This window comes from Saccopteryx bilineata, chromosome 4 (genome assembly GCF_036850765.1).
Source record: "Saccopteryx bilineata isolate mSacBil1 chromosome 4, mSacBil1_pri_phased_curated, whole genome shotgun sequence".
Classification (NCBI taxonomy): domain Eukaryota; kingdom Metazoa; phylum Chordata; class Mammalia; order Chiroptera; family Emballonuridae; genus Saccopteryx; species Saccopteryx bilineata.
The window spans coordinates 227101314-227245492 of record NC_089493.1 but is presented as its reverse complement, the minus strand read 5'-3'; the positions used below and the strand labels follow the sequence as shown (position 1 = coordinate 227245492).

The window sequence follows — 144179 nt, the reverse complement described above, 5'->3', positions numbered from 1 at the left end:
TAGGGAGAAAGAGACAGAGAAACTAGAACATCGAGCTACGCCGCTGCACGTGCCCTGACCTGGGAATCAAACCAGCAACCTCTGTGCTTCAGGATGACACTCCAACCAAGCTATCTGGTCTGGGCTTCCTTATTTTTTTTTTTCTTAAAAGAAAAAAAGGTATCTTGGGATTCCATTGCTCAGGCCATCAGGAGTGGAGCCTCCACAGTGTTTCATCAGTTAAAGCCTGTCCTTTTGGTTAGACTCCAATTGTGGTTTTAGCTCATCCTACACTTATCGTCAGAAGAATGTAAACATTCTCCACTAGCCTTATTCTTATCTATTTTTCATAGTGTCTTGGTGACCTGAATTCAGTGACTTGATACAGTCTGCTTTTTGTAACCTATATTAATACAACTTCACTTATCCAAAAAAAGTTATTTTCTCCCTGATCAGTTCTACTCAACACCAAGAATTTCAATACTCAGATCCCTCAGATTCTCTCCCCAAGCACTGCCCTCAACCCCTGCCCCTCCCCCTCCAGAAGCCCACTTAAACTCTCTTCTTTTTTCTGTTCCATTGAATTCTCTTTTTTTAAAAAACCTAAGCTAGTTTTTCTTAACTTTGATTGCAGTTCAGTGTTGTAAACAGTGTACTAAAAGTAAATAAATTTGTAGCGGATACAGTATATCACAATTCATTGCAAGTACTAAGAGTAAGCTTTTTTATATGAAACTTTTGTTTCAGCTATAACATATATATTGAATATTATATACACATCTAGGTCATAACACAATATTTCCTATTGTGGTTACTAGTACTTTGAAAGCCTAGCTTTCTGGCTTAGCTTTTGATATGTTAAATGCAAGTAAAAAGAGTTTGAGAAAACCTTTTCACTCTCTAGGTTTTGCAAGACAATTATCTTCTTAGAGAGGTCAGGAAAGTCAGCTTTTGAGTCTAAAGCTTATCAATGTTTTTTTCTAGGATGGCTTCTTTTGTGTAATAGCCTCTGGGCTCCTTTTGTATAATAAGCCTCAAACCCAGGGGAAAGAAGACTGCAAAGAAGCACTAAGTTGTCACAGTATAATTTTATAAAATATCACCCTATTAAACATGCCAGCTATGAGTATTGGTGTTGGGCAGATAAGTTTGTAAACTGCAATTTTTATGTTCACTTTCTTAAAGATGGTGCTGCCCACGTAAATGGCCATTGTCTAGGTGATAATATTAATTACCTTCATGCTTGGGAAGGGGCTCGGTTATGCTAATGTGTGCTGGAAGAGGAATTGTCTGTGGAAAGGTTTTAATAGGAGGAGCTAGGAGGCCATTTTGGAGAGAGGAGGAAACCAGTGGTTCCAGGGGAGAGAGGCCATGTGGTTGGAGGAGAGGAGGCAGCCAAAATGGAAGCATGCAGAGGGGACTGAGTGAGGCTTGGATACTAGGAAAAAAACAAAGAAAGTCAGTGGTTTTGGGAGCCCTGAATGGAAAAGAAAGTGTTTTCCTACTGTGTGTATTTTCTCACCTGCCGGTTGTGAGCAGGAATAAAGGATGGGCTACCAGTTCTTGGCTCTGTTGTTTCATTACCATTTGCCCGAATCAAATAGAAACTTGCAAGAGCCAGGCGGCTGTGATGGTGGCCGTGGCTACTGGCCCTACACTTGGGCTTCCATATGGATAAGCAGTTGTTTAAGTAAGAAAGGCAGTTTTCTTATGACCCAGGACGTGTTTGAGGAGATGATGCAGTGATGGTTTGTTGATCCTTTGGACAGCTCTGAAAATAAATGCTGGCACTTGCAGGACAAGCAATTTCATTTCAACAAACTAATTCAGCCAGGTGTTTATAAGTATTGTGATCAGCATTCCCCTCCCTCATCTCTGGATTCAACAGATGCATTTATCCCACTAGAGTATAAGAATTTTTGTTGACTGCTAAATCATTTGTAGCCAGAACAGCATCTAACATATCATGTGCACTCCAAAAACATTTGTTGAAAAATTGCTGATTTAAAGTGTATTTTTTGCATGTATCTTTAAGAAAAGTATGTTCTTAGAATCAACAATTAGCAGCAAAATGTCCATTATCCCCACATAGTGATTGGATGTTAAGTTGCCTAAGCTGTAGACTTTTGAGCATGAGAAAGATGATGGTAAAGACATTATCTACAGAGGTCTAGGATAGAGAGAGCTAAGTCAGAATCCCAAGATTTAAGGTTCAAGAGGTAGAAGTTACACATAATGCTAAGTTTAGGAAGTATATGAAATAAAATGAGGACTCAGTATATGTATAATGGGCTCAGAACTGTTTCTGCAAATACTATTGGGTTGTTTCTTTTATAGGCTTACAGGTAAGTGGCACATGGTGAGTTAGATGGATTAAACGGTGTAAGGTTAAAAGAGAAAATGGGAGGATGATTAAATAAATAAAATTAGATAGATATGTAGGTTTGGGGACAAAGACAGAAAGAGAGAGAGAAGTGTGAGCACTTGAATAAAGCAGAGGAAAAAATAGATTTTAGACATATTTCTGGTAAGAATTTTCAAGATTTGATGACTAATTGTTAGTATGGTATGGAAGAAGATGAACAATCATCAAGGTAGTTTACTTTGGAGAACTGGGAAGATAGTGATTGTATTAAAAAAAGATGGAAACTCGATAGGGGAATAGCTTTGTTATCTCATATACTCATTACCTTTATGAGTCAGTTTGAACACATGCATTTGAAGAGTTTGTAGAAAACTCAAGTTAAAAGGCCTTTGGAAATAGTTATCTAGATCTCAGATAGGAGGTTAAAGATTTAGGGGTCCAGCCCTGGCCAGTCAGGTAGCTCAGTTGGTTAGAGAGGCATACCGATACACCAAGGTTGTGGGTTTGATCCTTGCTCAGGGCACATATAAGAATCAACTAATGAATGCTTAAACAAGTAGATAACAACAAATCAAAGTTTTTCTCTAAAATCAACTTAAATTTTTTTTTAATTTATGATTTTATTTGCGTGTAAGTGCTAATTTCAAAGGAAATCATACAGAGCAAAGAGAGTAAAGGAAGAAAAGATGAGGTAATTTAAAGTTTAGGGGTAAATGGAAGATAATCCAGTAAAAGAAATACAGGTAAAATAGGGCCAGTGGCATTTAAGAAAATGAATTTGATATCTAGGACTCATTTTCTTGTCCTATCCCCCACCATTATGCCACATGTGAGAGTCAAAATTAATCAGCTCATTCAAATTTCCTTCTTTCTCTTCCCTATATTCACATACACATGTATGTTTACTGTCCCAGGTTGGGATCCTAGAAATAGACTCTGAGATTCTGAGATCTACATATAGGAGGCACACTGGGGTGGTGGTGACTCTTGGGAACAAGACCTGTGAAGAGGTAAGAAAAGCAGGATTGACAGAGGGAGATGAAGTTGTAACAGAGGCCTCCACTGACCTCCTGGAGCTCTGAAGCTTTTTGGAGAAGTTCTGAATTACAACAAGGGACCAAGTCTTTGTATCCCCATATTGACAGAGGAAGTGTGAATTTAATGCAATAACTTCTTTAGATCAAAATCAATTTTAAAAAAAGAATGTAGCTATGTGCAGTCAGCAGCCAGCACAGTAGGGAGACATAGCATGAGTATCTCAGTCCTAAAGGGATGGAATCTAGGTGTCCCAGCACAGCACCGGGACAGATTGCCATTTATATTTTACAGCAGTGTGCGCATGTGGTGTGTTTAGGGATTCTCTGATTGTAAGTGTATTATAAAAAATGATTAAAGGCCCTGGCCGGTTGGCTCAGTGGTAGAGTGTCGGCCTGGCGTGCAGGAGTCCTGGGTTCAATTCCCGGCCAGGGCACACAGGAGAAGCTCCCATCTGCTTCTCCACCCCTCCCCCTCTCCTTCCTCTCTGTCTCTCTCTTCTCCTCCTGCAGCCAAGGCTCCATTGGAACAAAGTTAGCCCGGGCGCTGAGGATGGCTCCATGGCCTCTGCCTCAGGCGCTAGAATGGCTCTGGTCGCAACAGAGTGACACCCCAAGTGAGCAGAGTGTCGCCCCCTGGTGGGCATGCCGGGTGGATCCCGGTCTGGCGCATGCGGGAGTCTATCTGACTGCCTCCCCATTTCCAACTTCAGAAAAATACAAAAAAAAAAAAATGATTAGCGATGAGAGTACTATTCTGGTGATATAACAAATATGTTGGTAAATGGACTGACTGTACCTACTGCCATTGTTGAATCTATGAGTAAGAACAATTTTCCTACTCATATCTCAGAGGCAGAGCAGCCTAGGCCTGAATGAGAAAACCATGGTTGAGGGAGCTCATCTCTTCCTCAAGAGAAGCAGTCAATAAAAATGTCTCTCCTATGCTTTTTTAAAATTTACTTATTTTATTTATCTTATTTTAGAGAGAAGGAAGGGAGAGAAACAGAAACATTGATCTGTTTCTGTATGTGCCCTGACCAGGGATCAAACTGTCAATCTCTGCATATCAGGATGATGCTCTAATCAACCAAGCTACCAGGCCCAGGCTTCTCCTATGCTTTTGATCTTTACAGTTTCCTCATATTGCAGTGTTATCATGGCTACTATGTTATGTTATTTAGAACTATTCAAATAATAACAAATATACTTTTTGCCAGAATTTTCCAAAGCCTATCAAAGTCTTGCTAAGGATAATTTTGATAGACATAGATGTCATGATAATATACTATAAGTAATATGCTATAAGTAAAGATCATCCAAACAATTCTAGATAGTATAAAACAAATCTAAAAATTTTATATTTTAAAAAAATATGTTTCTCAGCCTGACCGGTGGTGACACAGTGGATAGAACACTGACCTGGGACACTGAGGACCTAGGTTCAAAACTATAAGGTCACCAGCTTGAGCATGGCTCATCCAGCTTGAGCACAGGGTTGCCTGCTTGAGCATGGGATCATCGATATGACCCATGGTCTCTGGTTTGAGCCCAAAGGTTGCTGACTTGAGTAAGGGACCTCTGGCATGGCTGGAGCCCCCCAGTCAAGGCACATATGAGAAAGCAATCAATGAGCAACTAAGGCAATGTAACTGCGAGATGATGCTTCTCATCTTCTCTCTCCCTTCCTGTCTGTCTCTCTCAAAAAAAAAAAAAAGAAGGAAAGAAAGAAAAAAGTTCCTAGGTCATTCTGTTTGTAAAGAATTCATATAATACAAATTAATGATTTTTATAATAAGTAATTATTATTACATAATTCTGAGGGGGTAAGCCTGACCTTATTCAAGTCTAAATTTCTTCAGATCTCTTCTGGATCCAGTACAAAGTTCATAACTACTTTCCATTTTATAGACACATATTAAAGAAATTGGTCCTGGCTGGTTGGCTCAGTGGATAGAGCATCTGCCTGGCATATGGACATCCCAGGTTTGATTCCCAGTCAGGGCACACAGGAGAAGCAACAACCTCCCTCTCCCCTTTTTCTCTCTCTTCCCCTCCCACAGCCAGTGGCTGAATTAGTTTGAGTGTCAGCCCTAGGTGCTGAGGATAGCTTGGTTGATTCAAGTATTAATCCCAGACAGCGGTTGCTGGATGGAGCTGGTTGTGGTGCATGTGGGACTCTGTCTCACTATCTCCCCTCCTCTCACTGAAAGAAGGAAAGAAAAGGGAAAGAAAGAAGAAAGAAAGAAAGAAAGAAAGAAAGAAAGAAAGAAAGAAAGAAAGAGAGAAAGAAAGAAAGAGAGAAGAGAGAAAGAGGAAGGAAGGAAGGAAGGAAGGAAGGAAGGAAGGAAGGAAGGAAGGAAGGAAGGAAGGAAAGGAGGGAAGGAGGGAGGGAGGGAGGAAATGGTTAAATGGAGGTGGGCATAGTAAGGACAAAATTAAACATACTCTGCTCTCAGGTAGCTAGGTAGAATTGGATACATCACATAAGTGCTTTAGGCTTTTCTTGCCTATGAAATGAGGGTGTTAGATTAGACAATTACTAAGTACCCTTCATGTTTTAATGCAGTGGTCCCCAACCTTTTTTGGGCCACGGACCGGTTTAATGTCAAAAAATATTTTCACGAACCGCCCTTTAGGGTGGGACGGATAAATGTATCACGTGACCGAGACAAGTGTCAAGAGTGAGTCTTAGATGGATGTAACAGAGGGAATCTGGTCATTTTTTAAAAATAAAACATCATTCAGACTTAAATATAAATAAAATGGAAATAATGCAAGTTATTTATTCTTTCTCTGCAGACCGGTATCAAATGGCCCACGGACCGATACCAGTCCGCAGCCTGGGGGTTGGGGACCACTGTTCTAATGGATATATCAGAAGTGGATTCATCAGAGATGATTTTAAGTAGTATATAACAAGTTACTGAAAAAGAGCCTTTAAAGCAGAATTTTAAGATTTTGTCTCTGAAATATATGTAGACTATAGAATTTTTGGAAGTAGTCTATGACTATCTTCTCCTATTAATTACATGATGAAGATAAGAAATAAACCCAATACAATGCAGGGGTTTGTTTTGTTTTGTTTTGCTTTTTTGAGAGAGAGGAAGAAAGGGAGAGAAAGGGGAAGGGAGAGAAAGAGAGAGAGAAACATCAATTCATTGTTCCACTTAGTTGTGCCATTGATTTCTTCTCACATGCGCCCTGACTGGGGTCAAACCTGCATCCTCGGGTTTGAGCTGGCATCCTCGGGACCCAGCCAGAGACCCCGAGCTGGAGTCTGTGACCCTAGGATCAAACCAGCTGCCTTGGAGCTCCAGGACTACATTCTATCCATTGTGCAAATGGCCGGGGCCAAACTGGTTTTGTTTAAAACTAACAGAAAATTCCTACCACTTCTCCCAACAAATATCATTTACTCAGAAAGGAGGATATATATTAAAATACTATATTCATGTGAGTTTGATCAAACATTATAAATTTTACAATTAATGAGAAAGCCCATGGCTGTCATTGCATTAAGAAATCTACTCAAGGAAATAATATGCAACGTATTAGACATCACGAATTTAAATAATTACATGTAATACTGATAAAACATAAAAACATTTTTAAATGCCATAAAGGAGAGGTATCTAGTCACTATTTTGCCTCTGAAAAGCAGCAAGGAAATTTCTGTTACATAAATGTTTGCCAAAATCTCAAAGTTCCAGGATATATCCCAAATATCTTTGTCTCTGTACAACTACTAATGTTATTAGGTATTTGATTTAAACTTTCATTGTTTATATCATTTTTATTGTTTTATCTCTTTTACTGTTTAATGCTGAGTACCATAAATCAGCATTTAAAAGTTGCAACATGAATTCCCTTACTTCTGTATTCAAAATATAAGTATTTAATTTATTCAACTTCTTTTAAAATTAAGGTATAATTCACATACCATAAAATTCACCCTTTAAAAGTGTACAGTTCACTGGTTTTTAGCAAAGTCACAAGGGATGACTATTTATTAAATGCCTACTATGTGCAAGGTTTCTGTTCCATTTGATGTTCATATGACAGAAGTTAGAGTATTCAAATTACAACATGACATTCCTTATCTGTGCCATATAAACCAGGCAATGTTGAAATAATACTTGACCAGAGGTGAATTTAGCCAATGAGGAAAATGCATATGCTTCCAGAGTTAAAGACAGTGCAGAGTACAGAGTCAAGAATAGTTTCCCCTTTGGCATAACTTGGGGCTTGCTCGTGAACTTAGATTAAACCTCTGATATCTGTTATACAAATGTGGAATGGTTTGTCACCAGGTAGAACTGGATCACAGAATTTTAGAGATGGGAGGTGCCTTGGGGGGGCAATACACACACACACACACACACACACACACACACATATATATATATATACACACACACACATATATACTATTTTTTTAGAGAGAGATCCTCTATGTCTTTTATCTCCACTGTACAAATCAAGAAACCTAAGACCAGAGAATTAATAACTAACTCAAAGTCACAAACTTGGAGCAAAGTTTTCAGATTCTCACTAGCGCTTGTTCCTCTGTAACCGTTTCCCAGCTATATTTCTTAGGGACCGAGGATTCTTGGAGGAGCCTACAGAAGTATGGGATGATGGAAGGGTGGTTTAGTGGAAGACCCTCTGCCTCCCTCCCTAACTTCAACTCTACCATCTTTACTTTTACTTCTTTCACTTCATAAGATTCAAACAAGCTTTTGTTTTGTTTAAAGATAGCTTCAATGCTAAAAAATAAATACACTAAAAAAATTTGGAAATTTCTACTAAACTACTTCATATTATCTAGAGGAGGTATGTGCCTATTGCTTCACACACCGTTTATTTATTTATTGAATTTATTGGGATGAAGCTGATTAATAAAACTATATAGGTTTCAGGTGTACAATTCTGTAATACATAGTCTTTATATTATATTGTGTAATTTCTCTCCAAGTTAAGTCTCCTTCTATCACCATTTATCGCCCCTTAACCCTCTTCTACCTCACCCGCTCTCTGTCCCCCTTCCCCTCTGGTAATCACGATACTATTGTCTGAGTTTTTTTCTTTGCTTAATCCCTTCACCTTTTCCACCCAGCCTCCCAACTCTATCCTCTGTGACAGCTGTCAGTCACTACATACATAGTTTAAATATTCTGTCTAGAAAACTGTTTAACACCAGCTACACACTTAACAGGTTTCTTAGTAAAAGGTACAGGTTTTAGGAACTACCCTTTTTCATGTTAGTATATTTTTTTAAAAAAATATTATGTATATTTAAAGACCAAAAAAGAAAGCATTTATGTGCTGACCTCAAATTCAGGCACCAAAATTACAGAAAAAAAACAACTTATACATGAGTAGATGATTGTAATTATTAACTGAATGCAAGTCTATCTACAACTGAAAAACATATTTCTCACCATAGTTTCTATAATATTAATATAAATTGAAAAAAGAGTAGCATCTTCCCTAAAATACTTCCATTTTAAAAATAGAATACTTATAAAGGGTTTAAAGTCAAATTATGCCTAAGGAATAATAAAGATGTTTTGCTGATAGTCTACTCAAATACATCTTCTGAGATCAGACGAGATCGGGCGCGTTCAGGGTGGTATGGCCGTAGACTCAAATACATCTTCTAGTACTAGTATATTACCACTAGTAGTATAGTATTTGTTTCATTGGGGGACAGGCCTTTGAGGAATACTCAGCATCTTGAGGGCCCAATAGGTTTATTAAGTGTCACCAAAATGCATTTGAGTAAAAAGAGTGAGGTGCAGAATTACTAGATCCAAGCTCTTTGAAAGTCTTTTTAATAAATTCACTTCTGTAGAACTTTGATACTTTCTTGGGTCAACTATTACATTAGTTTTCTAGGGCTGCCATAAAACGTACCACAGACTGGGTGGCTCAAACAGCAAGACATTTATTTCCTCAGAGTTCTGTGATGCTAGCTGCCGGGGATCAAGGTCTCAGCAGGGTTTTCTTCTGAAACTTCTCACCTTTCTTGGCTTATCAGTGGCTGTCTTCTCTCTGAGTCTTCACCTGGTCTTCCCTCTGTACCTGTTTTCAAATTTCTTCTTATAAAGGTGCCAGTCATATTCCATTAGAACCTACCCTAATGACCTCATTTTCATCTCTTTAAAGACCCGGTCTCCAAATACAGTCATGTTCTGAAGTGTTGCAGGTCAGGACTTCAACGTGGGAATTTTGGGTGGACTCAATTCAGATCACAACACTTACCATGCAGCAATTAATGCTGCTGGTAAATGTTCTACAAGCAGCAGCTCTTAAAAATAAAAAAACACCCAAATTCTAGCAGTTGCTTATTTTTGTGGTAAAAATTCTTCCATCACAGCTCACTTCGAGTTACCAATGTGATTCCTCTGAATGCAGAGTTGGGAAGAGATATGCAACAGAACACCATTTTATAGTAGTTATAGCATAGAAATACACAAAGATGTAAAGAACCTCAGGAGCGCAGATCAGGAGTCAGCAAACTTTGTTGTATAGGACCTGGTAATAAATACTGTTTGCTCAACTCTGTGTTAGCAAGAAAGTGACCATAGATATATATATATGTATATATGTATACATACATATATACATATATATATATACACACACACACACAGATGAGTATGCTTATGTTCCAATAAAACTCCAGTTTGCAGTTGGCCTCTGCCTATTGATAAGGAACCGAGGAGATCTAGTGTTTTAGTTGCTTCTTCAGCAGGTTTCAAGCAGCCCTCCATGTTTCAGCCTTCCTCCCCATTCCCCGAACAAGTTCTTCCGTTACTAGATGCTGGGCACCCTTGGATCTTCTCAGGCTAGATCACTAGACAAGTGTACTACTTAGATGTCCCTTTAGGATAGAACTTGCCCATTTGGCTGCAATGAGTGATATTAAGCTAAATGCCTCCATCTGTAGCATTTTCAAGATCTGCTATAGCTAGTGGTGGGATTCAGCCAGTTTGCACTGGTTCAGCAGGACCAATACCTATCGGTAAACTGGTTGTTAAAATGGCACTTGTAATCAGGGTTCTAAGGTGGATGCCTGGGCTACTGCCCAATGTGGTAATCAGAAATTTACATTCCTTACTCTTTTTTAACGTTCATCTGTACAACAGCGTATTCTAAGCACCCTTAGTGATGTTCATTCTGTCCATAGGTGAAGAGAATTGCAAGTGAGGATGCCAATCAAGAAGCAATACAGAAATATCTTAAATAACAGTTTTATTGTTTTTGTCATTAATATTTTTGCATTAATATTTTAAAACTTTTTCTTACAATATGTAGTTTTGTGTATTTCTTTTATTATACTTATTGAAGTATTAAATGCAAAAAATAATAAACGACCTTTTGGTATATCCTTTTTTTATACTTAAAACGGTCATTAGGGCAGAGAAGCAGTTGTGAAATTACTAGAATCCCACCGCTGGCTATAGCATTCCAGCTGAGGCAGCCTCTTCACTAGCAGCTGTCTACCAATGACTGAGCATGGAGATGGCACTAGGGCTGAGCCATTTCTGCTTAATGTAGGATTTCCCCAAGGGCAATATTTGCTCCAGAGCTCTACACTGTGTGGCTAAGCTATTATTATCAGATCTATGCCACATCTGAAGCTTTCCCTTCCCAATCTTGCTTTCTCCTTTTATCTTTTTTCCGGAAGACTTCTTGTACTCCTAATTTCATGTCATCGTCTGTTTCTTGGAACAGAGACAGAGTCAGTAAAAGGAGTAGTCTGAGAAAGCAGGTGGTAAAATGTGGTTTGGGGAACTAGATCAATTCTGTCCCACTTCATCTAAACTGTTAATGAACTTCTCACCACATGGTGTTTGGCGCATGGATAATCCTTGATAGAATGAGGTGACCTGGTTACTAAAACTTTCACCATTTGTGACATGGGAGAGTATTCTGATGCAGAGGGACGTCCGGCTGAGGCAAAAACGCAGACGATTCAAAAGTGTGTCTAGCCTGACCTGTGGTGGCGCAGTGGATAAAGCATCGACCTGGATGAAATGTTAAGGTCACTGATTCAAAACCCTGGGCTTGCCTGGTCAAAGGACATATGGGAGTTGATGCTTCCTGCTCCTTCCCCTCTTCTCTTTCTCTCTCTCCCCCCTCTCTAAAGTGAATAGATAAATAAATCCAAAAAGAAAAAAATAAGAAAGAAAGTGTGTCTATGTGGACACACAATGGATACAAACTATTATAAAGTTGCATTGCAAGACACATGCAGCCCCATGTTCATTGCAGCATTGTTCACAGTGGCCAGGACATGGAAACAACCAAAAAGCCCGTCAATAGATGACTGGATAAAGAAAATGTGGCACATATACACTATGGAATACTACTCAGCCATAAGAAATTATGACATCAGAACATTTACAGCAAAATGGTGGGAGCTTGATAACATTATATTATACGAAGTGAAATAAGTAAATCAGAAAAAACCAGGAACTGCATTATTCCATACGTAGGTGGGACATAAAAGTGAGACTAAGAGACATTGATAAGAGTGTGGTGGTTACGGGGGGAGGGGGGAGAGGGAAAGGGAAAAGAGGAGGGGGAGGGGCACAAAGAAAACTAGATAGAAGGTGACAGAGGACAATCTGACTTTGGGTGATGGGTATGCAACATAATTGAACAACAAGATAACCTGGACATGTTATCTTTGAATATATGTATCCTGATTTTTTGATGTCGTCACCCCATTAAAAAAATAAAATTATAATAAAAAAAAATAAAATAAAAAAATAAAGTTGCATTGCGGCCTATATAGAAGATTATTGAAAACCTATAAGCAGTTAACAAGTGAAAACTCACTGTGTAAGCCAGATGGCTTCTTTAGGAGCTTTCAAAGACTAACTCCTGTCCTGGGGGAGAAAAAAATGTTTGAACACCAAACTCAGAACTTAATCATCAAGAAGCTTAAGGAGCATTTGAGATAATGTCATCAGTTTGGCTCAAATAAACTCTTATAAAAAATTTTAAAAAAGATAGCTTAGAAACTTCAAAGTTGGAAAACTTGGGATCCTGACACAAGGGATGGGGACTGCTGTGTGCATGCCCCTTTATATTTTGACTTCCAAGATTCCTCTGAACACTCAGAGCCTGCAGAGGTAGCTCAGCTGGTTAGAGCATCATCCCAATATGCCAAGGTTGTGGGTTCTATCTCCAGTCAGGGCACATATAAGAAACAACCAATGAATGTATAAATAAGTGGAACAATAAATCAATGTTTTTTTTTCTCTCTCTCTCCTCTCTCTAAAAACAAATAAATATAATAAGAACAAATATAAAACAGTAAATAAAAATGAAAAATAAAAATAAAAGCTAGTACAGCAGAAAGCCACTGCTCTTAATAAGGCAACAGAGCACTTTTTCAGAAACTTACCACACCTCCAGTTAATCACAGCATAATCCACATGGGGATGTCCCAGGCCTAATCTGTAGCCCAGTGAAGCTCCAAGAATTAGTCAGCATATACTGTCAGGAAATAAGGGAGTATTTGGGACTAGATTTTGAGGGTGCTTGTTTGATACAGTTAGACTTGGATAAGGGTGAACTTACTGATTCGGACGCATTCTTAGGATATGAGATTGAACACCCTATCCTGGCACACTGCCTTAGGATGGTACAAACTTCCAGTTAGAATGGTTCCTAGAGAAAGTAATGGCCTATGCTGAGATGTTGAAATGCCTGAACTGCCATGGCATATAGTGAGGATGGGGTTAAAAATCTCAGGGAAGTACATGGGCTAGAGTAGGTATATTATGTAATTCCAGAGCCCACAGGGAGGATTATATTTCATGAGAGGAGCCAGAGTATACACTAGGCACCAGGACCATCAGGAGTGCCCTGGTGAGTGAGACATCAGCCTATGAAGTAAAGTAACAACTCACCTCTGAAGGCTGAAGCTCATTGTAGGAGAAGCTGTTATAGAGCTTAGTTTATTGATGGCAACGGGAATGATGGGGCCCAGAAGAACATGAGATCCAGGAGGCAGAACTTAATGACAGAATTTAGGGGGAGAATTTGTCATAACTGGCAAATCAGAGTGACAGCTAAGGGAGATCAACCTCCAAAGAGCTGTGGAGATATTTATGGGATCCATTGTCCTTGGTGGAAAAATACATAGACAGGCAACGGTAATGAATACATATGTAATCAAAGAAGGCAAGAGTAGATGAGACTGAGGGAAGTTACGACAATAAAAAAGTGTCATGATCCCTTGCCCCAGTGCCCAGATCTGAGCCAGTTTCAGACCCAAAACCTGTTGACTAGGGATAGTCAGGTTTTGTAGGAAAGGACCCCCAACATTATGATAAGTGTACATTATAATAATTCTTCTAGTCCTTCCCCAAAAGGATGTACACTGAATTCTGAGTTAATTATACTAAGAAAAGGAGAATATCCAGACATTTTAGGAAAAATTGGGCACAGGGTCTGAGTTTACATTGAAACATTGAGTGTCATCTTGGCCTCCCCAGTTAAGCGTAGAATACATAGTCCTGGCCAAATCCTGGTTCACAGCAACTATACTGGGTTCATGGAAACAGCTAATAGTCATTTCCTCAGTCTCTGAAGGTTACAATTGAGATTGACATACTTTGCAGTTGGAGTAATCTTCACACTGGACGTTAGCCCATGAAGTAAGAGCTGTTATACTGGGAAAGTTGAAATAAAAGTCTTAGAAACTGATACCCAGCCTACTTCAGACAAAATAAACCAAAAGCAATATATCATATTTTTGGGTGGGAATGGAGATTATTGTCACTCTTATGAATCACAAGGATGGCTGGGTGGTGATCTGTCATGGTTAGTTTTGTGTCAACTCAACCAATTAACCCGGTACCCAGATATTTGGTTAAACATTCTGGGTGTGTCAGTGAAGGTGTTTCTGTATGAGATTAACATTTGAATGGTAGACTGAGCAGCTATCCTCTCCAAAGTGGGTGGGCTTCATCCAATCTGTTGAAGGCTTGAACAGAACAAAAAGGCTGAGTAAGGAAGAATTTGCCCTCTCTTCCTGACTTTCTTTGAGGTGGGACATCAGTTTTCTCTTGCCTTCAGACTCAGACTTGACTGAGACTTAAGCCATCAGCTCTTCTTGTTCTCGGGTCTTTGGACTAGGGTGAAACATACCATTGTTTCTCCTGGTTCTTTAGCTTGCCAACTACAGGTCTTGGGACTTCTCAGTCTCCATAATTGCATGAGCCAATTCCTTAAAATAAATTTCTCTTTATATATCCTATTGGTTTGATCTCTGGAGAATCCAGCTAATACAAGGTTCCTATCATATCACATTTTAATTTACCTTTCTGCTTCATGCAAAAAAAAAAAACACGTGGACAAATCCTGGAGAATAAGCATAAACTTCTGCAAGCTTAACTAAATAAGAGTCCTGACTGCACATGCCAGACTTGACCTGTCTCTTTTCTAAAGAATATTAATATGGTTCAGTTACACAGGAAACTGAATACAGAACTTTCTGGATGTTTATGCTATTTTTCTTTTTTCTCTCTTTTTATAGTTGTCTCAACATACCTTATTATCTGAATATTTTTAGCCAGTCTTTCAGTTTCTCAAAAGCATTTCACAACATTTTCATAGAAACAACTGTTTACTTTCTTAGTTCATCAGTTCACATATTTTTTTAATTACATAATTGTAATAACAAATACAACTAGCATTAACAGATTTAAGAATGCATAATTATTGCAAATGTACACTTCAACTTATAGGAGCAGAAATGTAGGTTGTACTAGAGTAGCTTACCCCCTGTAAGCATTTAGAGATTCAACACGCCAATGACCACAATGTGTTTTACATATGGAATGGAGAGTTGGTTATTCATTCTGATGAGTTATTGTGAACTTAACATGAAGTAGAGCTCAGTTATGAGTGTGTTTATGCTCACAAAGGACACGATACTCTTCTCCTTCTCCCTGGCCCCAAATGTGTGTACTGGAGGGTAAAGAGGGTTGGGTATTTTATTTCTACTCTTTTCAACATTTTACAGATCTGATTGTACCATTTGCCTGGCAGCAAACCACCATCAGTTCCCAATACCTTAATTTCAAATAAAACCTCCTTAAGTGATGTGTAAGACCTTTCACCAGCTCAGACACCTTATCATACCAGTACAGTTCCATTTCGTGCCATTTCCCCCAACTAGACCTCCTGTCAGGCCAAACCAGAAAAGATGGCTCATTTTCACTTACCCGTAACTTCGCCACTCAGTATAGAATGAATTTTCCCTTCTTTGTAGGATGACAACATAATTTATTGACCAAACTGATACACATCTGAGTGTGAAAGGGGATACTGACCAGATGGGACAATGGGAAAACAGATGCAAACTGGGGTAGTGCTATGCAAACAGGCCCATGATCACCCTCCTCATTACAGGCTTACTGGTTTCCTCATTTCTGTGATCTCACTGCTAACACTCAGTGGACACTCCTAAAATCTTAGTTGAAATAGATTATGTATTCTATGACCTTTTCCTCTAGCTATTTTTATTTCCTTCTCCAATCTTATTCACCACTAATACACACTAATACAAATAGAAACTTTGTGTGAATTACAAAGTTTGCCCATTCTTCTCAGCAGCAAATTCCAGACTACCCAGTGAGTAGACACAGGCTGGATGTCAGCTACCACTTTCCCATTTACCTGAACATTTTCGTGTAATGAAAAAATTACTGAATGTGTCTCCAATTATTTATAATGTATAAAAATTAAGTGGTTGTGGAAGATACTGAAACACTAAAATATTTATATATATGAGATGACATTTGAAACCTGGATGAGAAAAACTGCAAAGTGAATTCGTAATAAGAGGGGATTATCAAACATTTATCTGGAATTTTATGCGGAGTGAACATGAGAATACTGTGAAAGTCTATTCGGGAGTAATAAATTCACTTCACATTGAAATAGGGAAATATTTTACAAGTGGAACATAGGGCTATAATATCACTAGGCACAGCATACTATCAATATCAATCAAGAGAAAGAAAAACTGATATTCTTACCACTCAAAAACATACTATGAAAGTCATATGTATAAAATGTTCATTTCAAGAAACAAGTATTTACAAACGAGCATTCAGTACCTTTTTGGTCATTCATTACCTTTGTAGCATACAATATACATTTAAAGATATTAACCATTAGGTACTGAAAAAACTTCAAACTTCTTATCCTTTAAGACCCTGCCTTTCCTTCTCTAGAACACCAAATGTTTTCATTTTCATTTTAATTTTTTTAAGTGAGAGGAGGGGAAATAGTGAGACAGACTCCCACATGAACCCCAACTAGGACACACCTGGCAACCCCCATCTGGGACTGATGCTGGAATCAACAAGCTATCCTCTGAGCCTGAGGCCAACGCTTGGACCAAACAAGCCACTGGCTACTGGAGGGGAAGAGGGAGAGAAGGGGAAGAGGGAGGGGAATAGAAGCAGATAGTCACTTTGCATATGTGCCCTGACCAGGGATCGAACCCGGAATCAAACCTGGGATGTCTGCACTCAGGACTGATGCTTTATCCACTGAGCCAACCTGCCAGGGCCAAATGTTTTCATTTTTAAGTTTCTTGTATTAAAATAGTAATTCAAGAAATATTTAAAAAATTGACTCAACTTTAAATTCTAAAGTTCATTAGGTTCTTTTGAAAAAGTCTAAATAATTCAAGTGCATGGTTAAGAAAATCAAGTAGCTTTAAAACGCTGACAATAAAGAACAATAGGCTGGGCCCCCTCTCCCTTCTCTCCATCTCTTGTCCTTGTTTCCCAGGAGCAAACACATTTCAGCTACTTAAAGCCATTTGTTCTGCAAGCAAGCTTCATTTTTCTAAAAAGCATGTATTAATAGTTCAGAGAATATTTGATTTTTGTTAAAAGTAGGATTTGTCCGTTAGTATGCCTCAACTTCTAGTAATCCCAATCTCAGCTGGTATAAGAAATATGAAATTTCTTGATTTCCACAGCAGGAAAGCCAGAGTTTATGATGAACCTGAGTCAGCTTCATTCAGTGACCCTAGACCTATTTCACTTTAGTTCTTTCCGTTCTTTTCTCCCTTATGCAATGGCCCCAACCTTACCCCGCTCTCCTGTGGGGGTAAACAGGCTGTAACAGTTCCTGGTTCCACACACACACCCAACATCCAGAGGAAGAAATAGGCTTGTTCTCTGATCTTTCACATTAAAATAAGAAAAACTTTCTGAATTGCTTGGCAAACCTTTTAGATCTCTTTACTATAACCTGGGGAATATGCTCATTCCTGAACCATCCCCTATAGGGAATACCAAAAATTTGGCTTTGACTTGCCCAACCATAAATTTTTTAGAGTGGCAAAAGGACTGAATTACACTAATCATTTGTGGTTACTCAGGCTGACCTCTAAAGCTGGACTGCCCGGCCACCATGCCATGGGGGAAGATGGAATGGATGTTGGCCACTATGGGCACTTGGCACTTACACAGCACTGTCATCTGGACTTCTCCATAGAATTACATCATCATATTTATTTAAATCAGTTAACGCTTAACTTCATGATGACCATGGAAAAGATGACAATGGGATACTATGATTTCATTCCCCTTCTGTAGAACTTTTAGGCTTTACTTGTAATTTTTAATTGTGTTTTAAAATCTTCTACAAAATTTATTTTTAACATTATCTTAAATTTTCCACTTCTTTTATTATATTGGTTTATGAGGGAGTTTATTTTCTAGCAGGGTAAAAGACAATGGACAAGTGCCATACATGAAATGAGGTAACTGTAAGTCATGATCATTTCTGTGAAGAAAATGAACAAGGTAACTAGAAAAAGTACTAACTGAGGAAGGCCTCTTTAGAACACATTGCTTAGAAGGCTCCTCTGAGGAAGTGACCTCTGGTCTGAGACCCGAAGGATGACGAACAGGCTGTGTGAGAAGTACTGAGAGAAGCAGTCCAAGCCTAGAGACCACGAGAGCAAAAGCCTGCGAGTGGAAAAGAATTTGTTCAGCTTAAGGACAGAAAAGAGGCTGTAAGGCCAGTGGCTACCACCATTGTGGCCATGCAGGTTCTCATTGAATTCAGTAGATGGTAAGGGAACTGTGGAGCTAGAAAATGATGGGCCATTCCATTTATTAAAGTCTCATAATGGCGAACGAGCAACAGGCAGGGAAGACCACTTCCCTTTCTCCCAGGCCTCCCAAGCCCCTCAGCACTCCAGACTCACCAGATTCACTCTCCAGATTCATCGGACTCACAGACCCCCAACAGCCTCAGCACTCCCCAGCAAAAACAGGCCTGGAGGAAATACCCCTTCTCTGGCAAACAATCACCCCTCCCCACGGAGGCAGGCCATCTGCAATTTGCAATCTGCCGCCCTGAGGGCTAGCACCGGCAGCCTTTTACAAACCACAGGGTGCTGCCCACGCCAATGCAAAATACAAGCAAGCAAACCTAAACACACTTGACAAACTTGGTTGCCCAACAGAGGCCACTGTGTCTGAAACACAGTAAGGAGGGGGAGAATGATGAGGGTGAGATTTTGGAAAGCTAGACTGAAGTGGGATCATGCAGGCTCTTGGAAGACCATGGAAAGGAGGTTTGATTTTCCACGAAAGGGTGTTAAACAATGGAGCAAAATAACTTGCTTTATGTTTTTAGATTTCTTTTTTATTTTCTTTTTTTTTAATTTTTTATTTATTCATTTTAGAGGGTGAGGGAGAGACAGAGAGAGAAAGAGAGGAGGGAGAGAGAGAGAAGAAGGGGAGGAGCTGGAAGCATCAACTCCCATATGTGCCTTGACCAGGCAAGCCCAGGGTTTCGAACCAGCGACCTCAGCATTTCCAGGTCGACGCTTTATCTACTGCTCCACCACAGGTCAGGCCTAGATTTTATTTATTGATGTGAGAGAGAGAGAGAGAGAGAGAGAGAGAGAGAGAGAGAGAAAGAGAGAGAAGCGGGAGGAGTGGGAAGCATCCACTCATAGTTGCTTCCCACATGCACCTTGACAGGGCAAGTTTTGAACTGGTGACCTTAACATTCCAGATTGATGCTTTATTCACTGCACCACCACAAATCAGGCTATTTTATGGTTTTAAAGACCCATCTGTTTGTTGTTGTTGTTGTTGAGAGTGGATTCTGGGTTGGGAGAAATACGACAGGAATGAAAATATAAACACCAGGCAGGATACTATTGCCACTCTTTTCTTTGTAGTTATTCTCCTAGACTATACTTTGGCTTATAAAGATGTTTTTAAAAAAATGAGTTTGTGAATACTTTTGAAAATGCATCATCAGCTTTATTTTTTAAGGTATCATTTAAAATTAGATGTTAATTAAATGATGAAGACCCACAGGACATATCAAACTTAGAAAAGTACTTTCACTTATTTCCCTTTCTCTTCAAGTATGTCTTTTTGTCTTGGCTAATTATTTTAGATGAATCATATAGGCTCACCTACCATCTCCTCTGTAAATTTTATTAGTGACATAAATGGACAGTTTCATATAACTTTTACTTATATTTCTCTAATTAAAGTTATATTAAGTAGCCAGAGGGGGGGGGAAATAGGTGATCTACAATAACAAGTCATATTAGTAATTCATAAAATCATACTGAGGTAAAAATTTTCAAAAATAAAGCATTTGTGCCTTATTATAAATCTCCAAATAACTTCAAATCTCAGGTTAAAAATTAAAATCTATGGAGAATTTAAAATATGAAACGAGACAGAGAAGCTTCTAAGTAAGTGGCCATTCTTACTTCAATACAAACGTTGGCATAAATAAATTAATTAATAAATAATTAACGAGTTCTCATTCTACTGAAGTCCCCTTAGATTTCTCACAGAAACAATATAAGCATACTTTGTCCTTAAGGCATTTGTTCTTGCTCTTCCTCCTACACAAACGCCCTTGCCATATATTTACAAGTCTCTCTTCTTCACTTTATTCAGTTGTAGGCTCATGTGTCCATTACCTTATCTGAGAAGTTATCTGTGACCCTGTTTAAAATACCATCCCCATCACACTCCAATACCACTCAGTATGTATATCAGTATATATATTTTTTCTTCATTGCACTTACCACTTTCATATATAACACATTTATTTTCTGGCTTCCCTCACAGGAATATACAGCTAGTGATTGACTTACGACCACGATTGGTTCCGACAGACCAGTGGTAACATGGTTTAGTCATAAGTTGAGTAGTCTATATGTACAGTACTGTGAAATGGTGTTATAAAAATATTTATGTCATATTTTATCATAATTTTCTTTCATTATTGTTATATATCATAATTTTCTTTGTTCATTTTATGCCATTTGTATCATCTCTACACCATTTTGTTTCTTATTTTTACATTCGTCAGGTTTAAGTAAAACACTGCATTACCAGTACAACTGGCTTAATATTTGCAAAGACAATTTCCTCTTGGTAGACATCTTGGGAGGGGTTTGATGAAAAATATCCAAGACACAAAACACAAATTGCTGTACTGAGTCTGAGATAACAGTTGAAATGACGCACGTGGAGATGGTAGTGCTGCCGGAAGCTGGTCTGCACTGTCCTACACCCAGCTGGGCAATGCTTGCGCTGCCAGACGCCCAGACGTGGAGCAGTCGTGGCTAGCGATTGTGGTCGTAAAGTCGAATGGTCATAAGTTGTATAGGTCGTAAGTTGATCAATATTTGTACTAGTATTCATTTTCCACACAGCAGCTGGAACAATCTTGTAGAAAGTAAATCAAATTATGCTACTCATTGGTATATAAACCTTCAAAGGCATCCTTGTGTGTTTGGAGTTAAATCCCACCCAAATGCTTCCCATACCACACAGGGCTCTGGGTCAAAGGAGATTTCTTAACTGTCTCTTCAGTCTAACATCAACTCAACCTCTCACTATCCTTGAGCTGCACTTGCCTATAGTTCATCACAGGTAACAAACCTTTCTTACCTTAGGGGTCTCCGCTCTAGTTTCCTTTCTGTTCTCCCCATTATTTTTCCTACAGCAGGCTCTACCTCACTTCTCCAGTTACAGACCAAAGCTTTCTCTGACCATCCTACTGCTCTTTCCATTTAATGCTTTTTCTTTACACTCTCTGATATTACCCTATCTTTTCTTTCCAGAACCCCTCCCAATTTGTTTTTTTTTTTAATTTCTATTTATTCATTTTAGAGAGGAGAGGAAGATACAGAGAGGAGAGGAGAGACAGAAGGGGTGGAGGAGCTGGGAGCTTCAACTCCCATATGTGCCTTGACTAGGCAAGCCCAGGGTTTCGAACCGGCGACCTCAGCATTTCCAGGTCGACGCTTTATCCACTGCACCACCACAGGTCACCCCTCCCAATTTGTAACCTTACTTCCTTATTCAGCTTTCTTTTCCTCCTCCCTCAAACTAGAATGTCGACTCCAAGTGAGAAAAATCCTTGTCCATCTTAACACTATTTTTCATGTACCGACCTAGCCTGGTAGGCATATAGAGTATCTAAAAAATGCTTGAACCAATTCTTCAATAGACTAAATATAAATTTAACTAGCTCAACTAAAGCACATATTGTACCCAGCAGGAGTGGGATAGTAGATAACAAGCCCCAGAAACTATATAAGGCATGAGTTAACTAGTTGCCCTCTTCCTAGACAGTTATTAGAAAATCTGGTTGCACCCAATTTATATTCTCTTTTACAGAGTCCTCCAGAGCCACTCCTGACAAGGGACATTAAGGTTCTTCACTTGGGGCAAGGGTACCCTCTTCTGGCTAGTGCAGATTCTTTCGAACTCAAGAATGGGAAGTCACTGATTCAAAAAAAGAAATGCACCCTGGCCGGTTGGCTCAGTGGTAGAGCGTCGGCCTGGCGTGCAAGGGGTCCCGGGTTCGATTCCCGGCCAGGGCACACAGGAGAAGCACCTGCTTCTCCACCCCTCCCCCTCTCCTTCCTCTCTGTCTCTCTCTTCCCCTCCCGCAGCGAGGCTCCATTGGAGCAAAGATGGCCCGGGCGCTGGGGATGGCTCCTTGGCCTCTGCCCCAGGCGCTAGAGTGGCTCTGGTCGCTTGCGGCAGAGCGATGCCCCGGAGGGGCAGATCATCGCCCCCTGGTGGGCAGAGCCTCGCCCCCTGGTGGGCATGCCGGGTGGATCCCGGTCGGGCGCATGCGGGAGTCTGTCTGACTGTCTCTTCCCATTTCCAGCTTCGGAAAAATACAAAAAAAAAAAAAAGAAAGAAAGAAAGAAAGAAATGCACCCCCATGTTTACAGCAGCATTGTTCACAATAGCCAAGATCTGGAAACGGCCCAAGTGTCCATCAGTGGATGAGTAGATTAAAAAGCTGTGGTACATATATACTATGTAATACTATGGGGCCATAGTATTTGCAACAACCTGGATGGACCTGGAAACTATTATGTTAAGTGAAATAAGCCAGGCAGAGAAAAAAAATACCATATGACCTCACTCATTTGAGGAACCCAAGGAACAATGTGAACTGAGGCACAGAATTAAACCTGAAGGGAAGGGGGGAGGGAGCTGATGGAAGAGGGGCAAGGGAGAAGTTGAAGGGAATAAGGGGGAGAGGGGATGCATTTGGGGAGACACTATAATCTATGTAAACACAAAAAGAAAGAAAGAGTGGGAAGTGCTTGAGGGGATGAGATAGTTTGTGGTCTGGGTCTACTTTGGGGTTTTATAGCATGCAACTGCTCTACATGGAGGATTGTCTGCCAATTTATTTTTAGGGAGATATCTTTTGTATATAGCTAATGCTAAAGACCTTTGTGGGTCGAGCTTTTCCTTAAGTCCTCAATTCTTCTGGACTTTGGTTTCTTAGCAACAGCTGGGACTCAACCTATCATTGTTCTCTCTGCTTTAGCCTCAAAGCAAACGAGAAAAAGTAGGCACAGCAGCTTGCAGTTTGCCCTTTAGTAATACTCCCAGGCACATAGTGCATTCCAATCCTTATAGCTATTGATACACAATGTGACGGATCATCACAATTTTATGAGGCATAGAATGGGATGGGAAATAGAAAATGTTTGCAAGGTTACTGATGAATTGGAGTTCCTTTATATCATTTACTCCTCCTTGAGAGTCCTATTCCTAAAATTTCACTTTCTGGTATTGAATATAAAAAGTCATTAGAAACAAGATGGCAAAAATAATTTTTTTTTCCCCAGAAAACAGTTGTTGCAGTTCAACAAGTCTCTTGAGTAATTTCTTGATCTGGTTATCTATTCTTAGACCAAAAGCAAATTGTCTTCCAAAAATGTTAAATTTGCTAAATTTGGTAAAAACTGACAAATTTGTTCCAATCTACTTTCATCCAGGAACCTTCATCTGCCTCTCTTTTCTAGTGTACTTTTCAAAACTCCACATAGAGTAAACCCATGCACTTGACATTTTTATATTTAGCTAACAAGTTCTCTAATGCCCTACCTCAGTGATTATATAACGTTGAGTTCTAAGACGTTACCGGAGAAAGCCTGAATTAAAATATTCACTATTGTGTAGTGCTAATTCACATAGTAGGGTAGTTATTCTGGATTACCTGCCAAGCCACCCTGACTCAGCCAGTTTGTTACTTGCAACCCCATTCATAGTTAAACTGAAACAAACGGGTTTCCAAAGTTACAATTGGCTGAAATCCACTTAAGTCTGCTTAAGCAGAGATATGGGATTTTTTTAATAAGAATAAAGTATGATAATTATGTGACTAAAAAATAGGGAGCAGACTCAACCACCTTAAGAGCCTAGATCAGGAACTGGAAAACTTTTAGGAACCAAGGCAGCTATTGTATCTGTTTGATGTGTCAACACTGCTTCAGAAAAGCAGACTCTGTAGTGACACTGCCTGGGTTTTTTTGTTTGTTTGTTTTTTAACTTCTTAAGACTTTATTCATTTTAGAGAGAAAGAGAGGGAGGGAGAGAGAAAGGGAGGGAGGAGCAGGAAGCATCAGTTCCCACAAGTGCCCTTACCCGGCAAGGGGACCTCAGTGTCCCCGATTGATGCTTTATCCACTGTGCCACCACAGGTCAGGCTGCCTGGGTTTCATTTTAGCTTCAGTACTTATTTATTTTAGTCGAGTTTCTCAAGTTTCCTTACCTGTAAATTAGGGATAACAGTACCAACTTCAGAGAGTTATAAAACTTAGAACCTTGAGTGATATAGTAATACGAGATTATTCTTGTCAGGCCACATAATTCCGCTTCTCCATATGCTGTTCCTAAACAAGGTAGCCCTGGCTTAATGTGTTTCCCAGAACAGATCAGCTATCTGATCAACTTGCTCAATCCCAATTTTAAATTCTCAGAACAACCTGATTGGTCCAGATAGGGCCCAGTTGTTCATCCCAGCTAAAGCCAGAAGCATTAAGTCAGCTAATACAAAAATAGCTGCTGTGACCCACACTTTAAAATCTGTAAATATTTCTCAGTGGTGGGAGATCATGGGTCAGGTTAAATTTTTTTTAAGTAGATTTTTTTTCTATACTTCTCTCAACTCACTGATCCTCCTGTTCTTCTATAGTCCCAATATAAGTGACTTGCCCAGTGTCATATGGCTAATAATGGATAAAGCTGTGGTTTAAAACTAAGTCTGACTCCAAATCCAAAATTTTTCACTGAACAATGCATTAGAATTTATATTTATTGAGAACATATTGAGTAGCACTTGAGATATGACTCCAATTAGTTCAAAATTAGGTTTCCTGTTTTACCCCAATTTTTAATTTAAAAAAGGGGGTATAGTATGTATAGTGTTCACAAAATTTAAATGTTCAGTTCGATGAAGTTTTTCATCTGTATACACCAATATAACAGCCACTCAGATCAAGATATAGAATATTCGAACATTTTCATAGGCTCCTTACACCCCTTCTAAGTCAATACCTGTGCCCAGAAAGGTAACTACTACCCTGACTTCTATCATCATGAATTAGTTTTGTTTGTTCTTGAATTTCATATAAATGAAATTATACAATATGAATTCTTTTGTGTCTATTTCACTCAACACAATGCCTATGAGAGTCACCCATGTCATTGTGTGTGGCAGTTTATTCCTTTTCAGTGTTAATATTCCATCGAATTAAAAAAAAATGTCACTTTGTTCTAGTTTGAAGCCATAATGAATCAAACTGCTATGAACATTCATATACAAGACTTAGACATTTGCATTAATTTCTCTTAGATATATATTCAGGAAAGAAACTGCTGAATTATTGAGTAGGCTTAAATTCAGGTATAATGAATACTGCCTTACAATTTTCCAAAGTTGCTATAACCAATTTAGACCCCTGCTAGCAATAAGAGTTTCAGCTGCTCTATAATTTCTTCTAAAACAAGAAAAATAACAATCTATTGTGACAGTCATATTTCTTATTTCTTCAAAAGTATTGGCTCTTTTGTTCCTGGTTTTAAGCAAGGTTGATTTTTGGCAAAGTAATTAGGTTGAGTTAATCCTCATTAGCACCCTTACCAAATCACAACCCCCACCCATTAAGATTTCACTAAAATACTACCTAGCTTGACATCCTTGATAGCAGGATTTCTCAACAATGGCACTATTGTCATTTTGGGTCAGGTAACCCTCTGTTGTGGGAGACTGTCCAGTACATCGGAGGCCGGTTAGTAGTGTTCCTGGCCTCTGCCCACTCACTGCCTGTCAGCAGCACCCACCCCCTCTTCATAGTGACATCCAAAATTGATCCCGATTTCGGCAAGTGTTCCCAGTGGGGCAAAATCTCCCCTGTACCCACTAATAGCCACTATTTTCCAAATAAGTGTCCTTACCTCTCCATACTTCATCTAAACTAAATTCTATGAGTTAATGCAGTGTTATCATGATTTTTATAGTTTTTCAATACTAACGGTATAGTACAATCATCTTTTAAAAGGAAAAATTAAAAATATATATTTTGATTGATTTTAGAAATAGAGGAGGGAAGGAGGGAGGAAGGGAGAAAGGGAGGGAGGGAGAGAGAGAAAAAAAAAAGGGTGAGGGGAGGAGTGGGAAGCATCCACTTGGGAGTAGTTGTTTCTTGTATGTGCAATGACTGAGCAAGCCCAAGATTTTGAACTGGCGACCTCAATATTCCAGGTTGACACTTGATCCACTGTGCCATTGTTGTATCAGAACAGTGAGAAATGAACATCTTGCCACACACACAATCAATTAGCCAAATTAAGAAATTAAGAAGTCTTTAATTAACCGACTGTGCGGACAGCATGGAGACCTAAGTCATTCAAATTAATGTGGCTGGGAACACAGTTTGTGGCCAGCTTTTAAAGGGGAAATTACAAACTGACTGAGGAATGGGGAGGAGAGGAAACATAGCAGTAAACCAAAGCAGTGAAACAAACTTTCTTACAATGTTTATCTATAGGGTTAATTCAGGGAGAAACATCCTGAGAACATCTCAACTTTGCAAAGCTAGCCCAAGGCCACAGTCTGGGAAACCAGCCTCAAGGCCAGGAATAGGGAGTCTTTTCAGAAAGAGTAAGTTCTGCTAAAAGTCTCTTTGTTTTAGAGAAAGTAAGTTTTGCCAAAAATTATTCATGTGAATAGCCTTTCTTTTCCACACTTCACCATCACAGGTCAGGCTAAAAGGGGAAAGTTTTAAAGAATGCATATGCCAAGGCCCACCTCAGAACAATGTAATGGAATCTCTTGAGGTAGGGCTTGAATGTTTTTATTGTAAAGCTCCTCAGGTAATTCTGAATTTTGGCACATTTGAGAAATACCTTAATATATTATTCTTCCTAGGAATATATGCTTTATAATAGAGTTCCATTAATGACTTTTCAAACATTAGCAGAACATGAGGTATATATTTGGGGAGAAGAAGGCTCAAAGATATGCTAAATCACACCAATTAACTGACTAACTATAGCTCGTAACTATAAACAGTGATATTTCCTGTTCAGTTTCTGATTGAGAAAAAGATTATATATTTTTCCAAATCAGACTTTTAAAGTATTCATGTACTTCATTTTTTAGATGATTAATGTGTTAATCTTTTCAGCTAATTCTTATAACTAACTCTTCTTTAACATATTCAACCTCTCTCAAAAGGGCATTTCCCATTTTTTGAAATGCCTTAAATCTTTCACCTAAACAAATAAAAATCACTTCCCCCCACTCAAAATAAAAACCAAATTCATGTTCCTGATTATCACACTCCATTCTAATCTGGCTTCTGGACCTATTATTTCAACAAAATAATTTTTGCTAAGGTAACTGATGACCATGTTACTAAATCTAGTGGATATTATTCAGGCCTTATTTCATGTGACTTCTCAACTACTCACTACTTACCCCTCTTTCCTTAAAGCACTTATGCCTTTGTCCTCTACTGCACAACACCCTTCTGACATCCCAACTCCTTATCCAGCTCATCTTCCCCCACCTAGCCAAAGACTAATCGAAAGTTTGTTACTGCACACTCCTAGGTTGTCTTCCAAGTCTACTTCATGTATGTATACTCAAGACTTTGTAATTTCTCCCTACACACTTAATGGCTTTTGATTTCAATCTAGATCTCTCTTCTCAGCTCCAAACTTTGATCCAAAAGCCTCTTGAATGACTCAAAGGCATAAAAAACTTAGGAAGTCCTACAATAAGTGTCTCCACACTTACCCATTCCAAACTTACTACCATTTAAGTGAGTATCATCAAGTTACATTTCAGTCCATTATACATACAGCTTCCCTCCTCTTCCTAACCCTGAATCTACTGCATCAACAAGTTCTGTGAATTATTTCTTTTCTTATCTAATCTACTCTCTCCACTTCCATAACACTATTCTGGTCCATCAAATTTTTTTTTTCTTTTTTGTGAGATAGAGACAGATTGACAGGGACAGATAGACAGGAAGGGAGAGATGAGAAGCATCAACTTGTTGTGGCACTTTAGTTGCTCATTGATTGCTTTCTCATGTGCCTTGATTGGGGGGGGGGGGCTTCAGCTGATCCTGTGACACCCCCACCCCCACCCAGACCAGCAAACCTGGATTCAAGTCAGCAACCTTGGGCTTCAAGCCAGAAACCGTTGAGCTCAAGCCAGCGACCATGGGGTCACATCTATAATCCCACGCTCAAGCCAGTAACCTCCACTCAAGCTGGTGAGCCCACACTCAAGCCAGCAACCTCGGGGCATCCAACCTGGGGCCTCAGCAGCCCGGGCCAACACTTTACCCACTGCCTGATCAGGCCATAAAGTTATTTCTAATCTTTTAGCCTCCTAATTCATTTAAGACTATTTAATCTACTTGGATCTGCCTTTAATCTATTTTTTTCTTGGAATTTACAGTTAGAGTAAAAATCTCCATTTGCAAATTCCTTTTACCATCCAGTTTAAAATCATTCAAAGGTTTCCCCTTCTTCCAAGAACCTACTTCTTTCCCTGGCCTTACGACCCTGAATGGCCTGGGGCCTGCCAGTGGTCGGCAAACTCATTATCAACAGTACAACGATTGAAATTTCTTTTGAGAGCCAAATTTTTTAAACTTAAACTATATAGGTAGGTACATTCCTTATCGAGGAAGGGCCCGCACATGGTATTTTGTGGAAGAGCCACACTCAAGGGCCAAAGAGCCACAGTTTGCTGACCACTGGCTCTGCAGCTTCATCTTCCTCAGTTCTGTTCTAGTATCACCATGCTACTTGGAGTCTCTTATAGATATAGTGACAAAGTAATATAACATCCAAACCAGGACACTTCTCAAAGTAAAAAGGTCTACCCTTGGCAAAGAGGATGTAAGCTGACATCATTTCTCTGGCCCCAGAATGTTTTCCAAAGCTCTTCACTTCCCTTTCACCTAATTCATACTGGTTCTTCAGTTCTCAAATCACATCACTTCTGCCCTGGTCAGATAGATAGCTAGGTTAGTTAAAGCATTATCTGAAGCACAGAAGTCGCCAGTTTGATCCCCGTTAAGTGTACATACAGGAAATCATGTCACTTACTTCGGGAAGACTTTTTATTTCAAAATTTTCCAATAATTTGAGAGAAAGGAGGAAGGAGAGGGAGAGAGAAGCATCATCTCGTTTCACTTAGTTGTTCTATTTAGCTGTCTAGTCATTGATTACATATCATAGGTGCCAGAAGTCACACCCATCACCTCTGGCATTCAGGGCGTGCTTTATCCACTGAGCAATCTGGTCAGGGCCTGGGGAGACTTTTCTAAGGTTCACCATTACAAATTCTCACAGCACTACATGCTTCTTTATATCTTAGTTATAATTTTGCAGTGTGATTGTTTCCTGCACTAGACTTTAGCTATTGAAAGTGCTTGTCTTTGCCCCATTATAATACCCTCCGCCCTACCCCAGTGGAATGTCTGGTATACATTTTTTTTTTCTTTAGCAAGAGAAGGGGAAGGAGGGAGACAGGAAGAAAGATCAAAAGCATCAACTCATAGTTGTGGCACTTTAGTTGTTCGTTGATTGCTTTCTCATATATGCCTTGACCAGGGGACTCCAGCTGAGCCAGTGACCCTTTGCTCAAGCCAGCAAGCTTGAGCTTCAAGTCAGCAACCATGGGGTCATGTCCATGATCTCACGCATAAACCAGTGACCCTGTGCTCAAGTGGTAAGCCCACACTCAAGCCAGTGACCTCAGGGTTCTGAACCTGGGTCCTCAGCATCCCAGGCCAACACTCTATCCCCCGCGGCATTGCCTGATCAGGCTCTGGTATACAATTATTTGAACAAATGTCAATATAATGCATTCGGGACAGTCTGTAGTCAAGGAGCTCACAAAGTATAAAAACAAATACTTTAGTACAATACAATGACATGCTGCACTTACAGAATACACAACTTGATGTGCTAAAAGGGAGGTGAAAAAGCTACCTGACATGTCTCGTAGGGTGTCAGTACAATTGTTTCAGGGCACTCAAGAGTTCTTGATGATTTAAACCAGTGGTTCTCAAACTCTTTGAAGTCAGGACACATTTAAAATCCTACAAATAGGCCCTGGCTGGTTGGCTCAGCAGTAGAGCGTCAGCCTGGCGTGCGGGGGACCCGGGTTCGATTCCCGGCCAGGGCACATAGGAGAAGCGTCCATTTGCTTCTCTACCCCACCCCCTCCTTCCTCTCTGTCTCTCTCTTCCCCTCCCGCAGCCAAGGCTCCATTGGAGCAAAGATGGCCCGGGCGCTGGGGATGGCTCCTTGGCCTCTGCCCCAGGTGCTAGAGTGGCTCTGGTCGCGGCAGAGCGACTCTCCGGAGGGGCAGATCATCGCCCCCTGGTGGGCAGAGCATCGCCCCTGGTGGGCGTGCCGGGTGGATCCTGGTCGGGCGCATGCAGGAGTCTGTCTGACTGTCTCTCCCCGTTTCCAGCTTCAGAAAAAAATAAGTAAATAAATAAATAAAATAAAATCCTACAAATAATTGTAGGCACAATATACAAATTTCTGAGAAATGTTATAATAAATAAGTAAAATATTAAAGAAAAAATATAAAGTCCAAGCATGCTTTTATGGTAATTAAACAAAATAAATACAAAATTAAATTTATTTGGACATTAAAAAAACTTTACATTACACTTTTTGAGTTATGCTTTTTAGAATTTGTAAAAAAGGGGTTAAAAAATAAAAAAAATGACAAAAAGTTATCTTTTTATATATATAGATACATTCTTAGTAAGATTTAGTAAATTCGGCAAGTCCCGGCACGAACGTGTTTTTTCATTCTTGTGTTTATGAGAAACATGAGCCTGATGTGTCCTAGTGATTTCTTCAATGTTTGGGCATATATTTGAAAGGCACTCTCATTTTCTCATCAATACATTGAAGAATTCCTTTTTACTACTGTGTTGAGGGTAGAAAATCCTAATTCACATAAATAGGATGTTGAATTATATACAATGGTCAAAGCTTTTTTAGATATTACCACATATTCTTCTTTTATAGAAATCCAAAAGGCTTCGAGAGACAATTCCTTATGTTTAATCATCAATCCACAATCAGTGGATATAGCTGCCAGTTCTTCTTCTGTTAATGTTAAACCAAAATCACTTGAAGCTTCCATAAATGGGTTTCTAATTCAATCGTATTGTTCAGTGTTAAGTGATGGAAAATGCTATAAATTAAATTCTGCCCGTCAGCCTTCAAGTCCTGTTTTATTTACAATTTTTTGCTCACTTCCAGAATCGAATTCTTCAATATCATGCTTCTTTTTGAGAAATTAATCCATTTTATTTGGGAATATTTATCTAAAGATAATATAATGATATGTTAATGATGAATATAATAATGATGTGTTAACAAAAAGAGCAGTATTTCCGTAATGAAATGGTATAATACAGTAACTATATTTATTTTTATATCTAGGCACATGCTGCAAACCAGCACAGGTCCCGAGTGGGAATGGTGCGGAATTAAGAAAATACATGGCATTATAAAAATACGGGGGTCGAGATGGCCCTGTAATTGCTGCTGGCAAAAACAAAGCGTGCCCCAAAACCACATCTTGCTTTATTTATAGGGCAAAGTGAGGCTATTAGCAAATCAACATAGTATCTTAACTTTACATCAAACAAAGAAGAAACTTGCCTCCAGTCTTTCCAGGGAACATGGAGAGTAGTGTAAACAATCCAGCACCATAGCTTAACAGCCTTTTGCAACATAATCAGGCAAGTGAGGTGGGAGGTTGGGCAGACTGTCAGCTTACAGCCAATTCCCCACACTTCTGTCCCTCAAAAATCTAAACTCCAAAAACCCTGTTGGTTTGTTGGTCCCCAACAGGCACATATTTTTCTGGAATACATACGGCACACCCTTTGAGAACCACTGATTTAAACAAACCTATAAGAGACTGATTCATATGCTAGATGGACTGTATCCATTTACAATGAAGAGATACCTTTTTAATCACCTAAGAAATGTGTGGCTACATGTGTCCGTCTGTGAAGGAGTGGATTAAAAAGCAGTGGTACATATACACAATGGAATACTATGGGGCCATGAAAAAGGAAATATTACCTTTTGCGACAACACAGATGAACCTGGCAACTATTATGTTAAGTGAAATAAGCCAGGCAGAGAAAGAAAAATATCATATGACCTCACTCATTTGAGGAATCCAATGAACAAATGGAACTGAGAAATGGAATTGAGACAGAGGAGAGATCAAAGGGACCAGAGGAAAAGAGGACAGAGGCAACGGGGATGATAGGATGGGATAAACCTGAAGGGAATGGGGGAGGGCGCTATGGGGAGGGGTGGAAGGAGATGTTGAGGGGAATATGGGGGAGGGGGGATGCATTCGGGGCAAAACTAGAATCTATGTAAATACAATAAATTAAAATCCATAAAAAAATACAAAAAACACACGAAATGTGTGGATAGAGTCAGTGTCTGCTGAGAATGATGGGAGGAGATGCTGAGGTCAAATTGTGAAAAAACAAAACAATTAAAATATTATGTATGCAAATATATGTGCTATATTTAAAGACATGTATTTCAAGCAGGGGACTTTAGAAGATTTCAAATCTGAAAGCCTAGAGTGATTTGGAGGGAAAGATTTAGACAAAATAAGGTCTAAATATACAAAGTAGAGGGGATTAAGAACAAAAGCTGAAGACAATATAGATGAGGTAAAATAGAGAGTAATTTGAAGAAGGAATAATACAGTATTGATATAGTAATTTGATATTTAGAGGTCAGCTACATAACATTTATGTTTGTGCACACTTAAAGTAGAATCTTTGTATCCACTTAAATGTCTATTAGAGTTTATATATACATAGAGTTTATATATACATAGTATATATACATGCCTCAGTATCATCTGTAATAACTTTCCATTTGACATTTAACTTAAGGTAATTCACACTATTAGTAAAAATTTATTACATTACAGTAGCCATAAACAAGGTAGATGAGCTCTTGGTGGCACCATCTACTATAGAAAAATTTTCCAAACACTAATTAAACCTAGAAATATTGCATATCGGGAGAGGAATAGGAGTGTCAGGCATGTGTAGTTAGGAGAAAATTTCCTAGATGACTGACTCCTACCCCCTGCCCTACACGAAAACTGTTTCTCCCAGAAATGTTAAGAAAATAGAAAATGCCATTGTCACCTTGGTAAATTCAATACATTTTCACTACAAGGTGACTTGGAATTTTATAGGTTATATTTGTAGAGAACTTTGCAAATTCAAGTATCATACTTGGGAAGTTCTTCCTGTTTGGCAAGGACCTGGAGGATGATGTTATAGATTGATATTCTTGGGTACTTCAATACTAATTGTTTTAGCAGTTTCTTGTATGCAAAATCCTTTAGGCCACAAGAACATAATTATGGTATTACAATCCTTTCTAGGCAGCCAAACATTAACAGAAAAGCAGTTGTTTTTCTGTTACAAATCTCACAATTTTGGGTAAGGGGTTCTCAATCTATCTCTACCTAAGGGCACTTACCCATTCATAACTAGTCCTAGTAGAGCATATCAGAATTAAAGACCCACAAAATACTGTCCTAGATTCGTAAAAGTAATATTCTTTCCAAAGAATATAAAAATTCTCAAAGGGGAAATCAGACAAAGATTTCCTGATTGATGTTCATTTTCATTGATTTTTTTACAAGTCATGTGTTGAAATTATCAACAATTTTTCTATTGTTTTTAGTACTAATAGGTTGAGATAAGTTTATTCAATCAAAGTAAAATGGAGAATTTAACTGCAGGTAATAAATGGTAAAAAAAAAAAGTTCTAATTTTTCACTTACCTTATATTTCTCTACATCCTACCAGATATATAAATCTCCAAGCATAGCACATCCAAAAGGCAAGTCATTTAAAAAGGTATGACACGTGCTTTCAAAAAACATATAGATTATGTTCATATAATGATAAAAATGTAGTTGTATCCGAATACTTTATCTAATTAATATTTCTGATTATGAAATTCTTTACCTGTCATTGTTACTGCTTTTCTGGGGTTCTTATTTTTTACTTACCACCCTAGTAGTCCAAGAAAGAAATCATTAGGTGGTACAGGAAGTTCCTGTCATTAAAGCACCTGATCAGATTTTCAAAACATATTAAAAATAACCATTACTCAGTTCCTAGTTTTAGGTACTTCAGAGATAAAGTTATTTCACAAAACCCAGCCTTACAGCTATTTGATAACTGGGGGAAAAGGGAAGAAAAAAGAGGCTGAGCACAGATCCTTTTGCAAAGTCTGTGTTTCATTTTGTCACTATTTATTGATCACAGAAATACACTTTTTTGAGTTAGCCTTACTCTAGCCCCAAGGGCTTAAAAATACCCTTCCATACAATGAACAGATATTTGGAATAACCTTTGACATCCTTTTGAAGGCTTGGAACCAAACTGTTTAGAAAACCTGACTATTTCCCACATGTTAAAAGAATTATGTTGGGAATGCATTCAAATTAATCTGACTTGGAAGGTGGGCTTTTACATCAAATCAAATAACTGAAGAATGGGGTTAGAAAGTTTCAAAAGTTATTATCTTCAAGTGATTCTAGATTGATGTAGACTAGAACAATAATAATGTAAACGATTTATTAAAAAAAAAAAGAGTGCTCTCAAAGAAAGTGGGACACCACCATGCTTGAAAAAATGTTTCCTTTGACACATCTAAAGGATTCCATCTGAGGCCCGGAGTGACAGTTATGAAAGAAACCGTCAACTAAATGGCAGCACTTTAAACTGAGCCAGTTACTAACGTCCTTCGAAATGCTTCTGATATTGCGATTCTGCACCGCACCCTCCACCCGGCCCTCCAGGGAAGGCACCTCGAAAGGTTGTAAAAGTTTTCGGGTTCCTTTCCCCCCCCCCCCCCCCCGAACCAACTTCGGCTCCCCACAAATGAATCACAAAGCAGCACAGGATGTCACCAACTCGGTCTCTATCTTCTTCTTGTCTTCCCAGGTGCTGCCCCGCCCACACAAAGCATTAGGCCCCCGAGGGAGCCTCTATTGCAGGTCGTCTGGAGGCGGCCAGAGGTGACCAGTTGCCCAACAGTTGGGTTCCAAGGCTGCCTGGTGTGACGCAGCAGCCCCTGCTCACCCCTCCTGACAGGCACTCAGACCCAGCCCAGGCTTGGGCGACCGGTTCCGAAGCACCACGCGGCCCCTCGACTTATCCAGGGTGAGCCTAATAGGGGCACCCGAACTCCACCATAGTCTTCAGAATTTCCCCACCCCGTTTCCCCGTTTCTTCTGTTTGTCAGCCTCGACATCCTTGCGCAACAGTCCCGAACAGCGTCCATACCCGCACGGAGCGAGCCTGCTGCTCCCACTTCCCGGAACTCAACTCAGTGCCGCTAAGGGCGGGTGCCCAAGCAAGGATCAGCGGCCCACGGTCGCGGTCAGAGTCCGGCGGCCTCCGCGCAGTTGGCGTGCGCGCTCCCATCAGTGCACGTGCGCGCCCACGCACGCCGCCGGACTCAGGGCTAATCGTTTTCTTCGTACGCCGTACGACACCACAACATAGCCACGCCCACTGCCCGCGCGCCAGTCGTAGGGGTTCGGCGTGCTCGCGCCCGTTCGCCCGCCAGCCTGCCTCACGCCGAGTGGGGAAGGGGAGTGAGCCGAGGAGCTTACGTCGTGCGGGAGGAGGAGGCGACGGCGACCTCGGTGGCGGTAGCGCGGCGGCGGCTACGATCGAGACGATTGCGCTCGCTCTCTCGGCGTCATGGCGGCTCCTGGGAGCCGATAAGCGGCGGGAGCGCGCGCGTGGTCGTGGCGGCGGCGACGACGACGACGACGGCCGACTACTTCTCGCTTTTGCTGCCCTCGCCGTTGGTGCTTCAATAATGAATTGATTGTTGGATCCTCTCCGTAGGGCATCGCGCATTGGTGCCGCGGGCCCGGGCTTCCCCTTCCCGTCCGCGTCCTTCCCCTTCCTCCTCCCCTTCACCGGATTCCTGCTTACCCCGAGACGCCCGGAGCCAGAGGACTCACTCGGCTGTAGAGACCGCGGGCCCGGGCGCGGGGGAGGCCGCCGCTCCGTCTCGGCTTCCTCGGCCCCGCGAATCCTGCACGCCAGCAGGTAAGAAAGGGGCTAGCGGGTAGGTCATGATGTCGCGGGGCAGACGGGAACCGGCCGGGCGGAGGGCGGAGGCGGCGCGGTCTCCGGGCGGCGGCTCAGCGGCCGGGCGAAGGCCGGGGCGGCTCTGCGAGGGCCGGCGGCGGCCGGGCTCGGCGCGCAGGGGGCGTGTGAGTGGCGAGCGCAGGCCGGCGTCGCGGAGCGCATCCTTGCGCCGGACAGTCAGGCAACTGGGCGGTCGGTCACGGGCCTCCACGGCTCGGGCTTGGTGGGGCCGCGCTGGGAGAGTTGCGAGGCTCAAGCAGCGGGCATTTGGCTGGTGCGTGGGTCCCATCGCGACCCGGGCTCCCTGCACGTGGGGAGCGGTGGGGAGGGGGAGGGGGCGGCGGCCCGGCGAGCCTGGGAGGGCACGGGGCGGGTCTGCGGGAAGTTTGAGGCGGGAAGAGAGATTCCGGGACTGCGATGGAGGCCTGGGGCGGGGGTGGGGGGTGCTTTCGGGTGGGAGGCTGATAGCGGAGCTGCGATGGAGAGATGAGGGAGGAGGAGGCTTTCCAGTCTTCTGTCGAGTACTGCTTCGAAAACTTAGCAGAAGCAAAGCAACTGTTACAAGACGGGACACACGAGAGGAGCATTGAAGAGGGTTATCGACTTAGAGAAGAGTCATTGTTAAGGCTCTTGAAAGGCTGGAGAGAGCTACGTGCGCTTGGAGCTTCGGAATTTAGGATTGCAAGAAGGGTCTCAGAAAGAGGACTTACTCGGAGAAGGAAGATGGGGGGAGGAAGTAACTGTACAGAGAAAGCCATTTTGAGGGGCGAAAGGAAGGTGAAAAGGAAAGAACGAAAGGAGTGAACTTTCTCTAAGAAAGACGTCTCGGGAAAGAGGCCGTTTGTGTGTACCCAGCTTTTTAAAGAGTACTTCAGTAGCAGAGTTTTTTGACTGGCCGGGATGAATATCATCAGGAATAAATGTTGCGGGGAATAATTACTTTCTGGATAACCAGTTCTTGGACAGTCTACTCTGGACTGTAGTCTCTGGAGAATTAAAATCCTGATCTAGATGCAGAGTTTGCTATGATCGAGTTGGCATCGGCCAATTTCCCACCCACCCCCCCTTTTTTTTATGGAGTGGAAATAATCGTAGGAGTGAATTCTCTTTGCTGAGGTCGAAGGACAGCTCTGCTCTCAGTAGGCTGTCTCGGTACTTTCTGGCTGGGGAAGGATCTGACGTCTTCCCCCGCTTCTTCCTCTCCCTCCCCTGCCAGAGATCTCCTTTGTTTATTCGTGGATGGCTTGTAGGTGACTCCAGTGTTGCGCTGAAATCTTGAAAGGTGGAAATGCTGTGTCTTGATCTTTGGGTTTTTGCCCCAAACCCCTTCCTTAAAAAATTCATAGTATATATTTTATTACTTTTTTTTAATAAATGAAATTTCTGCAAGTCCTAACCGGATAATTACTGTTTAATTCTTTTCAGTCTTCTATCGGTTTACTTGTGAAAGAATGTATTTTGACCTGTACATTTTTGTTAAGATTATATGCTACCCTTTTATTCTGCTTTCATGTGAGCATTTTCAAAACTTTTACTTCACTATAGTAGGTGAAGTTCTTGGTGAAAGGTATTAGTGCTAGATTAAAGGTAATCTTTTCCCCCTTACTTAATTTGTTTGACTAAGTAGCTCTATTACATATATATGCGCCACTCAGTAGCAATTAGTCTAAAAGTTTTATCATTTCACAAATATTTTAATTTCTTCTGCAGAAAATAAGAAATGGTGTGCAAAATTAGAGTAAGTAGTTAGAAATAGAAGTCGAGGTATTTGTGAATAAAAGACATCTACCCTTTTTTTACTCCCTTTAAGTAGTTTAGATTTCTGTAGATTCTAAATAGACTTTTCAATTTTTTTCTCCTTGAAAAATTTCCTTAATTTCTTAATATATTTTTTCAGGTGAATCAAAAAGGGTCCCAGGAAACCTGTGAATGTTGAAGAAAATTCAACTGAATTTTTGAAATTCAAAGAAGAGTCAGTATTTATATACATCTTTTAAACTGAGAAGATTTATATTTCATTTTAAAACTTGTTGATATTTACAATGAATGGACATAGTGATGAAGAAAGTGTTAGAAACAGTAGTGGAGAATCAAGGTAAGTGCTTATTAAGTATTTATGGAGGGAGTTGAAAACTTTTGTGGTTCTTTTTAGTTTTTCTAATAGGCGGCAGAGTTTTCAGATTCAGATTCTTCCTCTTAGCTATCCAGATAGTGAAGTTTCTAATATGTGAAGCTTTGTTGGTAGTATAGATTTTAATTATTCTTTTTACATTGATTTACACAATTTACAGAAAGTTTGTCTTATTTAAATCTCTTTGAAGGCTTACATAGTTTGAATTAATAATTAAAGTTAGAGCAAGTGAAAGAGACATTTAAAACCCAGGCCAGAGGCACAGTGGATAGCACATTGGCCCAGGACTCGCGTGTGGACATCCTGGGTTCGATTCCCGGTCAGGGCACACAGGAGAAGCGACTATCTGCTTTCCCCTTTCTTCCTCCCCCTTCTCTCTCTTTTCTCCTCCCACAAGCAGTGGCCCAGTTGGTTCAAGCATTGGCTTGGTCACTGAGGATAGCTTGGCTGGTCCCAACATCAGCCTCAGGTGCTAAAAATAACTTGGTTGAGTAGAGCACCGGCCCCAGACGGGTTGCTAGGTGGATCCCAGTGAATTCGGGTTGAGGCTCATGTGGGAGTCTGTCTCACTGTCTCCCCCTCCTCTCACTTAAAAAAAAAAAAGACATTTAAATCGGTTTGACTATTAATGTACTCTCCAAATAAAATCAGTAAGACTGTACCCATTTTTTGGCATTTTTGTCTTCTCTACCTGTACTGTTCAATATATGATAGCTGTGGCTATTTAAATTAATTAAAGTTACAGAATATTCAAAATTTAGTTACTTGGTCACACTAGACTGACACATCTCCAGTGCTAGTCGCTTGTGGCTAGTGGCTGCCATGATGGACAGTGCAGTACAGACAGAAGAAAGTTCTTTTTGCAGTGACAGAAAGACATTGGAAATTGCTGATCTGAACATTTGCTAAAGGCTGCAGTACTCCCCTCCCCCATTTATTTTAACCCTTGATATTTTAATTATATATGAATAAGTTAAAGGTTTTCACTTGGCTGTGTCTTTGCAAAGAAGATATAACTTATGGGAATAAGCCATATTAAGCAACTGTATTTTAATGTGTAAGAATTTTTTTCAAATACTTAGTGTCTTGAAATTCTTCTGTAGAGCTTAAAGTTTGAGTTATCTGCATGTTAATAATATAATTCGTGTAGTAATTATACACTCTTATAGGTGGAGATTGGGAATATGGACACTGGAGTCAGGCCTCTGATTCCTTATTTCAGTTCTATTTATTAGCTGTATGAATTAGGACATATAATTTAACTTCTGAGGCTTTCATTTTTTCACTTGTTAAATGAGGATTTTAAAGTTATTTAGATTATTTAAAGTTTGAGGATTGAGATGCTACATTTAAAGGGTTTAAAATATGTAGTTCCTGATACAATGTATGCTCAATATTTGCTTATAATTAGCATCCAGTTTTTTGGAATATATAGATAACTATATAACTGAAACATTAATTGCAGTGATGGATAAGAAACCAGGAAGTTTGGGCAGTGACGAATTTCAGGAAAAAAAATGTTGGATAGACAATGAAGTAGTGGTTTATGCATTATGGGATTTTTTTTTGGTCATGCTGGTTATTTTGTCAGCCTTCACAGGTGACTGGATAACAAGAACATCATAGTGAAAAAGGAGCAGTTATGGAAAGCGGCATGGTTTAGTTGAACAAGTAGTGCTGTAGGAGTTACAAAACCTGAGTTTATATCATCTTTGTAATAGTTCTCTGAATGATTTTGAACTATAAAACAAGAAGAGTGGAAGTAAATGATTTTGAAGTTTTATCATTAATTTACAAAGTATGGTAGCATTTTAGACAGAATTTGACTGGAATCATCAGGGTTGAGAGATGTTACAAGACTTGAATCTCAGCTTTGATTTCGTTTGTACGGGTATATTGACTGTAGTAAGTGAATAGGAGAATCACATTATCCACATTCTCATTCATTTGTGAGCAATAAGGTGATTAATAGATAAGAAATATTTTGAGGATACATAGAAACCAAACTACCTACAAAATAGAAAATAAGATTTTTCAGAGCGAATCCACTAGTTGAGTAAGCAAAGAGATCATGTTCTGTTAAATTCTGACCTGTTCTAATAATCTTCTATATATTTTGCTGCCATACTAAAGCAGAGGACAGTAGTAAGTGAAATTTGATAGTATAGGTGAAAAAAATTAAACCCTGAGAAATCAATTTAAGTAATCTTTTATAATTTATAATTGTTTTAAATGATTGCAAAGCATATTCTTTAATTATCCTGAGTATTATTTTACCCATACAGGTTTTATGTCCTGAGAAATGTTACGTTTCTTACAACTGCCTTGGTGTTTATCAGAAGGGGGACTTGCTTCTATTTTACTTTCATTTTCTTCCTTACTGCTGTTATGCTATCCTTTTCCTTTGCTCTACAGTCATTTTTACTAACCCTCAGGTTCTTCACGTCCCCAAACCCCCATGCTTTCATAACAAGGCTGTATAGAGAAGGGAGATTAGTGTCTAGTTAAAAGAGTGAGGAGGTGAACTTACACAGTTTTTTTGGGGAAAAAAGAGAAGTTACCCTAATTATGAATATTAATATAGAATAATGAGAGAACTATATCCTGTTTGAAAAATTTATATACATTGTAAATTTGCTTTTTATTGGCTAGAATTTTTAAATGTATTTTTGCTTCAGATTCTCTTTCTTTATGAAGTGAAAAAGAATTAAGAAAAGTCATTTGGCATTTTGGGTTGATATACAGTTAATTAGCTTTCTACTAAAAAGTGTTCTTTTGATACTTTTTCATGTAGAAAGCTCTCTATAACCTTTGACTGAAAGGAAGAATAGTCTTCCTTTCTCTTTGGCTATGCTATAACTGTCAATTTTGAAATTTACATACCAAGAAATGTGGGTCAGGATGCACCTGTACATGGGTTTAGCTCAGCATAAAGTTCATTGTATCATTGAAGTTAAGCTTTCTAACGATACTATTAGTTTTCAGAGCATCAGTTTCCAGCTGTGTCAATTTATGATATTGTCAACTAAGTTTTTCTAATCTTAGGTATATTTTTTGTTATCTTGAATAATTTATTTCAGAAATTTATGAATAAAGACCAGAAATATATAGTCACATTTGGTAATTTTTGAATGATTGATATGCATTCTTGATACTCAGAAGAAACTCTGCTTGCCTGTAGATTTAAGTTTGTTCATGTAAATTTGAGAATTTATTTGCATCACTATAATTACTCTCTCTGTATTATGCTCTTGAAAGTTCTTAGAGAGTGAGAGAACTTGTTGATGTGTGATAATGTTCTTAATCATTGAGAATTAATCTATAGCTGGCAGTTGGGCTTTGTTACCTGATTCTTAGAATTCTTCTATTTAATTACAACTTACAGGACTAACAATGCTTGTTTTAATATATTTATATGTGTCTTAATTATGTATATGTATAAATTTTATATTTACTTAGAGGAACTTTATGTTGCACTTACGTATCCTTGGCTTATAGAAACGATTTTTTTTTTTTTTTTTTTTTTTTTTTTTTACAGAGATGGAGAGAGAGTCAGAGAGAGGGATAGATAGGGACAGACAGACAGGAACAGAGATGAGAAGCATCAGTCATTAGTTTTTCGTTGCAACACCTTAGTTGTTCATTGATTGCTTTCTCATATGTGCCATGACTGTGGGGCTACAGCAGACCGAGTAACCCCTTGCTCGAGCCAGTGACCTTGAGTTCAAGCTGGTGCGCTTTGCTCAAACCAGATGAGCCTGTGCTCAAGCTGGCAACCTCGGGGTCTCTAGCCTGGGTTCTCCGCATCCCAGTCTGATGCTCTATCCACTGCGCCACCGCCTGGTCAGGCAGAAACTATTTTAATTATCGTTTTATCTTTTAAGAATCGTTAGATCTCAACTTGTCAAGTGTTCTTCTAGGTAGGCAGTGAGTAGTAGGAAATAAGATCAGTGGAAATGTTCTAAATGAAAATTTTCTTTTTAGAAATTTAGTCTTTAAAAGGCTTTTTAATGGCTTTGAAGAAATTTAAGAACACCAAGTCAAAGTTAAATTGAACACAGGCCACATTTTTCGCCATCTGACTGTTTCAAACTTGTATATGTTCCATTTACTCTGTGATACACAGTATTATGTTGAATACTACTGTGGAATACCATTTTTAGAAACATTGCACTTAGGTATACACATACTAGAAAGATTTCTTGCCATCAGAATCAGTTTCTTTCACTAAATTTGAACAATTTTTAAAGGGAATAACAATTAAAATGGTGTTTCCTGATCTTACTTTAGTTACCTCAGAGCTTTTTTGTTTGTTTTTAAGGTGTATTTATTTATTTATTTATTTATTTTTGCATTTTTCTGAAGCTGGAAACAGGGACAGACAGTCAGACAGACTCCCGCATGCGCCCGACCGGGATCCACCCGGCACGCCCACCAGGGGCGATGCTCTGCCCACCAGGGGGCGATGCTCTGCCCATCCTGGGCGTCGCCATGCTGCGACCAGAGCCACTCTAGCGCCTGAGGCAGAGGCCACAGAGCCATCCCCAGCGCCCAGGCCATCTTTGCTCCAATGGAGCCTTGGCTGTGGGAGGGGAAGAGAGAGACAGAGAGGAAAGCACGGCGGAGGGGTGGAGAAGCAAATGGGCGCTTCTCCTATGTGCCCTGGCCGGGAATCGAACCCGGGTCCTCCGCACGCAAGGTTTATTTTTAAATTTCAAAAATTTGTGTTAAGCATTTAAGGAAGGTAGGAAAATGTGCTTCTAAAGCTTAGAATGGCTAGAAATCATTGAGTTAAAGAAAGTGGTTTTTAAGATTTCCTGTGTGAATTATAGGAAAATATGATTCTTTTTCATCTCATATTTTGTTAATTCCTACTTGTTAAGTATGTGCTTTCTGCATCTTTTCCTATTAGTATTTTTTTTCCTCAAATATCCTTACATGCTACTAAATCTAAGATTATCTAAGATCATTTTATAGGTTTTAAAAACTCAAACTGTTAAGAAGGAGCTTAAGTAATAGGTTACTCCCTTTCTAAATACAATTTACTAAATTAAGAGTTTCACAGAATTTCTTAGGATTGTGGTTAGTCTTCCCTGGTCAGCAAACTGCAGCTGGCAAGCCACATGTGGCTCTTTGGCCCCTTGAGTGTGGCTCTTCCACAAAATACCATGTGCAGGCGCTACCTCGATAAGGAATGTACCTACCTATAGAGTTTAAGTTAAAAAAATTTGGCTCTCAAAAGAAATTTCAGTGGTTGTACTGTTGATATTTGGCTCAGTTGACTGATGAGTTTGCCGACCACTGGTCTAGGTTACTGAAAGGATTCAGTCTTAACTAACTGGTAAGGATAAGAGAATTATATATGATTTGACTCACAAAGACATTACTTTTATCTACGTAGGCATGAGATGATGTAGGGCAAACATTAATGTGTAGTTGCCTCTTTTTAATATCGCCTAAGTAGTTTTGGATGTTGGTGATGACTGTAGGTTACATTTGGTATAGTTCTGTTTTAAAAGTAAGAGTACTTCCAGGTAGCTCAGTTGGTTAGAGCAGTGGTCCCCAACCTTTTTTGGGCCACGGACCAGTTTAATGTCAGAAAATATTTTCACTGACCAGCCTTTAAGGTGGGACAGATAAATGTGTCACGTGACCAAGACAAGCGTCAAGAGTGAGTCTTAGATGGATGTAACAGAGGGAATCTGGTCATTTTTTAAAAATAAAACATCATTCAGACTTAAATATAAATAAAACGGAAATAATGTAAGTTATTCTTTCTCTGCGGGCCAGTACCAAATGGCCCACGGACTGGTACCGGTTTGCGGCCTGGGAGTTGAGGACCACTGGGTTAGAGCATCATGACAGTACATCCAAGGTGCGGTTTGATATACGGTTAGGGCACATACAAGAATCAACCAGTGAATACGTAAATAAGTAGGACAACAAATCAATGCTTTATTTCTTTCTCTGCTTTCTACTCTCTCTAAAATCAATAAATAAAAGTAATAAGGGGACTTCTTTGTGGTGAAGAGATAAGGAATAGATGGAGAGAACTTTTCGTTTTACATTTTTTTATGGAAAATTTAAAAACATTCAGAAATAGAAAAGTTGTAGCTCCAGTTATGGTCCTTGGACTAGCAGCACTGGCATTACCTAGGAGCTTCTTTGAAATATACAGCCGTGGGGTTCAACTCAGACTTCATTTTAAATAGCTTTCCAAGTGATTTGTTTCAACATTACATTTATATGCATATATATAAAGCTGTTTGCCTGGAGTCATTAAGTACCTTGCTACTTTTTTATTATCAATGCTGTTATTATTATACGTGCTTCTTATTTCTTGGGAATTCCACAGAAATGGTGTCATAGGCCATGCCAGCAAGAAGCTGGGTACATTTCATTTCTCAAGAAACAGTAATAATGGCAACTGGTAATTACTGAGCTCTTACACTGACTGAGCCAGGCATAATACACACAATACATGGTGCATTATGTGAATTTATCATAGTTCATCTTCACAAAACTCCTGTGATGTATGCAGTATCGATGATCCTACTTGCTAGAAGGGAAACCCAATTTACAGCCATATTTAGAAATCCTTTTGAAAAAAAAAACTATTAACTGAATTTCAGAATTTACTTGGATTTCATTGGTTTTTCTGTCAATGTGCTGTCCCTGTTCCAGGATGCAATCCAGGGTACCATATTGTATTTAGTTTTCAACTCTCCCCAGTGTCCTCTAGCCTGTGAGAGTTTCTAAATCTTTGAGTTTCTTAACAGACTGCTGAAGTACTGGCCAGGTATCCTATAGTATGTCCCCTAATTTGGATATTTCTCTTACATTTTTATTAGGATAAGTAGGGTTATTAGTTCTTAGAAAGAATATTGCAGAGAAAAAGTGCTCAGTGCTCTTCTAGTCACATAATATGGGGAGCATAATATACACATGGCATCACTGATGATGTTAACTTCATCACTTGGCCAAGGCTAAGGTAGTATTTCCAGAATTTTTTTTTTTTTTAATGAGGAGTGGAGGTAGAGAGACAGACCCAGCAACCCCTGTCTGGGGCCAATACTCAAATCTACTGAGCTATCCTCAGCGCTTGAGGCAAACATTTGAACCATTCAAGCCCTTGGCTGTGAGAGGGGAAGAACGAAAAGGGAGAAAAGGAGGGAAAGAGAAGCAGGTAGATAGTCAGTTCTCATATGTGCCCTGATCAGGGATGGAACCCAGGATGTATGTCTGTACGCTGGGCTGATACTGTCCACTGGACCAACCAGCCAGGGCCCAGCTTTTTTCCAGTGTAATGTTAACTTTCCCTTTTCATGCTGTATTCTTTTGAAGCATGTTGCTATGTAGGGATGGGAATGAAGTTATATCATCTGTTGGGAAGTTATGAACTTTGTTAAGTGGAATCCTCTGTAAAGAAGTAATTTCTCCCCCATTTAATTATTCATTTATATAAGCAGAGGCATATTTATATGTATTTTATACTTTGGGTTGTAATCCAATAGAGTATTTGTTTTGTTGCTCACATTGTTTTAGTCTTGCCCATTGGGACCTCTCTTTTAAGTTAGCTTCTGTGTCTTTATTTTTTAAGACTTTATTCAATTTACAGAGAAGAGAGAGAGAAAAGAGAGAGGGAGAGAAAGAGAGAGGGGGAAGAGCAGGAAGCATCAACTCCCATATTTGCCTTGACCAAGCAAGGCCAGGGTTTTGAACCGGCGACCTCAGTATTCCAGGTCAACGCTTTATCCATTGCGCCACCACAGGCCAGATGCTTCTGTGTCTTTTTACTACTACCATCCTTTTGCCTTAGAATCAGCCATTTCTCTAAAGAATGCTGATTCCTTTTTTTGTAGAAAAGGGTATTAGAAACCAAGATTTGGGTGCTAGGTTTTGTTGCTATTGAAGTGTCACTGCTTCTGGGACCTCTCAGCAGACAAAGCAGACAGCAAGGTAATACAGGTATATATACTAGTTGTTTCTGTATCTGTCTATCAGTATAAGATAAACATGAGTTTGTACTGATATCTCCAACTCTAATTCTGTTCTACAGGATTCATGCTAACTTTCCTTTCTTACTCCTTTATAACTTCCTTCTCCAACAGAATGAAACCTTGCTCCCACCATCCACCATCTATGCACTTCAACCTCAGTGTATAAAGAAAGCAGTTTCAGAATTTTTAGGCAATACTCCCAGAAGAAACAAATTTACCAACTCTAATACAATGTTTATGTACGTGTACAGTTGCTATTATACTTAACCTTTAGTTTCTAGTAAAAAACAACTTTTCTCAAGTTACTCAAGTTAGCCCCCCCCCCCATTGTGGTTATATCATAAATTTGTAGTGAAATTTGATTCGTTTGTTACCGTTTGCATTCTTCCATTCCGGGATCTGCAATCACATGGATTTTTTTAAACTTGCATATATTCCATTTACTCTATGAAATACAGTTTTAGAGGTTTTGACAAATTCATAGAGGCATTTATCCTCACCCCAGTATTGTGTAGAAAGATTCCTTCGCCCTAAAAGTCCCCCTGTGTGTTCCAGATCTGCTGAATCAGAATTTCATTTAACAAGACTTCTAGGAAACTTGTATACATATTAAATTCATAGGCATGTATATGAAGCTATTTACCTAGAGTCATTCAGTATCTTGCCTTGTTTTTAAATTATAAATTAACTTGAATAAAGATTGTTATCTAGAGGTGATAATGGAATAGCCAATTTAAATACACAATCAAAAAAAGTATACTCATTTATGGGGCCATATGAGTATGCAAGTGAGGAGAAAGAAAATGAAATTGGGCTCATTCCTGGAGCTATATGGGAAGTGTTTATGGTGCTCTAACTTTTGTAATCTTAATGATGAGAAATGATATATTTTGTAAAGAAAGAAAAAAATGGTATGTATTAAAAAGCTTGTTGAAGAGGAAAGTTTCTATAGAGGTCATAGTCTCCCAATAAAAAAATCCAAGGTCTCTACTAATAGAGAATGTGTTAGACACCCTAGCTTTGCAGTTCTTTACCCTGAGGTTTATTCAGTGTTACGTTGAAGTTTGTGTATGGTTTAGTCACAGGTGAAGAAAGAAGAAAAGAGGAAGCATAGCTGAATAAATGCTGCTTGTATTGAGAGATACCCATGGGAGTGTATTACACGTTTGAATGGACTGGTCAAAACCACTCCTGTGAGGAAGAGACTTTGGAGTGTATTACCCATATGAATGGACTGGTCAGAACCACTGCTTTGAGGGAGAGACTTTAGGAATCTATTGTTACAGAATCAAGTTCATCATATAAATGACTAAGAACATTACTGTTTATATTTAAGAGTGTAGTAAGTGTCACTGATACAAGATGACTGCTTAGTTCAAAAGTCAACTTTAAGTAAATATTAAACTGCATTTGGTGGACAGATTAAGTGAGATCTATTTTTCACTGAGATTAAAGTAAAGAAGACACTTAAAAGTTCTGACTAACCATTACTGGCTTCTAGGATCCAACATCTGTAGCATCTCTCTTAGAGTTGAGGCATTAGGCACAAAAGTAGTGGGGAGCTCTTTTCTTAATGAAGTCCACTCCCGTTAGCTATTTTACATCTCTCCTGTCACTGCTTTCATAAACACAGTTCTGTGTCCTCAGATAATTATTTAATTTAGAACAGAGATTTTTAACCTTTTTTATCTCATGGCACACATCAACAAGTAACTAAAATTCTGCAGCACACCAAAAAATACATATTTTGCCAACCTGACAAAAGTGGTTTGTGTAATTTTGATTCATTCACACGGGGTGGCTATTGTGTTGGCTGTTGTCATTTTTTATTTTTTATTTATTTATTTATTTTGTATTTTTCCGAAGCCAGAAACAGGGAGGCAGTCAGACAGACTCCCGCATGCGCCCGACCGGGATCCACCCGGCATGCCCACCAGGGGCCACTCTAGTGCCTGAGGCAGAGGCCACAGAGCCATCCTCAGCGCCCGGGCAAACTTTGCTCCATTGGAGCCTTGTCTGTGGGAGGGGAGAGAGAGACAGAGAGGAAGGAGAGGGGGAGGCGTGGAGAAGCAGATGGGCGCTTCTGTGTGCCCTGGCCGGGAATTGAACCTGGGACTCCTGCACGCCAGGCCGACGCTCTACCACTGAGCCAACCGGCCAGGGCTGTTGTCATTTTTTAATATAACAATCTAAGGGACAAGAGGTCAATCTTCTGACTAAATAGTTAGGTATCTCATGTTTTAAAAATTCTTGGAGCACACATTGAAAATCACTGAGTTAGATTAGATGATTGAGCAATTACTATGTCATAGATATACTGAAATGCAAAAATTTGAGATTCTTTCTAAAATTTTAATAAAAAAAGAGACATAACCCTTAAATCAGCAGTTCTCAACCTGTGGGTCGCCTAGGTTACCCCTGTGTTTTGGTCGTTCGACCCCCACCGGGGTCGTGACCCACAGGTTGAGAACCGCTGCCTTAAATATTTGTAGTTTCAGGTGGGTATGGTAAATACCAAGATACAGTTTGCAGCAGTTCAAGTTTAGGAGACAGAGAAGTTTGATCATATGGCAAGTTGTTAATTTCTGCATCAAGCCCAATATCAGAATGAAGTTTTTTTTTTAAATTTTTATTAATTTTAATGGGATGACATCAATAAATTGGGGTGCATATATTCAAAGAAAACATGTCCAGGTTATCTTGTCATTCAATTATGTTGCATACCCATCACCCAAAGTCAGATTGTCCTCCATCACCTTCTATCTAGTTTTCTTTGTGCCCCTCCCCCTCCCCAGAATCAGAATGAAGTTTTTAAAATTTTTTTGAGAGATTATTTAAAACTCTGGTGATTTTAAATTAAAAGTCCTGGCATTGTGGCATTTATAAGATGAGGTATTTTAACTGGCTTAGGTAAAAAGTTATTTTTACACCCAGCAAAAATGATGCTAGAAGGCAATAAATACTATGCTGAAGAGTTTTTACGTAAAGGAATGGGACCATTGTAGAAGAGTGGATTTACACTCTGAATTCCCTCAAGGGAGACTATTCTTGGATTTTCTGTTTGAGGTAGATTATAGTGATTATTGCTGTTTGATGCAACTATTACATGTTCATGGTTCTGTGACTAAATTCTCAATTACATTAATAAAAGGAAGTTTGATCTGAAGGGAAATTTTATAAGAGGAATTACAACTAGCTGTACCTGAGTACTGAAAATATAATCTTTTTATTGTATACCAAGGCCTGGCCTAGTGTGGAGTAGCTTATCCCAGTCATACTGTGCTATATTAATGAACGTTTTTTGCTAAACGGCTCCCAGTGGATGCAGGTTGTTCATACGTGCAGCGCACTTCCATGGATATGTGTAGGCCGTGATGAAATACCAAATTACAAATAATTTTTGTTAAAAATTAAAGCATATGGTGCTGGGAATTATGTATGTGTGTTTTGTAACAATATTCATTGAAATAATTTAAAAGAATATAAATACTTTTAAAATCTTTTTTAAAAAAGCAAATTAACCAAATAGACAATCTCTTTACAATTTAACTGTGGAATGTAGACATTATTTTATTTGTGCTTGCTTGGAAATTGTTGCTAATTTTAAGCATATGCAAAAGTAGTGATGACAGTCAAATGAACCCTCATGTAAGTATTATCTAACTTCAACATATTTCATCTCATGGCTAATCTAGTTTAAGTTCTAAATTCTACTGCTAACCCTTTCCATTCAATTACTTTAAAGATCATTTTGAAACATATAATTTCTACATGAATTAGACTTCCATATGTAGGTAATACCAGTGAGGGAAAAAAATAAACGTAATTAAGCTTTACCTCCCTATTGTAATTATAAATTATATATGTAATGGGAGATTTATCATGTCTAGTATAACACATTTAATGTATTTTATGGAACTATTATTTAGTGACTCCCATGTATATATACACACATAGTTCTTATTTCTCATCTGATTCCTGAATGCTTGCTACAGAAACTTTTGAATTTAAATGTCTTTAACTCAGATTCAAAATGACTAAACCCAGTGATGCTAAATGTTACCTTTCCTAGCATCTATTTCTGGCAGTTCCATTCTCATTTATTCAGTTAGAGACTTTAAGGTGATAGAATTGTACTATATTTTAAGAAAGTTTACTTTATAATAGGATTTCGTTTTGGATTGGTAATTAGAATGCTAAAAGGAACTATTCTGGATTATTCTCAATTTTATCTTTTACTACAAACCATAAAGTTTGTAGTAAAAGATAAAATAGACAACATCTTAATAAAATATAATGTTATAGAATTTAAAGATGGTCTGATCTTAGTCATCATCTAATTAGCTGAACCCTTCTCATTTTTAAATAACTTGTTCTAGGCTAATAAATTTTAAACAGTGAGTTGCAACACATTAGAGAATCATGCTCAGATATTTTTTAATTTAATTTTTACTCAATGTTTACTTCCATATTGTTTTTCTAGTTCTGTTAAAGCAGATAATGGTCTATAACAGTAGTAGTCAACCTGGTCCCTACTGCCCACTAGTGGGCATTCTTGCTTTCATGGTGGGTGGTAGCGGAGCAACCAAAGTATAAATAAAAAGATAGATTTAACTATAGTAAGTGGTTTTATAAAGATTTATTCTGCCAAACTTAGCGAAAATCCAACATAAAGTACTTGGTAAGTAATTATTAGTATATGCTTTAACTTGCAGTAACTCTGCTTTATAAATTTTATAAAGTAAAGTTACTTCCTATTTTGTAAATCACCATTACTGTGGAACTGGTGGGCGGTTAGAAAATTGTACTACTAACAGAGATACAAAAGTGGACGGTAGGTATAAAAAGGTTGACTACCCCTGGTCTATAAGAATAATTAAAATAAAGGCCCTGACTTAATGAATTTCAGGATGTATACTTAGACAAGAGATACAGTATAAAAGTAATTATAATATTGTGAGGGAATTATTAATAGCACAAACAAAATATTGTGAACACATAGGATGGAACAGTGTGATCTGTGCCTGAAGAAATTGGAGAAGGTTACATAAAGGGTATATTTTTTAGTAATCTCTAAGAGTAGGAAGTTGAATCAGTTGCTTCTGAGACGAAATGTTCTCCACAGGGAAAAGTATGGGATATACTGAGCTCTAAAATCACCCTCTCCATAAAAAGCCTAGATCCTGATTCATTTGCCTCAGCTCCAGTTCCTCAGTCAGGAATCGATCCATCTTTATATCATTGGTTCTCATAAGTTTTACTTTCTTCCATGGTGTTTTTTTTCCTACTAGAAACTCTTGCACAATTACTTATATAGTTGAGGAGAAGAACAAATGAATTCAAATGATATATTTCAAGTTTTAGAATAAAACTTATTCTTTCAAAATGTTTATTAAGTAGATTATTATATTAGAGAATCAATTAAGGTGCTATATACAGGGAAGGGCAAAAATGGGTGTATAGCTGTGATTTCACGAGTTTAAGTTTATTCTTGTATTGTTATTAATTAGTGTATTATTTTTCATACAAACAGTTGTAAACCTACTTTTGCCTGGCCATGTATACCATACCTTAATTGATTTTCTAATACACTGTAATAATATCTATGTAATACACATTTTTGAGACCTCAAAATGATCTCAAATACAGTTAATTTTCACTTTCTGGGAAGTGAGCCCTAACCCTTGACTTTGCATAATGGGACAGCTTTGTTATCTTGAACATATGGCTTCTGTTGCTCCAGTGGTTGCATTTTCAGCCAGCAGGAGGAAGAGGGGAATGTGGAGGATTTAAGGCAAGCCACTTTAGTTTTAAGGCTATGACATTGAAATCCCACATCACTTCTAGTCATTTCCCATTAGCTGGTTCCTGTTCACGTGGTCATACTTAGCTAAGAGAGATTGTAAGAAATGTAACCTAGAGCTAGATGGGCATGTGCCACTGAAAACCAAAGGGACTGTTATTTAATACTGAAAAGCAAACAAAATGGATAGTGGGTGAGTAGGGAGGGCCACGTAAATAATATATCTATGGCACAAATATAAAGTAATGTTATTCCAAAGTAAATTAGTCCTGTCCTAAAAATTAGGGGCTTTCATTTTTCTGAGTTTTCTTTCATATTTATATCTTCAGATCTGCTCATAATTTGTAGACTTACAGTATAGATATTTTGTTTTTCTTCCCTTAGTCTTCTCTGAGCCTCAGTTTGTGAATTTGTTGTATGAAAATGAAATGCCTGACCAGACAGTGGTGCAGTGGATAGAGCATTGGCCTGAGGCATTGAGAAGCCAGGTTTGAAGTCCCAAGGTCACTGGCTTGAGCACGAGCTCACCAGCTTGAGCATGGGATCATAGACATGACCTCATGGTCCCTGGCTTAGCCCAAGGTCACTGGCTTGAGCAAGGGGTCACACGTTCAGCTGGAGTCTCCCTCCACCCCCAGTCAAGGCACATATGAGAAAGAAATCAATGAACAACTAAAGTGCCACAATTACAAGTTGATGCTTCTAATCCCTCTCTCTTTGTCCCTTTCTCTCTCTCTCTTTTTCACTTAAAAACAAAAGAAAATGAAAGAATTAAAGAGAACCCAATGTCTGGTACATACATAGCACCAGTTGGTAAAATTATCATGTCTATTTTTATTAAAAATTTTAATTTGAAATTTTAATGTATCTATAGGTTTTGTCTATCTTTATATATTATATATTATTTATATATACACACACACGCACACATGTACACATATACCTAAACCACATTTTGATAAAATGATTCTGACTTTAAAGTTAGGAAAAAGTTGTTTTTTTATTCCTAATAGCTATCAGTATTGAGCTCTTATCTCAGACAGTATGCTTTACATGTTTCATTCTTGACAGTAATCCTTAAGTATGTTCATTATTTCCATGTGGCAGAAACCTGAGATTCATTGGGTGTACAGATATAAATACAATTACAATGAGAAGAAAGACCTAGAAAGCTAGGAGGAAACAGAAACAGGTCAGGGTTAAACTTCAGAACACCATCGAGTTAGCCGTGAATTTTTTCCCTAACATGTTAGAAATTCTTTCAAAAACTACTCCAAGTAGTCCTGAATGGCACTGACACTTAAGTAGTTAAAGGATAAGGGAGCAAAGCATAAAGTGAGAATGATTGTTCTTTAGAATAGTAAATATAATTCTTTGTATGTATTAGTGTATTTGTCAGGCACATAGTCCTAGTCCTCTATTATAATATTTCTGTGGAAAATCAGTTTACCTTCTGTTAATGTATGCTATAGCATTCCTGCCCCTCCTTCCCAGAGTCTTAATCCATCTACCTGTTAAGAAAGTATTCACGAAATAGCATAAACTAGAAAGCAAATCTTTATGTACTAGGTACAAAAGAAGTGAATAAATGTTATATTAATTAAAAGAATTAAAGCAGGTAATCACTGATCTAAGCCTTTGATACAGGTAGTCTGATTTACCTGTGTTTAAATGTGCAGTCTTTTTTTTCTCCCTTTAGTGCTCCTGTTTTGAGATCTTTTCATTCCTCCTGAGCACTTTTGCAAACCACTCTAATATCACTCTCTTGACTCTTTAAAGTCTGTTCCAAGATTTATCAGGGCCACTTTTTTCTGTTTGTGACCTGGTGGTAGGGAAAGCAGATGCCCATTGCTCCCATTTTCTTAGAAGGTCATTATTTTATTCATTCTTCCTTTATGTTCCATTGCAGACTAGTTTCCAATTCCTGTGATAAAAAAGCCAAGGATATTTGTAACATAGAAGAATCTTTGTTTATTAACTTGAGAATACATTGTTCTCTTGTATCCAATACAGGTCTTAGCGTTTTCCTTAGTTCAGAGAACTGATTTGAGTGAAGGATTGGGTATGGAAAAGGGAGATTGCTATTCTGCTATATTCTGGATTTACTCCCACCTGCAAACACATGAAAATGCTACAAAAAATGGAGCAATGCAAGGGGAAAAGGAGGTTCATGGCTTAACTTTAGAGAAAACTTGCACCAGCCTGGAGCAAAAGGGAACTCGAGCAGTAAGGAGCAGTAAGCACTGAGCAAACATGATAATAGCACAGGGACTCTTTGGAGGGATATAGGCCCTCAGGACAGGAGGTTGGGGTTGGGACTGGAATTAAGTATTTAACTGTGGAATTAAGTCTCCTTAAAGCTGGAACCCTGGAACGGTTGCCAGCTTTGCAAAGGGTCTAGAAAAACTCCCTGTGTAATGTGTACAGAAACCTTTTCTTGTGGTTGTGGTTGTTGTAAGATAATATGGACCACAGTATGAAACTATTTTGGAGGCTGTGAAGAGCTATTTAAAATTTTGTTTTAATTGGTATATAAATAAGAGAAAGGGCCATAAGGGCCAAGTAGATAACAAATGATTGAAGCTGTCTAGGTATAAGGTAATGGGGATAGGGGGAGTGGGGGACGACAGGAGAATTGGAGGTTATATACATCATTGAAAGGAACCAGTGCAGATAATATGTGGGAAGTGGACCAGTGTTTCCAGATTTGTGATTCATTAAAAGAAGCTTGGGCCCTGGCCAGGTAACTCAGTTGGTTAGAGGGTCATCTCAGCATGCCAAGGTTGCAGGTTTGATCCCTGGTCAAGGCACATAAGTAGCAACCAATAAATGCATAAATAAATGGCACAACAAATCAATGTGTTTCTCTCTCTCGCTCTTTCATATCAATAAATAAAATTTAAAAGAAGCTTCTTGAAATTATTTTCTCCCATACGATTTAAAATGACATAGATGACTTGGAGGAATTAAAAATACAAAAGAAGAAAAAGACAGGCAGAGAAACCAGGAGGAAAAAAACACAAAACTTGTTATGAAAGACTTAGGCTTATGGTTTTTTTTGTATAAAAAGCAAAGAAGAGGTAGTATTAACCATTTATTAATTCACAAATATGTATATTTTCAGTCTGTTTGGTGAAGTGCTAGAAGTAGGAATACAGTTAAATAAAACCACCCCTACAAGTAAAACCAACCCTGTGTTCATACTAGCTTATGTTAAGTGCATACTACTGATAAGTGCCAGACATCCTGTTAGGTGTCTTATATAGTCTGGGGCAGAGGTCTAGGAAAAGCTCAATTTGAGAAGTGATGGATGAGTAGAGTTGGAATACTACGGAAGGAGGTGGGGTGGTGATTAACAAGCTTTCTAGGTGTGAAGAATTGTTTTATACCAAGGTTACGAGGTGAGAAAGCATGGCAAATTCAAGAGCTAAAGGAGTGCAGTGAGGCCTGGTTGCAGAATAGAGGTAGGGGAGTGGTTTTACGATGAAATTGGAGAGGTAGGCTGATGTCAGATTTTAGTTATTTTATCCTAAGAACAAAGGTAAGCCATTAAAACCCTCAAGATCAGCCTTAGGGCTGCTGGCTTCATTCACCACAGGATATATTGTAGATGGGGCCCAGACATATACAGTTTAAAAATTGGTGAGGGATGGTGATTTTGGTGTTTGAGTTTGAGAAGCATGTGTAATTCACAGATACAGAATTGTGACATTTTAGTTATATGGAACTTGAGAAAGTAGACAATTGACGATAGTTACACTATAAAACATAAAAATTTAACTTGAAAAAAAAATTAAAACTAGATTATATGAATTATGAACAGAATATTTTCTCATCACTCAAGTTATTAAGTTATAACCTTGGGAATATTGGGAAAAAATATTGGCCTCTTTTCTGTAAGAACCTGTGTAGACATAAACTTTGAGTACTTTTCTCACCTTTTTCTTTTGTCAACTGCAAACTTGGAAGGCATATCAGAAGGGTGGAAAAAGGGAGTGCCTCCTAGCTTAGCCCCATTGGACAGTCTTCTGGGAAGTACAACTCAACCTTATACTTTATTTGTCAGAACTTAAGCTAATAGCCACACTTAGTTGCAGGATGTTTGTGCTATACATTTTACACTATATACTGTTTTTGTACTGGGTGACCATAACGTTGAAATTTTTATTAAGGAAAAGAAGATGACATGCTGAGTTAGACAATTAGCAGTTTCTAAGGCAGCTATTATATACAATTAATTTTACTTTCTTTAATTTTACTTTCTTAATATTTTTACCTTTCTGGTTGCTTAAGGAAAAGCTTTCTGTGTTTTTTAATACTTTGTACCTTACCATTTTGGCCATTTTATTGACCAATTGTATAGTAAGTATATACTTATATGTTTCATGCCACTGAATGCTTACTTTCCTGTTTCATACTCATTTGACTTTTGTGGCTTTTTACATTTTCTCATCTTTGTACCTTTTATTATCTGCAAATGAGATTTCATAATATTGAATATTAATGACAAAAACTTACAATATTGGAAACATTTTTTGTCTTTTTTTCTTTTTTGGGAGGGGCTCGTCGGGATTTTTGTCTATTTTTTATTTTGAATTAATTTTTACTTGCAGAAAAGTTATAATAATACTATCAAGAATTTCTTTATATACCTTTTGCCCAAGTTCACTAGCTTTTAAATTTTTGCCACAGTTCTGTTATTTTCTCTGTATATATCTAGTATACCCATTATATATGTAATACATGTTTTTCCTGAATTATTTGAGAGTAGGTGTCTAAATCATGCCTCTCTATATACTTTAGTATATATAAGGTCTACCGGAAAGTTCTGTCCATTTCCATCACAAGTTTCAACACTTATGATGTGTGCCTCTCTATTTTTATCACTTAATGTATACATACTGATGTAGCAAATTAACTAAAACAAAGTTGATTCACGTTAGTCTTATGTGTGAAGCGATAGTGTACCCATGGCTACTGATAAAGTTCGCTACTAATTTTTACGAATTTCAGCAAGGAAGAAATGCTACAGAAGCATGTCTGTCGCATCCACCATATTCCCCGGACTTAGTACCCTCCGACTATCACTTGTTTTTGTCCTTACAAAATTTTTTGAAGGGCAAAAAATTAAAAAATGAAGAAGATATCAAACAAGCACTGGTTCAATTTTTCGCATCAAAAGATAAAACATTTTTCAAAAATGGGATATACAAATTGCCCTCACGTTGGCAAGAAATAATTAATAATAATGGCAATTATATTATTTAATAAAGTTTATTGACAGCAAGAAAAATTTATATTGTTTTATTCCAAAAACGGACAGAACTTTCCGGTAGACCTTATATTTTCTAAGAACAGAGGCATTCTCTTGCATAAGCCGTATATAGCTATGAAATTCAAGAAAATTTACATTGATACAGAACGTGAACCTTCAGTCTGTGTTCCAGTTTGGTCAGTCATCTTTTAGTACAGGGTCCAGTCTAGGATTACATATTGCATTTGCCTCTTATGTTTTTTAATCTTTAATTAAAAATGTCTTTAATCTGGAACAGTTTCTTTTTCTTTGTCTTTCATGCCATTGGCATTTTAAAGGCCATGGGCTAGTCATTTTATAGACTGTATTTCTCAGTTTGGGTTTGTGTTATGTTCATTTATGATTAGATGCAAGTTATACATCCTGCTACTCTATATATCCTGCTGGAATGCTGTGTAAGTGGTGATACATCTTTCTTAAAGGTATATCTGAAGGCTATTGTTGTCTGTCCCTATTGGTGATACTAGTTTTGATCACCAGGTCAATGTGGTGTCTCTTTTTTCCACTGTTGTTTCTAATATACCCATTACAGCTAATAAGCAACTTCTGAGAAGATACTTTGACCTATGCAAATATCTTACTCATGAAACTCTCCTAAATTTAGCATTTCTTTATAATTCTTGCCTGAACGAGTATTTTCTATTACGATAACTGCAAAATAGTAATTTTCTAACATGACCAACCTTGTTCACATCTATCAATTGGCATTCAGAGTTCTGTAAGAGTCCTCATTTGTCTGTCTGTCTCCTTACCTACCTATCCAGCTGCCTATTATTAGCATGGGTTTGAGAATCCTGTTTTATTTATCAGGTAGTATTCCTTTACTGTCTGTTTCGATACTCAAATCAGATTTGGTCGTTGGAATCCCCTTCAAGTTCGCTCATATAACCTGTTTTTTGTCCTTTTGACCTGCCCCCATCTTTTTAAAATTTTTAAATTATTTTGTTTTTTGGTACAGCAAGATTATTTAGGTTACCTTGCACCTTTCCTGTCCCAGCTTGAGAATCTGCCATTTCTCAAAGGACTTTCAGTTTACTTAAATGTGGAATATTAAAAAAAAAAAAAAAAAAATCTGAGTGCCAAAGTGATTATAAATTTAAAAGTTCAAAGGGGATATGTTTACATATTTTATAAATAGCAAATCAAGAGATATATTACCATAAATATAAATAAATATATGCAAAGGACCTTTTTATTTTTTTTTCTTGGTATTACTGTTTGTAATACCAAAGGATTGGAAGCAAAACATGTTAATCTTTGAGGGACAAGTTGAAATAATGCTGTATTTACAAAATGGAGTATATGTAGTTGCATAAAGGAATGGGGAATACATCTGTGACTGAAATGGTGTCCAGGAAACAATGTGTACATACAGATGTCCTTCAACTTTTGATAGGATTTCATCCCAGTAAACCCATTGTTAAGTTGAAATGTGTTTAATACACCTAACGTACCGAAAATCGTAGCGTAAGCCTAGCCTACCTTAAACATGCTCAGGACACTTACATTGGCCTAAAGTTGGGCAATATCATCTCACTGCCACTGCTCAGCATCACAGGCAAGTATTGTACCACATAATGCTAGGCTGGGAAAAAATCAGAATCTGAAGTACAGTTTCTTCTTGGATGCTTTATTCACTTTTGCACTATATGTAAAGTCGATACATTGTAGGTTGAACCATTGGAAGTGTGTGGGACAGTCTGTCACATTTATATGAGTGTAAATATGATTATGAAAGGGATATAAACATTTTTATACATACTTGCTTATATTGAAAAGGGAAGTGAAAAGTTTTAAAAGTAATTACTGGCCCTGGCTGGTTAGATCAGTCGTTTAGAGTGTCATCCGAGACAGCACAGTTGCTTGTGGTTTGGTCAGGATTCTCTCTCCCTTCCTCTCTGTCTCTCTGAAAAAAAAGAAAAGAAAGAGAAAGATATTAACCCTTAGCTGGACAGCTTGTTGTCCTAGAGTTCGGAGGTTGCCAGTTCTACTCCCAAGTCAGGGCACATACAGGAGCAACTTGATGTTTCTCTCTCTCTCTCTCTCTCTCTCTCAAAAAAAAAGAATTACTAATGGGGAGAGAGGGCATGACATAGGGACACAAGGATGGAAGCTAGACTCTGACTAGAAGTATTGCAGTTCTCAGGTTGAATCCAAATAAATAATAAAGCAACATTAAATCAAAATGAATAAAAAGTAGTTCCTAAAGATGGAAAAAAGTGAAAATGACCCTAATTAAACCAAATTTGTTGTGGCCATTCCCAACAGACAAAAAGAATTATGAAGAAATCTTAACATTTAGTTGTCACATTATTAGTAATAATGGTATTGTTATTTTGAAACTATTACACACATTCTAAGATAAACCAAATAAGTAATTTTATTAATGTTCTTTGGAAACAAGAAGGTCAACCCAAAGTGATGGCTGTAATAAATATGATATCAAAGAAGTAGAAAAAAAAACAACTGAATTTGAATCGGAAATACTAGTATAATTTCTTAATGCACTGGCTCTAAAAATACACATATCCTAGCTCATTCCATTCAAAAAGTCTTAAAAACAATGACCAATCTAGTAGTAATAGGCTCACCTAGTACTCAGATTACAATTTAATTTCCAATTTAAATAGAAAGTAGGCTTTTTAATGAAATGGCTGGGTTATTGTTTGAGGAAAGAAATATGCAAAATGAGTATAGTTTGTTCATCTTGTCAGACTAGAAAATGAGGATACTGTCAAAGACTACTTGGGGTGTTGTCAGAAGGATTCTGAAATTATGGGTTTCCTGTTGACTAAAAATGGGTCATTTTGGATATCAGCAGTGATACTGACAGTGTATTATAACTCATCAAGTAATTTCAGATCCGAGAGTTTATGAGACTTGACAGCAAATAATATAATTTTATTAAAGTACTCCAATGTGGTGTTTGTTTTTTGTTTGTTTTTGATATGTTGAGAATGGTGAGAGAAAGAAGTCTGTTTTTCATAATCTACCATCTCATTACTATTGTGCTACTGAGATTTAATATAATTAATATGGGTAACTCTTAAATGATATACAGATACTTATGTTATATAAAATGTCAGTGGTATTGGTTATTACCAAAATAAAATGTTAGTGGGAGTTCAGAAATATTTCTTAAGAGCCAGATTGTATTTGTGAGTTTTATTCAAGAATTTGTATCTATATACATCTTTGATTTATTTGTTTATATTTACATCCATCAACATATCAAACATACTGAGCTCTGTTTTTACTGCTCAGCATACAAAGGGCAACAAGTAAAAATTCCAGCACTCTAGAAACAGTAGAATATCAAAGGTGTAGGATATGAAAAACCAAAATAAAACAAAATGATAGTGATTACTACCTGATGTTCTCACCATGTAGTATATAGAGCTAGTAGTATGGTTAGAATGTTTTGGGAGTGCTGAAAAAGGATACCTTTTAATGTTGGGTTGAGAATGGAGTCAGGAGGTAATTCATTGGAGAAGTACTTATGAGGTGAGTGAGATTCAACTATGGAGATACACAGTGGGCAGAGGGAGCGGGGAGAATAATTGTGCAGAAGCAGAAGTGGAAAGAGAAACTGGCTGTCAGAGAACTACACTTATTTTGCCACTGCTAGAACTAAGGGTTTAAGTGGGAAGCTGGCAGAGACAAATTCCTGAAAGGCCTCATAGGTCTTTGAACTTTGTTATAGAAACACTAGAGGTTTATAGCAGAAAGTTACACCATAATCGACTTTTATTCTAGAAAGAACATTTGCAGCATAGACTGAAACAATTACTTTATTAGAAAGAAGCTTTTCACTTATTTTAGTTCAAAATTTTGTTTGAACATAGATCACTCTCCCCACCCCCACCTATTTTTATATTTCCCTTTTAGTTTTAGGACTTAAAAAAAAAAAATTATAGGCCCTGGCCAGTTGGCTCAGTGGTAGAGCGTCAGCCTGGCGTGTGGAGGTCCTGGGTTCGATTCCCGGCCAGGGCACACAGGAGAAGCGCCCATCTGCTCCATCCCTCCCCCTCTCCTTCCTCTCTGTCTCTCTCTTCCCCTCCCGCAGCCGAGGCTCCACTGGAGCAAAGATGGCCCAGGTGCTGGGGATGGCTCCTTGGCCTCTGCCCCAGGCGCTGGAGTGGCTCTGGTCGCAACAGAGTGATGCCCCGGAGGGGCAGAGCATCGCCCCCTGGTGGGCAGAGCGTTGCCCCTGGTGGTCATGCCGGGTGGATCCCTGTCAGTTGCATGCGAGAGTCTGTCTGACTGTCTCTCCCCGTTTCCAGCTTCAGAAAAATACAAATAAATAAATAAATAATATAAAACACTGACATAGTTCACAAACTGATGACTGATTTCAAGCCATGTCCCCTCTTATTTTCTCCTTTCCTCTGTAAATAGCCTTTTTTTCCCCCAAAATCCAGAAAATTTTTTTTTAATAATTTTATTTTTTTAATGGGGCGACGTCAATAAATCAGGATACATATATTCAAAGATAACATGTCCAGGTTATCTTGTTGTTCAATTATGTTGCATACCCATCACCCAAAGTCAGATTGTCCTCTGTCACCTCCTATCTAGTTTTCTTTGTGCTCCTCCCCCTTTCCCTCTCCCTCTCCCCCTCCCCCCATAATCACCACACTCTTATCAATCTCTCTTAGTCTCACTTTTATGTCCCACGTACATATGCAGTTCTTGTTTTTTTCTGATTTACTTATTTCACTTCGTATAATGTTATCAAGATCTCACCATTTTGCTGTAAATGATCCGATGTCATCATTTCTTATGGCTGAGTACTATTCCATAGTGTATATGTGCCACATCTTCTTTATCCAGTCATCTATTGATGGGCTTTTTGGTTGTTTCCATGTCCTGGCCACTGTGAACAATGCTGCAATAAACATGGGGCTGCATGTGTCTTGACGTATCAATGTTTCTGAGTTTTGGGGGTATATACCCAGTTGAGGGATTTCTGGGTCATAAGGTAGTTCTATTTTCAGTTTTTTGAGGAACCACCATACTTTCTTCCATAATGGTTGTACTACTTTACATTCCCACCAACAGTGTATGAGGGTTCCTTTTTCTCCACAACCTCTCCAACATTTGCTATTACCTGTCTTGTTGATAATAGCTAATCGAACAGGTGTGAGGTGGTATCTCATTGCAGTTTTGATTTGCATTTCTCTAATAACTAGAGAAGATGAGCATCTTTTCATATATCTGTTGGCCTAAATAGCCATTTTTAACTTAATTGTCGGTATATGCTACCATTCTTGCTTTTTTAAAAGTGTAAGCAAATCTGTATAAATGTTTTCTCCTACTTACACACAGGAAGCAAATTATAACCATTGTTTTATATCTTTTTTTTTCTTAACTATATCCTGGAGATCATTCTATGGCTATATATAAGATACTCTTTACTTGTTCTTAATCCTAAGTAAATGTTTTATACTTCTAATATCTAAGGTAAAGACGTTCTAATAATAAACCTATGCCATTAAAGTAACCTAGATTCAAGCTGTTTGCTTTTTTTTTTTTAATATTTTTTCAAATACACCTTGTTTTAAAATTTTTTTTAATTCATTTTAGAGGGGGCTGGGAGCAGGAAGCATCAACTCCCATATGTGCCTTGACCAGACAAGTGCAGGGTTTTGAACTAGCGACCTCAGCATGCCAGGTCAAGGCTTTATCCACTGCGCCACCACAGGTCAGGCAGGCTGTTTGCTTTTATCTCCAACCAGAATTATGTTTAGCTACTAAAAGGAATTTTGACTAGCTGTTCATCTTGCATGGGTAATCAAAATATAATTAAGAATATAGGTATACAGTTATACCCAAAATCAATCATTTATTCATCTACTTTTTGAGCATTTATTAAGTCACCTGTAAAAGGTACCATGGTAGCTACTCTGGAAAAATAGTACCCTCAAGAGCTTATAAGCAATTAAAGTGATAACTCCTTTAGCCTAGTTATTCTTTCCTAAAGAATTAGTTCAGCTATGCTTTCTTTTAAATGTTTCACTATTACTACCAAACCTGGTTGTATCTTCAGTGCGCCCCAGTGGTGCAGTGGATTGAGCATCAGCCTAGATGCTGAGAGGGCCTCTGGGGACCCCAGCTTGAAACCCCAAGGTCACTGGCTTGAGGTCTCCAGCTTGAGCATGGGACCATTGACATGATCCCAAGCTCACTTGCTTGAATAAGGGGTCACTGGTGTGGCTTAAGGACCTCACCCTTCACAAGGCACCAATGAGAAGCAATCAATAAACAACTAAAGTGAAGCAGTTATGAATTGATGCTTCTTATCTCTCTCCAACCCCTTTCTGTGTCTGTCTGTCTCTCTCTCCCGGATATAGAAATATATTTATGACACAGATGGTATTTATTTGTTGACATGACCATCTCTCCATACCCTAGAAGTTCTTTTAATGGTAAAGGCTGTCGCATCTTATTCTTCTCAGTGCCTAACATGGTAGTTCTTAGTTAAGTTTATTAAATAAGTAGATGCCTCTTACCTAGCAGATTAAAGGAGAAATGAAATTATATGTAAGGAAAAAATACTATCTTCTCTAGCATTCTTGCTGAAATATATGTCAAGGAACCCAAGTAAAATACAGAGTTTTTTTTATTTATTAATTAAAAGGCACGATACTGTTTTTGGATCTCAGAACCATGTCACCAGAGGGTAGATACTGTGGCAAAATGATTTTTATATCATAACCCTTCGGAATCAGAGTTTTTTATTAATTTTATAGAAAGAGGAAGAGAGACAGGGAGACAGAAACATTGATCTCTTCCTGTATATGCTCTGACCAGGGATAAAACCCACAACCTCTGTGTATGGGGACAACGCTCTAACCAACCAAGCCATCTGGCCAGGGCAGGAAGCAAATTTCTGTTATCTGTTTCTATACAGGAAAATATTTATTCCAGTAGATGTCTGTTTTTAAAATATGTATATAATTGAATTTTAAACATTTTCATTTATATCTCGCTTTTAGAATCAAAATTCTTGCAAATTTTTATGTATATGTTTTCATGTAGAAATCATTAACTTCTTGCTCTTCTTGAAAAGGAGAAATTACTTTTAGTAAGGATTACTTTTTAAAGATTTTATTCATTTTAGAGAAAGGAGAGGAGGTGGTGGGGGAAGAGCAGGAAGCATCAACTTGTAGTTGCTTTCTGTATGTGCCTTGACAGGGCAAGCCCAGGGTTTTGAACTGGCAACCCCAGTGTGTCAGGTTGACTGCACCACTACAGGTCAGGCAACTTTTATTATTGAAGTCTATTTTCATGGAGTAATACCTCCATCTGGTGGTGTTTTTTAAAATTACAGCAGAAAATATGAAGCATACATTTTTCTTTTTCTTTCCTTCCTTCTTTCCTTCAAGGAGAGGAGGCAGAGACACAGACTCCTGCATCGGGATCTGGGATCCACCTGGCAAGCCCACTAGAGGAAGATGCTCTGCCCCTCTGGTTCATTGCTCAGCAACCAAACCATCTTTTTTTGGCGGGGGGGGGGGGGTATTTATTCGTATTTTTCTGAAGTGAGAAGCAGAGAGGCAGAGACAGACTCCCACATGCCTGAGACTAGGACCCACCCAGCATGCCCACTAGGGGGCGATACTCTGTCTGGGGCGTTGGTCCATTGCAATTGGGGCCATTCTTGCGCCTGAGGCGGAAGCTATGGAGCCATCCTTAGCACCCAGGCCAACTTGCTCCAATGGAGCCTTGGCTGCAGAAGGGGAAGAGGGGGAGAGGGAAGGGTGGAGAAGCAGAAGCAGATGGTTGCTTCTCCTGTGTGCCCTGACCGGAAATCGAACCCAGGACATCCACATGCCAACTGGCCAGGACCATGTTTTTTATATGTAGATAAATTATGTTACCTGTTGTTTCTCATAAAACCAGATGAAATAACACCAAAAACCATCTACCATGGGTATCAACAATTTTAGTCCCTCGTTTTCAACAATTCAAGTTTGAATACCATGTGAACAAATGGTCATGGGATAATAATTATACCATTCACTGTTTAGTATAGACAGTGTGTGGGCTTCCCTGGACTGAAAGTTATGAAGAAAATGATAGTTTCTCAATGAACTGTTAATTGCTTTCACATATGTATCTATAGAGAGTGGGAAAGATTGTTAGAATTTGCTATTATTTCAGATTTATTGCTGTGGAACCATGACAGAATCAATTACTTTCTCAGAGAAGTAATTACTGATTTTACTTTTTAGTACATTCTATTTTATTGTAGCCTAATTATAATGTCACATTCCCCTGAAATGATAAAACAGATATAAACTTGAAGACAAATAGAAACTACAAATAAATTTATTGTACCTGTTATTGTAAGAATATTCAACATATTTTAAACCTTTTCTTTTTTTAAATAATTTTATTTTTTTAATGGGGTGACATCAATAAATCGGGATACATATATTCAAAGATAACAAGACCAGGGTATCTTGTCGTTCAATTATGATGCATACCCGTCACCCAAAGTCAGATTGTCCTCTGTCACCTTCTATCTTGTTTTCTTTGTGCCCCTCCCCCTTTCCCTCTCCCATTCCCCCCTCCCCCCCCATAACCACCACACTCTTATCAATGTCTCTTAGTTTCACTTTTATGTCCCACCTACGTATGGAATAATGCAGTTCCTGGTTTTTTCTGATTTACTTATTTCGCTTCGTATCATGTTATCTAGATCCCACCATTTTGCTGTAAATGTTCCGATGTCATCATTTCTTATGGCTGAGTAGTATTCCATAGTGTATATGTGCCACATCTTCTTTATCCAGTCATCTATTGATGGGCTTTTTGGTTGTTTCCATGTCCTGGCCACTGTGAACAATGCTGCAATAAACATGGGGCTGCATGTGTCTTGACGTATCAATGTTTCTGAGTTTTGGGGGTATATACCCAGTAGAGGGATTGCTGGGTCATAAGGTAGTTCTATTTTCAGTTTTTTGAGGAACCACCATACTTTCTTCCATAATGGTTGTACTACTTTACATTCCCACCAACAGTGTATGAGGGTTCCTTTTTCTCCACAGCCTCTCCAACATTTGCTATTACCTGTCTTGCTAATAATAGCTAATCGAACAGGTGTGAGGTGGTATCTCATTGCTGTTTTGATTTGCATTTCTCTAATAGCTAAAGAAGATGAGCATCTTTTCATATATCTGTTGGCCATTTGTATTTCTTCCTGGGAGAAGTGTCTGTTCATATCCTCTTCCCATTTTTTTATGGGATTGTTTGTTTGTTTGTTGTTGAGTTTTATGAGTTCTTTGTATATTTTGGATATTAGGCCCTTATCTGAGCTGTTGTTTGAAAATATCATTTCCCATTTAGTTGGCTTTCTGTTTATTTTGTTATCAGTTTCTCTTGCTGAGCAAAAACTTCTTAGTCTGATGTAGTCCCATTCATTAATTTTTGCCTTCACTTCTCTTGCCTGTGGAGTCAAATTCATAAAATGCTCTTTAAAACCCAGGTCCATGAGTTGAGTACCTATGTCTTCTTCTATGTACTTAATTGTTTCAGGTCTTATGTTTAGATCTTTGATCCATTTTGAGTTAATTTTAGTACAGGGGGACAAACTGTAGTCCAGTTTCATTCTTTTGCATGTGGCTTTCCAGTTTTCCCAGCACCATTTATTGAAGAGGCTTTCTTTTCTCCATTGTGTGTTGTTGGCCCCTTTATCAAAAATTATTTGACTATATATATGTGGTTTTATTTCTGGACTTTCTATTCTGTTCCATTGGTCTGAGTGTCTATTTTTCTGCCAATACCATGCTGTTTTGATTGTCGTGGCCCTATAATAGAGTTTGAAGTCAGGTATTGTAATGCCCCCAGCTTCATTCTTTTTCTTTAGGATTGCTTTGGCTGTTCGGGGTTTTTTATAGTTCCATATAAATCTGATGATTTTTTGCTCTATTTCTTTAAAAAATGTCATTGGAAGTTTGATGAGAATTGCATTGAATTTGTATATTGCTTTGGGTAATATAGCCATCTTGATTATATTTATTCTTCCTAGCCAAGAACAAGGTATATTCTTCCATCTCATTATATCTTTTTCAATTTCCCTTAACAATGGTTTATAGTTTTCATTATATAAGTCCTTTACATTCTTTGTTATGTTTATTCCTAAGTATTTTATTTTTTTTGTTGCAATCGTGAAGGGGATTATTCTTTTGAGTTCCTTCTCAGTTGTTTCATTGTTGGCATATAGAAAGGCTATTGACTTCTGAATGTTAATTTTGTATCCTGCGACCTTACTGTATTGGCTTATTGTTTCTAGTAGTCTTTTTGTGGATTCTTTGGGGTTTTCGATGTATAGGATCATATCATCTGCAAAAAGTGATACCTTTACTTCTTCTTTTCCGATATGGATGCCTTTTATTTCTTTGTCTTGTCTGATTGCTGTGGTGAGAACCTCTAGTACCACATTAAATAAGAGTGGAGAGAGTGGACAACCCTGTCTTGTTCCTGATTTAAAGGGGAAAGCCTTCAGTTTAGTGCCATTTAATATGATGTTAGCTGATGGTTTATCATATATGGCCTTTATCATGTTGAGATATTTTCCTTCTATACCCATTTTGTTGAGACTCTTAAACATAAAATTGTGTTGTATTTTATCGAAAGCCTTTTCTGCATCTATTGATAAGATCATGTGGTTTTTGTTCTTTGTTTTGTTGATATGGTGTATTACGTTAACCGTTTTACGTATGTTGAACCATCCTTGAGATTCTGGGATGAATCCCACTTGATCATGATGTATTATTTTTTTAATATGTTGTTGTATTCGATTTGCTAGTATTTTGTTTAGTATTTTAGCATCTGTATTCATTAGAGATATTGGTCTGTAGTTTTCTTTTTTTGTGCCATCCTTGCCAGGTTTTGGTATGAGGGTTATGTTGGCCTCATAAAATGTGTTTGGAAGTATTGCTTCTTCTTCAATTTTTTGGAAGACTTTGAGTAGAATAGGAACCAAGTCTTCTTTGAATGTTTGATAAAATTCGCTGGTATAGCCGTCAGGGCCTGGACTTTTATTTTTGGGGAGGTTTTTAATGGGTTTTTCTATTTCTTTACTGATAGGTCTGTTTAGGCTTTCTGCTTCTTCTTGACTCAGTCTAGGAAGGTTGTATTGTTCTAGGAATTTATCCATTTCTTCTAGGTTGTTGGATTTAGTGGCATAAAGTTTTTCATAGTATTCTACAATAATTCTTTGTATATCTACGGTGTCCGTGGTGATTTCTCCTCTTTCATTTTGGATTTTGTTTATATGAGTTCTTTCTCTTTTTTCCTTGGTAAGTCTTGCCAAGGGTTTGTCAATTTTATTGATCTTTTCAAAGAACCAGCTCCTTGTTCTATTAATTTTTTCTATAGTTTTTCTGTTCTCTAATTCATTTATTTCTGCTCTGATTTTTATTATCTCCTTTCTTCGGCTGGTTTTGGGTTGTCTTTGTTCTTCTTTTTCTAGTTCCTTAAGGTGTGAAGTTAAGTGGTTCACTTGGGCTCTCTCTTGTTTGTTCATATATGCCTGAAGTGATATGAACTTCCCTCTTATCACTGCTTTTGCTGCATCCCATAGATTCTGATATGTCGTATTGTCATTTTCATTAGTCTGTATAAATCTTTTGATCTCTGCACTTATTTCTTCTTTGACCCATTCATTTTTTAAAAGTATGTTGTTTAGTTTCCACATTTTTGTGGGATTTTTTTCCTCTTTTTTGCAGTTGAATTCTAGTTTCAAGGCTTTATGATCAGAAAATATGCTTGGTACAACTTCAATTTTTCTGAATTTGCTGATGTTGTTTTTGTGGCCCAACATATGGTCAATTCTTGAGAATGATCCATGTACACTGGAGAAAAATGTATACTCAGTCACTTTGGGATGAAATGTCCTGTAGATGTCTATCATATCCAGGTGCTCTAGTGTTTAAGGCCACTATGTCTTTGTTGATTCTCTGTTTGGATGACCGATCTAGAGCCGTCAGTGGTGTATTGAGGTCTCCAAGTATGATTGTATTTTTGTCAGTTTTTGTTTTAAGGTCAATAAGTAGCTGTCTTATATATTTTGGTGCTCCTTGGTTTGGTGCATATATATTAAGAATTGTTATGTCTTCTGGATTCAGTGTCCCCTTAGCCATTATGAAATGGCCATTTTTATCTCTGAGTACTTTTCCTGTCTTGTAGTCAGCATTATCCGATATGAGTATTGCTACACCTGCTTTTTTTTGGATGTTATTTGCTTGGAGTATTGTTTTCCAGCCTTTCACTTTGAATTTGTTTTTATCCTTGTTACTTAGATGAGTTTCCTGTAGGCAGCATATAGTTGGATTTTCTTTTTTAATCCATTCTGCTACTCTGTGCCTTTTTATTGGTGAGTTTAATCCGTTTACATTTAGTGTAATTATTGATACTTGTGAGTTCCCTATTGCCATTTTATATCTTGCTTTCTTTTAGTTGTGTCTTGTTTGATCCTTCTCTTTCGTTTTTCTATCTTTTGTTTTTATTTGGTTGTATTCCATACATCTTTCCTCTGTTGCTATCTTTTTTATCTCATGTGCTTCTGTGGTGGTTTTTTCAATGGTGGTTACCTTTGAGTAATGAAAAGGGTCCCTACCCTGTTCATTGTAGCAAACTATTTTGTGAGTACTTTTGCACTCCATCGTCCTTTGCTACTGTTAATCTCCATCTTCTCCCCCTCTTTCTTTTTGTTGTTGTCACAGTTTAAATTTGGTTTTATTGTGTTCTTCTTGGAGCTTTTACTTGTGGCTCTGTTTTTTTTTTTGTTCTTTGTATCTGATTGGAGAACCCCCTTTAGTAATTCCTGGAGTGGGGGTTTTCTGATGATAAATTCCCTCATCTTTTCTGTATCTGTGAATGTTTTTATTTCTCCTTCATATTTGAAGGATAGCTTTGATGGGTATAGTATTCGTGGCTGAAAGTTTCTCTCTTTCAGGACTTTAAATATTGGGGTCCACTCTCTTCTAGCTTGTAGAGTTTCTGCTGAGAAATCTGATGATAATCTAATGGGCCTTCCTTTATATGTTGTATTCTTCTTTTCCCTGGCTGCCTTGAGAATTTTTTCTTTGCTGTTGGTTTGTGTCAATTTCATTATGATATGCCTTGGAGTAGGTTTGTTGGGGTTAAGAAAACTCGGTGTTCTGTTTGCTTCCTTAATTTGAGGCTTTAGTTCTTTCCACAGGCTTGGGAAGTTCTCATCTATTATTTTAAACCTTTTCTTCACAGAACTTCTACTCTATATCTACTATAACTAAACAGCCTTTTAAGGATATCCCTGTGGCTTAAACTTCCCAAATATTTAGCCCAGGACTCTGTACTTGGTAGAATATGCTCATTATCTTGGAGGAAGATTGTTGTCTGCTGGCTTATGGTTTGGTCAAAATTGTACAAAATCTATTAACTATATCAGTTATTACTCTAGATTAATATTAATTCCTATTTCTATTTTGTTCTAGAAAGCTGGAATATGAAATAAACAAGGTTTAATGATTTGGGGCTTTCTGCTGATTTTTAAAGAAAGATTAAATTTCTAGTGAATTTTGTCTGAAATCTGTTTGTTTATTTTTATGTTTATTTTTAAATTGCAGCCAGTCAGATGACGATTCTGGGTCAGCTTCAGGCTCTGGGTCTGGTTCGAGTTCTGGAAGCAGTAGCGATGGAAGCAGTAGCCAGTCAGGTAGCAGTGACTCGGACTCCGGGTCGGAATTGGGCAGTCAGTCAGAGTCGGAGTCGGACACTTCCCAAGAGAACAAAGTTCAAGCGAAACCACCGAAAGTTGATGGAGCTGAGGTAATAAATAAAGTATCCAATGAAAGGTAGATTTATAACATTGATTTATAGCATTCTTAATCTACTTTTTAGAAAACATTAATTTTAAACGTCAGAATTACTTTCAGTGATCCTCAATTAGGTTAAATATCTATAAATAATTTATTTAGAAGAGCATTTGTAACTATAAAATAACAAATACAAAATAAACACCCAAAGCCTTTTCTTCTGCTTTTTGAGGCAGAAATTGAGTTTCATAAATATGCAGTGTCTGATGAAAATTAAAACTTTTGTGAAGTCTTTTTGTTAACCCTATAGTGTCTGATCTCTACTTTCCAAGATTTTCAAGGAGATTCTCTATTGTTGGTAGCAGAACTCTGCTTCCTTAAAGATGCTGGTAGAACAGCTTAGGGACTCTCTGTTTAAAAAAGCAACTACAACATTTAATAAACTTTGTCTACACCTCATAATAGTATATAGTAATGTCACTTAGAATACCAGTCATAAGATGCTTGAACCAATGTATAAATCAATACATAGCTATCTGCATTGAGAAAATATTGCTACCAAAAATAAAGTGCTTAGTAGTGCAGTTGATTTGCATTCCGACGTAAGATCTTCATGTTCACCTCACACCAATTTTAAAAAAAGGCAACCACACTTTGGGTAACAGGGTATCTGTTATCACTTTGAAAGTTATACTTGTAATACCAGAGAATATGTTGTTTAATACTATCTATCTCTAAAGCTTGCATAAACTTTTCATATGTAACTAAAGCATTTGTTTTATTATATTGCATATAATAGGAGTAAGGAAGATAGTCTTAACATTATTTGGAGGCAATGAAACTGCTTTTTGATAAGGTAACTTCTTTTCAGGTTTTTCAAAACTTGATCCTTTACTAGTCCATATTTCTATTATAGTTCTGGAAATCTAGCCCTAGTATCCTGGCTGTACAGAGATCTGCAATGCTCAAGAAGCAGCAGCAGCAGCAGCAACATCAAGCTTCATCTAATAGTGGATCAGAAGAGGTGAGTTTTCATTATGAAAGCTATTATTTTAAAAGTAGGCCTGATGCCCAGTTACGAAATTATTAGAAACAATACATGTTTTTATTACTATTACTTTTTTTTAATAGAGAGGAAGGGAAAGAGAGAGGGGAAGAGAATCATCAACTTGTAGTTTGCTTTACTTTAGTTGTTCTTCATTGATTGCTTCTCATCTGTGCCTTGACCGCAGGGCTCAAGCTGAGAGAGTGACCCCTTGCTCAAGCCAGCAGCCTCGGAATCATGTCAGTGATCCCACACTCAAGCCGGCGACCTTGGGGTTTCTAACCAGGGACCCCACGTTGACATTCTATCCACTGTGCCATGACCAGTCAGCCATAGAAACAATACATGTTTTTAAAGAATATATTAGGAGGGAATTGCATTTAAATATGTGTATCAGAAGTCTTAAAACACAAATATTTTATCTAATAATTACTTTTAGGGATTAATCTCACACAGACTGAATGTACAGAGTTAGAAAAAGCTATCTCATGCAAATAGAAATGAAAGAAAAGGAAAAGCTAGGCAGCAGCACTTATATCAGTACATTTACTCATCAAGGCAAAGCTAGAAATAAACTAAATGTGAATAGTAGGAAACTACACACACACAGACAGGTATGCATGTACACATATGTGAACAAAGAAGTAGTATGTGTGCTATTTAAGTCATATTTGTATAGAATATTAATAGAATTCTCAACATTTTTAAAAAGATAGGCTGCAGCTCTAAACAGTGTAGATCCTGTGTGCATGTGAGTACATATGCATAGGATCACATAGTCATATGTCTTTCAAGAACTGTGTCAAAGCCTGCCTCATGGGAAAGAAAATATTAAAACTTGATGGACCAGCAATTAGGATTCACTTTTGAGGCCATACTAGGCAATAATAATGGTCTCTATAGTTGATCTATTTTGTAAGTACAATTGACATACAGTGTCAAGTATACAGCATTGTGGTTAGACATTTATGTAACTTACAAAGTGATCACCCCTCCCATAAGTCTAGTACCTGCCTGGCACCATGCATAGTTATTATTGACTCTATTCCTTGTACTGTACTTTACATCTCTATGTCTATTTTGTATTGCCAATTTGTACTTCTTAATCCCTTCATCTTTTTCTCCCAGCCTTCTAACCTTACTCATATTTTGCAACCACCAGTTTGTTCTCTGTATCTGTGTTTGTTTCTGTTTTTATTGTTCATTTATTTTGTTTTGGATTCCACATGTAAGTGGAATTCTATGGTATTTGTCTTTCTCTCTCTGACTTAATTTCATTTAGCATAATATCCTCTGGTTCCATTCATGTTGCAAATGGTAAGATTATTCTTTTTTATAAGTGAGTAGTATTTCATTTTATGTATGTACCATATCTTGATCCAGTTTTCTAACAATAGATGCGTAGGTGGTTTCCATATCTTAGCTATTGTGTATGAAATGTTCCTTTTTTTTTTCTTGTTAAGCTTTTATTTTAAAGTTACTTTTGTCTGATACAGTACTGCTGCCTAGCTTTTCTTTCATTTCTATTTGCATGAGATAGCTTTTTCTATTTCTGTACATTAAGTCTGTGTGTGTCTTGATCTGAAGTGGGTCTCTTGTAGGCCATATATGTAAGGGTGTTGTTTTATTCTTCATTCAGCCACCCTCAGACTTTTTATTGGAGCATATAATCCACTTCCATTTAAAGTAATTATTGATAGCTATGTAGTGATTGCCATTTTATCTATCTATCTATCTATCTATCTATCTATCTATCTATCTATCTATCTATCTATCATCTATCTATCTATCTTCTTAAAGAAGTCCCTTTAACATTTTTTGAAATACTGGTTTGATGGTGATGAACTTCTTCAGCTTTCTTGCTCCTTTGTTTTTAAATGATCGCCTTGCCGGGTAAAATAATCTTGGTTGTAGGTCCTTGCTTTTCATTATTTTGAATATTTTATGCATGTAAAGTTTCTGTTGAGAAACCAGCTGACATTCTTATGGGAGCTCCCTTGTAACAAAGATGATAGATTAATTAAAGTTTTGTACAAAATGCTGACATTGTGATTTTACCTAGTATCATTGGTTGTGTTATAAATTTGAATAGAAATGTTATTAATCATTTTATGTGCTAATAGTATAAATAAAACACGAACATGGGGAAAAAGGTTTTACAGTTACTGTTATTAGCAAAGTGAACCTTAAATAGTATGACAGGCAAAAATTTGTTATGGTAAAATTGTTTTTGTTTTTATTTTAATTTTTGTATTTTTCTGAAGTTGGAAACAGGTAGGCAGTCAGACAGACTCCCGCATGCGCCCGACCGGGATCCACCCGGCACGCCCACCATGAGCGACGCTCTGCCCATCCTGGGTGTCGCCATGTTGCGACCAGAGCCACTCTAGCGCCTGAGGCAGAGGCCATAGAGCCATCCTCAGCGCCCGGACCATCTTTGCTCCAATGGAGCCTTGGCTGCGGGAGGGGAAGAGAGAGACAGAGAGGAAGGAGAGGGGGAGGCGTGGAGAAGCAGATGGGCGCTTCTCCTGTGTGTCCTGGCCGGGAATCGAACCCGGGACCCCCCGCATGCCAGGCCGACGCTCTACCACTGAGCCAACCGGCCAGGGCTATCATGGTAAAATTGTAATCACTAATAACTAATTTCATTTTTTCCCCATAGGATTCCTCTAGCAGTGAAGATTCTGATGACACATCAAGTGAGGTCAAAAGGAAAAAGCATAAAGAGTATGTCGTTTTGCTCAACTGAATACTTACTCTCATATCAGGAAAATCCTAATGATTTGGTGTTTCTTCCTTTAATTGGAAATTGTTGCTCAAAGTGGGCTTTTGTAAATTCTTGGTTCATGACATTTTATTAGGTTAATTTAAACCATTAATTCTTGAAATTTATCTTTCTGTGATGACTTGAGGTTTTTGTGCCACTTATTTATCACCTATAAATCTTTTCCCTGTATATTTTAAACTTCAGAGATCTGCTTATTTATGTGAGAAAATCTTAAATTGTGTATAAATTTTATCAGCTGATGATAGATTTTGATTGATTCTGTTGATTTATGTTAATATTCTTACTATTCATCTGCACATGAAATTTACTTCCTCTATAGAACTCATTTAAAAACTCAGTATAATTTCCTAAAGAACTTGACCCAAAAAAGTGTTAAAGAATACTAAGATTCTCAATTCAGATACATAGGTGGTCAGAGTATTTATCTTTCTTGTTTTTTCAAAAAACATTTTCTATTGTCTCTTATTTTTAAATTTTCTTTGAGGTTTTACATTTTCACTTAGGTGTGTCTGGTGTTGATTTTGTTACTTATTCCAGTTTATGGACTTAATCTTATACATTTTAAATGTAGAGATGTGTATCTTCTGAAAATTCAGTCATGATATCTCTGGACTTTTTCTGTAAATCTGGTACTACTACATAGATGTAAATACTGCATTTGTCTTGGATTATATCTGTTGTAGATACCTATTGGATCATCCGTCCTATCTTACATAAATTTTACTGTATTATGTTTTTATCTCTTTATTGCTATGCTATACATTCTGGCTATTTTTTTTTTTTTAGGTCTGTCTTCTAGTTTACTAAGTGCATTTACAACTATTGTGTCTCATCAGATACATAACTGTTCACCTGAGTTAGTAATTTCTAAATTCAACATTGGTGCAAGCAAAGAATATTTTTTTAAAACAAGCATAATATGGGATGATAGACCTCCTTGATATAAACTAATAATTCATACTATAAAAATTAAAAGACTTTTTCATGTATTCTGCCTCTTGTTACTGCTTCTGTAAAAACAAAAGATTTTAAGATAAAATTATTTTTAATACTAACTAGACTGCAATTTTAAATTTTATTTTGTATTTATCAGAGATAAAATAAAATTGGCTATATGGTATAAGTATAACTAAGTATATTTTATGTATTTTATGTACAGTGAAGATTGGCAAATGTCTGGGTCAGGATCTCCATCTCAGTCTGGTTCAGATTCAGAATCTGATGAAGAGAGAGATAAAAGCAGTTGTGATGAAACAGAATCTGATTATGAGCCAAAAAACAAAGTTAAAAGCAGAAAACCTCAAAATAGGTAAGTGTAGTATGGTCTCTGTTGGATGCTGAAAATTATTGGTTTTAGAAGGTATTCTTTTTATAAATAGTTTCTCACTTCTGGTTTTATGCCAGTGTTTCTGTAAAACACCTCTTTCCCCTTGGTCTTTTCTAGATCTAAGTCAAAAAACGGGAAGAAGATTCTTGGACAAAAAAAGAGACAGATTGATTCATCTGAGGAAGAAGAGGATGAAGATTATGATAATGATAAAAGAAGTTCTCGCCGCCAAGCAACTGTCAATGTGAGCTATAAGGAAGATGAAGAAATGAAAACAGATTCTGATGACCTACTTGAAGTCTGTGGAGAAGATGTTCCTCAACCCGAGGAAGAGGAATTTGAAACAATAGAACGGTTTATGGATTGTCGGATTGGGAGAAAAGGAGGTATGAAAAAAAACATTTAAAGTACTTCTTGAAGATTTCTCGAGAGGATAGATTTTCTTCTATTTTACTTATTTGCTATAAAATATACTTTGCTTCACTTGAATGTTTTCTTCCCAACAAATTCCATTTAACCTCAGTTCATATATTGCAAATAATTAGGTACTTTCAATTTCACATATGGTTTCGTTTTTTGAAATGTATTTTTTGTTTTATCTCAGAAATGTTTATTTTTATCTTGACATGCATTTTCTCCCTTTTTGTATTATTGAGATATATATAATTGACATACAGCATTGTTACAAGTTTAAGGTGGATGGCACAGTAACTTACATGTATTGCAAAATGATTACCACAATAAATTTGGGTAATATTATCTCATATATACAGTAAAAAAAATTGTTTCTCATCATAAGAACTTTAAAATCTACTGTTAGTAACTTTTAGATACGCCATATAGCAATGTTTAGTCGTCATGTACATTGCATCCCTTGCTCTTATTTATCTTATAAGTGGAATTTTGAACCTTTGACCACTTTCATCATATTTCTCCCACCTCCGGTAACTACAAATCTAATCTCTATTCCTACCTGTTTTTTTAAGATTTCATGTATGAGATCATACAATATTGGTGTTTCTCTGTCTGACCTGTTTCACTCAGCATAACACCCTCAAAGTTCATACTGTCACAATGGTGAGGTTTCCTTCCTTCTTTAGGGCTGAATAATATTCATATATATTAAACTTCTTTATCCATCCGTTTTGGACACTTAGGTTGTTTCTGAGGTGTTATGAACAATACACTACAGTGAGTGAATATTGGGTGCAGATATTTCTTTGACCGTGATTTTAGACATGTAGTTTTAAAAAATGATTTGAAATTATTTTAATTTCTAATCATCAGCCTCCCAAGCAACAGTTACTGTAAATTGCTGTTGCTCTAAGGCATGTCATAGTCTTTTGACCTTGTTTTTTTAATTTTAAAACTGAGTGATTGAATTAGATAATTCTTCTGTTTTAAAATTTTGAATTTTTATTATATATGTGTAATGTCACGTCACATAAATTCCTGTGTCCTGATACTTTACTTATTTAAGAGAGCATATATTTTTCTGTTTATATTAATCAATTTTTGAGTTGCATGGAAGTATTCCTGTAACAGATTAACAGGGAATGTATCCCCCCCTTTTTTTCCAGCTACTGGTGCTACTACAACCATCTATGCAGTTGAAGCAGATGGTGACCCAAATGTAGGATATGACAAAAACAAGGAATCAGGAGAAATCCAGTATTTAATTAAATGGAAGGGATGGTCCCATATTCATAATACTTGGGAAACAGAAGAAACCCTTAAGCAGCAGAATGTTAGAGGAATGAAAAAATTGGATAATTATAAAAAAAAAGATCAGGAAACAAAAAGATGGTAAATATGTTTTATATTGTAGTTAATATTTTTATAGATCAAAGATGATTACTAAGGTTTTTATTAATTAGGAGTACATTCTCAAGAATCAAATGATAACCTAAAATAACTTACTTACGGACTTATTTGTATTTCATTTCAAGGTAAAAGTTCTTAAGAATATTCATGCCTAAATTCTTGACAATAGTCACATAGAATGTGTTTCATATATTATGAGTTTTTAAAATTAAAAATTAATGCCTAACGTGTGGTGGCGCAGTGGATAAAGCATCAACCTGGAATGCTGAGGTCACTGGTTTGAAACCCTGGACTTGCCTGGTCAAGGCACATATGGGAATTGATGTTCCTGCTCCTCTTCCACTTCTCTTTCTCTCTCTCTCTCTCTCTCTCTCTCTCTTTCTCTTTCCTATCTCTCCAAAAATGAATAAATAAAATCTTTTAAATTAATGATGTTTTATTTCTGTTTCAGTTTCTTTATTATTTAAACTGGCACATGAGATAAGTGGCAAAATGGGAGATTTTGTGCTAATATTTTTTGTGGGGTACAGGTTATTTAGGTGAGATTCTGAAGTCTGTTCCTGTTTAATAATCTTTCAGGTTGAAAAATGCTTCTCCAGAAGATGTGGAATATTATAATTGCCAACAAGAACTTACAGATGATCTGCATAAACAGTATCAAATAGTGGAACGAATAATTGGTTAGTAATAAACAATTCTAATTAGACATCTGAAAAAATATTAAATTTACTGCTCACACATTTGTAGCCCTAAAGAAGCTTACTCTAATAGTAAAGCAAATGACTAATATTTACTTACGTAGTTTTTACCAAAAATTATTTATTGGATAAGGCATAATGTAAAATACATGTCTGGTTTATTTCACAGCTCATTCCAATCAAAAGTCGGCGGCTGGTTATCCTGATTATTATTGCAAGTGGCAGGGCCTTCCATACTCAGAGTGCAGCTGGGAGGATGGCGCTCTCATTTCCAAAAAGTTTCAAGCATGTATAGATGAGTATGTTAGCAGGAATCAATCAAAAACCACTCCTTTTAAAGATTGCAAAGTGAGTATTGTTTGACATTTTTATTATTGAAAATGTATTTAGGCCCTGGCCAGTTGGCTCAGTGGTAGAGCATTGGCCTGACATGTGGAAGTCCTGGGCTCAATTCCTTGTCAGGGCACACAGGAGAAGTGACCATTTGCTTCTTTACCCCTCCGCCTTCTCTCTCCTTCCCTTTCTCCTTTCAAGCAATTTGGCCCCAGGCTCTGAGGATGGCTCCATGGCCTTGCCTCAGGCACTGAAATAGCTCAGTAGCTGAGCAACGAAGCAGAAGCCCCAGATGGGCAGAGCATCACCCTGTAGGTAGGGGCTTGTCGGGTGGTCAGGACGCATGCGGCAGTCTCTCTGCCTCCCTGCCTCTCACCTCTCAATAAGAGAAAAAAAAAGGAAAATGTATTTATGCATCATAAATATTACAATCCCAGGATAGAGAATTGGATCCTGATTTCAGATAGGCAAAGAAAGAAAACTGCTTGGTTGGTAGACCTTGTGGGAAGTGATATTTCTGTAATTGCTATGTGATCTTAGGTGTGGTCATCTTTTAGCCTTGGTAAGTAAGTCTGTGTCAGAAAGATGATAATTTGGTGGTGATAGTTGTGTTAAGAAAGTTGAAAGACCGAGTAGAAAAAATCACTTGGAAATGAGATACATATGATTGGTTTAAAAGGTAGCAAGTATTTTCTTTGAAGCTAGGAAAGGAAAAGAGGCACACACTTCTACGAAGGTATCCAGGCCTACCATGCCTAATATAAGACCTTTATACTTCAAGTTATTAGTGATAGTTTTCGGGTCTAAATACCACTAGCATTTGTTTTCTTATTATAAGAATGAATTAAATTCATAATGGTAATTTAGAAATCAGAAGTGGTTTATTTCTAGGACAGGGCTAGAACAATGGTAAAACTGAATGAATAACATAGCTTTCCTTGAGAAATACACAAGACCCAAATATTTCAGCAGGAACTTAATTATTTCTAATTTTTTTCTTCAAAAGGAAGGCAAATATTTCACTGTATATTCTTGTTATAGTAATAAAAAACAGTCTTCTTTGACTGAATTGTCAGATGTATTTTGAGTCATGGACTTTCTGAACGTGATGATTTGAGATAATATTTTGAAATCTATGGTAAAAGCTGAGATTTTTAATTTTTAAGTATAATTTCTTACATTTAATAATTTCTCACATTAACATTTATTTCTGCTAAAGGTATTGAAACAAAGGCCAAGATTTGTAGCCTTAAAGAAGCAACCATCCTATATTGGAGGACATGAGGGTTTAGAATTAAGAGATTATCAGTTGAATGGTTTAAATTGGCTTGCTCATTCTTGGTGCAAGTAAGTATATTTTGAGTCATTTATTTAATTTTAATTGTAAGAATTTACAATTACTGGATTTGGAAAGATTTCCACCAAAAATGATAAGACTGTTTAGTATTTATATGCAGGTCTTTGAATTGTCTTGTGCGTAAATAATGCTGTACTTACTATATAATAAAAACCAATGCAGTTTTGAGTTTAACCTGTTTTGATTGCCGCAGTAATTAAATAAGTTTTTATTGAACTTAAATATATATACGTTGCTGTCCCACACTAGTCCTGGACTATTTCTCTTCCAGTTATTTCTGTTACCCATTTAGCCTCCATTTTTGTCCTCTCTCTTATGTCCTCTGCTCCATTATTGGCAATATAAGGTGACTCTAGGGTGCAATTTAAAATTTTTTTTTTACTATAACTATAGTTTTTCCTGCTGTATGTTCTTCCTACTTACTTTTTACTTAATGTATTTGGACTCTGCCCCTTGCAGATAGATTGATTTCTTGGCTATATAACTGACTAATTGAAAAATACTGTTCATATTTTTCTGGCCTAAAATGGTAAACTCCTTTTTTTTTTTTTTAATATTTATTTTTTACAGAGACAGAGAGTGAGTCAGAGAGAAGGTTAGACAGGGACAGACAGACAGGAACGGAGAGATGAGAAGCATCAATCATTAGTTTTTCATTGCGCATTGCAACACCTTAGTTGTTCATTGATTGCTTTCTCATATGTGCCTTGACCCCGGGCCTTCAGCAGACCGAGTAACCCCTTGCTGGAGCCAGCGACCTTGGGATCAAGCTGGTGGAATTTTTGCTCAAACCAGATGAGCCCGTGCTCAAGCTGGCGACCTCGGGGGTCTTGAACCTGGGTCCTCTGCATCCCAGTGTGATGCTCTATCCACTGCGCCACTGCCTGGTCAGGCAAATAGTAAACTCCTTATAATTCTCTTAAACTGTTACAAAGGCCTTTACATTTTTATTTATTTATTTTTTTTTTATAGAGAGAGAGTCAGAGGAATAGATAGGGACAGACAGACAGGAATGGAGAGAGATGAGAAGCATCAATCATCAGTTTTTTGTTGTGACACCTTAGTTCATTGATTGCTTTCTCATATGTACCTTGACCATGGGCCTTCAGGAGACCGAGTAACCCCTTGCTCGAGCCAGTGACCTTGGGTCCAAGCTGGTGAGCTTTGCTCAAACCAGATGAGCCCACTCTCAAGTTGGTGACCTCAGGGTCTTGAACCTGGGTCCTCTGCATCCCAGTCCGACACTCTAGCCACTGCGCCACTGCGCCACTGCCTGGTCAGGCATATTTTTATTTTTTAAGTGAGAGGAGGGGAAATAGACTTCTACGTGCCCCTCAATTGGAATCCACTCGGCAACCCTGTCTGGGCTGATGCTCGAATCAACTCAGCTATTTTTAGCGTTTGAGGCTGATGCATTTAGACCAACGGAGCTATCCTCAGCATCCTGGGCTGATGCTCAAACCAGTCAAGCCACTGACTGTGGAAAGGGAAGAGAAGCAGATGGTAACTTCTCTTGTGTGACCTGACTGGGAATTGAACCCAGGACATCTATACGCTGGGCCGACACTCTTATCAACTGAGCAACTGGCCAGGGCTAAATTTATTATTTATAGCTAATAAAAGTGGTATATTATAAAAAAAATACTAGTCATATTAATTTTATTTAACTGTATAAACTTGTACATGGGTTATGTAAAAAGGTTTTGTAAATTTGAATCTTTATTTTATCGCATACATGATTTTTGTTTTTAACTTTGTAGAGGAAATAGTTGCATACTTGCTGATGAAATGGGCCTTGGAAAAACAATACAGACGATCTCATTCCTGAATTATTTGTTTCATGAACACCAATTATACGGACCGTTTTTATTAGTAGTACCACTCTCCACTCTCACTTCCTGGCAAAGGGAAATTCAGACGTGGGCTTCTCAGATGAATGCTGTGGTTTATTTAGGTGACATTAACAGTAGAAACATGGTAAGTGGTTTCTCTACAAATTTAGAAGTCAAGGCATACTTTTCTTGGAAGACAAGTATTTTATTTGTCTTTTTGTCTTAATTCCTTGCCTAGGACTTGCCAAAAAGTAAGTGTTCAATACATGTTTAATTGGCTGTAATTTAAAAACCAATTTTTGGTTTAGTGTTACTTTATAGATTATTTTTTCTTTCTTATGGTAAGTTTAAAAAATACATGAAAGTAGACAAGAGTATAATAAACCTTCATGTGCCAACTTCACAGTTTTAACTCATTGCTAGTTGTTCATCTGTACCACTATGTGGTACTTTCCACCCAGTAATTGTGAAACAAACCTCAGAATTCTAATTAATTTGTTAGTGTTATTAAATGAGTTAGTCACTAGTGTTGTGTTAACTCTAGTGACAGGTAGTTCAACATATCTGCTTTATTTTATAGAAGATTTTGATATAATGTATTTACATTTTGCTTATATGGTCAACATAGCTTGTTGGAGTGTATAAAGAATAAACTTTTGTTACATAAATATACAGTATATACATAATTTGTGTGTTTTGAATGGATTTTATTTTAGATATTCAGATAAAAGTATACTTTTTTAAATGTGTGTCTTAAAATTATCTTTAAAATTTCCTAATAGATAAGAACTCATGAATGGATGCATCCCCAGACCAAACGGTTAAAATTTAATATACTCTTAACAACTTACGAGATTTTACTGAAGGATAAGGTGTGTATTACCTATGTTTTTCTGTTTGATAGATATCAATTTTCCCTTTGCAATGTGTTTTGGATACGATGAGAACATAACTTAAATCCAGGATCAGCAAACTAGCCTGTGGGTCAAATTTTTTTATGACCCATGAACTAAGAATGATGTTTACATTTTAAAGGGTTGTGAAAACAAACTAAAGAAAATGCAACAGAGATGATGTATTTATCTACAAAGCCTAAAATATTTACCATCTGGCAGTTTACATTAAAGTTTGCCAGCTCCTGACTTACATGAAATTAGTTTTGTGTAGTGTCTCTGTTGATTTATAGGAAATTTATTTGAAAATAGATAGCTAACAGGACTGGGGGATAGCACTGTACTAAATGCTTTATAGCTGTTACTTCGTTTTAGTGAATATCTCAAGTAATTCTTATTTACTTTAGAAGATGTTATAAATTATCTCTATTGGAAAGAAAAATCAAGTCTTAAAAAGGTTTACGTAAGGTCCATATAGCTATTAAGTAGCGGAACCGTGCCTGTCTTGTTTTAAGTCAGAAACCCATGTTTATATACAAGAAATCTACAGTGCATAGAAACCATAATTATATATACACTTGATGTGAGACACTGTTCCAAATGAATATTATATTTTCTCCAAATTAACATTAATAGAAGCTTTTACTGGATTTAGGTTAAAAATCTCTTATAAAATTTTTATATATTGTTTTTCTTTATTATCAGTCTGTAAGCTAATAAAAATTTTTGCTTAATATTATGCTCTGTTTTCTAATGACTAAATTGGTCATGAAAAGAACTTCACTTTGCATGTTGAATTACTTGCTTTGAGGATGCCATTAATCTTGAAATGATATTTTTATTTGAAAATTGAGATAGGTTTTTTTTTTATTTTAATTTGCCTCATTGTAATAATTTGAATTCAGCTCAAAAGGGAAGTATAAGTTTGAATTCCGTTTTTCTCTTAAAATATTAACTGTTTTCTGTTCATTTTAAGGCATTCCTTGGAGGTCTAAATTGGGCATTTATAGGTGTAGATGAAGCACATCGATTAAAGAATGATGACTCTCTTCTGTATAAAACTTTAATAGACTTTAAGTCCAATCACCGTCTCCTTATCACTGGAACTCCTCTACAAAACTCCCTCAAAGAGCTCTGGTCTTTACTTCATTTCATTATGCCAGAAAAGTAAGATAAATCCTGATATTCAATTTTAATGTTTTTATGCTAAGTTTTGCAGGAAATAATTAGTGTTGGTAATAAGGTTAGTAAGAGATTTTATTACCCTAAAAAGATTATAAAGAAGGAAAAAAAGAAAAAGCGGATATTTTATACTATTTTAATTTTGAAAATAAAAATAAGTTTGAGCCCATTTATTATAAAACTTTATTTTACCTATGTTTAAAAAAAACTCAAAAACTGATAAGCTTACTTGTAATAGCATTTTATAAATGAGGAAAACTAGATTGGATGTGTATAAATATGTGTTCAAGGTCACATACATGCTCTCTCTCTCTCTAGTTTCAGAACTTTAAGATTATATCCTTTGAGAAATATTTTAGTGGTAATTATACCCATAGTTGCTAGTACTTCATCTTTATTGAACTCGAGAATCATAACTTTTATAAAACAACTCCTTATGTTTTATCTTTATATAGATATATAAAGGACTTGTTGGGAGCGATAGTTATTAAAAGTAACTAATTTTAGCTGTTTTTTTTCCTAAAAATCTATTTTTTCACTAGCATATGAATACTCTGAAAAATTTCAAATGCAAAATGACTTTTTTAGTGATTCTTCATTTTTTTTAAATTTGTAAGGTTTTCTTCCTGGGAAGATTTTGAAGAAGAACATGGCAAAGGCAGAGAATATGGTTATGCAAGCCTCCACAAGGAACTTGAGCCGTTTCTGTTACGCAGAGTTAAGAAAGATGTAGAAAAATCACTTCCTGCTAAGGTTGAGCAGATTTTAAGAATGGAAATGAGTGCTTTACAGAAACAGTATTACAAGTAAGTTGTAAGCTAAGCACATGATCTGAATGTTCTAAATAAACCCCCTATATTTGTCACAGTGAGGTGACCCTGTCACCCCAGTGATGCCTTAAAACAGGAACAGGTTCTTGAATTTTACAATAGGTTTAGTCTGTGGCATATTGGGGCAAGAAGAGATTTAATGTCATGTCCAACTGTATCACCCATCATGGGTAATATAAGACTTAACTAATTCACCTTCTAACACATCAGTTGCTTTTCTCTATTTCATATTGTCACTTTATAGAGGGTTTCTTTTAAGTGTTAGGATTTCCGTGGTACTAAGGCATTAGTATGTAATTATGATAATTATGTAATGGACAGATAGAGGTAGAGGCCAGAAAAAGAAACTTAGAAAAAAATTTTTGGCCTGCTTTTTGATATTAGTATTAATAAATCTTATATAAATTATATATGTTAGATCTATATAGTAATGAATTGGAAAAAATCTCCTTAAGTACATAAAATGTACTACTGCATTCATTTCAATTCTCAGAAACATATTTTATGGTAAGATCTGTAAATGCCATATATTTAAAAAAATAAATTTATTGCATGAATTTAAGGTTTTTATTATGGAAAATTTTAAACATACAAAAAGAGGTTAATGTAATGAACATTCATCACTTATCTAGTTTTTCTTGACTCATGGCCAGTCTTTTATCAGAAGCCACTTCCACTCCCTAACATTTTGAGGCAAATCAGAAATATAACTATACTGCTCACAAAAATTGGGGGAACGCCCTGCCCGATTGGCTCAGTGGTAGAGCGTCGGCCTGGCGTGCAGAAGTCCCGGGTTCGATTCCTGGCCAGGGCACACAGGAGAAGCGCCTATCTGCTTCTCCACCCCTCCCCCTCTCCTTCTTCTCTGTCTCTCTCTTCCCCTCCCGCAGCTGAGGCTCCACTGGAGCAAAGATGGCCTGGGCACTGGGGATGGCTCCTTGGCCTCTGCCCCAGGCGCTAGAGTGGCTCTGGTCACAACAGAGCAACGCCCCGAGGGGCAGAGCATCGCCCCCTGGTGGGCAGAGCATCGCCCCCTGGTGGGCGTGCCGGGTGGATCCCGGTCGGGCGCATGCGGGAGTCTGTCTGTCTGTCTCTCCCTGTTTCCAGCTTCAGAAAAATACAAAAAAAAAAAAAAATTGGGGGACATTTGATTGCTTCATATTCATTTTGAAATATCCCCTAACTTTTGTGAGCAGTATATTTTAAGTCCCTTTGAAGACTAACATTGTAAAAAGGAATAAAATAAATGGTGGTAGAAAATAAAAGTGGATCATGGCAAGAGGAATGTTTTATACAACTTGGAGTAATTTAGTAACCATCCACTAACTTGTATATGTGCTGTGTAATTGTAGTTTTAGAGAAGGCAGTGTAGCTAACCCAGGTATACTCATGAAGTTTCTTTTAGGTCTGTGCATTAGCTGCTTAATGGAGTGAAACTTATAGGAAGGTTAAGATAATACAATTGACTGTTTTTATTTTATTATTTTATTTTACAGTTAACCTTTTTTTTTTTTTTTTTTTGTATTTTTCTGAAGCTGGAAACAGGGAGGCAATCAGACTCCCGCATGCGCCTGACTGGGATGCACCCGGCATGCCCACCAGGGGGCGATGCTCTGCCCATCTGGGGCGTCGCTCTGTTGCGACTAGAGCCACTCTAGCGCCTGAGGCAGAGGCCATGGGGCCATCCCCAGCGCCCGGGCCAACTTTTGCTCCAATGGAGCCTCGGCTACAGGAGGGGAAGAGAGAGACAGAGAGGAAGGAGAGGGGGAGGGGTGGAGAAGCAGATGGGAGCTTCTCCTGTGTGCCCTGGCCGGAATCGAACCCGGGAGTCCTGCACGCCAGGCCGACGCTCTACCACTGAGCCAACCAGCCAGGGCTACAGTTAACCATTTTTTAAAGTAAATTTTTGAGAAAGGAGTAATACACTCTACTCACTATGTTACATAAAGTGTTTACCATCTATAATTAATGGTTCAGGTAACAATTGCTTCTTGGTCTCTTTGCTAATATCAAGTGCAAATAACAAGTTATTCTTATGAACAAGGTTTATCAGTCTTGTGAACAAGATTTGGTCCATTATGAAGCTGAGAACTTCATAGTGGTGCAGTTTTGCTTTGGTGCTTGTTTTTTTTTTTTTTTTTATGGTTTTACAATTCATCCTGGTAATTGTTCTCTGCCAAACATCATTTTTATAATTTTTTTTAAACAGATGGATATTAACTAGGAATTACAAAGCCCTCAGCAAAGGTTCCAAGGGCAGTACCTCAGGCTTTTTGAATATAATGATGGAGCTGAAGAAATGTTGTAATCACTGCTACCTCATTAAACCACCAGACAATAATGAATTCTATAATAAACAGGAGGCCTTACAAGTAAGAATTTCAAAATACTGTAATTTTAGAAAAGCAAAATTCTAGGAATGTTTATTTCAGTTATAACTGAAAATGGCTTTGATTAATATATTGGTTAAGTTCACTTTGGCTACTGGTATATCTAAATAATGGCATTTTTATTTATTTATTTTTGTATTTTCCTGAAGTGAGAAGCAGGGAGGCAGAGAGACAGACTCGCATGTGCCAGACTGGAATCCACTTGTCCACTAGAGGGCGATGCTCTGCCCATCTGAGGTGTTGCTCCGTTGCAATCGAAACCATTCTAGTGCCTGAGGTGGAGGCCATAGAGCAGGGGTCAGGAACCTATGGCTCCTGAGCCAGATGTGGCTCTTTTTTTTTCTTGTATTTTTCTGAGGCAGTCAGACAGACTCTTGCATGCCCCCAACCAGGATCCACCCAGCACGCCCACCAGGGGGCAATGCTCTGCCCATCTGGGGTGTCGCTCTGCCACAATCAGAGCCATTTTAGCACCTGAGGCAGAGGCCACAGAGCCATTCTCAGCGCCCGGGCAAACTTTGCTCCAGTGGAGCCTTGGCTGCAGGAGGGGAAGAGAGAGACAGAGAGGAAGGAGAGGGGGAAGGGTGGAGAAGTAAATGGGCGCTTCTCCTGTGTGCCCTGGCCAGGAATCGAACTTGGGACTCCTGCACGCCAGGCTGACGCTCTACCACTGAGCCACCGGCCAGGGCCCAGATGTGGCTCTTTTTATGGGTGCATCTGGCTCACAGACAAATCTTTAATAAAAAGATAATAACATTAAAAATATAAAATATTCTCATGTATTAACAATCCATTCATTTCCTACTGCTCATGTTCATGGTTGCAGGTGGCTGGAGCCAATCACAGCTGTCCTCCGGGACACTAAATTTTTACTGGATAATGCGTAATGTACATGGGTCGTTGTATGGCTCTCACGGAATTACATTGTAAAATATGTGGCGTTCATGACTCTCTCAGTGAAAAAGGTTTCCGACCCCTGCCATAGAGCCATCCTCAGCACCTGGGCCAACTTTGCTCCAATGGAGCCTTGGCTGCGGGAGGGGAAGAGAGAGATAAGAGAGAAGGGGGGAAGGGTGGAGAAGCAGATGGGTGCTTCTCCTGTGTGCCCTGGCTGGGAATTGAACCCAGGACTTTCACACTCCAGGCCTGTGCTCTATCACTAAGCCAACTGGCTAGTGCAGTAATGGCATTTTTTATCAAAAGGCTTTAAAATATAATTTATCCAATAAATTAACTTGATTGTTTTTTAAAAATGGATCTCTAATTGTTGGCTGTTATAATTTATCCCACAAAAATCTCTTACTGTATTCTTAATTGTGAAAAAAATTTAATAGCAATTGTACTGAATTTGTAATTTGGCAAATGATAGTTTTAAGAAGGATATCTTTCTTGATTGAGATCTTACCCTTCCTTTTACCTCTGGAAGACAAATGAGAAGTGTGGACAAAGCACAGTTGGCAGCCATTACAGTAGTACTTTGTAGTATCATGAAGTGTTCTATCTGTATAAGTTAGAATGCATTTTTTTTACTCTTTAAAAACCTTTGAATGCTTAGTTTCTGCTTCTAGTTTATTTTTTCAGCTTATATTTTTGGAGAATTAATGTAATAAATAGCAAATAGAGGGAAACTATGTCTTTTTTTCCTCCTGAAAATGCAACAAAAACCTAAGTGCTAAATGGCAAGTAAAATTTTAGCTTAGAACATAGAGCAAAATAATAAAGTTCCAAGAATTTGGTTAACTGGAAAAAACTGCTTTCTAACATTGTGAAAATTTAACATTTCAATTTAAAAATAGTTAAACTGAAGTGTTAAGTGGGGCATATGTTCAGTTCTTTTAACAATTATAACAGCTGTAATTTATTGTTTTTTTTAGCACTTAATCCGTAGTAGCGGAAAATTGATTCTTCTTGACAAGCTATTAATTCGCCTAAGAGAAAGAGGCAATAGAGTTCTTATTTTTTCTCAAATGGTGCGGATGTTAGATATACTTGCAGAATATTTGAAATATCGTCAATTTCCCTTTCAAGTAAGCATTTCGTCATTTTTGTTGATTTAAATGTCATGTTAATACCTCAGCATGCTTTATAAACCTTTGAAATTCTCTTGTAAATGAAGTAAATTTTTATATAAAGTACTTTTAAAAGGTACGTTTAAAAATTCTATTTGTCATTATTCCTCTTTCTTCTTGACCTTACATTTAGCAGGAAAGCAGTTTTTCTTTGATTTTTATTTTCTTTTAACTCTTTATTTCTCTTCTATGCTCAAACCTAATGGTAGTTCTCTTCTATGCTCAAACCTAATGGCACAGCCTTATGTATGAGGCTTTAAACTGAGGAAGGAAAAGAGAGAGCAATTGTTGTGAATGTTACGAAGACTTTTGCAGATTCTGAAGATTTATATGCTCATAATTTTTCTAAAGCATAGTTTGCTGAATAAAACTAGATGACTTTAGAGAAGAGACCAAACTTATCTTATATTCCATCTGTTCAGTATTTATTTTGAAATTCATTCGACATACTATAATTAAATCAAATATGGATGAGTGTTAGTGCTAGTCAGGTGCTAGTCCAAGTACTTTATATCTAATAATTTGAATCCAGTATATACAGCTAGTGAATTGTGTTTAGGCAGTAAAATAGAAGTAGAATTGTAAAGATCAACCTCAATTTACATAATCCCTACACTTTTGGAGTTGATAGACTGGTCTGAGACATAGACATTAAGTAGGTAATTACAAACAAATACAGAATTACAACTCTGGTAAGTGCTTTGTAGACCAGGGATTTGGTGATATGAACATGATTGAGAAATAGGTAATCATTTAAGGGAAAAGCTAGAACAGGTATCACTGAATTTTTTTTAAACAGCTTTATTGGGATACCACACAATTGATTCATTTGAAATGTAAAATGTTCCCATCAGCACAGTCAATTGTAGAATGTTTTCACCCTTCACCTCTCCCCCACTGTCCACCCCCACCCCAGCTGTGTTAGTTTGTTTTCACACAGATAATGTGTGCATGGTCAGATAAATATAGTATAGAAGTACTTTTGAGCAGCTGTTCTCTGCCCCTAATCCCTTCTCATTTCTACGTCACTTTCCAGAGGGAATAATTTTCAGCTTTATTTTGGTTTAGATCATGCCTCAAAAAATGATACACCACTATCTTTAAAAAGTTTTTTTTTAATTGTGATTTTTAGTGAAAAAGTAGCAACACTTTAAAAATTTATTTTTGTTTTGGACATCTGTTGATTAGCTAATGTTCAGTAAGCACTCAGTGTATGGAAGCACTGTGTGTTTTACTTCACTGTCTCACTGAATCCTCTGTATTCTACGAAGAAAGTACTGCTGTGTTCCTTTATTGAGGAGGAAACTGACAAGGAGAAAAGACAAATCACTTGCCCCAGGGACCCAGGAATACTCAAATGTGAGCTATTTGACTAGAGCTCCAAATCAGTGATTTTAAAACTTTAACTGGAGGACTTTTGCTGGATCTCCTTTAGAGTTTCATCTGTCTGGAATGGAGCTCAATAATTTGCATTTCTAAAATGCATTTCTTAAAGTGGGTCTTGAGCAGAATGAAAGCCTCTGCTGTCTTGGGGAAGCAGTCCTAGTGGTTAAGAGCAAAGACAGAATGCCTAGCCATTGTCTTACTGCCAAAAAACTACTTTCTATTCTTAGTCGTAGCAAAGACAATGTCACATTTTTATACTTAATTTTATAATTTATTTTAATTCCTTAAAAAGTGTTCTTAATTCTTTTATATGTGCTGTTTTAATGTCTTTTATTCTAGAGATTAGATGGATCAATAAAAGGGGAGTTAAGGAAACAAGCCCTAGATCATTTTAATGCTGAAGGATCAGAGGTACGAATGCTTTTAAAATTGTAAATTGTTTTAGTTATTATTTTAGTCATACTTGTAGTTTTACAAGTCTTATTGGTAAATTGGCTCTCCTTATTGATGAGCCAATTTTGATTTGCAAGTCAGGTTTTTAAATCAATATTTTATATTAAAGTTGAAGAATTTTATTCTTACCAATATTATATCAACATAAGAGTTAATATGCTTCAAAGTAAATTAGCGCCCTTTCATTTGAATTTTTTTTTTTTATTTTGATGTTTATTATTCCCGTATATAGCTATATTTTAGAGTCTTTTCCTGTTTGGTTTTGTAGAGGTCTATGTATTTTATTAGTATTTTTAAAAACTAACTTTCAGTTTTATTGGTAAAATACTTTTAAATTCAAAAAGTCAATTGTAAAATTCTCATATTAATTACTTACAATAATAATTTGTAGAAATTTAAAATTGTGCCTATTTATAATTCCTTATAGGATTTCTGCTTTTTGCTTTCCACAAGAGCTGGAGGTCTGGGAATTAATTTAGCCTCTGCTGACACTGTTGTTATATTTGATTCTGATTGGAATCCGCAAAATGATCTTCAGGCACAGGCTAGAGCTCATCGAATTGGACAAAAGAAACAGGTATTTTTTTATTCCCCTTATTTAACTCTTTTTAGAATCTTTTTATGGTCATTGTGATCTTAGTTTATTCTCCTGGTAAGATCTTTGGAACACAGTCATGCTATTTATTTATAAAATAGCATGCTAAGGAATTCAGATTTACCAAAATCACTTGTGAATTCTACAGAACTGAGATAACTATGCTGAAATAGAATCATCACTCTCTTTTGATTATGCATTCTGTTTACAGCTGGAGAGTACAGTATTTTTTATTTAGCATATAAACCTTAAAACATCTTCATTTTATTTTAACTATTTTATATTTTAACCACTGAGAGATTTTGCTTAGAAGATTGCTATGTTTTTCTTAGCCTGTTTTCTATATCTGTGTCTATAAAAGATTCTCTATGCAAAAAAGTCATTCTCATTTTACAGTTTTTGTACAACTGTCTAGCAATTATAATTAGGCCTTGAGAAAAACTCATCCTTTTGAAGCCTTGCTCCTTGTATTTTCATTTGTTTGCCTCTAAATAGTATACTACTTCTCAAACTTCTCCAAAGCAGGAGTTATGAACAGATCTCACAGAATGGCTTAACACGTTTATAATGCCATTTTAAACATTCAATTTTCTACTGAAAAAATATATCCATAATTTAAAGCTAAAAATGTTTTATTTAGATAATTATCATAAATCTGCATCGTTAGGAATGTGTCATGCTGCTTCCTGTTGACCGAAGGCGCACCACGAAGACTCTAGACCCAAGTGTGTGGGGTAAAACAGAAGAAAAAGTTTATTACACTCGCGAGCGGGCTCAAGGCAAGGAGGTAGCCAAGAGCACTCTCAGTCTTTTTGCAAGGGCTTTTATACTTTGGTAGGCAAGCAAGCAACCGTTTACAGAAGCTGAGTTGGCAGTTAGTCGTTAACCCTTATCCTATCTTTATCAGGAACACATACCTATTTGGTAAGCTGTTTCGGTGGTGGTCGAGCTGCCTCCGGTGAACTAGCTCTAAGCAAATTTCTCAGTGGTTTATGATAGGGAGCGGTCAATTCCTGCTTTCTTTAATTTTAGTCAAAAGGTCAAGCACAATTTTTCCACTCACGGTTACACTTCCCATAATTTTTTACACTCTGGACCAACATTGCATACCCTTAAATGAAAGCTTGTTTAAAAGGAGTAGTTCTTAGCATCATTAGTCAAGTGATCCCTGTTTTATAGCAACTGTTTTTCATACCGTTTTCTATCTTGAAATAGATAAACATAATTTGAAAAGTCACTTTGATGCCCTAATAGTTATTTAGTATAAAAAAGAGGGGTTTTGTTTTTTCAGATAATGTGTATTTCAATATATATGACAATACGAAGGATGTAAAGAGTAAGTTTAGAGTTGAGAGAATAACAACAAGACTCATTCTCCAGTAAGAACTACAAAGGAAAGGAAGAGCCAGGGGTATATTTGTGTACAACAGGATAAAAATTAGCATTAGATTAGATATAACAGCCCTATTTGTATATTATAAAGAGAGGGGAACTTGAAGAGAGGATGACATCTTGCAATGCAAATTATAGACTTTTAAAAGGGGAGAAGGTGAAAAAATACAATGTTCTCACAGGTGAGCTGGGCCTAATATATAAGGTCTACCGGAAAGTTCTGTCCGTTTTTGGAATAAAACAAAATATAAATTTTTCTTACTGTCAATAAACTTCATTAAATAATATAATTGCCATTATTATTAATGATTTCTTGCCAGCGTGAGGGCAATTTGTATATCCCATTTTTGAAAAATGTTTTATCTTTTGATGTGAAAAATTGAACCAGTGCTTGTTTGATATCTTCTTCATTTTTTAATTTTTTGCCCTTCAAAAAATTTTGTAAGGGCAAAAACAAGTGATAGTTGGAGGGTACTAAGTCCGGGGAATATGGTGGATGCGACAGACATGCTTCTGTAGCATTTCTTCCTTGTTGAAATTCGTAAAAATTAGTGGCAAACTTTATCAGTAGCCATGGGTACACTATCCCTTCACACATAAGACTAACGTGAATCAACTTTGTTTTAGTTAATTTGCTACGTCAGTATGTATACATTAAGTGATAAAAATAGAGAGGCACACATGCCAAATAAACATGTGCTTACATGTCGAAACTTGTTGTGATGGAAACGGACAGAACTTTCCGGTAGACCTTATATATATAGTATATGTCAAGAGTCAAAAATATTCCTGTGTTTTACATTAGATGGGGAATAGTGATTAATTGCACTGAAAAGATACCTCCTATATTGAAAGGATTAACACACAGCCAGACTTACATTTCACTTATACTATTTAAAGACGTTGGCCACCACATTTCGTAGTAGGTGATAGAAAATAGGAAATGTAAAGCCGGGAGCCAGGGCCATCATCAGAACAGCCGCCTGGCCCATGCAGGTTCGCATTGGATTCGGACAGTCGGCAAAGAAACAATGGAGCCACAAACTGATGGGCCATAGTCTTTAATTCTAGCTTGCACCCGGCGGGCAAGCAAAAAATACACACTGGGCTCCAAAACCCAATCACATTCAGTGCTCACAAAGCCACTGACTTATCCGAGTTTCCTAGAATCAAAGGTTTCTAGCTCACCAGCCTTATTCTCCTCAGTTCCCCATCTCCTTCCTTATCCCAGATACAAACTCTACACAAACTGTCATCTCACTTAGCACTCCGCCATCTTAGCTGCTTCTCCTGGCCTACTCCACGTGGCCTCCTTCTGCTTTCTGCTCTGCTCTCTCCTCTAATGATAATCTCAGGAACCAAGAGGGCAAGCTTCCGCTCCGTCTCCATTTTATATTGTAGCTTCACAACCTCTAATCCAATATACCAAATAGGGAAGTCTCTAATACAAAGTCACTTCTCTGAGGCATGATTGGATTGTACCACCCCGCATCAAAAAGGGTAGGAAAGGCTAAATCCCAAAACCAAGCCCCAGGCTTCAAGGATTCTGCCTGCCTTTAGCCCACCCCAACACACATTAATATCACCTGGGCAACGGCCTCCTCGTGTTATCTTTAACAAAGTGAGCATAATACATTTTATCTGCCCAACAGGAAAGAACCAGTTAGAAGGATACTGTAGGAAGTTGCTTGTTAAGACCTCTGGGAAGAGTATCTGAATAAGATCAGAAATAATGGCAATACAGATTTCTTAATCATTGTAAAGCCAAAAGCCACAGCCACTACTACCATCAGAGCAGCCTGGCCCATGCAAGTTCACATTGGATTCGAACAGTCGGTAAAGAAACAACGGAGTCAAAAACTGATGGGCCATCATCTTTAATCCTAGCTTGCACCCGGCGGGCAAGTAAAAATACACACTGGGCTCCAAAACCCACTCACATTCAGTGCTCACAAAGCTACTGACTTATCCGAGTTTCCTAGAATCAAAGGTTTCTAGCTCACCAGCCTTATTCACCTCTGTTTCCCATCTCCTTCCTTCTCCCTGCACAAACTCGGCACAAACTGGCTTCTCACTCAACACTCCGCCATCTTGGCTGCCTCTCCTGGCCTCCTCCACGTGGCTTTTCTCTGCTCTCCTCTCTGCTCTCTGTTCTAATGTTAATCTCAGGAACTAAGAGAGCAAGCTCCTGTTCTGCCCCCATTTTATAGTGTAGATTCATAACCTTTAATCCAATATACAAAATAGGGAAGTCTCTAATACAAAGTCACTTATCTGAGGCATGATGGGATTGTACCACCCACATCAAAAAGGGTGGGAAAGGCTTAATCCCCAAACCAAGCCCCAGGCTACAAGGATTCTGCCTGCCCACAGCCCGCCCCCAACACACATTAATATCACCTGCGTGACGGCCTCCACGTGGGCAGCGCCATCTTTAACAAAGTGAGCATAATATATTTTATCTGCCCAACAATTGTGTTATAGAATGTTTTAAACATAAATATGGTATAAATATGAACTGCATTTTTCTTAATGGTTATTTTAATTATTTTATTATTGATGAAATATAAGATCCCTATGCTTCATGTACCTGCTATTTAAGTAGTATTCAATTCAAAATTGGCAAAAGGAATCTCTGATCTCCTTCCTGTTAAACATTTGCATGCAACAACAAACTACGTGTAGATGACGAATGCAGACGTTTTATTAGTGACACCAATACCGTAAGCATTTGAAGATAACTTTTGATAAAGATCCAAATAAAACAGTATTTAATTTTCTCTGATTATCATAATAGTTACAATCCTGAAAAAATTTGTGTGCATCATAACTTTGTAAAAATTGCTTTATGTTTATATTGATAGTTAGAATTTAAACTCAAGATAGTTAAAAACAGTTTTTAAAATCATTTGAAAGGATTGAAAGACAGGATAAGTTTTTACTTCCAGAAAGTCCAGTATAATGCAGGATGTCTAGTGTCTCTAGTTTTTATACTCTAAATGCTGGTAAGCCTACCTAATCATCGTGAACACTAAAAACATTCCCATAAATTTTCAAAATATCTCTGTACAGTGGTAATGTTTGTTGCAGAACCACCAACTTTGAAAAATAGGGCAAAATTATTACACATAAAGATTTGTCTATTTTGGAAAACTGTTTAATGTCGACTTCATCACAACTTGGTGGTGGCTCATAGAATTTTGGATTGCATAGAATAATGAAATGTTAGAATTGAGAAAAACTAGTTTAAGGTTCTCATAAATTTACCATTTTTTCCCTTTTTTCCCTCAGTTAAGAGATAATTTAAAAATTATTATCATTCTTAATTCAAAGAAAGCAAATCAAATCTCGTAACCAAAATGTAAGAAGGACATATATCCTCAAAATAATCTTTGAATTAAAGAAACATAGCTTTGAACATGTTGCCATATATATATGTGTGTGTGTGTGTGTGTGTGTGTGTATATATATATATGGTTTGTTGTTATTTTTTTTAATTTTTATTATGCTTTTAACCAGTGAAAACTTCATGTGGAATGAGCTCTAGTCTATATTGCAATATTTGGATACTTCAGATTAGCAAAACAAATCTTTTTTTTTAAATTTTGTTTCATCATGCATATCTTTATAGGTGAATATCTATCGTCTAGTTACGAAGGGATCAGTGGAAGAGGATATTCTTGAAAGGGCCAAAAAGAAGATGGTTTTAGATCATCTTGTGATTCAAAGAATGGATACAACTGGGAAGACAGTACTACACACAGGTTCTGCCCCCTCGAGGTACTTACTCTAGTGTAAAAAAATGTCATTTTAGAATCCTACTATACTCACTTTTTTGAAATGCTACAGACTAAGCAGAATATTGAAGTACTGTATTTAGTATTAATTTTTTAAAGCACTGGACTAATTTCTAGTCAAAGATGAATATTCGATACATGAGTTCACCACTTTAGTTCTGGAATCTTCAAGGAAATCTCTAGCATTTGGACTTCAAGTTCTTTTTGTTTTAAAATACATGTACTACCAATGGTTTACCTATCTAAGTCATAACTGTTATAAGATGATTATGTCAGTAATTAATAGAGTGCTCTGTGAATGTTAAATTTTTTACTGTGGGTGTTGTTTTTTTTTCTTTCTTTCTGATTTTAGTTCTACTCCTTTCAATAAAGAAGAGTTATCTGCCATTTTAAAATTTGGTGCTGAGGAACTTTTTAAGGAACCTGAAGGAGAAGAACAAGAGCCCCAGGTTAAAAAGAGAGAAAGATTTGCTTCAAAATGTGTCATCTCTTTAAATTACAATTAAGTATAAAATTTGTTTACTTTAAAATATGTTAAACTATATGTAAAAGTTTCTTTCTAATTATAGGAAATGGATATAGACGAAATCTTAAAGAGGGCTGAAACTCATGAAAATGAACCAGGTCCTTTAACTGTAGGAGATGAATTGCTTTCCCAGTTCAAGGTAAATATTCTTTTAAAATTTTCTTTATAATTATGTAAATTGAGAGGGACTGACTTTTTTGTGTCTTAATATTTTGGTTTAAAATATGCTATATTCCAAATTTTGGATACTTCATTGGCAACATTTATTGTATAAGATTTTTTTTCCTAATTCTGACAAACCAGTAGCAAGCTAATTAGAAGGGAGCAAATCATTTATGAATAGTTACATTTAGTGGAGTGGGAAGGGACATTATTTCCTTAAACTAGCATCTAGAACAGTGTTTGGCAAAAACTATGTCCTGGAATATTTGGGTAAAAGTATGATTATGTTCTCTTATTTAGGTTTTCATGACTGAAGTCTTTTATCTGATTTTTATTGAAGCAGTTTTTGACAGTAGATTAATTTAAACATTATCATAACTAAGAAAACAAGTAAATCAGTCAGACAAAGTAAGCAGTAGGTCCCATAAATACTTAACAAATACCCTGGTCTGGTTTGGTGAGGGCTAAAAGGTTGCCAGGAATTCTAAAGCAATGAGGTCAACAGACCTCAGAATAAGTTGTGTACCATTTACTTATATAAAATATCCTAGATATTTCCAGGAACTGAGGTTTTGAAGAATGAATTTAATTTGTTGTTTTTTATTCAACAATATATTGAGCACTGCAATGTACCATGTGCAGGGACATAGCAATAATTTAAAACTTTCATGATTTTAATGGATCACTGCGGTGATGTAGAGGAATTATATTACAGAAAGAATTAAGAAAGGAAATGTATTGCAGAAAGAATTAAGCAGGTAAGTTTGAAGAGTATTTCAGTAATTGTGGTGAGAGGTGAAAGTGTGTGAAACTTGTGCTGACTCTGGCTAGAGTCTCATTATATGAAATTACACTATATTTTTTTAATTTGAACACTTGGAAAAAACTAATAAGTTAACTAGAGTATATAATTATGCAATATTGATTATTTTTATACCAATGGTTTGATACTTAGATATAGCTGGCTTTAAATAACAGACATGAGGGAACAAACACTGTTTTCAGGGGGATAAGCATAGTTTCTTGTAAGCTTTAATATAGTATATTGGCAATTAACTTTAATGAGTGCTTTCTGAATACCAGACTGCACATTTCCTTCCTTCCTTCCTTCCTTCCTTCCTTCCTTCCTTCCTTCCTTCCTTCCTTCCTTCCTTCCTTCCTTCCTTCCTTCCTTCCTTCCTCCCTCCCTCCCTCCCTCCCTCCCTCCCTCCCTCCCTCCCTCCCTCCCTCCCGGGACTTCTGCATGCCAGGCCAACACTCTACCACTGAGCCAACCGGCTAGGGCAGAAAACCTATATAAATTTAAGACCTCAGAGCTCCTATAGCTTGTCAGTAGCTCCTTAATTTCTCTTTTTATGAAAGTAAAAATAATACTGGATTGTTCTACAGCATTTGGTAGTTAATGGACTGGCGATAATTCCTGCAGAAGGGGATTTAGCATGTTGCTACTATAAATTTGTTCTGTCAACTTTCTCAAGTTCTGTTGTAATAATTTTATTGACTAACAGGACAAAAGGGAATCATTCCTGGAAAAGAATTCTTTTTTTTTTTTTTTTTCATTTTTCTGAAGCTGGAAACAGGGAGAGACAGTCAGACAGACTCCCGCATGCGCCTGACCGGATCCACCCGGCACGCCCACCAGGGGCGATGCTCTGCCCATCCTGGGCGTCGCCATGTTGCGACCAGAGCCACTCGAGCGCCTGAGGCAGAGGCCACAGAGCCATCCCCAGCGCCCGGGCCATCTTTGCTCCAATGGAGCCTTGGCTGCGGGAGGGGAAGAGAGAGACAGAGAGGAATGCGCGGCGGAGGGGTGGAGAAGCAAATGGGCGCTTCTCCCGTGTGCCCTGGCCAGGAATCAAACCTGGGTCCTCCGCACGCTAGGCCGACGCTCTACCACTGAGCCAACCGGCCAGGGCCTGGAAAAGAATTCTTAGAAATCATTTGAGTTGTGATCTACTTTGACTTAATAAAGAAATTAACTTTAAATAGTTTAGCATTCAGCATTCATACATGGTTTAATCCATAGCCATATTCACTATTCTGAAGATCTTTAAGTTTTATTGTTTTATTCTGGTATGCCACTTCTCCCTCCTAAGAAAGCAAAATAAAATTTAAGAATGAGTTGTTTTTTAATGCTAATTCCATTAATATTCTGGAATTCATCAGGTTGCCAACTTTTCAAACATGGATGAGGATGACATTGAGTTGGAACCTGAAAGAAATTCAAAAAATTGGGAAGAAATCATTCCAGAAGATCAAAGAAGACGATTAGAAGAGGAAGAAAGACAAAAGGAACTTGAAGAAATTTATATGCTCCCAAGAATGAGAAACTGTGCTAAGCAGGTGACTTTTTAATTTAAAAGATGTTTTTGTAATATAAGAGTATTAAAATCTGCACTGACCGTTTTTTTGTTTTGTTTTATTTTTAATTATGAGAGATATTGGTATGTAGTGTTCTTGTAACGTCTTCATCTGATTTAATAATATTTGCCTCATAAACTGAGTTGAAGGAGTGTTCCTTCTTCTATTTTTGGAGCGAGCTATGTAGAATTGGTATTCCTTCCTTAAATGTTTGGCAGTATTTGTCAGGGGAACCATCTGGGCCTGGAGTTTTCTTTGTTAGAAGAATTTTTAGCTAAAACTTCAATTTCTTTTATAAATATGAACTATTCAGAATATCTGTTTCTTGAGTGGATTTGGTAGTTTGTTTCTCTCGAGGTTGGTCCATTTTATCTAAGTTGTTGAATTTATGGGCATAAATTTAATCATAATATCCCCCTTAACCTTTTATTATCTATAAGGTATTTATTGATCCCCTTCTATTCTTTCTGAATATTGCTAATTTTTTTTTATCATTTTAGTTGAGAGGTTTATTTTTTTTTAACTGTCAACCATCTTTTGGTTTATTGAATTTTGCTTTTTATTATTTATCCATTTTTTGCTTTAATTTGCTCTTTTTGTGTATCTTAAGATGTAAACTTAAACCATTGAATCAAGACCTTTTCTTTCCTAATATTAATAGCCTTTAATGCTACAAGTTTTCCTCTTAAGTACTGTTTATCTGAATCTCCAAATTTTGATATGTTGTTTTCATTTTCATTCCTTTAAATTTTTTATTTTTTAAAAATTTTTTATACAGGGACAGAGATAGAGTCAGAGAGAAGGATAGTTAGGGACAGACAGACAGGAACAGAGAGAGATGAGAAGCATCAATGATCAGTTTTTCTTCGTTTTGACACCTTAGTTGTTCATTGATTGCTTTCTCATATGTGCCTTGACTGCGGCACTTCAGCAGACCGAGTAACCCCTTGTTCGAGCCAGCGACCTTGGGTCCAAGCTGGTGAGCTTTTTGCTCAAATCAGATGAGCCCACACTCAAGCTGGCGACCTCAGGGTCTTGAACCTGGGTCCTCCGCATCCCAGTCCGATGCTCTATCCACTGCGCCACCACCTGGTCAGGCCCTTTAAGTTTTTTTTAAATTTTCTTTGTGACTTTCTTTTTAACCCATAAGGTTTTTTAGGAGTATGTTTAATTTTCAAATATTTGGGAGATTTTAAAAGTATCTTTGTTATTCTCATTTAACTCAGTCATGGTTAGAAAGCATACTTTATATGATTTGAATTTTTAAAAATTTGTTGGTGTTTTATGGCCCAAATGGACAAAATAATGGATTTGTAAATAATGGTAACAGTGTCATGCCAAGCTATTTCGGATCCTGCAGCATAAGGAAAAAACCTTAATACTAGATTTTTTTGCATTGACTTTTGTTTTTTAGAATACTGCATTACAATATTAGTCATCTTGATCACTTTTTTGATGCCTCTTTAAATTTTAAGCCTGAGGCAAATTAGGGACTTTCCTCACTCTAGTCCTTGCCCTGCTACTTTTCTTCCAAGAGTAGAATTTTTGTTTTCTTTCCCTACAACGATATTAGGTCTTCTCCTCTGCCCTCAGTTCAGTGGGTGAGATGGGTCTGGCAAGGATTTCTGCCTGTTGTCTCAAAGGTGATTGCTACCTTTCTCCACAAAGTTTTCTATGATATCCCTCATTGCTTCCATTATTTTCATGAGCACCTGGTGGAGGTTTGTGACAGTGAGTGCAGGTTCTTCCTTTATTTTGGTTTTCAGAGATTCTATGATCTCATGGTAGCCCACATTCAGCCTGTAGCAAATTTTGCCTAACTTCTTTCCTGCTTTTATGGTACTTGATGCCTACCATTCATGCTCTTCACAAGTAAGCCAGTGTTTGAGTCCCGTTTCTTCTTACAAGCTACTGTATTTCCTTATATTTGAGACTACTGGATTGCTTTGTGATTCTGAGGTCTTTTAAGGAAAGGGCTTTTTCTGGATTTGTTTTTTCAGAGAGAGAGAAAGAGAGAGAGGAACAGACAGGATGGGAGAGAGATGAGAAGCATCAACTTATAGTACTTTAGTTGTTCATTGATTGCTTTCTCATACATGACTGGGAGGCTCCAGCTGAGCCAGTGACCCATTGCTCAAGCCAGCAACCATGGGGTCATGTCTATGATCCCACACTTAAGCTGGCGACCCTGCGCTCAAGCTGGATGAGCCGGCGCTCAAGCCAGCAACCTTGCGGTTTCAAACCTGGGTCCTCAGCAGCCCAGGTCGACGCTCTGTGCCTTGTCAGGCAGAAAGTTATTTTTCAAATGAGATTTTGTAGATTATGATATTATTGTTAGAGTAGGAGCAACCTATCAACTTTCTACATCCCATTCAGTGGAACCAACTGTGTTTGGCCTGAAAGTGAGCATGCATTTTCTTGTTTGTGTTTATGTCTTCAAACCCTTTAGTGATTTGCATGGCATTATCTTAGTGAAGGATGAAAGGTTAGAACAAATGAGAACTGAAGACCTGTTTTTAACTTGCAATAAGCTTTCACCATATTAAAGGTATTTAGAATATGCACTGAGACTGGAAAAACTCCAGAAAGATTTAGAGAAACTTTGGTATATCTGTTAAACAATTAATGGATGTTTAGTTGTTTTTATGTGGGGTTATTTTTTTTCTTTTTTTGTGACAGAGTCAGAAAGAGGGACAGATAGGAGAGAGATGAGAAGCATCAATTCTTCATTGCAGCACCTTAGTTTTTCATTGAATGATTTCTAACATATTCCTTGGGGGGCTCCAGCAGACCGAGTGACCCCTTGCTCGAGCCAGTGACCTTGGGCTCAAGCTGGTGAGCCTTGTTCAAACCAGATGAGCTGGCGCTCAAGCTGGTGATCTCGGTCTCGAACCTGGGTCCTCCGCATCCCAGTCCAACACTCTGTCCACTGCGTCACGCCTGATCAGGCTTTATGTGGGTTTTTTTTTTTTTTTAAGGTTGAATTGTTTAATTTTATTTATTTTTTACAGAGACAGAGAGTGAGTCAGAGAGAGGAGTAGACAGGGACAGACAGACAGGAACGGAGAGAGATGAGAAGCATCAATCATTAGTTTTTCATTGCACGTTGCAACACCCTAGTTGTTCATTGATTGCTTTCTCATATGTGCCTTGACTGCGGGCCTTCAGCAGACCAAGAGTAACCTCTTGTTGGAGCCAGCGACCTTGGGTTCAAGTTGGTGGGCTTTTTTGCTCAAACCAGATGAGCCCGTGCTCAAGCTGGCAACCTCGGGGTCTCGAACCTGGGTCCTCTGCATCCCAGTCTTACGCTCTATCCACTGCACCATCGCCTGGTCAGGCTATGTGGGTTTTTAATAGCCTTTTATATGAGTTCAACTGGCATTTTTTCTTTTAAATATCTGATCAACCTAGTTAGATACCAATAAATGGATACATCTTACAGGAACATAAAAGTGACACATAACCTGTCCACCCAGAGATTGATACTAGTAATGTTATTTTGGTATACATAATTGAATTATTTTTTATGCATATCATTGCCACAGTAAATTGGAGTATTAATTTATAAGTTGCTTTCTTTCCTTTGACAGTATAAAATGAATGTTAATTATTCTACAACACAATTTTTAATGGCTTCTCAACTTTTCATTGTATAGATTATTTGGCCTATCTCTGATGAACATTAGATTGTTTTCTATTATTTTTTTAAAATTATATGGTATAAATTATGTTGTTGGCCAATATTCTTTCACATTTCTGATCTCAGGCAAAGTGTGGGAATGATTATTGCTGAGTCAGCAGAATGATAATTTTTTTTTTTTTTAAAGGCTTTTGATATAATATTGCTAAATTGCTTTCTGTTTCAGTTTAAATATTCACAAGAAGTGTATTTTTCTGTACTGTTACTAATATTACCTATTATTGCTTAGTTGGTATTAGTCAAGTTGATAGATAAATAAAAGAATTTCATTTCATTGTTTAATTCTCATAAAAAATGTGCCAGTGAGGTTGTATAATTTTAGGCTTTTGATTATTTGTAGTATCCTTTTTTATTTTATTTATTTTTTTGTATTTTTCTGAAGCTGGAAATGGGGAGAGACAGTCAGACAGACTCCCGCATGCGCCCGACCAGGATCCACCCGGCACGCCCACAAGGGGGCGATACTCTGCCCCTCCGGGGCGTCGCTCTGTCCCGACCAGAGCCACTCTAGCGCCTGGGGCAGAGGCCAAGGAGCCATCCCCAGCGCCCGGGCCATCTTTGCTCCAATGGAGCCTCGCTGCGGGAGGGGAAGAGAGAGACACAGAGGAAGGAGAGGGGGAGGGGTGGAGAAGCAGATGGGCGCTTCTCCTGTGTGCCCTGGCCGGGAATTGAACCCGGGACTTCTGCACGCCAGGCCGACGCTCTACCACTGAGCCAACCAGTCAGGGCCCTTTTTTATTTTTTTAATAAAAGGACCAGTGGGTATTTTCCTGCTTATTTATAAGAATGCTAAATAGTAAGTTAATAACTCTGTTATTCACATACTATATTATTCTGTTTTGTTTGCTTTTAAATTTTATTTATAGAATATTTGATATATATAGGAAACATTTGAATTTTTAAATTCTGTCAATTCTTTTATGTTTTCTTTGCTCTTATAATAGAAACCTTTACTTTCAGCTTGGGTAAATATTTGTTTTCAAAATACAGATTAGTTTCAATGGAAGTGAAGGGAGACGCAGTAGAAGTAGGCGATACTCTGGATCTGATAGTGATTCAGTCTCCGAAAGGAAAAGGCCAAAGAAACGTGGAAGACCACGGACTATCCCTCGAGAGAATATTAAAGGATTTAGTGATGCAGAAATTCGGCGGTAAGATGATATAACACCATTTTCTTTATCATGCTTTTGTTAGAGGGTGAAACTAAGAAATCCCATAGTTTTCAAAGATGAATGTGAAAGTGTTAGAGGAGGCAAATATATATGATAACTGTTTAGGGATTGGGTGGATTCTGCTTTTGGGTGTTCATTGTAACTGAGAAAAAAATGTTTGGCACTTAATTTTTGCATATTATTTATTGTTAGTGTATGTAGACAGCTAAATTTTTTTCATTTATTAATGTGGTTCAGAATAGTGGCCTTTTTGAAAAATGAATGTATATTTCAATACATTAGACTTATTTAATAAAAATTCTCTTGTCACTTACAACTCCCAGCATTAGTGTTTTTATGTGGGAATAATTTAGTTCCATATTTTTCTAGTTTTTAAATTTTGAAGTGATTTGTTTTTTGAAAGGAACCATGTTAAGGGTATTTCTGTTTGTCTAAATAGGAATTGAGGTAAGATAAGCTATGTAATATAAATTGTAGTTTTCTTTCAAAATATGTTTATTTGTATATACTGGTATATTTAAGGGAAATAGGATAACCATTTACTTTCATTTATGTAATAATTTTGCTTATGAAATTTGTAAAAGTTCATGATTGTATTTTCAGCGTTTGTTTTTATTTTTGAAGCCATTGTAACTGTTTTCTTTTACATCATAGACCTGACTGATAAAGTTCCTCATTCTTTCTACCAGAAAATTAAATATGTTCTTAGATTTTATTAAGGGTATTTTATGACCACCTGATTTGCTGGACTTTCTGTCTTTAGTTGAAGAGGCATTTCAACTTCTACTTTTCCTGGATATTTTCCCTCATCCATCATCCACTTGGAATAGCTTGGTTCTTAAGTAAAATTTTTATTTTCCATTGTTGATATAATACCATACTTCTGAATTAAAGCTATTTTTAGTAAAATTTTATCAACACTTGGAATGTTTGGAGGTGTAATATGATTGATAATTCTGGAGACACTTCCTGTGGTAGTCTTGAAACTTTTTTTGTCTTGTAAAAATAATAAAGTAATTTCCAAAATAAAATTTAGCTTCTATTGTTTTATTTATATTGGTTTCTAAACATCATCTTGGGTGTTAAAATATGTCTTTTCTTACTTGGCACATTTTAATATTTTAACATTTTGGCTTTTAGCATACATAGTTCATTCATTTTTGTTAGTAACAGTACCTTGAATTAATTTGTACACTAACAAGTATTTTCTTATTTTTATATATTTATAAATATATCTATTTTTTAATTTTTAGTGAAGCCTATATTTAAATTAAACAATTATTTTCTGCTAGGTTTATCAAGAGTTACAAGAAATTTGGTGGCCCTCTGGAAAGGTAAATATATCTGTGACTGTCAGAATTATAGTATTTTATGTGCTCGTCAGCTTTATTTGTTTATACTAATATTTCAGTCTGTGTGCTTTGTTAAATTTGTTTATAACAGTCACTTACATGATTAATCTGTAGAAAGCAAATTTCAGTTGTAGTTCTGAAAAATGTTTTAGTACCATTTTTAATTCTTTTTACTAAAATATGCTGCTGATGTTTTCTATAAAATGTGTCTGTAAAATACTTTGCATTTTTATAATTCTAAATTACATTTCAAGTGCTTTATCATTTTTTATCAGAAACTTATAAACTAGCAGATTTATTCTTAGAAATACTGAGTTGCTAACCTACCTATCTGATGTAAAGATCAGTTTATTTTCCCTTACTAGGGAAATTTCCTTAAGTTTCCCTAAATACAGCTGCTTCTTATACAAACTGCATTAAAATGCAGATTATCATGATAGTATTTTTTTGTTTTGTTTTTTTACAGTATCAGTTAACCTCAGTCATTGCTGGTGATTTTGATATTCTTTGTTCTTTGTTGTGGCAAACCCACTGTCTAAGTACAGAGCAGCAAAGACTCAAATTGGTTGAACTATGTTGTCTATCTCCAAAACTCTCTTTTAAAATAAAGTTACTTTCTGTTTAATTTTGAGATGGCTTGCATACAATACAATAAAAGGCTTGCATAATTACTTACATGATGAAAAAAACATTTTGAAGATTAATATTCTTATCTAGTTAGTGCATAGTAATACAAAAGTATATAGCGTTTTTTATTTATAATTATGGTAATATTTAACCACTTCCTTTTGAATTTAAGATCTGATGAGTTATGAAAAGTTTTTAAAGAATTATTAGATTATCTTCAAATATGGAACATACCATTTACTCTAATAAATTGGTTAACTTAATTATTATACTTGAATATATTGATGAATTGTTTCCCCCTCAAATCTTCCTTGTTTTTCTGTACATTGTGCCAATTATATGAACTAGATTTGTAGAGCAGGCAGTAATTTGATTTGTAGAACGTAAGATAGAGTGAAATTTAGTCTTGTTTTTACCTCAGAATTGTATTATTTTATTACAGATTAGACGCAATTGCTCGAGATGCTGAATTAGTTGATAAATCAGAGACAGACCTCAGACGACTAGGAGAATTGGTACATAATGGTTGCATTAAAGCTTTAAAGGACAATTCTTCAGGAACAGAACGGACAGGTAATATTAAAATGTGAATGATTTAAAGAGGGGCAAATAGAAGTTTTAAAATATGCTTTTGTTGAGTTAGATAGGTATTATATCTTAAGATCCTATTCATCAGTCTTAAAAGATGCTTTACAAAACAAAGCAAGACACCATTGCTGGGTAATAGGAAATGAGGAACAGAATTGTATTAATGAAGGCAATAGACTACCTGCCTGGTATAATTCTAACTAGGAATTAACAGTCAAGAATTACTGTTAGTTGTACTATATTTTATTCTTATTCCCAATAAGAATACACGTGTAATATTGGTTTGGGGCATAGTTACTTCACTATGCTTATTTGCAATTCATCCACAAAATAAAAGTATTTAGATAAGATTTAGTAATCAGATGTACTGGGAAAAAATAAGAAATCTTATCTAGACGCTGACCACATTAATAAAGTCTCTTCTGCAATTGATAAAACACATAAGTACATGAAGTGCTTTTTATAAATCTAGATCTGCTCTGTTATAATTGGTAGTATGTACTAAAAATCTTGTAGTGAAATTTAAGGTTTGCTAGCAAGTCCTCCCAATAATGTAAATATAGGTAAATAAATAATACTTATTAATATAATTAATAGCATATGTTGCTTTTATGTTTTGGAGTTAATATATTTTATACTTTTTTTTTAAATTAAGGTGGTAGACTTGGGAAAGTAAAGGGTCCAACATTCCGAATATCAGGAGTACAGGTGAATGCCAAGCTAGTCATCTCCCATGAAGAAGAATTAATACCATTGCACAAATCCATTCCTTCAGATCCAGAAGAAAGAAAGCAGTGAGTTGTTCACTTTTTCCGTTTATAACAAATATTTATCGTTATTGAGTAATTTGGATGTGAATGTAGGTTAGAAATGTTATGGCTAGTTTGACTCAAATGTTTTAAAAATATAAAATTCTAATGACTCATATTTTTAAAAAAGCAATTTTAAACTTAACATTGGTTATTAACTTTAATGCTAGGTATACTATCCCATGCCATACAAAGGCAGCTCATTTTGATATAGACTGGGGCAAAGAAGATGATTCCAATTTGTTAATTGGTATATATGAATACGGATATGGAAGCTGGGAAATGATTAAAATGGATCCTGACCTCAGTCTAACACACAAGGTACTTAAATATTTCTTGATTCTGTTGATTGTTAATGTTGAGTTTAATTTTGATTAAATTATATCTTTAGTTATGTTAGAAATAAACTAAACTACGAATCAGGAAACCAAGGCTCTAGCTAGCTGTATGACCTTAGCTTTAGAATCTAGTTTTTGTGAAGGGATTTAATTTAACACATTGTTGACTGGCAATTTTACACAGAACTTATCTCATGTCATTGGCTATTTTTTCGTAATTGTGTATGAACGTGAAACAATCTAAAGAAACTTGAGTATACTTTATACATAATGAATTTAAATGAAATTTTGTACATACCTGCTACATATTATATGTTTTGGTAATTTTTTTTGGTGTGGTATATACTGTATAGCAATCACCTATGTGTAATGATATACAACATGTTTTGCAAATAAATCTGGTTTCACTGTGCTTTCCTTTTGAAACACACACTTTATACGTTCTAGTTGGATTTTTTTTATACCAGGGACTATTTTTCTAAAACGTGGTCTTTTAGTTGCCCTGAAAACCTGAAAGGTGAATCAGTGTAAGGGGCTCTTTAGAAGTACCAGAAGAAGTGTTAGGTTCTGAGCTGCACTCATTTGAGCCAGCGGATATCCATTCCCTAAGCTATTTCAAGTAGAAATTTTTTGTATCTTATTTTGTCTATTGTAATTACTACAGCAAATTTTGAATGCATTGACTTAAAGCGCAATTGATCAGAAAGAATGCTACTTTTTAAGACCACTCTTGATATTTTTTCGAAAGATACTGCTGTTTGCCAGATATTGTTCTGCTTGATCAACTCCTTTCATGTATTTGTTGTACTCCAATATGCACACAGGTTTAACTATATCTTCTGTAGAATTTCTTTTTCACTTTCCAGTTGTTTTCATAGAGGCTGGATAGTTGATACATATTCACTAGTCTTTTATCTTTCCATGATAAAAGAACATTGGTCCGTTCCATAAAAATGTCACTTCCCCTCTCTAAAAGATTCTTTGACTTTTCTTTTAGTACCTTTGGCAAGCCACAGTTTTTCTTAAGTTACCACAGAGTAACGTTTTCTTTTCTAATAATATTTCAGCTGTAGAAACGCTATTGTAGTAATTATCTTGGTATTACATGATGCCAAGAATCAAGATATGGCGCTAAGATAATAAAGTTTCTTGCAGCCTTTTGCCTTCACCTAAATAAATCTCAAAGTTGCAAATGTATTTACTCTCACTTTCACAAAGCATTCTCACCAAAATCCCGTATTTTATTATTTTAGCTGGATTATATGTTCTGAAGCTGATAGAGCCTCTATATGGCATCATTGCTTCATCTAGGGATAACTCTTGCTTAGGTACATACAAAGACTGAAATTTTGGAAGAAAGTAATCCAAGAGGCCTAATTTTATACAGTCTGTCTTCATTAAATGTATTTTGTGAATTATCACTAAGATGGAAAAATGTAAAAATTTGCTCAGACCTTGTTCTGCTCATAGTTTTAGGAAGTAATGGAGCTTCAACCAAAGGCCCATTGACCCTCCAATGTGATTTTTCCGTTTGTCCCATCAGTATCAGCTGAGAAACCTCTTTAAATCGGTATTGGTTATTTTTGTCCACGGTACAGTTTTAGAAGATTTTTTGTAAAATTGTTCCATTTGGTGGTAGTATAAATTGGTTTGAGAAATAAAAAAATCATCACTAAAAAGTAATTCCGTCACTTCCCTGACGCTCCATGGATCACTAAGGTCAGCAGTTACACCCGAAATATTTGAATAATCCTCCAAAGTTAATATAATATCATTTTCAATCCACTCTTCTTCAAAATCACTTTCACTGTCAGATCTTCTTACATTTCTTTTTTGTAGTTTTGGTGTAATATCTGACTCATTACTGTCTTCTGATAAACTATCAGTTTTTACATCACTACAATATATTTCAAAATCACTCAGACAGTCAGATAAAGTGTCTGCATATAATTCATTGAAAAGTTCTTTACCTTCACAATCTATCATGGTTAAAACTTTGGTAATACAGTTACCGGTATATACTTGCAATAAAAACCTAAATATCAAGAAAAGTCACTTTTTAAAAAAATAAACTGAACACGATTGAAAACGATGAAGAAAGATTTTACAATATCCTTGATATGTATGTCCAAACAGCAAGCGATTAGAAGATAGTCCAAGTTTAGATGGCTGGATTCTGTGATTGTTTTGTTTACTGTACCTCACACCTGGAGGAGTGGGAAGAAAAGGAGTCCACATGAGAATATAGACTGCTGTGCTGTTTTTCAAACTTCGACCCTCAGGGCGGAGAGTCATAAATACAATAATCCTATATTACCTTGAGTTTCAAAATTGAAATAGCTAGTGCAAATGCAAACACAAGTTATCTTATGAGCAGTCAACAATGTGTTAAGTGATCTCAGATTTTTAAATGATCTCTGAAATTATTTTTGTTATTAGGACAAAGATATATTTTTCTTTAGGTTAAAAATAAATTTCTTATTTCATCCTTAACTAGATTATTCAAGGGCAAAAAACGATTCTGAAATTTTTTGTAATTAATATCAAATCATGTTTAAGGTTTTTGGTGATTTCATGTTACCACATTAGCGAACATCATTTCTTGGCCTAAAACAGAAAACACAAAGTATTTTCTTTTTTTTTTTCTTTTTTTTACAGAGACAGAGAGAGAGTCAGAGAGAGGGATAGATAGGGATAGACAGACAAGAACAGAGAGATGAGAAGCATCAATCATCAGTTTTTCGTTGCGACTCCTTAGTTGTTCATTGATTGCTTTCTCATATGTGCCTTGACCCCGGGCCTTCAGCAGACCGAGTAACCCCTTGCTCAAACCAGCGACCTTGGGTCCAAGCTGGTGAGCTTTTTGCTCAAGCCAGATGAGCCCGCGCTCAAGCTGGCGACCTTGGGGTCTCGAACCTGGGTCCTCAGCATCCCAGTTCGACGCTCTATCCACTGTGCCACCACCTGGTCAGGCTATTTTCTTATTTTTAATCACTTAATTTACCTTTTTATATTTTTCTTCACAGACAAATGGGACTTTCAGATACTGATATTTTTACCATTTGTTACTACAAAGCAAAACTGAAATAGTTTAGATTCCCACTATAAAAGTTTCCTCATAGTGCCTGTTATGGCTCATCTTCTAGATAGCTATTTTGTATTCTGGAAGTTTTGTATACTTTATAGCTCATATACTGTTATGGTAAAGGAAGGAAATCAGAGAATACCATAATGTTTAGTAACACTGGGTGCTAATTATACTAATGAATATTTGAAAGAAATTTCTAACCTAACACTGCATTCTCATTTTCAATGGAAGGATATTTTTCCTCCTGTGTATTTATTTAGAATTCTTTCTCATAAAAACTAAATCTGGCTGTGGCATAGATGTAGAAAAAAATTATTTTGCATTCTAAGTTGTTTATTCCTACATATTAGAATTATAATTTATTAGTGACATATATTTTTAAAAATGAATAAGCAGTTTTTAGCTCTTAAATCTTTTATGTTATTTAATAAAGACAACTTGAAAAAATTAATTGCTTTTCAGATTCTTCCAGATGATCCTGATAAAAAACCACAAGCAAAACAATTACAGACACGTGCAGACTACCTCATCAAATTACTTAGTAAAGATCTTGCAAGAAAAGAAGCTCAGAGACTTTCTGGTGCAGTAAGTTAAAATTCAGATGCTTAAGAGCAGTTTACTTTTCAGTAAGATAAGTCTAGTTTACGGATACCCTAGACCAGCAATTTTCAACCTTTTTTATCTCAGGGCACACATAAACTGTAATTACTAAAATTCTGTGGCACACCAGAAAATATACTTTCTGCCTATCTGACAAAAAAAAAGTATAATTTTCATTCATTGACACTGGATGACTATTGTGATGGCTGTCATTTTTATGACAAGCTAAGGGAAAAAGAGGTCAGTGTCCCTGACTAAATAGTCAGTTACTGAATATTTTAAAAATTCTTGCCCTGATTGGTTGGCTCATTGGTAGAGCGTCAGCCTGGCGTGTGGATTTCCTAGGTTTGATTCCTTGTCAGGGCAGACAGAAGTGCCCATCTGCTTCTCCACCCTTCCCCCTCCTGCTTCTCTCTCTTTCCCCCTCCTGCAGCCAGGGCTCAATTGGAGCAAGTTTGGCCCTGGGTGTTGAGGATAGCTACATGGCCTCCACCTCAGGCCCTAAGAAGAACTTGGTTATGGAGCAACGCCCTACATGGGCAGAACATCACTCCCTTGGTGGGCTTGCCTGGTGGATCCCAGTCAGGGTGCATGTGGGAGTCTGTCTCTGCCTGCCTTCCTCTCACAGAATAAAAAAAATACATTCTTGTGAGCTCTTAAGGTCCTGGCCAGTGGCTCAATGGATAGAGTGTTGGCCCAGCATGTGGATGGTACCCAGTTCGATCCCTGGCAGGGTACACGTGAGAAGCGACTACCTGCTTCTCTCCCCCTTTTCCTCTCGAAGCCAGTGACTTGATTGGTTCGAGTGAGGCTCGGGGGGCTCAGTTGGTCTGAGCACAGCAGCCTTATGTGCTGAGGATAGTTTGGTACTCCAGCACTGGCCTCAGATTGGGGGGGAGGGGGCAGTGATTCTGGTCAGGGCACATGTGGGAGTCTGCCTCACTATCTTATCTCGCCTCCTCCTTACTTTAAAAAAAAAAAATTCTAGTGACACACCATTTGAAATTCACTGTGATAGACATCTAACTGATGGAGTTAGTATGAGCTTATAAATGTATTTTCCTGTATAGCTTTTTTTGAATATGGTAATATTTTGCCTTAAGTTATCTCAGCATTTATGTTAACACTGATGAGTCATGATTTTAAGAAGTAAGATTAGTTTTTTTTTTCCCTTCCTCTTATTTGGAGAGGGTAGGACAATTTCCTTAGAATTCTTTTTGAGAGGTCAGGCCTCTATTACTGTTATTTGGAGACACTGGAAAACTTAAGGGACTGAATTAAGAGATCACCAAACTTACTTATCAGGGAGCTCCAAAAAAGTAGGAAAAAGACACCAAGTGAGGTGATTAGAAACTACAGCAACCTTTAATAGTTTACCTGTGATCTACCTATGTACCATTAAAAATAATTTCTAATGCTATCTCTGGTGGCATTGAATTTGTTGATAATAACTTAGAATGGTGGAAACTCTCCTCCTACTTCTCTCTACTTCTACTTCTAATTGCTTTTTATTAAGTTATATGACTTCTGTTGACTTTCTAAGCTTGGTATAGCTTATAACCAACAGGCTAAGGGGATTGGGTAGGAATATATGGGCCTTTAGCATTTTAGATTAGGTAGGTATTTAAGAAGTTTTTTTTAAAAATGGAACCTGTGGAGTTGGTTAGAATAAAAATAATTATTTTTAGGGAGGTTCAAAGAGGAGAAAAGCAAGAGCTAAGAAGAATAAAGCAACAAAGTCTGTAAAGGTGAAAGAGGAAATAAAGAGTGATTCTTCTCTCCTTCCCTCAGAAAAGTCTGATGAAGATGATAAGGTAAGAATGTTTTAGAAAAGGAACCTGTTATATAAAAAGGAACAGGGCGTATTGTGGTGTATTTTACATTTGAAATTTAAACTAAGGCCTGAAATTTTACTTTTTGGTACTGAATTTTATTTTTTATAGTTTATTATATAGTCTCATTTACAGAACATATTCTACCCATCTAATAGAGTATTAGCTATCACTAGAGAGAGCAAAGGTCCTTCCATTTCAAATATTTACCATTTGAATGAGGTTCTGTCTCTAAGTTTATTCTGAATTTTGAATGGGACTGGCTTACATTAGTTTATAGGAAGGTGAACATTGCATGTATCATTTTAATGGGATTCTGGGCTATTTCTTTCAGAATCCACATACATGCAGTCCATAGTCACACAAAGAAAAGAAATTAATCTTTGTCAAGATTTGGTTAGTAATGCATTGGCCATACTTGCACTTTCCAGGATGAGATCACTTCTGTGAAACATCCAAATAAAAAAATTAAAACAGAAAGAGACAGTGAAGAAAAACCTGAGCCAGATGTTTGTATAAAGAAGGAACCAGAAGAAAAGAGGGAAGCAAAAGAAAAGGAAAATAAAAGAGAACTTGAAAGGGAGATAAAAGAAAAAGAGGATAAGAAAGATATAAAGGAAAAAAATTTTAAAGAAAAAAGAGAAAAAGTAAAAGAAGCTCTAGAAGCTATGCAAAAAGAAAAAGACATAAAGGAAGAAAAGGTATGCAAATCATAATGTAAAATTTAGAAAGTTACACAATCGGCTTACTTACATTTTAGGAGAATTGCCTGTCAGCCCAAATTAGTCTCAGTAACTGAGTTCAGTACATGTGGATGTCTCTAAAAAATACAGGTTTGAGTCCTTTTTAAAATTCCTTACCTATATGATAACATTACAGAATAGCTTTATTTTTGGTTTCTTCAAATAAAATTCAGAAAAGACAAAATAAATAAGACTATTAAAGTGTGAATAAACAATTGTAGACTATACTAATTGTTTTCTGGAAGTGTTAATCATCTTGCCTTTGTTATTGTTGGTTTTTGTTTTATTTTTGCTTTTTCTTCAGGTGAGCGAATTCAAATCTGATAGCAAGGAAAGATCCAAGAAATCTTCAGTGTCAGATGCTTTTGTTCATATCACTGCAAGTGGTGAGCCAGTTCCCATATCTGAAGAATCTGAAGAACTGGATCAGAAAACATTCAGCATTGTAAGTATGTTTTCTAGTTATTAGTAACAATTCACATAGTGTTTAAATTGTTTCAGTTTTATTTTAATTTAGAAATGTATTTGAATTTGTTGGTACTGCAATTTAGGTTGATAAAAACAATGTATTTGTAAGGTATCTTAAATTTAGAAGCAATTTGGAAAACAATGTATTAAAAACATGAAGGAGAGGCATTAGAGACTACTTAGAGTGAACTTTTCCCTGCCAGCTGTAGAATTTGTAGAATGTTAAACCTTTCAGTTCCTGAGCCTATAACTTTTATAACAGTGCTTCTTATCTACAGTGAAGAAGTAGCTTCTTTTTTAGTATTTTGGAAAATACAATAAAAACAAAATGTGAAAATTTAAAAAAATATTCAAAGTTCAAGCCCCAATGTTTTATTACTAGAATCAGTAGGAAAAGTTGCTCTTGTCAAGTTGATATAAAAGTTTCTAAAATTTCTGTGCCTATCCCATCAACTAGTACAGATTCATAGACTACACTTTTGTAACACTGGGCTAAAATATACTGGTTGCATGCTCTTCATCAAAGTGAGGAAGAATCTATCTTGTCTTCTTTAGTGGGTTTATTTAAATTTTTATTTTCCAATTATAGTTGCATTCGGTATTGTATTAGTTTCAGGTGTACAGCATAGTGGTTAGACATTTATATAATGTGCAGTGATTCTCCCAATAAGTCTAGTACCTACCTGACACCAATGTTATTCATTCTATTTTATAAGCTGTACTTGACATCCCCAGGACTGTAGCTGCTAATTTGTACTTCTTAATCCTTTCACTTTTTTCATCCAGTACCCTAGACCCCCTCCCATCTGACAACCCTCAGTTTGTTTTCTGTATTAATGAGTTTACTTTTGTCTTGCTTCTTCTTTTTTTTCTTTGTAGATTGCACATGTAAGTAAAATCATACAGTATTTGTCTTTCTATCCAACCTAGGTATTTCACTTAGCTCAGTACCCTCTAGGTTCATCCATGCTGTCGGAAATGGTAACACTTCATTCTTTCTTATGGTTAAGTAATATTCCATTGCATATTTATACCACATCTTTATCCATTCCTCTTTTTTTTTTTTTTTTGTATTTTTCTGAAGCTGGAAACGGGGAGAGACAGTCAGACAGACTCCCACATGCGCCCGACCAGGATCCACCCGGCACGCCCACCAGGGGCAATGCTCTGCCCACCAAGGGGCGATGCTCTGCCGCGACCAGAGCCACTCTAGCGCCTGGGGCAGAGACCAAGGAGCCATCCCCAGCGCCCAGGCCATTTTTGCTCCAATGGAGCCTTGGCTGCGGGAGGGGAAGAGAGAGACAGAGAGGAAGGAGGGGTCGGGGTGGAGAAGCAAATGGGCGCTTCTCCCATGTGCCCTGGCTGGGAATTGAACCCGGGTCCCATGCACGCCAGGCTGACGCTCTACCGCTGAGCCAACCAGCCAGGGCCTATCCATTCCTCTTTTGATTGGAACATTTAATCCATTTACACTTGAAGTAATTGTTGATAGGTATGTAGTTATTACCATTTTATTATTTTCAGATTTTTTAGTTCTCTGCTCTTACCCTCTTGCTGTATTTTTCTTGTATGGTGACGATTTTCCATAGTGTTGTGTTTTGATTCCTTTTTCTTTACTTTTTATTTATCTCCTATTGACTTTTGACTTGTGTTTACCACGTAACTTCATATATACCCAGCTATATTTATAGCAGTCAGTTTTAAATGTATGGTCGCTTAACTTGGATCACATTTTATAATCACTGCCATTTTTACTCAGCCCTTCCATGTTTATGTTTTTGTCTTTATTTTTTTCTTCTTTTGTGTAGGTATACTTGTGTCTCTTCCTTAATTTACTATTGTAATTACACATGACCTTCCTGTTTTTGCATTTAACCAGGGGTTGGGAACCTATGGCTTGCAAGCCAGATGTGGCTCTTTTGATGGCTGCATCTGGCTCGCAGTCAAATCTTTATTTAAAAAAATAATAATATTAAAAATATAAAACATTCTCATGTATTACAATCCATTCATTTCCTACTGCTCATGTTCATGGTTGCGTGTGGCTGGAGCCAATCACAGCTGTCCTCTGGGACAACACCAAATTTTTATTGGATAATGCCTAACGTACACGGGTCGTTGTATGGCTCTCACAGAATTACATTTTAAAATATGTAGCGTTCATGTCTCTTTCAGCCAAAAAGTTTCCCGACCCCTGCCTTTAACCTTTGTACTAGCTTTACTGTTAGTTGATTTTGCTTTTCTTATGTGTTCATCTTTGTCAGTGAGAATTTTTTTTCTTTGCAGTATTTTCTTATTTATTCCTTAAAGAAGCCCCTTTTCTGACCAGGTAGTGGCGCAGTAGATAAGCTTCAGACTGGGATGCTGAAGAAGCCCCTTTAACATTTTCTTTAATACTAGTTTGGTGATGATGCCCTTCTTCAGCTTTTTCTTGTCTAGAAAGCTCTTTTTCTTTCCATTTTAAGTCATAACCTTGCTGGTTAGAGTAACCTTGGTTATAGGTCCTTTGCTTATCATCACTTTGAATATTTTGTGCCAATCGCTTCTGGTCGGTTCAGAAGTGGATTTATTTATTGGATATAAATAATCAATAACTCAGAAAGATGGAAATTTTCACCTTCTAAAATTACATTTGTGTTAACCTACTTTGCCATTCTAGATCCCCAGCTTGCCTTCTTGTCCCATTTTTTCCTACTTTGGGACTAGATAGTTTTGATTAATGAGGCCATTTATTTCCAACTGATTTCATGACATGTCCTAATAGAGCTTCAAATATTTTTCATGTTTTTAAAATATAATAGGTCCTACCATAGTTTTCTTACTGTTTTTACTTTTTGCTGTTGACATACCACTAATCTCTGAAAATATTGGAGACATTAGAAGTAAGCTCTTCCTGCTCTTGTCTTCCATCTTATTTATTTGAATGTGTATCTTATCTCTAGACTTGCATTTTTATCTTTTCTTCGGGGTCACATGCTGGGAATTCTTAGCACCTTTTTTTTTTTTTTTTCTTAAGCTGGAAATGGGGAGAGACAGTCAGACTCCCGCATGCGCCAGACCGGGATCCACTCGGCACGCCCACCAGGGGCGAGACGCTCTACCGCTGAGCCAACCGGCCAGGGCCTCTTAGCACCTTTTTAAGGCTCACCTTTCTGTTTATGATCTAGATTTTAATCTAGTCTCATTTCCATTGTCTGTTGTTGTTTTTTACCTGCTCTGTATTAGGTGGGCGCGGGAGGAGGAGCTTATGGCATGCTTTTGCTTTTCTGAGGTGTAGACATGAAACACCTTTGAACTGCTTTCCTGAATCTGCCTACTCCATTACCGACTCAAGTGAAACTGTACCTCTTGCATCTTTTCCTTGCCCACATTTCCTCCTCCTTAGTCTTCCAACTTCATATAACGACTGAAATGCAAAATTGCCAGTTGTGCCCAGTGCATACCTTCTCCATTAACCTTCATAATTCATCTTGCATTATGGAGTAAGAAGGTAATAGTTCTAAACATGGGCTCTGGAGCCAGACTATCTTAGCTTGAATGGTTAGGTTTTACTGCTACATATAATTGACCCTTGAACAATGCTGGTTTGAACTATGTAGGTCCATTTACATGCAGATTTTTTTCACCTATGCAGTTCAAACTCAAGTTGTTCATTGGTCAGCTGGTAGCTGGGATTCTGCAGATGTGGAAGGCCAACTTAAATAGCACTCTGGCTAGGTGGGTGTCCCTAATCACTGCATTGTTCAAGGGTCAACTGTACATTTTACTTGGGAATAGCTCTGACTATTAAGACATTTATTGGCCTTTTATCAGTTTTTCTCTCGCTCGACATCATTACCTCATTTGACACTTCTTGATTTTTCTTGTCTGAATTGACTTGCTTTCTAAATATCACTACGCTTTAGTAGTTAAGAAAGAGTACGGAGTTTGAGGTCAGACCTGGGTTTAACAGATGTCATTTCATTTTAAGTTTTAATTTCTTCGCTAAAATAAATAGTTATTTGTCAAGGTCTATTGTTAGAATCAGATGAGCTGCATTTTTAAAACAATGCATTGCCTCTGGCACCTAATAAAGGCTTTACAAATACTAGTTGTCATTGTTCCAATTCCCATCTTCAGGCCTTGGCCTTAACATAGATTTTAGTCATCAATTGCTCCCTTTTTCCTCCACCTCATTCAGTCAGTGAGCAAATCTTAGCTCTACCACACTAGTTCAAGCTGTCTCTTTTCTGGATTATTTCAATAACTTTATAGTTGTTCTCACTGCTACCCTTCTCATCTTACCATAAACCCTTTCCTGTTTCAGTTTGTACTTCACATAGTGGCAAGAGTGATAATGACCGTTACAGGGGATAATAATAGTAAAAAAAAATACAGCACCTGCTTTACTCCCTATCATCTCCTGCTACATTCCTCACACGCTTTGTTCCAGCCACAATGCATTCATACTGTCCACTTGAATGTGTCAGATAAGTTTTAGGATATATGTTCTTGCTCGAAATGTCTTACTCCTTCATTTTCTTTAGATGTCTGCTCAAACATTACCTTTCTCTGAAATCTTACATAAAGTAGAAAGCTCCCTGCTCCTTTTTGCTTTGTTTTTCTTTATTATAGTTGTCATCATAACACACTATGTCTGTTTAGTTACTGGCGCTCTTCTCCTGGGGTACAGGTTCCGTAAGGGCAGGTTCTTGACTGCTCTCTTTCTTGAATCTAAACATTGCTTCGAGCATAGTGTGCACTCAGCTTACATATGTTGAATAAATCATTTTCTAGTAGATTATAAACTACAAAAATTGACAAGAAACAGACAATGTAGAAAATAGGTATGAGTAATGCTAAAAATTAGAAAGGATGTTAAAGATTTTCCCTTTATAAAAAAAGGGTATCAGGCTTGCCCGAGTCCTAAGTTGAACTAAAGAATACAAAATCCTAATGCTATCTGAATTATTTCAGACAAAAGATGGAAAACTTCTCAAATATTTTGAACAAGTAAAAATAATAAAATAAAGGACTCAGAAACAAGTCCACATATGCATAGACATTTAATTTATGGTAAGAATGGCCTTTTTACAGCAGTGATGTGAAGATTTCTTTTTTAAAATAAATGTAATAGGTCAGCTAAATATGTTGTCTGTAGTTAGTTCATCCTTAACATCCCTGGAATAACAAATCTTGCTACTCATGAGTATAATTATTAATTTTAATACTGTTTTGCACTTACATCTGTAAATAAAAATTGTCTCATCCCTGGCTGCTTGAGTCAGTGACATTGGCCACCATGTGGATGTTTCAGGTTCAATTCCCAGCCAGGGCACACCTGAGAAGTGACCATCTGCTTCTCCACTCCTCATCCCCTTTTCGGTAGCCATTGCTTGATTGATTCGTGTGCATCAGCCCCAGGTGGCCCCAGGTGCTGAGTATGGCTGTGGAGCCTTCGCCTCAGGTTCTAAAAATAGCTCAGTTGGGAGCATGGCCCCAGATGGGTAGAGTATTGGCCCCAAAAGGGGGTTGCCGGGTAGATTCCAGTCAGGGCACATGTAGGAAGGAGCCTGTCTCTCTATCTCCCCTCCTCTATCTTGGAAAAGAAGGGAGGAAATTATCTTTAATTTGCTTTATTAGTAATATTTTTAATCTGGTTTTGGTATAGGTAATAGTTATTTCACCAATTGGAATTTAGCTGAATCATACAATTTTCAATGTGTTGTTCCTTTGTTAGCATGCCAGTGATGTAGGCCAAGGAAAAGGTTGGTTTCTCACCACAAATTCCATGACCACCAAAATATGATAGTAACAAAATTCATCATTAGCTTTGTTTTGTCCAAAGGTTTAGAAGACTAGACAATTTATACTTACAGCTATTTTGATTTTAATAGCTTTGCCAGTATATTTATTATGTAAAGATTCTTAATTTTTACATTCTCTTATATAGTGAATATAGGATATTGTTATACTCTGAAATACTTTTTTATCTTTTAACATTCTGTGTTTAAGACTGCTTAGAATAGTGTGCTACAATGTACAAAGTACCATTTTTACAAAGGTAAGTAAAGTCCTAAGTTTTTACATATACAATAAGACTGATTTTAAATGCTAATGTGCTTTCCAAAGAGAATCTGTGGTGGGAACCCCCTGATATTTAAGAGCTGTGAGGTGAGGTTTAATGCTTATTTTAGTATCATACAATGCTATTATTTACTCATGTAAACATCATTAAAAGAGTATCTTTGTTGAGTTTATTTTTAATACATGTATTTATGTTACTATTTTCCCCTTTTAAAGTGTAAAGAAAGAATGAGGCCTGTCAAAGCAGCTTTGAAACAGCTCGATAGGCCTGAGAAAGGCCTTTCAGAAAGAGAACAACTAGAGCATACTAGACAGTGTTTGATAAAAATTGGAGACCATATCACAGAATGTCTGAAAGAGTATACAAATCCTGAACAAATCAAGCAGTGGAGAAAGTAAGTGATGTATCTTCAAGAAGTGTTAAATTTGTGGTTATATAATCATCTATTTGTCTCTTATATTTCATTTGTCTACTTTTGAAATTTAGTAACAGTGTAGAAAGGTAATTTGAGGATGATTGTTTTGATTATTTTTCCTTTAAAGCTTTATTTAATTAATGAGTGATCACTTAATTATGCATCATGATAATTGCAGTTGGTATTTCTGCCTTTAAATAAGAAGTAATGAAGGCTATTTCATTAAAATTCAGATTGTTTTTTATTTTTTAAAATCATCACAGTTCAAATTATTCTCAGTAGTATCTTGAGAAATTGGTGTGCCAAATTTATTGTTACATATATACTTAGGAATTTATCTTTTGAGTATGAGTGTGAAGCCTTGTAAAATTGATATCCTCAAGCAATGTAAAATGCAGAATTCTATTTTCCATTTTATTTTAGAAGCAATAGCAATTGTAAAAGTTAACTGCAATAATATTGTACGAATCACTTAATGATTACCATATCCAGATCACTGTCAAACCAAACTACTACACAAGTTAGGGAAAAAATTAAGATGAACACAGACCAGTCCCTGATATGAGTTTATTGGTTCTCTGATTTCTTTGGTATAAGCGGTGCAGCCACACACATCAGAACAAAAAACTGTAATAACATATTTCTAGAGGAGTGATTATGATTACTCTAAACTTAAAAAAAAAATCCATACTTGTTCCTTTTCTCCTTCAATTCAATTAGGATCCATTTTAGAGAGAAGAGATAGGAAGTTGATTGTGGTCATTAGGCTTTGACAGTTAAAACTATGCTATCATGTTTAAAGAAAATAAAGGCAGCCTGACCTGTGGTGGCGCAGTGGATTAAGTGTCAACCTGGAAATGCTGAGGTCGCCGGTTCGAAACCTGGGCTTGCCTGGTCAAGGCACATATGGGAGTTGATGCTTCCAGCTCCTCCCCCCTTCTCTCTCTCTCTCTCTCTCTCTCTCCCTCCCTCCGTCCCTCCCTCTCCCTCTCCCTCTCTCTCTCTCCTCTCTAAAAATGAATAAATAAAATAAAAAAATTAAAAAAAAAAAGAAACTAAAGGCATACATGAACAATAATAATGGCCTGAAGTCATGTGCCTGTAATGCCATGGAATAATCACTAAAGCTGGCATCAGAAGATGTGCGCTCATTCCCCTCTTGGCTAATTTTGGGCTCTGTGACCTTGAACAGTTACCAGTATCTCTTTGAGCCCCTGGGTATTATCATCTGTGAAATGATAACATCTGTATTTGAAGCCCTTTGTAAATTGTGAGGGACTACACATTTTCCACTTACTGAATAATAATAAGATATATTAAGAGAATGGGAGACAATAATTCTAAAGTACTGTACTCATATATTCTGGCTTAACATTTTATTTTTGGTTGGAATATATATACTGACTGGAGTTTTAATGCTTTTCCTTAAATACCATAAAACAATTATTTCATCCTTTTCAAGTTCTTTAACCTGTTTGATGATTCCGAAAGCTCAGAGCCATAGAACAGGAATACAGTAAAGTTCAGTTATACATATTAGGCTTACATGGGAATTTATCTTTTTACATTCAAGATGCAAAGTTAAATTTTCTCTGTCAAACATGTTCTTGATTGTCCCTTATTTGAGATAAAATTAGGGAAATAAAGGCAATGCAACGAATTGTTATTAATGCTAAATTTGGTTAATTTAAAGGGTATATTAAATGTCTTCCCTACTTTTTAATATAAAAGAGCTTGGTGTCTTTCCTACTTTTTAATGTAAAAGAGCTTGGTGTCTATCTAAAAATATTTCACTCATGTACTATATACCAGTTTTTAAATCCTTATAATTAATTAAAGTTTAGAGTTTTGAAGTTGTAAAGAGGGAAAAAATCTATTTTACTTGCTAGAAAAATTAGAAATAAACATCTTGAAATTACATAGCAACTAATACATAATTTGCTATTTCAGATGTAGCTTATTAGGAAAGGGGGTGGGGGAAGAAAACCTCTAAAGAGACCAGCAGTCAGGAGACTTCCTTCTTCATGTTTGTCTTTACTTCCAAAGGTTTGAGCCCTCTTTTTACCTGGCTGGGCAACTTACCCTTTTGTTTTAACTACCTTGACTTCCCTGATCGCTTACATGGTAATTTAGTCTAGGGAGTGTTTCTCAATTTTTTGGACCATTTCTTTCTTACCCCATTGTCATTAAACTCTCCATTGGTAAAAGAACTTAGACATTGTGAAAAGGCAAAACAGAACTTTCTCAATAGGGTATATAATATATTAATTTGCAGAACCCAGCAAGTGTAAACTTAAAAATTGTGCATTTTATTGTATGGATATTTTATTTTTAAAATAAAATAAAGATGTATTGAGTAGTCAGTACTATATATGCTGAAGGGGGAAAATACTAATACCTATTTTTCTTTGAAATGAAAACAAATTACATGGATTGAAGGGATTGATGCATGGAATATGTCAGAGAGCAAGCATAGTAAACCGTTCATAATAGAATCTTGGTAATGGTCTGTGGGTGATTATTATAAAATTCTTTTGTCTTTGTATGTTTGAAAATTTTCATGAGGTTGAAAAAAATTAAGAAATAAAATAATCTATGCATCTGTGTTGTGCAAGTGTCTCATTAGTTTAAAATAGCCTGATGATATTAGTCTTGATGCCTTAATATACTGCAGTTTATTTCAATACTCCACTTTTATGGGCTATGAAGTATCATTATAGAAGCAAATTTTGAGAGTATTATGCATATATATACATGTACATTAAGTATGAGGATATGCATGATAGTTCAAATTACAGTGCATTTTTTATAGTCTTGTTTTTGTAAAATTATAACTCACAGATTTATGCACTACAAAATTTACTCTTAACATCTAGCAATTTTTTAGTAGTCTACTAGCTATTCCTGTGTCAGTGTTCAAAATCAAAAGGTTTGGGATTACCTTAGAAAGGGACTTACTTATCCCTGTCTTCTGGCCTTACTTAGCTATATAAGTTTAGGCAAGTTACTTAGCCTCCTTACCTTATTCATACAAACAGGTTTATTATTATATTTTTAATTTCTAAAATTGATCAACGTTAAAGATGTTGATGTTGGGTAGTCTGCTAAACTTCATTATTAGTAATTTCTCTACCCTGTTTATATAAGCAAGATTCAAAACCATACTTTAAAATACCTACTGAAAAACATTTAAGAAAAAACTGTGAATATGTGAACATTACTATTTCAGTGATAACATAGATTTTAACTTAAGTGTCACTGATTGTGAGTGGCTGTTGAGGAGGCTGTGTAGAGAAGTATTCACAGGCTGCATCTGAATTTATTTTAAAAGAGTACTATGATCAATTACTAGTTCTCACCCTGGGATGGGAAGAGAGGCCTAAAGACATCATGCTGTCTGGTTTACAGTGTCTGGCCATGTTAACTCTCATGACCATTACATCACAATTATAAAATGACAATTGTTTTTTAATGCATTATTTAGGATCCTTTCACAAGCTTATATGATCTGATGGTATATTTGCTCAGAGTAATAACATAGCTTATTCCTTTTATGCCCAATCTGAATCATATTATGAGTTCCTTCTTGATTTGTAAATTTACATCTCTGGTTTCAAATTAGGATTGATTACTACTTTTCACTTCAAAACTTACAAATTAAAAGGATTTGGAAGGAAAGTAAAACAATGTTTAATTTCATTTAATAGTATTATCCATATATGAAGTTTAAAAAAAACACTAAAAATACTCTTATACTTTAGTCTATGGAGGCAAAGTATGTGTTTCTGTGTAGGGGGAATTATTAAAAAGTTAAATATTTTCCACCAGACTAATTTGCCTTTTCTTCTAGAAACCTGTGGATTTTTGTATCTAAGTTTACTGAATTTGATGCAAGAAAATTACATAAGTTATATAAGCATGCTATTAAAAAACGGCAGGAATCTCAGGTAAATTAATGCACCTTTTTTTCTTTTTGTTATTAAAACTGAGACATTCTTTCTTAGGGAAGAATTCAATTAATAAATGTAGAAAGAATGAGGAAAATAGAGAATTCCCATTAGGGTACCACAATAAAATTTTTTGCAGGTAAGATCTTCCAAAGGAAGCTAAAATTAGTGAACAAAAAGCAAGATATTAGCATAGTCTAAAAGTTTACCTCTTCCAAGATGCTTATTAATTACCAAGAGAAACAGTAGCTGTTAGAAGAGAAACCTGCCTGACACCACCATAAATAAGCAATCAAGTTTGACATCACCAGTGTAATAAGATATATCTACATCATGAACCTCTAGATAAGATGTACTGTGAACAGTACATCACTTGTGTGGTTTATATAACCTCAGTCAGATCATGAGAAAGTATCAGACAAACCATAATTGAGAGATGTTCTACACAATAACTGTCTAGTACTCTTCAAAAGTATTGAGATTATGGGGGGTAAGAAATAACTGAGCCATCTCACATTGAAGGAAACTAAGTTAGTCATGAAAACTGAGTGTTACATGGAATTCCAGATTGGATGCTGGAGCAGAAAAAGATCTTAGTGGGAAAATATGAAATCCTGAATGAAGTATGTAGTTCAGTTCAGTTAATTAGTGCTGTTCCAAAATTAATGACTTAGTTTTGCTCATTATACCATGGTTCTATAAGATACTAATATTAGAAGAAGCTGGAAGAAAGGTATATGGGAACTCTGGTATTATTTTTGCAGCTTTTCTGTTAAGTCTAGAATGGTTTCAAGTCAAATTTTTTAATGTCATGAGACAAATAGTTTATTTTTTTAACAAAGATATCTGCAAATGCTATGTGTATACATTCTGATACCTTTTTTTTTTTTGTATTTTTGCCCGACCAGGATCCACCCGACAAGCCCACAAGGGGGCGATGCTCTGCCCATGTGGGACGTTGCTGTGTTGCAACCAGAGCCATTCTAGTGCCTGAGGCAGAGGCCATGGAGCCATCCTCAGTGCCCGGGCCAGCTTTGCTCCAGTGGAGCCTTAGCTGTGGAAGGGGAAGAGAGAGAGAGAAAAAAAAGAGAGGGGGAAAGGTAGAGAAGCAGATGGGTGCTTCTATGTGCCCTGGCTGGGAATCAAACCTGAGACTTCCACACACTGGCCAGCGCTCTACCACTGAGCTAGCCAGCCAGGACCTACATTCTGATATCTTATACAAGGACTTCTTTCAGCCTCAGGATTCTCTTTTTAGAGTTTTTCTTCTGGTTTGTAATGGTTTTGATTGCTACTTAAAATATTCTTACATATGTGCATTTATTTTAGCAAAATAATGACCAGAACAGCAACTTGAATACTCAAGTGATTAGAAATCCAGGTAAGTCAGTCTTACTAGTTGTTTTTGGAAATAAATTTAAAAATTACTTTTTTTGAAGTTATTAACAAAGTTAGGGTTTTTTCTCTATCTCTAACAGATGTGGAAAGATTAAAAGAGAATACAAATCATGATGATAGCAGCAGGGACAGTTATTCTTCTGATAGACACTTATCTCAGTATCATGATCATCATAAAGACCGCCATCAGGGAGATGCTTACAAAAAGAGTAACTCTAGGAAAAGACCCTATTCTTCCTTTAGTAATGGTAAAGATCATCGTGATTGGGATCACTACAAGCAAGACAGCAGGTATATCTGACAAGTACTTTTTAAGTTTTGCTTATTCATGTCTTTCTCTTTTTAATTTTTTTTTACTATGCTTGATATTATTAGCCACTTCAAACAAATAAGCAAGTCTTATTGTGAAGTAAAGGTGTTTACTTATAAATAAGAAAAACAAGAATTCTAGTAGTTTTTATTAATATTAAGAACTTTATAAATTTTTTTTAATTCTAAATTTAAGATCAAAGTGCAATAGAGAAGAAAGTGTAGGCAGTTCTGTAATTATATCATAGGATTCAATGTTGATTTTGGAGAATATTGGCTCAAAAACTCTTCAAAATATAATAGGGTAAAATAAAAGCTTGATGGAATATGGCTGAAATTTGATGGAGGGGATTCTTTATTCCATTCCATTAAAAGAAAACTCAGTGGGGGAAAGTTTATATGAAAATACCTTATTGCAGTTAAATTTAATCACAGCATCTGGGATAGTCTTGAAATTGGGATGTTTTCTTTGTTTTGGGTTTTGTGTTTTTGTTTCTTTTTTGAATACTAAATACAATAACTAATACTTTTTTTTTTAAAGCACAGATTTTTTTTTTTAGATTTTATTTATTCATTTTTTTAGATAGAGGAGACAGAGAGAGAGAGAGAGAAGGGGGGAGGAGCAGAAATCATCAACTCCCATATGTGCCTTAACCAGGGACGCCCTGGGTTTCGAACCAGCGACCTCAGCGTTCCAGGTCAACACTTTTACCCACTGCGCCACTGCAAGTCAGGCTACTTAATACATTTTATTTCTTTTTTGATAAAGGAATATTTTCATTTGTTAATAATCACTACTAAAAGCAAAATAAAAATGAATAGGAGTATAAAAGAGGAGAAATAAAGAAACCAGTGGATGGTCTTTGTATTTTCATTGTGCTCGCTGCAATAATTTTTTCTCTGTGTGGAGCACTGTAACATTATAAATACAACAATTACAGAATGGCTTTTAAAATTAGAAAATGGCACAAAATGAAAAGAAAAAGCCATTATTTGTAGTAGTAACTTCACATACTATAAGTAGTAGCCTATAGAAATAATTTATATTATTTATAAGAACCCTTCATGAACCAAAAAACATCAAATTATGTTCAGTGTATTTTGTTTGAAAGGGCAAGCATTTTAGAGATGTCTTTTTATTAAACTGCCATAATTATTTTTTAGCAAACCGGCACATTTATCTATGGAGCATTGCAATAATGACTTATGTCAGGTGTTACTATATAATTAATCAAACTTCAGGAAAGCTTTTAAAAGGCATCATCAAACTAATGAAAATTCTCTTTTACAAATTACTTCAAAGACTGCATTTTAGAGGTTTTTACAATTTTTTCTGCTTACAGGCTTATAAAAAGGCTCTAATTTCAAGTGTATTCTAGGTAGTTGTAGTTATCTTAATCCCAGCTTCCAGATAATTAAGATGCATTCATATAAATGATGCATTAAAAAAAATAGCAACCAATATAAAATGAGCATGTGAAATTAGATGCTGAGGTGGTCAGTCTCTTTCACTTTAGTTTTATGAGTCAAATAGTTTTTCAAGGGCATGCAGGGGTATTTTTTGTAATTTTTAAGTTTATGAAGTTTTGTAGTGAAACACTAAACTTTTATACAATTAAAAGTATAGCTTTAAAATATTTTTTGTTTTATTTTAAATAAGATGTTATTTATTTGGAAACATTTAATTTGCATTATTAATTTAACTAAAATTCCTGATTTCTCTTTTGATAGATATTACAGTGATAGAGAGAAACACAGAAAACTGGATGATCACAGAAGTAGAGATCACAGGTCAAATTTGGAAGGAAGTTTAAAAGATAGATCTCATTCAGATCATCGCTCTCATTCAGATCATCGGTTACATTCAGATCATCGGTCAAGTTCTGACTATACACATCATAAATCTTCCAGGGATTATAGGTATCACTCAGATTGGCAGATGGACCACAGAGCTTCCAGTAGTGGGCCTAGATCACCACTAGAGCAGAGGTCTCCTTATGGATCCCGATCTCCATTTGAACACTCAGTTGAACACAAAAGTACCCCTGAGCCTACCTGGAATAGTCGGAAAACATAACGAAGACTGATATTTTGTCTTTTTGGACTTTTCTTTTAGCCATACATCATAAACCAACACAGTAATTGCCTTACATGACTTGAAAGATATAAACAGATCTTCTATCAGTAGCAGTATTGTTACTTCTTTCCAGGATGCAAGGTCTATTATCCCAACAGAAGAGAAAATATTTTTATATTTAAGGATTATGCTGCACTGTACTACAAATATTGTAGTACTTTTTTTTTCTTTTTTAAAGAAATGGAAAATGTTTACTATTACAGGGACCTCAACACTGCCCTTCCATATAGGCTGGATAAAACTGTTTTTAAGTCAGTGATTTTAGACTGACCTCCATTTAAATTATGTTTGTATATGAACTTTACTCTGACCTGTGATCATGTTTCAGGAAGGAATGAAAGAGAGTTCTTTTCTTAATAAAGAAAAAACACTCAAGGATTTTGTTCACTTTCCAAAGCTACTTGTTTACATTGTACACTGCGACCACCTTGCCGCTTTTCATCACAAGCTTGAATATTTAAATTCTGTACTTATATATGTAAAATAGCCAGGAACTTCCTGTTTGTGATCTATTATTATGCCTTTTTACATACACAGAAAAAGTTGACTGTAAATTATTGTAAATAGATTAAATGAGCTTTCCTTACTTCTTTCCCTTTCTCAGGCTTTTTTTGACTGTTCCTTTCCCTACCAACTCAGGCCTTCTTATCATTTAAAAAAAAAATTCAGTGTAATAACATTTTTTAATGATTTGTCTTGATGGAATCATTGGTTAGAATGTAAAAAATGGGGAAAGGGGCCACTTAATTCCATTAGTCCTCCTTTTATATTGACTATTTTATTAGACACGTTTCTTTCCTTTTTCTTTTTTTTATTATTTCTTTGGCAGGGTTTAATGTGTTTGTAGTAATAAAATGGTGAGATAATATGTAAAATCTAAACTGCATGCTCTGGAAACATTATTTTCAGATGCATTTGGTTTAAAAGGGTAGGTGTATAAACACTTTCAGAATCCAAAATGGCCAAAAGTTATTGTAAATCCATTTGTTTTCCCTTTTCATGTGGGCAATAATGTCAAATGTGCTATGCAGCCAGGTAACATTTTAGATAAATTTGATTGACTTTTAATATAAACTGTTACAATGCACACTGATTGTATATAAAAACCTTATATATGACAAATTAAATTTAAGAAAAAGGATATGTGGGCTCCTGTAATTTTCTGCTGCATTTTTATTCCCTCAAGCACTTAATTTTTTTTTTTAAGTAGTAACATTTAGCTGCCAGAAAAAGGATATTTTGGTAAGCAGTTTAATATAGTTAATGTGTAGCACTACAACTAAATCTATTTTAAAGACTATATGAATCTATGAATTAAAATTTAGATCATAGAAATGTTTGTTGGACTCTTTTTGGTTTTCTGCAGATATTTTAGAATGCCTTATATTTATTCACAGATTTTTATTTTGTTATATTCCATAGGAATTTTTGACTCAGATATAGCATACATTCTTGGATGTGTGTTATGAGGTAACAAATTTAAATCTGAACTTTGACAAATATATTTCAGTAATATTCTTAAATGTGGCCCCATTGATTTAGCTGTGGAAGCAGTATACAGAAATTTGTTCATAGATATATTTTTTAATATTATTTTTATCCAGTTAGGTCTAAAATTTACATTAAGGGTACAAAACAAAAATTTTTTTTCCTGGTATATTAAATAACATGTAGAGTAATTCAATTTTTAAGTAGCTCATCTGTAATTAAATATAAAAGTGATAAAACAATTTAGTGCTGGTACACATTTTTTAAGCTTTTTCACTTTTTACCACATTTACTATAAAATGATTATTCCACACGATAGTATTGAATAAAAAATATGTAATGCTTAATGAAGTCATGATATTAACGGAAAACATCAGGGTTGGCATTTTTAACTGATCACTTTGTAGCTGGGATATTTGCATTATATCCTATTGTACAAATTTCATAAAAGAACAGTATTACATTTTTTGAGAAAATGGAATGGACTCTAACTTTCTTAACAATTCTGCATTTAGTTGAATATTTCAGTCAAATAATTAGCTGAGTTAAATGAAAAATCTAAAACTGTAACATTTATTAATTGATGGAAAATATGCTCATTATTTGTAAGAAGTCAGCAATTACATAAAGGAATAAGCCATAAATTTATTACAGCACAATGGAGAGGAGCATTACTACATAGATATAACAGGGAACATTCTATTAAATATGCTTAATTTTTGTCTTTTACATGCTCATTTTGCTTTGCATTTTTATCCATTTGTGTTTAATTTTTCAAGAGAGAGCTTATGCATAGTACTGTACCAATTTGCCCTACACTTTAATACTTTACAATAAATGATTCTTACTAAAAGCAATGGCCTGTTTGCTTATAAACAAAATAGTTTTTGTTTAGGATATGTTAGAAAATAATTTTCAGACTGGAAAGCTGTGGAAAACGAGTGAATGATTCGTTCATTAATTTCAGAGTGAGTGGCTTAGTAAAATTAGAACTTTTACAGGTGTATACAAAGTAATAGGTTACATATGATGATGTTCCTTTTGTAATAGTTTTTTTTTTGTAGTCAATTGATGAAAGGGATGTATAGATTTTATGCTGAATTACACGTCATTGTCTTGAGTTTAGCAAGAGTATGCGCTAGAGATAAATGGCATACATCTTACTGCACCATATGGCTCTGTTGCAGACTAGAAAATGATCGTTGGACCATAAATGTCATAGCTTTATAACAGTTTTGTGGGGGAGAGTGTTGGAACAACAACTAATCTTTATGGGATTTTTTTAGACTTCATCTGAAATGGTGAACTGGTAATGTGGCTTAGTTGTCAAAATTTGGAGTAGTTTATTACTCAGCAAATAATGCAAAATACAATTTTAAAACATTTCTGAGTTGATATATTTAAGCATATTAATATAGATGCCTCTCAAACAGATTACTTAACTTCAAGATATTTTAAATATTTAAAAGAAAATTCAATTGGAATTATGTTTTCTTTTGGCAATGACCAGAGTGGCTTTATAGAATGCTTTATGTTAATTTTTTTTTAGAATTTAATTAGGTTGATATTATTACAGAAAATCTTTGGAGACTAGATAGAGACATAGGGGTAGGAAATAGTAGCTATATTAAAGAATGAAAGATGTCATTATTTGGTACAGTAGGATTAAAAAGATACTTTCCAGATTTCTCCAAGTATCAATATAAATTCTCCAGTGGGTCTTCATGTGACATACTTTCTATCCTAAAAGACTGTAGCCACCTTGTCCTATTGTTTAAACAAATGCCCAAACCTTCATTTGAAACAGGATTGGTAATTCAAAATCCCAAATGAATGAGATAATTTTAATTCCATGTCCTCTACATCTGAGTCGATTTAAATATTAAAGAAGTGTAAACAATTTCAAAACAAACAAACAAAAAAAGCTCATAATGATTCTATTAAATGAGCTACGGATATTGGTTGCATTGATTATACACGTTTTATCTGAAAACATGGGTTGCACTCTAATTTCATTATTGTAGGCTACTATTGGGTTTCCCGCGTGTGGAATGGGCAGTGCAATTTAACTGGCACTCTTGTTTTTCCCTCTTGTTTTAGAATCTTTGCCTAGTCTTTGGTGTTCTGCAGTAATACTATGAAAGTCTAGGTGTGGTCTTACTTTCTTTGCTCAGGTTTTGCCTCTTGCCGTATTTTTAATTTCTGGGATTTCTGTGGCATTGCTATCCTATGACTTAATTTCTTCGTTTTTCTCTCAACAGTTTTAGTAAATTCCTTCTTTCCATTTCTGTGAGTATCTTAAGCTTCAACCTGTTCCTGAACTTGTCTCCATTTAGATACCTAGTAGGTATCTAATCTTAAAATGTAAAATCAGACTTAACCCTTCCCCACCAATGACCTTTAAAAATAAATTTCAGTGTTCCATCATTTTTGATAAATGAATGTACTCCTGTTTGACAGCGCTCATCTATGACACTTTCCCTCTAGTTATTTCTGTTCTTTTCACCTATTCATACAATTCCCATTGCTCATGTTAGAATACACCAAAGAATACTTACGCGTCATATATATAATAGGGGGGTCTCGGGTTATGACACCATTCCGTTCCTACGACAGTGACGTAACCTGAATTTTGGGTAAATTGAAACATTGTAGCCTAAGTTACTTGCCTATCCTGTATTACAGTTGTAAAATCATAATCTAGAACAAGGGTAGTCAACATTTTTATACCTACCGCCCATTTTTGTATCTCTGTTAGTAGTAAAATTTTCTAACCACCCACCGGTTCTACAGTAATGGTGATTTATAAAGGAGGGAAGTAACTTCACTTTACAATATTTATAAAGCAGAGTTACAGCAAGTTAAAGCATATAATAATAATTACTTGCCAAGTACTTTATGTCGGATTTTTGCTAAGTATGGCAGAATAAATATAAAACAACTTACTATAGTTAAATCTATCTTTTTATTTATACTTTGCATACATAGAAATTACATTAGTTAATTGAATTATTAGTAGGGTCCCTGAGGCTGATGCTGGGAAACTAAATATTGAATATCTGGTTCAATTTTTCTGAGGAACAAACGAAGGTCTCCCCTTTCAGAAATACTCAGGTGGTTTCTTTCTTTTGTCATAATATGATTAACAGCACTAACTCCTGATTCCACAAGATATGAGGTAGAGAAATGGATTCAATAAACTGAATACCATTTTCCACATATTTGAATATAAGACCGGCATTTTTTTTATTTTGCCATAGGTTTTCATATCCAAATTGTTGAATTTATGTTTACTTTCTTCATCATATCTAATTTCTAACAGTTGTTCTTGGCAAGTTTTATCAGCCTCTTCAATATTTGCAGTAAAAGGATTTTTTTCATCCAGTCATATACTTTCAATTTCAAAATATCTTCAAATCGTTTTTCCATGTCCAATTTAAGTTTGTTGAGGTGGCTACTGAATCTGTCAATATCCTCTGGAGTTACATCATCTTTTATAGATGATAATTGAGGAAACTGATGAAATTATTCAATAGATTATGACAAAGTAGTTCAAGTTTGTCAATAAATAATAGCACAATACTTTGGCAACCAATAAGAGTTTTATTAGCTCCTTGAAGCTGCAAATTGACATCGTTAAATCTCTTGAAAATATCTGCCAAGTAAAAGGCATCATTCTTTACTGTTTTTAACTGTTGACATAGATTGGTCTCATTATTACTTTCAAAAAATTGTATGACACTATCATATAATGCTACAAATCTAGCCAAAGATGTACCCTTTGACAGCCACCAAACTTCTGTGTGCAAAAGTAACTTAATAAAATCTTCATTATTGTCTTGGCAAAGCTGCCGAAACATTCTATCATTCTTTGCATTGGATTTGATCTTGTTTATGGCTCGAATTATTATAGTTAATGATGAATGGAGACTTGTACTTAAATGTTTTCCTACAAGCTGTTGTCTGTGCACCACACAATGAATACATAAAACATTTGGCACTTCTGCTTCAAATAAGCAACAAATCCACGATAGCGACCTACCATTGATGGTATTCCATCAGTAGCACATGCAACTATATTATTCAAAGGAATATTATTTTTTGTAAAGTATGTTCTCACAGTATTAAATATAGATAATTCTTTTGTGTCTGTGATGAGATTTATTGCAAATAGCATTTCTTATATTGTTTTCATCAAAATAGTGTACATATGCCATCAATAAAGCATCATTATCTGCAATGGTAGGTTCATCCAATTGCATAGAAAATGAAGAGTTTTGGAGAATACTTATAAGTTTGTTTTCAACATTAACTGCCATTTCATCAATTTGTTGCTTTACTGTGCTATCGCTTAGGGGCAACGTTTTTAAAATTTGAGGTATATCCTGATGCATTACAATTGAGATAAATTCTTTTATAGAGGGTATATTATTACAGTTTCTCCAATATTATAGCTTTTACCACTTTTTGCAGTTATTTGTGAAATTCGATAAGTGGCAATTAATCCATCTTCCTTCATTGTATGTTGTTTCTTAAATGATGCAACGATAGTTGAACGATTTTGAAATTTTTTATATATTTCCTGAAATATTCAATGGGCTTGTCCTTGTCATTTGGATGCTTTGTAGAAAGATGTTCTCACAATCAACTTGGGTTCATTGCCTCAATGGATAATGTTTTATGGCACAATAAACATATTGGATATTGTTTATTTCCAACAGATTCTATGAAACCCATCTTCAGATACTCTGGCGAATAGCTGCGTGCATTTTTTTTTTTTTTTGAGACGGGCTCATGATATTTCACAATATTTTGTTTGAAGCTGTAAGCACGTGCTTGCTCTCAGAAATCATACACATATTGACTTTAGTTTGATTACGTAACGATTTAGCTTCACTTACCTAACGTGAACAAAACATATGCGCTTGAAGTCTGTTGCGTGGTCGTGACATTACAAGTGTCATGGTTGAGTGAGAGTTTGTCAAGACGAGACTAAGTTAGTGAGCATCCATGGTTGTGCATTTTATAAAACTTTATGTAGCGAGTGTTGGCCAATGGCATCACTTCTTTGAGATTGGGGCGAAGTAGCAAGACATCGGCTAGTTTTGGCAGTCCAAGGGGGGGTTCCTAGAATGTCACCCTATTACCCTAAAATCCAGGAATCAGACAAAAATGTGAGTTAATTGGTGTCTCCATTGTCCAGCAGTTTCTGTCATAGAAAGAAGCCTCAAACCATGGAGTTCTTTGTCTACGGGGTAATAAAACAATGAACTGCTAGTTTTGGGGCGACAATACTGGTCATAAACTGCCTGCTGGATCGGGCGGTGGGTGTGGACCCGGGGTCAGGTACCTGGCTGCTCGCGGATGCAGGCCAAGTGGTCGCGAAAGAGGTCAGGTGCGTTCCCAATACAAATGCCCTGTAACAGAGTCTGACCGCTGTCCTGATCATCACTGGTCAATAGTTAGTTGATTAGTATGTAATTGCAGTGCTGTTTGGTTGCTCCGCTACCGCCCACTATGAAAGCTGGGACGCCCACTAGTGGGCTGTAGGGACCAGGTTGACTACAACTGATTTAGAACATAAAAACAAGCCAAAGGAAAAGACATAAATATACTGTACTGGATGGAGTAACAGGAAAAAATAAGCCAAAACATCTCAATTTTTTAAAGTTTTTTATGGGAGTGAGTGTCCTAAACTCGAAACAAACATCGTATGTCAAGACTTGTAACCAGAGGGACCGTGTGTGTGTGTGTGTGTGTGTGTGTGTGTGTGTGTGTGTATTATTAGCAAGAGACAGGAGGAAGGGGGAGAAATGAAAGTAACAATTCATAGTTGTAGCACCTTAGTTGTTCATTGTTGCTTCCTATATGTGCCTTAAGTGGTGGTGGGGGGCTCCAGCTGAGCCAGTGACATTGGGTTTCAAGCCAATGACCCCACACTCAAGCTGTTGAGCCTGCGCTCAAGCCTGCGACTTTGGGGTCTGGAACTTGGGTCCTCAGCATCCCAGTCCCAGGCAAGCACTCCACTATCACCTGGACAGTCATACGCATTTTTACATTGTTCCGCTATAAGAATACTTTCATCTCTAAATTATCCAAAGCTTGTTCCTTTGTCTAATTCTGGTCTCAGCTCATGTCATCTCAGGTCTCCAAATTAGTATCTTGCCCCTATCTTTTTCTTTTTAATTCCTAGAGTTTATTTGGGCAAAAATCAATTTGAAATAGGTAACACCAAACCAGAAGTTACTAGGAGTGCTGCATCACTAAAACAAGCTCAGAGAGAAACATTTTATAGAGAAAAGGCCGAAGCAAAGCAAGAAAAATTGATTGCCAAAGCCTAGTGGCTATTTGTGATTTCTTGCCTTTAGTGGGTAGGGGTTGTACATTAAGGCATTTACAGGCTCAGATTTTGGTTTGCTTAAGGCCATCATAGCATTGGAGCCACCTCAGTATTTAACAATTCTAGGTTAAAAGTTTGTTCTACCATGACCACTGTAATTAAAGATTATCTTTGATAGAGTTAACCTGGCTTAAAACAGAATTTTTTTCACCTGGGGCCTCACATAAGACACAGTTCGACTCCAACTGGTTGCCGAATCTCATGGGGAAAAAGAAATGCTCCAAGTCTGAACACTCATAATGCCAAAGCGCAGAGCAAGGGTCAAGGATTCGAGAGGGATTTTTACCCACCAACCACCTCTAGCAGTGAGCTCAAGGGACTCAAGCAGGTACATTTGCCTGGTCACGCATTATTGCTTCTGGGGCCTGGCGGGAGGTCTCCTTTGGTTTCCTTTTCTGACATCAGAACTGTTAAAAGATAAGCTGAGGAATATTAAAGTTTTAAGAGTTTGACTAAAAATTTATTTAAGTGAGGCAGTGCCAAACCCTTAGCACTTAGGAGTGCTCACTACACTCTCATATTTTACATTCTTTATTTTGCTTTTTCTTCTAGCACTCACCAATACTCGTCTGTCTTTATTTAATTTTATTTGTCACTGAGTACCTCCTCACTAGATCTAAGTTCCATTAGGGCCGGGACTTGACTTTGTTTACTGCCGAATCCCCAGCTCCTGAAACAGTACCTCATGCCAATTGTATTTTTTTATTATTATTTTGGAATCTTTCCCAGAAATGCTATGTTCCATTACTGAATTTTCTTTACTTGCCATTGTTACCTGATTTGTTAGTATTATTGGAAACTTGTATGCCTTCTCAGTATCTCTGTTTCTAGAATCTGTTTTCTATCTTCCAGTTTTTAAACTTGACTATAGTAAGAATCACCTGAAGTACTTAAGAAATGTAGAAATACCTAAGTCTCATTCCTAGAAATTAAAATTGTCAGAGAAGGTCCTCAAATACCATGATTTTAGGGATTTTAATATTTATTTTTTGACTTGAATAAGAGATTAATTCCACTGTTATAGATAATACATGTATACTTACATATAAATGAAATTCTGTAATTTATGGCTACTTAAGTATCATGACTCTTTGAAGCTATTCAGAGACACAGTATGTAATAGGAAAATATAAAACATTTTGGTTTGTGTATATTATTCTGTTATCCTTCGAAAGAAAATGTTTTCAGATAGCAAAATCTTTTCCTATTTACAAGAACACAACTTGAAAAGACATGATGCAAGAAAAATATGCTGCATTTCCAATGCTTTTAAAGCAAAACAGCAAAAAATTAAAAAAAAAATCCTCTCACTTGTACTTACTATTTTTCTTCCCATTTGAAAATTTTAGGTCATGTTTACATAAGGTAAATTCATCTTGTTCAGGTATACAGTATGATGAACTTTGACATATTATTCTGTGATGCAACCACCAATGTTTTAAAGATATAAAACATTTCTCACCTAGCCCCTGGCGACCAGTGATTTATTTGATCCTACTGTTTTACTTTTTTCATGATGTCATATCAATGGAATCATACAGAATATTGGATCTTGACCCCGCCTTTCACTTAGCATGATGTTTTTAAAACTCATCCATGTTTTTGAATTTATCAATAGTTCATTTGTATTTCTGAGTAGTATTCTTTGTATTGAGTATACTACAATATGTTTATCCATTCACCAACTGAGTTTCTAGGCTTTTGGCTAATATGAATAAGAATACTAGAAACATTCATGTACAGGTCTCTGGGTAGACATTTTATTTATTTATTTATTTATTTATTTAGGTAAATACCTTAGAGTTGAATTTCTGGGCTATATGATAAAGCGTAGCTTTTACTTTATTAAAACTACCAAACTCTTTTCCAAAATGGATAAACCGTTTTACATTCCCACTAGCAACAGATAGGAGTGCAGAGGGTCCTCGAGTTACCACAATCTTGACCTGTAATGTTTCAAGTTTACCACATTCACTCCCATAAAAACTTAAAACAATTGAGACTTGAGTGTTTCAGCGTATGTCGTTAGCGTAATACAGTACTTATGGACTACATGGGCTAGGAGCTTGGTTGCGTGCAATGGAAGAATACGCAGTAACATGGCGTATGAGTGAGGGAGTTGGCGTCCCCAGTACACGTACCTATCCCATTTTGGACTGTTAAAAGTGTAAGTGTTCTGTTTGTGTTGGCTGGAGTGTGTTTCTACTTGCACCAAAATTCGAGTTACGTCCCTGTCATAGGAATGGAACTGTGTGATAACCCACGGACCCTGGTACTTATTTACTCTATCCGTGTGAGTATTTTGTATTGCCGGATTTTTCATTTTAGTCATTTTGATAGGTGTGTAGTGGTAACTTAATTTGCATTTTCCTACTGACTAATGATATAGTCAATATTTTTAATGTGTTTACTTGCCATCCTTGTCTCTTTGGTAAAATATCTGCTCAAATTTTGTCCAATTTTATAAAATAGAACTGTTGATCAAAGTCATAAGATAAATTGCAAATATTTCTCAGCTTATGGCTTGTCTTTCCATTTTCTTAATGGTGTCTTGAAAAGGAGAATTTTTAAATTTTTTATAAAGTCCAGTTTATCTGTTTTTTTCTCTTATTCATTTTTTGTGTGTAGCAATCTTTGCCTAATTTGAGCTCACAAAGATTTTTCTCCTATGTTTTCTTCTAGAAGGGTTATACTTTTAGGAATTGCATTTAAGTCTATGATTTTTGTACATAGTTGTGAAGTGTGGGTCAAAGTTGTATTCAGGTTTTGTGTTTTTTGTTTGTTTTTTTTTATATATATGTCCAATTTTTCCAGCATCATTTCTTGAAAAGACTATTCTTTTCTACTGAATTTTTGTTTTGCTTTTTTCAAAATCAGTTGTCCATATTATGTTTGGGTTAGTTTCTAGGCTTGCTATTTTGTTCTTATGCCAACACCACACTATCTAAATTTTGTTCTTTTTCAAAATTGTTTGGGCCTTCTAAATTCCTTTGCTTTTCCACATACATTTTAGGATCAACTTGTCAGTTTTTACCAAAAAGCCTGCTAGGATTTTGATTGATATTATATTAATCTATAATCAATTTGGAGCATATTTACAATTTAACAATATAGAGACTTCTGACATATGAACACGGTGTATACCTCCATGATTTAGGTCTTTAATTTCTTTCATCAGTGTATTGTGTTTTTTCAGTGTACAAATCTTACACATTTATGCTAAATTTACCCTTTAGTAGTTCAGTATTTTCTGCTAATATAAGTGACTTTTTTAATTTCAATTTTTAAGTGTTCATTGATACTTAGATTTGACCTTTATTCCTTTGACCTTGCTATATTCACTGAGTTAATAGCTTGTTCCAGATTCTTTGAGATTTTCTACATAGATCATCGTATTTTCTAAGAAAAAAAAGTTTTATTTAGATCTTCACAACCTTTATGCCTTTTCTTCTTGCCTTAATGTACTTTCTATGACCTCTAGAATGCTAGTAAGAATGGGTATCTTGACTTCATTCCTGTCTGGGGTTGGGAGAGGTAAGAAGTCAGTCTTTCACCACCAGGTATGCTATTAGCTGTAGGTTTTCTTGTAGATGACCTTTATCTTATTAAGGAAATCCCCTTCTAATCTTAGTTTTCTGAGAATTAAAAATAAAATGATTTTGGCATTTATTCTTAAAATAATCATTAGTAATTATTTATGGAATAGATGCACCTGGTGTACAACTTCACAAATCATAGATTAGAGATGACTATCCTATTACCTGTTCCTCATTGATTCTCTCACTGCCATTTTATCAAAGAAACCATCAAAAACAGGTTGGACTGTAGTGGATCTAATGATGAATTATCTGAATTATCTCAGGCTGATAGCTGATGTTTTGGACCAATGTACATTATTAAATGTTTCCCTCAAAAAACTTAAAATCTCTTGTGGCACTCCTGATTTTCACTGCATTTGCACATTACAGCACCAGCCCACAGTCAGCCTTTAAGAATTCATTAAAATTTAACTGATTTTTGGCCCTGGCCGGTTGGCTCAGCGGTAGAGCGTCGGCCTGGCATGCGGGGGACCCGGGTTCGATTCCCGGCCAGGGCACACAGGAGAAGCGCCCATTTGCTTCTCCACTGCCCCCCCCCCCTTCCTCTCTGTCTCTCTCTTCCCCTCCCGCAGCCAAGGCTCCATTGGAGCAAAGATGGCCCGGGCGCTGGGGATGGCTCCTTGACCTCTGCCTCAGGCGCTAGAGTGGCTCTGGTCGTGGCAGAGCGACGCCCAGGATGGGCAGAGCATCGCCCCTGGTGGGCGTGCCAGGTGGATCCCGGTCGGGCGCATGCGGGAGTCTGTCTAACTGCCTCCCCGTTTCCAGCTTCAGAAAAATACAAAAAATAAAAAAAAATTTTAACTGATTTTTTTCTTACCTGCTCTATGCACTCTCTCTTCCTGTCATACCATGTCAAATATAGTATATGGTTCGTGTATATCAGCTTCTCTTGGAGTATCTTGTCATTCTTTAGAATTCAGCTCACTTGGTTGTCTGATGACCTCTGCTCTCTAAATGGGTTCAAGAAAAATGATGAGATTAACAATCTTTTTTCTTGTTAGGATAGGCGAATGGTCTCTCATAGTTATTTATATCATAAGAGGGAAACTCTCAAATGGGTGTTTTTTATTTAGTCAACTTTTTTTGAGGTTATATGTGTGTGTGTGTGTGTGTGTGTGTGTGTGTGTGTGTGTGTGTGTATATATATATATATATATATATATAAAAATAATAAATCTCCTGCATTGTCAGTGTACCATTCGGTGAGGTTTGAGAAGGGCATTCACACACGTAACTATGATACAGCACATTGTCATCTTCCAGGCAGTTTGTACTGGGCCCCTTTCCAGTCAGTCCCCACACTCAAACTGTGGCCCAGGAAACCACTTACCAATCTGCTTTAAATGACTGTGGATCAAACTTTTCTAATTAGAGTTTAAATGAAATTATACCATATTCACTCTTTTTTGTCTGACATTTTTGCTCAACATAGTGTTTCTGAGATTATTTCATGTTGTTCATTCCTTTTTTATTGCTGTGTAATATTTCATTTATATGAATATACTGCTTATTGGGTTCCCAGTTTTTAGTTAACATGAATAAAACTTCTGTGAACATTCCTTTCCAATCTGTTTTGTGCATATGTTTTCATTTCTTGGGTAAATACCTTGAAAAATAATTGCAATCATCTGGTAAATGTTTACTGAACTTTTTTTTGTGTGACAGAGACAGAGAGAGACAGAGAGAGGGACAGCTAGGGACAGACAGGCAGGAAGGGAGAGAGATGAGAAGCATCAGTTTTTCATTATGGCACTTTAGTTGTTCATTGATTGCTTTCTCCTATGTGCTTTGACCAGACAGCAAGAGCGAGTGACACCTTGCTCAAGCCAGCGACCTTGGGCTTCAAGCCAGTGACCTTTAGGCTTCAAGCCAGTGACCTGTGGGCTCAAGACAGTGACCATGGGGTCATGTATATGAGCCCATGCTCAAGCCAGCGACCTTGGGGTTTCAAACCTGGGTCCTCTGCATCCCAATTCAACGCTCTATTCACTGCACCACCGCCTGGTCAGGCTTTACTGAACTTTTAAAGAAACTGCCAAACTTTGTACAAAATAGCCATATTATTTTGAAATATATGAAAGTTTCCGTTGTTTTGCATCCTTGCCAGTGCTGGCGATTGTCAAATATTTGAAAGCTATAATCACAGTTGTATACTACAATCACTTATGGTTTTATTTGCAGTTTATTAATTTATCATTTGCAATTTAATTATGGCTTTATTTTATTAATCTTGTTCATGTAAATTTGGCCATTTTATATGTCTTACATGAAGTACCTGTCAAACCTTTTGTCCATTTTGTAATTGAGTTGTTTGTTTTCTTGTAATTGATT

At 36.7% G+C, this 144179-nt stretch overlaps 1 protein-coding gene across 2 annotated transcripts; it reads left to right on the top strand.

The window, feature by feature from the left end:
* The first annotated feature begins 36296 nt into the window (after positions 1–36296).
* Positions 36297–132807, top strand: CHD1 (chromodomain helicase DNA binding protein 1). 2 transcript variants are annotated; one of them, XM_066273890.1, is made up of 37 exons: positions 36297–36433; positions 38373–38570; positions 71343–71544; positions 72448–72555; positions 75239–75303; positions 76524–76673; positions 76809–77077; positions 78272–78497; positions 79095–79195; positions 79383–79561; positions 80766–80893; positions 82664–82880; positions 83518–83607; positions 84605–84795; positions 85428–85616; positions 87850–88012; positions 89905–90057; positions 91825–91896; positions 92366–92515; positions 97557–97705; positions 98075–98171; positions 98292–98387; positions 100577–100753; positions 105462–105622; positions 106936–106977; positions 108065–108195; positions 108866–109004; positions 109190–109340; positions 112908–113030; positions 114734–114859; positions 115309–115578; positions 115925–116065; positions 122371–122549; positions 126421–126517; positions 127847–127898; positions 127996–128206; positions 129956–132807. In XM_066273890.1, the coding sequence occupies exons 2-37, from the start codon at positions 38518–38520 to the stop codon at positions 130299–130301; spliced, it is 5394 nt and encodes a 1797-aa protein (XP_066129987.1). In that variant the 5' UTR covers positions 36297–36433; positions 38373–38517; the 3' UTR covers positions 130302–132807. The 2 variants fall into 2 exon arrangements, with proteins under 2 accessions (XP_066129987.1, XP_066129988.1); XM_066273891.1 differs by lacking the exon at positions 115309–115578 and having other exon boundaries at positions 129956–132804.
* Positions 132808–144179: the final 11372 nt, after the last annotated feature.

Bases quoted from the DNA above. Each gene is read 5' to 3' on its own strand.
- CHD1 (XM_066273890.1), top strand. From the start codon at position 38,518: ATGAATGGACATAGTGATGAAGAAAGTGTTAGAAACAGTAGTGGAGAA. The intron at 108,196-108,865 runs GTAATATTAAAA...TTTTAAATTAAG, and splicing joins TTCAGGAACAGAACGGACAG to GTGGTAGACTTGGGAAAGTA. The intron at 114,860-115,308 runs GTAAGAATGTTT...TGCACTTTCCAG, and splicing joins AGTCTGATGAAGATGATAAG to GATGAGATCACTTCTGTGAA.